This window comes from Lolium perenne, chromosome 7 (assembly GCF_019359855.2).
Source record: "Lolium perenne isolate Kyuss_39 chromosome 7, Kyuss_2.0, whole genome shotgun sequence".
NCBI lineage: Eukaryota > Viridiplantae > Streptophyta > Magnoliopsida > Poales > Poaceae > Lolium > Lolium perenne.
This window is the reverse complement of record NC_067250.2, coordinates 247097546-247241724: the sequence shown is the minus strand read 5'-3', so window position 1 is coordinate 247241724 and position 144179 is coordinate 247097546. Positions and strand designations below refer to the sequence as shown.

The 144179-nt window shown below is 43.1% G+C and overlaps 4 protein-coding genes across 5 annotated transcripts; 1 reads left to right on the top strand and 3 right to left on the bottom strand.

Moving 5' to 3' along the window:
- Positions 1–59129: 59129 nt before the first annotated feature.
- LOC127315339 (peroxidase 57-like) lies at positions 59130–86781 on the bottom strand. Its single transcript, XM_071824263.1, has 4 exons — positions 86404–86781; positions 60160–60342; positions 59702–60050; positions 59130–59613 (listed from the first exon to the last, which is right to left on the bottom strand). Exons 1-4 carry the CDS (start codon positions 86779–86781, stop codon positions 59174–59176), a joined length of 1350 nt encoding a protein of 449 aa, XP_071680364.1. The 3' UTR covers positions 59130–59173.
- Positions 86782–120652: 33871 nt separating this feature from the next.
- Positions 120653–128063, top strand: LOC127313199 (serine/threonine protein phosphatase 2A 55 kDa regulatory subunit B alpha isoform). 2 transcript variants are annotated; one of them, XM_051343752.2, is made up of 14 exons: positions 120653–120967; positions 122010–122113; positions 122187–122285; positions 122532–122651; positions 123079–123273; positions 123414–123508; positions 124410–124528; positions 125175–125298; positions 125452–125575; positions 126388–126456; positions 126542–126633; positions 126731–126808; positions 127124–127194; positions 127290–128063. In XM_051343752.2, the coding sequence occupies exons 1-14, from the start codon at positions 120817–120819 to the stop codon at positions 127424–127426; spliced, it is 1578 nt and encodes a 525-aa protein (XP_051199712.1). In that variant the 5' UTR covers positions 120653–120816; the 3' UTR covers positions 127427–128063. The 2 variants fall into 2 exon arrangements, with proteins under 2 accessions (XP_051199712.1, XP_051199713.1); XM_051343753.2 differs by having other exon boundaries at positions 120678–120967; positions 122190–122285.
- A 2116-nt stretch (positions 128064–130179) lies between these two features.
- On the bottom strand, positions 130180–132228 carry LOC127313198 (heat shock 70 kDa protein BIP5-like). Its single transcript, XM_051343750.2, has one exon. It carries the CDS (start codon positions 132199–132201, stop codon positions 130180–130182), a length of 2022 nt encoding a protein of 673 aa, XP_051199710.1. The 5' UTR covers positions 132202–132228.
- Positions 132229–134253: 2025 nt separating this feature from the next.
- On the bottom strand, positions 134254–134619 carry LOC127315338 (senescence associated gene 20-like). The gene has a single exon (XM_051345833.2). The coding sequence runs from the start codon at positions 134617–134619 to the stop codon at positions 134254–134256; it is 366 nt and encodes a 121-aa protein (XP_051201793.2).
- Positions 134620–144179: the final 9560 nt, after the last annotated feature.

The following is a 144179-nucleotide window of genomic DNA, read 5'->3' as shown; positions in this document are numbered from 1 at the left end:
CCGGAGGCGATCTCCTGAATCCCCCGAGATGGGATTGGCGGCGGCAGCGTCTCTGAAAGGTTTTCCGTATCGTGGCTCTCGGTACTGGGGTTTTCGCGACAAAGGCTTTAAGTAGGCGGAAGGGCAGGTTTAGGGGCGACACGAGGGCCCCACACAACAGGGCAGCGCGGCCCCACCCTTGGCCGCGCGACCCTGGCGTGGCGGCGCCTCGTCGCCCCACTTCGTAACCCTTTCGGTCTTCTGGAAGCTTCGTGGAAAAATAAGACCCTGGGCGTTGATTTCGTCCAATTCCGAGAATATTTCCTTTGTAGGATTTCTGAAACCAAAAACTGCAGAAAATAGCAACTGGCTCTTCGGCATCTTGTCAATAGGTTAGTGCCGGAAAATGCATAAATATGACATAAAGTGTGTATAAAACATGTGAGTATCATCATAAAAGTAGCATGGAACATAAGAAATTATAGATACGTTTGAGACGTATCAAGCATCCCCAAGCTTAGTTCCTACTCACCCTTGAGTAGGTAAATGATAACAAGGATAATTTCTGAAGTGACATGCTATCATAATCTTGATCAATACTATTGTAAGCATATGAGATGAATGAAGTGATTCGAAGCAATGGTAAAGACAATGAATAAACAACTGAATCATATAGCAAAGACTTTTCATGAATAGTACTTTCAAGACAAGCATCAATAAGACTTGCATAGGAGTTAACTCACAAAGCAATAAATTCTTAGTAGAAAGCTTTGAAGCAACACAAAGGAAGATATAAGTTTCAGCAGTTGCTTTCAACTTCAACATGTATATCTCATGGATAATTGTCAACACAAAGTAATATGATGAATGCAAATAAGCAAGTATGTAGGAATCAATGCACACGGTTGACACAAGTGTTTGCTTCTAAGATAGAAAGAAATAGGTAAACTGACTCAACATAAAAGTAAAAGAAAGGTCCCTTCGCAGAGGGAAACATGGATTGCTATATTTGTGCTATAGCTTTTATTTTGAAAACATAGAAACAATTTTTTCAACGGTAGTAATAATTCATATGTGTTATGCATAAGACATCTTATAAGTTGCAAGCCTCATGCATAGTATACCAATAGTGCCATCACCTTGTCCTAATTAGCTTGGATTTACATGGATTATCATTGCATAACATATGTTTCAACCAAGTGTCACAAAGGGGTACCTCTATGTCGCCTGTACAAAGGTCTAAGGAGAAAGTTCGCATTGGATTTCTCGCTTTTGATTATTCCCAACTTAGACATCCATACCGGGACAACATAGACAACAGATAATGGACTCCTCTTTAATGCATAAGCATTCAACAACAGATAAAATTCTCATATGAGATTGAGGATTGTTGTCCAAACTGAAACTTCCACCATGGATCATGGCTTTAGTTAGCGGCCCAATGTTCTTCTCTAATAATATGCATACTCAAACCATTTGATCATGATAAATCACCCTTACTTCAGACAAGACGAACATGCATAGCAACTCACATGATATTCAACAAAGGAATAGTTGATGGCATCCCCAGGAACATGGTTATCGCTCAACAAGCAACTTATTAAGAAATAAGATACATGAGCTACATATTCAATACCACAATAGTTTTTAGGCTATTTTTCCCATGAGCTATATATTGCAAAGACAAAGAATGGAATTTTAAAGGTAGCACTCAAGCAATTTACTTTGGAATTGCAGAAAAATACCATGTAGTAGGTAGGTATGGTGGACACGAATGGCATAGTTTTTGGCTCAAGGATTTTGGATGCACGTGAAGTATTCCCGCTCAATACAAGGCTTAGGCTAGCAAGGTTGTTTGAAGCAAACTCAAGTATGAACCGGTACAGCAAAACTTACATAAGAACATATTGCAAGCATTATAAGACTCTACACTGTCTTCCTTGTTGTTCAAACCCTCACCAGAAAATTTCTAGACTCTAGAGAGACCAATCATGCAAACCAAATTTCAACAAGCTCTATTGTAGTTCTTCATTAATAGGTGCAAAGTGCGGTGACCCAGCATACCACTGCATGTTGTAGTATACAAGTCGTTGATATGATCTTTGCGAAGGGACTTCTTCACAATTTGCCATATCCCTCAGAGTGGTACAACAGAAACATTGCAGGTCATAACACTCCATACTTTATTACAAACATTGCCTTAACAAGTTGGTATTCTCACAGGTCCTATGAGAACACCCTAAGATACTACTTAAGTACGATTACAACTCATAACCAATATAAAGAGCTCAACAACTTATTTAGGTAAGTTCTACGTTGCTCGGCTCTATGATGCTAGGGTATGTCACTACTCCTCCACCTCTGTGTCATCTGGTCCGTAGACTATCCCATAGTCTACGCCTTCCACTCCGCCGGTAAGATCAGGTTCTTCGTAGACCAGCTCGTAGCTTCCTTCTGGTGCTCCATCGTTGATAGCCTCCACTTCCGGATCACAGTCTAGCAAGGGTGTCGAAAGAAAGTGAGTACAGAGGTACTCAGCAAGTTCTAAAAGAATAAAAGGTGTTTGATGCACTAGCTACGACCATTGATCAGGAAATCGCAGGTCAATGCATGTTTTGAAAACATTTCTTCAAAAGGTTGCTTTTATTATGAAAACTATGCCCGTCAGTCTTCACAGGTTGACCAGAACTTCGTGGAGTTCCTTTCCTGCCGCGTTCGCAGTTCCCTTCCCGGAACAGGGAGTGACAGCCACAATTTGATACACTCTGCAGAGGTGCGTTACTTTTCCCACAAGAGATCTCACCCTTTTTGCCATCCGCAGGGACTTGCCCCCCGTTCACACTTCCTTTGGTGTGAGGCCAGGTATAAAGATCCAAGCCCACACCGCCTTCTCCGCGACTGCAAACCCACCCTTTTGTCCACCCGCACACCTCCAGTAGACTTCCCCCGATAATACGGCTTCACTCATGGTGTACTTTGGACAATCCTTCATAGATCGTAGAGCCATCATCACTAATGGATGGGGATTTAAAAGGCTATCCCAACCTACGGCAGTGCCTCCAGCACCCCGCCGGCTCTACCAATCCGTTGGCGTGCAGAAGGGAAAAGATACAGCTGGCTTTTCCAGAGCCATTATAGATCTCATGGTCAACGCGGTTTGTACGGCGCTAGAATCACTGGACGGCATTGGTAATTTAATCCTAGGGTGATATAACCCATTGCAATGGAACCTCCACCATATCAACACATACCATGGTTCCATTGCCAGCCACATAGTCATATTCATAGTTGGAAAATAACATTTCATTTGCGATGCAGGAATGATAAGTATATAGCTTTGCATTAAAGTAGTAGAAAATAATCAAGTTGACATGAGCAAGGGTGAACTTGCCTGTGGACTGCGAGATAGTGCAGTTCAATGCAGTTGATGGAACCTGGACCTCGGGTTCTGTAAGAAGCATCATTGTCCGGTAAGGACAATGTTATAAAAATCCAAATAATGCAATCATGGATGGATTATTTTATGTTGAATCCCTTTACCCCAATGAGTTATTACAATTTAGGGTTGTATTTAAGATTTATGTCTTTGACGGTAATTTACAATTGAGTTAAAAGTATTAATCATTGTGATTCACACAAAGTACAACAATCCAAAGTAAAATGATTTTACTTGATGATTACCTTAGTCATTCCAAAATAATTTGAAATTATAGAGTGAACTCTATAGTTTTTGGAATAAAAAGGAGTATAGTATTTTTTTCTGGGAAAAATACCCTCTTTCAAAAGAAATGACTTGGATTAGTAGAATTTCATTTTGAAATGTTTGAAAATAAATATTTGAACTTATTTGAGATTTTTCCTTGAATTTGAATTACAAGGAAATAATAATTTTAAATTCCAAGTTATTATTTAAATTCTGAAAATTCATAATTTTGAATTTGTTTCATAAATTCCATTTCATATTTTATTCTTGTTAAGATTTATGTTTCATTCATAAATCCAATTTTTATTGGATTTTTAGAGTTGTTTATGATTTATTAAAATTTGGTAAAGTTTTGATCTTTTATTAAATGTAAAAGACCAAAATACCCCTCTGGACCCCTATTGGGCCCAGCCCAATAACTTAACCCAGGGACGGCCCAATAAGGCTGGCCCCCTTTTGGGTTCGGTGGCACCGAAGCGGCCCACCTCACTCTCCTCACTCGGCCCTCTCACTCGCTCGTCTAACCCTAACCGTCTGGCGACTCCCGTGGCGATGGCGTCGCCGCCATGGCCGCCGCCCTGCTCCGGCCATCGCCGGGCTCCCCCGCCGTATCCACCAACCGATCCTGAACCGCCGTGAGCAGATCTATCGATCTGTCCGCGCAGTTTCTCCCTTCTCGTCCTCTCCTGGCGAATCGCCTCCGATCTGGATCCACTGGAGAATCGCCTCGGACGATTTGGTGGTTCTCCGGGGAACTCTCGTCCTCGCCGTTGACGTACGCGCCCCCTGAGACCGACCTGGTGCGGTGCTGCTTGCAGTACCAGTGCCGTCGTCTCCGTGCCGCGCTGCTGTGGTGATGTTCGTGCTCGTTGGTGTAACGCCGGCGTAACGTCGGCGCCTACCCTGGATTTGCAGCTGTTAGGGCCGCGCGAGCACTGCCTCGCCATGCCCTAGCCTCTGCTTCCAGGCGCATGTAAGTGTTGTCTCTCCTCTACCTCTTCTGTGCGCCTCCCATGCTTCTGTTCTTCTTCCTCCTCATGCTCTGCTGCTCTCTAGTGATCCTGTGATCACACAGAGCTATGCTATTCCTATGCAATTTGCCTGTGCTTCTGTTAATTGCAAGCTCATGGCCCAATTACCATTTACTGGTACTGGCACATGCTGCTTTGCTTGCTGTTCATGCTGTGCTTGCTTCTCTGCTACTCCTAGCATGCTCTACACTTGCCATGCTCTACTGTGCTTGCTCAATAGCTAACTATGCCATGCTATGCTTGGTTACGACTTGCTTATGCTTACTAGTCTATCATGCTTGCTTGTCTAGGTGTACTTGTGATGCATCTATGACACTTGTGTGTGTGCCAGAGGTGCCTGTGATATGATTCAGTACTATCTCTGTAAGCCAATGATCCCTTGGATCATTCCTTGCTTGTTGGCTAACTTCTCTGTGTAACTTGGCTTGCTCTAATTGATCCATTTGATCAATTGACTGTCAGTAATTGCTTACTGTCTAATACTGTGGCTATATGAGTTAATTATCTGGTGATGCTGATGCTCAAGCATCACTGTGCTGTTGCTTACTTGTGCTGTTGCTTATCTTAGCTACCTAGACTTGTTCTAGTGGCTATAGATTAACTGTGTTGCTTAACAGTGTGCTACTGTCATGCTTAGCATGGATCTGTGATAAATTCATGCTTTTATTACTTAAATTATGATGAACTGCTTATGCAGTGATGATTTAAATGACTTGCTTGTATATGAATTTGCTGTTCATGATTCTTTTACAAGCAATTAGAGTCTGAATCCATTACTGGATAGTGATGTGATCTATTTGGCTTTCTTTTAATTTGTGCTAAGTGTGATGTGACCTCAGTAGCCTTGCTACTGATTGGTTTCTCACATGATTGGTTGGATCTTGTTGGCTACTCAACTTTGCTTGCATATTTGGGGATCATACTAACTATGAATGCCAATATGCTTGCCTGTGATGAAATCTAGGGTTTTACTGATGGTTATGTGCCTAGGATTTTCTGTGTAGTCTATACTAGCTGCTATTTATTGCAATACATCTACTGGTGCTATCTGTGCATCAGATCTTGCTTCTGTGCACAAGATCTGTATCTGGATGGTTTCTATTTTGGTGGCTTTTTAGACTAGCAGTGATCCTTGGTGAAAACCAAGTGATGATTCACCCTGTTGAGCATCTGCTCAACCCCATGACTATGTCATGCATATGATGGATTAGATCCATTGGATCTTCTCCAGGAACTAGGTATACCTTGTTCCAGCTCCTAGAAAGAAATGTTTTGTTGATGCAGACTTGGGTTTGTTCACAGCCCTTCACCTCCAGATCTTGGATGATCTTCTAGGTCACCATGATTTCTGGTGGCTTAAGTGGTTGTGTGTGTTGGTTCTGTTCTTGCTCAAGAACTGGATGAACTGAGCTTGTTCTTGCTTCACCCTTACCTGGTGAATCTTATCTGGTCGACTGGTTATGATTTCTAGGGTTTGTGCCCCTTTTATATGAACCCTGCTTCTATCCTTGCATTGACACACAATCCTGGCTTGTCTTGGTGACTAAGCTGTTGCATGGCCTTGCTGTTGCTGCCTAGCACACTTGAGCTGTGTGCTCTCATATGCTGAAACTTGAGCCCCTGGTGTGTGCTCAAGTTTGGTCTGCTGCTGCCCTTATCTTGTGCTGTCCATGGTTTTGGACAAGCACAAGTGTGCTGTGATAGTTTACATTGTCCAAACTGAATCTTGTGTTATTTGCTAACTGTCCAAACTGAATCTTTGGCTAACACTAACATTCTGGCTAGTGTTGATTCTTTGTTTTGCAGGTTTGAAGATGGACATGACCATGAAGAAATACTTCAAGTCATATAGTCTAGGTTTTAGTTTAGGAATCATATTGTAATCTTCATTTTTATTTCTGTTTATTATTCATCAATTCTTGTATCAAGAATTTTGTAAAGACAATGTAATTTGTGTTGTGATATCAATAAAGCCCAAGTTTTTGTTTATGAGCTTTTGATTTATTTAATATTTATATCCTGGAATAAACATTGTATTTATGATTCACTTTGAAATTCAAAGTTGTTTGAATTCATAAGTTGTGTTTAAATTATGAATTCTATTTTATATTGTTCAATGCTTATTGTTAAATGTATTAGCACTTGTCAAATGAAATCAATTCCCCAAATCAACAAGATACAAAAGAGATCATGTCGAAATTTCCCTAACTCACATTGCCTAACCCTAAGTGCAAAATGAGAGAGAACCTCGATCCCTCTTAGGTTTAGTTGCAATAAAGCGCGAAAATTTCCCCCGTTTTGCGATGAAATGCACATCCCATTTCTAAATCTACCCTTCGTTGTTCCTATGTTCTGGGTTATTACAGTCTCTCCCCCTTAACAGAAACTTCGTCCCGAAGTTAAGATTGGTACCTGAACATCTCGGGGTAAGACTTCCTTAATTCTTCTTCCGTCTCCCAAGTTGCTTCTCGCTCAGGATGATGTTGCCATTGCACTTTACAATATTTGATTGCCCTGTTCCTTAACTTCTTCCACTGTACTTCCAAAATCTTTTCCGGTCTTTCCACATAAGTTAGGTCAGATTGCAATTCTATTTCTTCATATGTGATAGGATCATCCGGTGCCTTCAAACACCTTCTGAGTTGTGATACATGAAATACATTATGAACTTGACTTAGTTGTGCCGGTAACTCCAACTCAAAAGCTGTTCCTCGATTCTGACTGATTATCTTAAATGGTCCAATATATCGAGGGCTTAATTTTCCTTTTACTCCGAACCTCTTAAGTCCTTTCATTGGGCTAACCTTCAGATAAACCATGTCTCCCACTTTCGGTTCCCAATCTCTTCTCTTTAAGTCAGCGTAACTCTTCTGACGACTCTGAGCTATTTTAAGTCTATCCCGGATCACCTCGATGACGTCTTGTCTCTCCTTGATGTAGTCCGGTGTAAATTCCCTGTTCTCTCCGGTTTCATACCAACAAATTGGTGATCTACACTTCCTTCCGTACAATGCTTCGTACGGTGCCATGTGAATGCTACTCTGATAACTATTGTTATATGAGAACTCCGCTAAAGGTAAATGGTCCTCCCATGAGCCTCCAAAGTTCAGAGCACAAGCTCTAAGCATGTCCTCAAGTATCTGATTGGTTCTTTCGGTTTGTCCTCCGGTTTGTGGATGGTATGCTGTACTGAAATCCAACTTGGATCCCAAAGATTCTTGTAGTTGTTTCAGAATGCTGATGTGAAAATCGAACCTCTATACGAGACTATCTTCTTTGGTACTCCATGCTTACTCACAATTTCCTTCACATAAATATCCACAAGCTTTTCTGCAGTATCTTTTGTGTTTACGGCTATGAAATGAGCACTCTTGGTGAGTCTATCCACTATTACCCATATCATATCCTTCCTCTTACTAGTCATTGGTAAACCAGTAACAAAATCCATTCCTATTTCATCCCATTTCCATTCCGGTATCTCTAGTGGTTTGAGTAATCCCGCAGGACTCTGATGCTCTGCCTTCACTCGTTGACATGTATGACATTCCGAGACATATTGTGCTATTTCTCTTTTCATGTTGTTCCACCAGAACATCTCCTTCAAATCCATATACATCTTAGTACTTCCCGGATGTATTGAATACGGGGTTTCATGTGCTTCCTTTAATATGATTGACTTTACTTCTGGATCATCTGGTACACAGATCCTTTTCTGGAAGTATAATGAATCAAAATCCCCTAGATGGAATTCCGATGGTCTTCCTTCGCCAATCCTCTTGATTTCCTCTTGGATGAACAAATCATCCACTTGCTTTCGGATAATCTCATATTTCAAGTCTGAGTACATCTCATCCATAATCCTCATGGTTGCTATACTTCCCTTCTCATCACCTTGAATAAACAAAATCTGAGCATCCTCTAACTCTTTCCGAAGTTCCTTTGGAATCTCCCATTCCGTAGGTTGATTCTCCGTACTCTTCCTACTTAGAGCATCTGCTACTACATTAGCTTTGCCTGGTGTATAGTTGATCTTAAGATCGTAATCCTTAATCAACTCTAACCATCTCTTCTGCCTCATGTTTAATTTTTTCTGGGTGAAGAAATATTTCAAGCTTTTGTGATCGGTGTATAACTCACACTTGGATCCGTATAGAAATTGTCTCCAACTCTTCAAAGCATACACAACTGCCGCTAATTCGAGATCATGTACTGGGTAGTTGTGTTCATGTGGTTTTAACTGTCTTGATCCATAAGCTATTACTTTTCGATCTTGCATAAGAACACATCCAAGTCCATTCTTGGAAGCATCACAATACACCGTGTAATCCTTTCCAGGTTCAGGAACTGCTAACACCGGTGTTGTGGTTAACTTATCTTTGAGTGTTTGGAAGCTGGCTTCACACTCATCAGTCCATACAAATGGAGTATTTTTCTTGAGTAACTTGGTCATTGGTCCTGCAATCTTCGAAAATCCCTCTATGAATCTCCGATAGTAGCCTGCCATACCAAGAAATCCTCGTATCTCCTTAGCATTTTTAGGTGATTTCCATTCCAATACGGACTGAACCTTGCTTGGATTCACCGCTATGCCTTCTTTGGTTATGACATGTCCAAGAAATTCAACACTATCTAACCAAAATTTGCACTTGCTAAACTTCGCATATAGCTGATGTTCTCTCAAAGTTTGCAGAACTATCTTCAAATGCTTGGCATGTTCTTCTTTATCTTTGGAATAGATTAGAATATCATCTATGAACACTATCACAAACTTGTCCAAGTACTTCATGAATATCTTGTTCATCAAATTCATGAAAATTGCTGGTGCATTTGTTAGTCCAAATGGTACAACCAAGTATTCATGGTGTCCATACCTTGATACAAACGCTGTTTTTGGTACATCTTCCTTCTTGATCTTGATTTGATGGTATCCTGACCTTAAATCTATCTTTGAGAAGACTCCCGCTCCTTGAACTTGATCAAAAAGGTCTTGAATTCTAGGTAAAGGATACTTGTTCTTGATAGTTACATTGTTCAAATTTCTGTAATCTCCACACATTCTCTTTCCTCCATCTCTTTTATCCACAAAAATAACTGGTGTACCCCATGGTGACACACTTTCTTGAATAAATCCCTTCTGTTCCAGTTCATTTATCTGAGCTTTTAGTTCCACTAACTCCTTTGGCCCCATCTTATATGGTGGTTGTGCTATTGGTGCTGTGCCTGGAATCAGATCGATTGTGAATTCTATCTCTCTATCGGGTGGCATTCCCGGTAGTTCCTTAGGAAATACATCCTTAAACTCATTCACTACAGGAATATCTTCAATTCTCACTTCCTTCAGGCTATTTAGTTCCAATCCGATCTCCAACTCACTGTACTTATCTCCTTGGAACACTATTCGACCTCCGATGGAGTTGCGAAGTGATACTGTTTTGTCTCCACAGTTAATCACCGCTCCATTTTCTGTCAACCAATCCATCCCTAGGATGACTGATATGTCCTTCATGGGTATGATGAATAGGTCCGCGAAATACACACAGTCACATATGGTTAGGACTTGTGCTTCTTTCACGTGGGTTACTAAGATCGTTCCCCCCGCAGATAGAACAGTTATAGGGGTTTCTAACTTAGAACATCTAAGCCCGAATTTTTCCACAAATTCCAATGCAAGAAATGATGTGGTTGCTCCAGTATCAAATAATACTTTGCCAGGATGAGTAAGAATGCTTAGCGTACCTAAGACTGTTTGATCCGACTCTTCCGCTTGTTCCAAAGATGTGCAATTCAGCTTTCCATAAGGCTTTCCCCTCTTATTGTTGTTGTTATTGTAGTTGCGATTGTTGTTGTTGTTGTTGTTGTTGTTGTTGTTGCGGTTGTTGTTGTTGTTTCCACCTCGTCCTCCAGAGCTCTGTCCGCTCCAAGATGACTTGTTTGGACACTCCGGCTTGATGTGTCCTTCCTTCCCACAACCATAGCAGATGATTCTGGGTTTCTGACAGTCCTTCTGCAAATGACCCTTTAGGCCACAATTGTTGCAGATGATTTGGTTGATTGGGTTCTGACTCTGACCTCCCCGGTTGTATTGATTACCAGTAGTAGGTCTGTATCGGGGTTTGAAACTCCGATCAGGTGTTGGTTTACTGATTGGGTACTTCCTTGGCTCTATACGAGCCCTCTTCCTCCTGTCCTCTTGGACTTGCCGGTAATCATCCTCGAAAGTGATTGCCGAGTCAATCAGTTCCTGGAATTCGGCAGTCCTTGCCAATCTTAGTTGCATCTTCATGTATGGATTCATGCCTTTCATGAACCGCTTCTTCCTCTTCTCCTCTGTATCTACATCCTCAGGTGCATACCTGGATAACCTATTGAAATCCCGAACATACTGCATAATTGGTGCAGTATTCTGTCTTAGTTCTTCAAACTCCCTCTTCTTCAGCTCCACCACGCTGTCCGGAACATGAGCATCCCGAAACTTCTTCTTGAACACCTCCCAGGTGAATACCTTATCTGGAGGGTGTACTGCTACAAGGTTCTCCCACCATGATGCTGCTAGTCCTGACAACAGATAAGTGGTGTATCTAATCTTCTCCTCATCGTTGCAACCAACGGTCTTCAATTTCCGTTCCGTATCCATGAGCCAATCTTCAGCGTCCATTGGTTCTGGAGCTGATGTGAATGGTAGTGGTCTTGCATTTTGGAAGTCCGATAGTGTTACTCCCTTGCCTTCATTACCCCTATCATTAATGACATGGGTAAAGAAATCCTGCATGTTCTTGCTCTGACTTTCCTGGTAACGTCTCCTATCCTCCTCCATTGACCTCATATACTGTTGGAAGTCTGGGTGCAACATTGGGTGTGGTGGTGGTGGTGCGTTTTCTGCTCTAGCTGCTGCATCTGCCTCCTCTTTCTCTCTGGCTTCCCGCTCTCTGCGAGCCTCTTCGGTTTCTACTAACGCCATTTCCCCCTAGTCCTGTAACAAAGAGCGATTACTCATAATTACACCATGCAAATGTTTTCTGAGCTCAACTCATTGCCCAGAACTAGTCACACAATGAAATCAAGAAGCAAATCCAAAACAAACATTTATTATGTATATACACCATATAATACATAACACACTCACAAATTTATAATACATGTGGTATATCTAGACCACTTATTTGGCTCAAAGCCCAAGCCAACGGAAATCTAAAATACGTTCTAATACAATACCACCTAGATTACTTTATTCTTCATTGGAGCTCTACTCCTCCTCATCATAGCTCGCCTCCGCGTACATCCCTGGGGTCCATCCGGTACAACGGCCTGTCCTCCGAAGACCGTCCGGAATGAAAGTTCTTCCCGTAGGTATGTAGTCTGAATCGGACGAAGTGCCGAGACAGAGATCCGTCATTCCAAAGTAACTAGATAAAGACTCATACATATCCCCAGTGGAATACAGCTCCTCTTCTCCAGTCATCCATGGAGGATTCCTATTCACTTGACCCCTCATCTTCTTCTTCTTCTTTTTCTTGGTTCCAGAACTCTCACCTACGACGTACTGGGATGTTTTGGGTAACCCCATCTCCAAATCTAACGAAATGGAGTTGGTGTCTTTCTCTTTCTGCTCAAAGCTTTGGTTAACATTCTGGTTAACTGCATCACTCTCATCTCCTGTATCACATGGAATTGGCTCCTCCTCATCACCGAAAGGTTCCCCGAAACGCCAACCCGTCGAGTTCTCGATCGGTGACTCCGAGCAGTTTATGTTCCATGAATGGTCTCCCCCATATCCAGTATCATATGATGCTGACACGTGTGGATAGTGCGGGACAAAGTTAGGTGTAAGTGGATCTCTTGTAAGTGGATTTCTCTTGGACCACTGGTCACTCAAATCTACATTGCTGTCTGGGTTAAAGAAAGGTGTAGTATGTTGTGGTTGTGCCCTCAAATCTCGCATCCGAGTTTGGACTTTATCAGGGTCCGTGAACTCAGCTAGCATGTGGTCAATCTCACCTCTCATCTTCATGTGTAAAAGATACATTGTGGTCAATAAAGACTTACAGCTATCCATGTGTTGTGCTGCAGCTTCAGGACTTCTGTGTGCTAACACCAAATGATTCAGAGTAGGATCCTCATCTTCCTCGGCATGAGGTATATGAGAAAACTCTGAACATAGCAGTTCTACTGACTTGTGCTGCCTTATCTCAAGGATTGCCTTGAATAGGCCCATATGGTAGGCTGTGGTGATAGTTTTGGCTTCTCCGTATGGCATTATACGACTCATCAGCAGTTTTTCCGGTAGTTGGACCGATACTCTGCACTTGGCTAGGATTTCCCCATCATAGTAGGTATACTTGATAACAGGTATCCGTGGATCACAATGAAGTTCCTTCAGCATCCCACACAGGAGAGCTGTTATTGGTCCATCATAATCAACGAGCCAACCCTCAACTTTCCTCAAAGTCCTCTTAGGAAAAGTGTTCGCCATTATGGCTGTATACAAAAGCAGAATATTAGTAATGATAATGCATCATAATAGCTATAATAAAGAATTATCGCACTAAAATATATGGTTTTGCTATTCTCAAGTGAATAATCACCATATTTCTAGAGAATCCTTTACTATTTCTACTAGACTCCTACAGGTTTCTTCCCTATACTAGGTTTTTCCAACCTAAGGTCGCAACATTTGCTCTGATACCAGCTGCGGTGACCCAGCATACCACTGCATGTTGTAGTATACAAGTCGTTGATATGATCTTTGCGAAGGGACTTCTTCACAATTTGCCATATCCCTCAGAGTGGTACAACAGAAACATTGCAGGTCATAACACTCCATACTTTATTACAAACATTGCCTTAACAAGTTGGTATTCTCACAGGTCCTATGAGAACACCCTAAGATACTACTTAAGTACGATTACAACTCATAACCAATATAAAGAGCTCAACAACTTATTTAGGTAAGTTCTACGTTGCTCGGCTCTATGATGCTAGGGTATGTCACTACTCCTCCACCTCCGTGTCATCTGGTCCGTAGACTATCCCATAGTCTACGCCTTCCACTCCGCCGGTAAGATCAGGTTCTTCGTAGACCAGCTCGTAGCTTCCTTCAGTGCTCCATCGTTGATAGCCTCCACTTCCGGATCACGGTCTAGCAAGGGTGTCGAAAGAAAGTGAGTACAGAGGTACTCGGCAAGTTCTAAAAGAATAAAAGGTGTTTGATGCACTAGCTACGACCATTGATCAGAAATCGCAGGTCAATGCATGTTTTGAAAACATTTCTTCAAAAGGTTGCTTTTATTATGAAAACTATGCCCGTGGTCTTCACGGGTTGACCGAGAACTTCGTGGAGTTCCTTTCTGCCGCGTTCGCAGTTCCTTCCGGAACAGGGAGTGACAGCCACAATTTGATACACTCTGCAGAGGTGCGTTACTTTTCCCACAAGAGATCTCACCCTTTTTGCCATCCGCAGGGACTTGCCCCCGTTCACACTTCCTTTGGTGTGAGGCCAGGTATAAAGATCCAAGCCCACACCGCCTTCTCCGCGACTGCAAACCCACCCTTTTGTCCACCCGCACACCTCCAGTAGACTTCCCCCGATAATACGGCTTTACGCATGGTGTACTTTGGACAATCCTTCATAGATCGTAGAGCCATCATCACTAATGGATGGGGATTTAAAAGGCTATCCCAACCTACGGCAGTGCCTCCGGCCACCCGCGGCTCTACCAATCCGTTGGCGTGCAGAAGGGAAAAGATACAGCTGGCTTTTCGAGAGCCATTATAGATCTCATGGTCAACGCGGTTTGTACGGCGCTAGAATCACTGGACGGCATTGGTAATTTAATCCTAGGGTGATATAACCCATTGCAATGGAACCTCCACCATATCAACACATACCATGGTTCCATTGCCAGCCACATAGTCATATTCATAGTTGGAAAATAACATTTCATTTGCGATGCAGGAATGATAAGTATAAAGCTTTGCATTAAAGTAGTAGAAAATAATCAAGTTGACATGAGCAAGGGTGAACTTGCCTGTGGACTGCGAGATAGTGCAGTTCAATGCAGTTGATGGAACCTGGACCTCGGGTTCTGTAAGAAGCATCATTGTCCGGTAAGGACAATGTTATAAAAATCCAAATAATGCAATCATGGATGGATTATTTTATGTTGAATCCCTTTACCCCAATGAGTTATTACAATTTAGGGTTGTATTTAAGATTTATGTCTTTGACGGTAATTTACAATTGAGTTAAAAGTATTAATCATTGTGATTCACACAAAGTACAACAATTCAAAGTAAAATGATTTTACTTGATGATTACCTTAGTCATTCCAAAATAATTTGAAATTATAGAGTGAACTCTATAGTTTTTGGAATAAAAAGGAGTATAGTATTTTTTAGGAAAAATACCCTCTTTCAAAAGAAATGACTTGGATTAGTAGAATTTCATTTTGAAATGTTTGAAAATAAATATTTGAACTTATTTGAGATTTTTCCTTGAATTTGAATTACAAGGAAATAATAATTTTAAATTCCAAGTTATTATTTAAATTCTGAAAATTCATAATTTTGAATTTGTTTCATAAATTCCATTTCATATTTTATTCTTGTTAAGATTTATTTTTCATTCATAAATCCAATTTTTATTGGATTTTTAGAGTTGTTTATGATTTACTAAAATTTGGTAAAGTTTTGATCTTTTATTAAATGTAAAAGACCAAAATACCCCTCTGGACCCCTATTGGGCCCAGCCCAATAACTTAACCCAGGGACGGCCCAATAAGGCTGGCCCCCTTTTGGGTTCGGTGGCGCCGAAGCGGCCCACCTCACTCTCCTCACTCGGCCCTCTCACTCGCTCGTCTAACCCTAACCGTCTGGCGACTCCCGTGGCGATGGCGTCGCCGCCATGGCCGCCGCCCTGCTCCGGCCATCGCCGGGCTCCCCCGCCGTATCCACCAACCGATCCTGAACCGCCGTGAGCAGATCTATCGATCTGTCCGCGCAGTTTCTCCCTTCTCGTCCTCTCCTGGCGAATCGCCTCCGATCTGGATCCACTGGAGAATCGCCTCGGACGATTTGGTGGTTCTCCGGCGAACTCTCGTCCTCGCCGTCGACGTACGCGCCCCCTGAGACCGACCTGGTGCGGTGCTGCTTGCAGTACCAGTGCCGTCGTCTCCGTGCCGCGCTGCTGTGGTGATGTTCGTGCTCGTTGGTGTAACGCCGGCGTAACGTCGGCGCCTACCCTGGATTTGCAGCTGTTAGGGCCGCGCGAGCACTGCCTCGCCATGCCCTAGCCTCTGCTTCCAGGCGCATGTAAGTGTTGTCTCTCCTCTACCTCTTCTGTGCGCCTCCCATGCTTCTGTTCTTCTTCCTCCTCATGCTCTGCTGCTCTCTGGTGATCCTGTGATCACACAGAGCTATGCTATTCCTATGCAATTTGCCTGTGCTTCTGTTAATTGCAAGCTTGATACGGCGTGCGACTGAAATCGGCGCCGTGAGAATTTCTCCGATCTTTCACGGAACAAGCAGCAGCAATAATCTTGCAAAATTCAGTAGTAGCAACAAGTAGCGGCAACAGAACGAACCAGCAGATTAGTTTACAGAAGATGCAAACCAATCTAAACAACAAGTACACCCGCGCGGAAGCACTTGGACGATCTAAGCAGATCACGTACTGACTAGAGAAGCGACGCCTCCAATCTTCACGCAAGGGAACAAACCACGATGGGTTTTCAATCACGGACACAGAATTTGGCCGCCGGAACCATGGCGTTTTTCTGATCTATTAATTCTCAAAACATAGTCTGCCCTAATTACATGGTCGTATGACCCTTTATATAGTGCATGCAAGCACTAGAATTTTTATTGGACTCTGACTCGGTAACCACGAGCCCAGCTAGTCTGGCCTTTTAATATAACGTGAAACCAAATACACAAAACGGAAACTGAGGCTACTAGGAAATTAACTTGTGACTAGCTAAATAACCATCCGTACTAGCACTAAGACTATACTAAATTAATGGCAATCTGCCCCACCATTATATAATTACATGGAGTTCTAAACGTGGGTTTGATTTCTTCTGGTGCAACAATTTCTTCAGTACAAATACTTGTTGCCTCATTGCCATCCCCGATAATATTATTCACTTCAGTATGTCTGACATATTCGTGACGCCTAGCCGGAACCACATACCTTGTAACCTTCACAGAATTATTAATAGCAATAGATAGTGCCTCATCATCCTCCCTCCCTTGAAGGGAAACCGTCCTCGGTTTCAACCTACGTCTTGCAGATTTTGTCTTAAACACCTCAACGGTACACTTGATATCTTTGGCATCTTTGGGAAGAAGAGTATAGAACTCACCCTTATGCATAAAAGTATACCTGTTTGTGCGCCCATGATGAAGTGCATTGACATCGTGTTGCCACGGACGTCCCAATAACAGATGGCAAACATGTAAAGGAAGAACGTCGCACTCCACTTTATCAGTATATCCATCAACGGCAAAAGGAACTTTCACTCTATGGGTGACTTTCAACTTGCCAACACCATTGATCCATTGCATATAGTATGGTTTCGGATGCTCCCATGTAGGCAAAGAAAGAGACTCCACAACATCCTTGCTAATCATGTTGCTTGCACTGCCACCATCAACAATCAGCTTGCAAATTTCTCCCTTGATGGTACATGCAGTTTGAAAAATACTACGCCGCTGTCCGGGCTCAACAATGACCATATCATCACGCTGGACCTTATGCGCCATCAAACTTGGCACATTAAGTGTAGGCCAAGCATCCAAGGCAGTACCATCATCATTTGTAGTATCATCCTCAAGTGGAGGCATCTCATCTTCAGAGTCTGAAATATATGCATCGTCAACAAGCAAAATGGTCTTTCGATTTGGACACTCACGCATTATGTGCCCTCTTCCTCCACACTTGTGACATATAATATTGCTATGATGAGATGTGCTTGATGCAGATTGAGAAACCTCCTTTGATGCAGCAGCTACCTTGCTATGTTCAATGCTCATCGACTTGGAAGAAACAACCGGTTTAGCATTAAACTTACCATCATCAACATGAGATGAACTACGCCTCCCACTATTGTAACTTGGACGAATATCCGCAGACTGCTTCTCCAAAACCCAACGTTCAGCGCGCCCCGCTTGATGAAGTAGCTCATGTATATCATTATACTGCATCAAATCAACACGGTCGCGGATCTTTTCTTCCAGCCCCTCAAAGAACCGAACCATGGTCGCCTCCGGGGACTCGCGTACAGCTGTGCGGATCATCAATATCTGCATCTCTTTGTAGTACTCATCAACTGATTTCGTACCTTGCACAAGACGACGCAGCTTGCTATGAAGTTGTCGAGTGTAATATGCAGGAACAAATACCTCCCTCATGACACGCTTCATATCAACCCATGTTGCCGGTCTCTCCCCTGTACGGTTTTTATTATCCCACCATACAAGAGCATATTCAGTAAACTCCATGGATGCAACACGGACCTTCTTTTCTTCAGAGTAGTTGTGGCCATCAAAAATTTGATTCACCCGCATCTCCCACTCCAAGTACTTCTCCGGATCAGAACGTCCCGAGAACTCCGGTATGGTCACCTTTATGCGACCAAGACCGCCATCCTCCTGAGCAGCTTCACCACCTTGGTTGCGCCGTTGGCCAGCACCATGGCGAACCTCAACACCTCGACGTGGTTGACGTCGATGGCCTCCACGAGCATCAGAAACATCAGAAAAATCATCACCCGACTGACCTTGCCTGCGTTGCGGTGATCGGGACTGCCGAGGTGCCGCATCCCTTGCCTCTAGACGCTGAACAACCGCAGTCAATCGATTAAGACTCTCTGTCACCACTCGCAAACTATCATCACGCTCGCGATCACTAGTCGTCAAACGCACATTAAGCCTGTCCTCGACACCTGCAATATGTGTAGACAAATCCACAACCTTTTTGCGAAGGTTTTTATTGGTGTCTTTGATCGACGTCAAGTGGATACGCAGATCTTCAGTTACTTCTGGACCCCAAGGAATATCATCTCCGTCCTGATCAGAATCCTCATGCAGCGACATCTCGAAAACGGGACAAGATCAAACTAGAAACAGCCGCGAGAGAAAAAAAAAAAACTGCACCGTGAACAACCTTGCTCTGAGTACCAAGATGATACGGCGTGCGACTGAAATCGGCGCCGTGAGAATTTCTCCGATCTTTCACGGAACAAGCAGCAGCAATAATCTTGCAAAATTCAGTAGTAGCAACAAGTAGCGGCAACAGAACGAACCAGCAGATTAGTTTACAGAAGATGCAAACCAATCTAAACAACAAGTACACCCGCGCGGAAGCACTTGGACGATCTAAGCAGATCACGTACTGACTAGAGAAGCGACGCCTCCAATCTTCACGCAAGGGAACAAACCACGATGGGTTTTCAATCACGGACACAGAATTTGGCCGCCGGAACCATGGCGTTTTTCTGATCTATTAATTCTCAAAACATAGTCTGCCCTAATTACATGGTCGTATGACCCTTTATATAGTGCATGCAAGCACTAGAATTTTTATTGGACTCTGACTCGGTAACCACGAGCCCAGCTAGTCTGGCCTTTTAATATAACGTGAAACCAAATACACAAAACGGAAACTGAGGCTACTAGGAAATTAACTTGTGACTAGCTAAATAACCATCCGTACTAGCACTAAGACTATACTAAATTAATGGCAATCTGCCCCACCATTATATAATTACATGGAGTTCTAAACGTGGGTTTGATTTCTTCTGGTGCAACAATTTCTTCAGTACAAATACTTGTTGCCTCATTGCCATCCCCGATAATATTATTCACTTCAGTATGTCTGACATATTCGTGACGCCTAGCCGGAACCACATACCTTGTAACCTTCACAGAATTATTAATAGCAATAGATAGTGCCTCATCAAGATGATACGGCGTGCGACTGAAATCGGCGCCGTGAGAATTTCTCCGATCTTTCACGGAACAAGCAGCAGCAATAATCTTGCAAAATTCAGTAGTAGCAACAAGTAGCGGCAACAGAACGAACCAGCAGATTAGTTTACAGAAGATGCAAACCAATCTAAACAACAAGTACACCCGCGCGGAAGCACTTGGACGATCTAAGCAGATCACGTACTGACTAGAGAAGCGACGCCTCCAATCTTCACGCAAGGGAACAAACCACGATGGGTTTTCAATCACGGACACAGAATTTGGCCGCCGGAACCATGGCGTTTTTCTGATCTATTAATTCTCAAAACATAGTCTGCCCTAATTACATGGTCGTATGACCCTTTATATAGTGCATGCAAGCACTAGAATTTTTATTGGACTCTGACTCGGTAACCACGAGCCCAGCTAGTCTGGCCTTTTAATATAACGTGAAACCAAATACACAAAACGGAAACTGAGGCTACTAGGAAATTAACTTGTGACTAGCTAAATAACCATCCGTACTAGCACTAAGACTATACTAAATTAATGGCAATCTGCCCCACCATTATATAATTACATGGAGTTCTAAACGTGGGTTTGATTTCTTCTGGTGCAACAATTTCTTCAGTACAAATACTTGTTGCCTCATTGCCATCCCCGATAATATTATTCACTTCAGTATGTCTGACATATTCGTGACGCCTAGCCGGAACCACATACCTTGTAACCTTCACAGAATTATTAATAGCAATAGATAGTGCCTCATCAAAGCTCATGGCCCAATTACCATTTACTGGTACTGGCACATGCTGCTTTGCTTGCTGTTCATGCTGTGCTTGCTTCTCTGCTACTCCTAGCATGCTCTACACTTGCCATGCTCTACTGTGCTTGCTCAATAGCTAACTATGCCATGCTATGCTTGGTTACGACTTGCTTATGCTTACTGGTCTATCATGCTTGCTTGTCTAGGTGTACTTGTGATGCATCTGTGACACTTGTGTGTGTGCCAGAGGTGCCTGTGATATGATTCAGTACTATCTCTATAAGCCAATGATCCCTTGGATCATTCCTTGCTTGTTGGCTAACTTCTCTGTGTAACTTGGCTTGCTCTAATTGATCCATTTGATCAATTGATTGTCAGTAATTGCTTACTGTCTAATACTGTGGCTATATGAGTTAATTATCTGGTGATGCTGATGCTCAAGCATCACTGTGCTGTTGCTTACTTGTGCTGTTGCTTATCTTAGCTACCTAGACTTGTTCTAGTGGCTATAGATTAACTGTGTTGCTTAACAGTGTGCTACTGTCATGCTTAGCATGGATCTGTGATAAATTCATGCTTGTATTACTTAAATTATGATGAACTGCTTATGCAGTGATGATTTAAATGACTTGCTTGTATATGAATTTGCTATTCATGATTCTTTTACAAGCAATTAGAGTCTGAATCCATTACTGGATAGTGATGTGATCTATTTGGCTTTCTTTTAATTTGTGCTAAGTGTGATGTGACCTCAGTAGCCTTGCTACTGACTGGTTGCTCACATGATTGGTTGGATCTTGTTGGCTACTCAACTTTGCTTGCATATTTGGGGATCATACTAACTACGAATGCCAATATGCTTGCCTGTGATGAAATCTAGGGTTTTACTGATGGTTATGTGCCTAGGATTTTCTGTGTAGTCTATACTAGCTGCTATTTATTGCAATACATCTACTGGTGCTATCTGTGCATCAGATCTTGCTTCTATGCACAAGATCTGTATCTGGATGGTTTCTATTTTGGTGGCTTTTTAGACTAGCAGTGATCCTTGGTGAAAACCAAGTGGTGATTCACCCTGTTGAGCATCTGCTCAACCCCATGACTATGTCATGCATATGATGGATTAGATCCATTGGATCTTCTCCAGGAACTAGGTATACCTTGTTCCAGCTCCTAGAAAGAAATGTTTTGTTGATGCAGACTTGGGTTTGTTCACAGCCCTTCACCTCCAGATCTTGGATGATCTTCTAGGTCACCATGATTTCTGGTGGCTTAAGTGGTTGTGTGTGTTGGTTCTGTTCTTGCTCAAGAACTGGATGAACTGAGCTTGTTCTTGCTTCACCCTTACCTGGTGAATCTTATCTGGTCGACTGGTTATGATTTCTAGGGTTTGTGCCCCTTTTATATGAACCCTGCTTCTATCCTTGCATTGACACACAATCCTGGCTTGTCTTGGTGACTAAGCTGTTGCATGGCCTTGCTGTTGCTGCCCAGCACACTTGAGCTGTGTGCTCTCATATGCTGAAACTTGAGCCCCTGGTGTGTGCTCAGGTTTGGTCTGCTGCTGCCCTTATCTTGTGCTGTCCATGGTTTTGGACAAGCACAAGTGTGCTGTGATAGTTTACACTGTCCAAACTGAATCTTGTGTTATTTGCTAACTGTCCAAACTGAATCTTTGGCTAACACTAACATTCTGGCTAGTGTTGATTCTTTGTTTTGCAGGTTTGAAGATGGACATGACCATGAAGAAATACTTCAAGTCATATAGTCTAGGTTTTAGTTTAGGAATCATATTGTAATCTTCATTTTTATTTCTGTTTATTATTCATCAATTCTTGTATCAAGAATTTTGTAAAGACAATGTAATTTGTGTTGTGATATCAATAAAGCCCAAGTTTTTGTTTATGAGCTTTTGATTTATTTAATATTTATATTCTGGAATAAACATTGTATTTATGATTCACTTTGAAATTCAAAGTTGTTTGAATTCATAAGTTGTGTTTAAATTATGAATTCTATTTTATATTGTTCAATGCTTATTGTTAAATGTATTAGCACTTGTCAAATGAAATCAATTCCCCAAATCAACAAGATACAAAAGAGATCATGTCGAAATTTCCCTAACTCACATTGCCTAACCCTAAGTGCAAAATGAGAGAGAACCTCGATCCCTCTTAGGTTTAGTTGCAATAAAGCGCGAAAATTTCCCCCGTTTTGCGATGAAATGCACATCCCATTTCTAAATCTACCCTTCGTTGTTCCTATGTTCTGGGTTATTACACAAAGTACGTGATGCAAGAGCTTAAACATGATCTATTTGAGCACAACAATTGCCAAGTATCAAATTATTCAAGACATTATACCAATTACCACATGTAGCATTTTCTGTTTCCAACCATATAACAATGAACGAAGCAGTTTCAACCTTCGCCATGAACATTAAGAGTAAAGCTAAGAACATATGTGTTCATATGCAACAGCGGAGCGTGTCTCTCTCCCATATAAAGAATGCTAGGATCCGATTTTATTCAAACAAAAACAAAAATAAAAACATACGGACGCTCCAAGTAAAGCACATAAGATGTGATGGAATAAAAATATAGTTTCACTAGAGGTGACCTGATAAGTTGTCGATGAAGAAGGGGATGCCTTGGGCATCCCCAAGCTTAGATGCTTGAGTCTTCTTGAAATATGCAGGGATGAACCACGGGGGCATCCCCAAGCTTAGAGTTTTCACTCTCCTTGATCCTATTGTATCATCCTCCTCTCTTGATCCTTGAAAACTTCCTCCACACCAAACTCAAAACAAACTCATTAGAGGGTTAGTGCATGTAATATCCCAGGTTTAGAGGCAATAAAATGAGAGAACACCAAAGTGTGCATTGCATTCATGCATAGAAAATCCGGGGGATTTTCGCGCTTTCAAATAAAACTTACCACAGTAACTGAAGTTTCACTTGACTTGCTGGAACTGAAGTAGATCATCAAGTCAAGCGCTATAAACTTCACTGTGACCTTTGCTAAAACCTTGTTTTGGGAAGAGATGATTTGATCTATGGATTAGATCAAATGGAATTAGATTTACAATAACACATTCTTGAATAATCAAACCCTAACTTATTAACACTTAAAAGTTAGCAACTACCTTTGTGTGTAATTTAATTCATTTCTAAACTTATTACCAAATAAGGTAAACCACAGGGTCTAAAGTGCATAAAAGCCACACATTCTTATTTAAATCATAACTTATTAAGTATATGGAATATCATAAAACTAAATCCATTTACATTACGATTTATAGTCCACACTATTTGAATAAAACTAACTATGAGTATTTTGAAACTCATATGATAATGCCTTGGTGAAATCAAACCCAACTATCCAAATTTGAGGAATAACCTTCAACCTTGATCTTTTGATCAATATTATAATATAAATCCAATCCAATAGGATATAGTGAGTCATCAACAATAATAAAACCATCCACAAGATATTTAGTAACAAATGCCACTTGGCTATCTAAAAATAAATCATATGAGAGGATAATGATCATGCCACATGTGATGAAAATATCTACATGACTTGCTTTCCAAGTTATGCCACCTCATGCTCAAAGGATTGCTATGGATGAGGGCATGACAACCAAGCACCTTACTCACCAAACCAAAACAAGAGTCACTACCTATGTGTCATGATGCTAGAGCTTGCCCAAGCCTATAAATAGAGCCACACCCTTCATCCATTTGCTCATCAAGTACCATGATACATGAGAACAAACACATAGAGCCATTCCATGTGAATTAGCTAGGATCAATATGAAGAAGCTAGGAGGTGGAGGCATACCACAAGATGCAGGTTTATCAGATTTCCTGAAGAACAAGCTACAGAATATTGCAAGATAGAATTCCTAGGCAAACCATATATTTAGAGGATCATATCATCATCTCTTGAGTAGGACCTTAGGATATTAAAAGACATTTAGAAGTGAGAGAGATTATAGATTCTAACCATAGCCATGTCTATCCTAGAGAATACTAGAGTAGTATTACATCTTACTTGTTTAAACCAACCTTTAATCTTGTAGATGAGAGCCATGTTCCATTAGTGAAACATAACCAAAGCTTATGCTCATATTCTAATCCTAGTTGTGTATCACATTGGTGATCACTACTAAAACCCTAGACCATATCTGAAATCCAACCCATGGATTACTTTGGATTAGAAGTAGAACCCTGCCATGCCTCATGCCTATTGTATATTAGTGAAGCATCACCAAAACTATAAACTTTTCACATAGAATCCACCCCACATAAAATATTGTTTCCTAACTTGTGTACCATGGATCACAAGTATAAACCAAGCCACATATGCTTATAGACTAAATGCCTTTGGTGAGTAGAATGGAACCAATACCCTATTTTACTTTGCTATCCAAATACCTGGTTTAGTGAACCAAATGAAATAGTATTCAGATAAGTAATTTAGTTAACTATAATGAGCTTAGGATCTATTTTAAATAATTCAAGTAGTAGTTGCTAAGCAAGAGTAGAGAATATAGAGTCGATCCAACCATCTTCATAAACCCTTAGAAGTAATTCTTCACATAAAATGATGAACCAAATTCCATCCTAATTTTCACTACTACTTTAAACTCTAGCCATAATGGAAATTATATGTGAACAATCCATATAGTTAAGTACTAGCTCAACCCAATCATGTGTTCATTATGCACAGGTTATAAATTTTCAAACCACTTAAATGGATCTGATTCCTAAATTAAATAGGAATTGAGATTGATATCAAAACCATTTCTATTTCAATTAAAAACTCACACAATATCAACCTAATAATAAATTGAATATGTATTTAAAACAGTAACACTAGGCACTAAGTAATAGTATTAAGTTGTCTTGTTATTCATAATTTAAAAATCTACAAAGCAAAACAGAATTCAATTTGAATTCAAATCATAAAATAGAAATCAGAAAATAAAACAGAAAAGTTTAAAAAGGAAAAAGAGAGGGAAAACTTTACCTGTCCACCGAAGCAGGCCGCAGCAGCCCAAGCCAGCACCAAAGCAGCCCAAGTCGAAGCCCAGCCCACCAACAAAACGACCCACGTTCTCGTACCGTTTCGGCGAGGAAGAAAAGAAGCTCCGTCTTCCTTCCCGACGGCGACAGCGCAGAGGAGACGCCTGGCCACGTCCTCGCCGACGATAAGATCAACCCCGGACGCCGCAGACGAGCTCAGAACCTCGCTCAATCATTCTCGCGTCCGAGCTTATCCAGGAGCATCAAGATTAGCGCCCAAGCTCACTTCACCGTCGCCATTGCATCCCGGCGGTCACCGTCGGTGAAATGATGATTCCGACCTCGTCGTGGTCTATAAAACCACCTACAGAACCTCCGTGTTGTCCTTGTTCATCTCCGCCCCTCCATTTACTCTATAACCCTCTCTATCTCTCACCACTATCCACTCACTGTCGCCGGCGAACTCCATGACGCCGTCGATGGAGGGCACCCCAGGGTCCGTGCAGTAGCTCAATCGAAGCGCCGGACACCGTAGAGCATCTGGGAGGAGGGAATCGTGCTGGATCTTCCTCAAGCCAGCTAATTTCCTCGATCCCTTCCGCAGCAAATCACCGGTAATGGCAAATTCCTCGCCGTTTACATCGACAATCGCCGGAGTCGACCACACCATCAGCACCAGGGTGAGCAGACGCATCGATAGACCTCTTATTTACCTCATTTGGTTAGCGGTAGCCCGAGTTAGATATCTCACCGGAGATCACCGCCGCGGTAGTCCTCGCCGGAGCTAGCTCCGGTGGTCATTTCAGAAAAGCATCACCACCATCGAGTTTAGGATGTCGAGGAGGTCCAGAAAAACCTACTGGAGCGTCCCGGGGAACCCTAAATCGGCGGCGCCGTCTTTGACTGCCCGCCGGCGTCAAGCCGCCAGCGAGACCGACGTGGCCTCTAGGTCCCCCGCGAGCTCTTTGACTAGTCTTCGTCCAGGTGGCATCCGACCTGGCCTTGACCCACATGTCTGTCTCTAGAGCTAGGTAACGAACCGGTACACTTAATATTTTTGTTTAAATTCAAATTCCAGAAAATAGCTGAAACTTTACAGAAATAGATTAAATTCATTTCAACTCAGAAAAATATAAATAATATATCAAAATGCTCACAAAAATAAACTCTATTCAAATAAAATATAAAACAAAAATGTGTGACAAAATAAAAATTCACTTACTTTTAACCTTATTAATTATGCCATTTCAATTATTTAAAATACAATTTGAATTCAATAAATTGTTAAGTGTTAAAATTAAATTTTAACTATTCAGTAACTAAGTAAAATGTTAGGATTAATTTTATTTACCATATTTGCATTAACTTAATTATTAGTGGTAATTCATAAACCCTAATTGCAAATTACTATTTTCTATTTTCTTTAAATAGTAATAACTCAAGAAAATATTATAAGCCAATATTATTTTGGTAAATCAAAACTTATTTACTTAAACATCTTTAGTTAACAAGTTAATTATCTTAAAACCTAATAACAATTATTAAACCCTGATTCTTAATGAAACCTAAATAGAAGTTACTCTAATTATTAAATCTTGTAAAAATTTAATAAAATGTTAAACCATTACTAATTTTGATTCAAAGTAATTAGTAACCACAACTTTATTTATCAATTATCATTTTAGGAGTTGTACCATGATTTAGAAACCCTAGTTTCAAATTGAATAAGAACATTGATCTCATTATTTCATGTGTTCATCCATAGTAGTGGCCAACCCAAAACCCTAAGGATTTAACCCATGTGATCATTACACTTTAGTAGTAACCCTAAAACCCTAGTTGCTTATCACATGTGAACATGTAAATTTCACCTTACCTAGAGAACCTTATTATATGACCAACAAATACAAGTCATGATCCACCAACATAGAACCAATTCACATGAGATTATCATTTCATGTTCCTATTCTTAATTAAAACCTATATGATTCACTAGCATCACTTAGGTATAAACCCTAGCTTGTTACTACATGTTAGCACCATTGATCATCAATCCTATATACCATACCATTAGGATCAAACTCAACCATCATAATTTAGTAGCACCATAATAATAAACCCTAATACCAACATGGTGTAGCAAATCACATCACAAGATCCTAGTACACTAAAACCTACTTAGGAAATAATAAGCCACTTAGCTTAGAAACCATTAGAGACTATTTAGTAAAGCAATTGTGAAATCATAATAAACCCTAATAGCTAACTTATAGAACCATCTTGATAACCATCCTTTGATATAATGCTTAGAAGAAACCATAGCAATAAACCTACCAATACTTGCTATATAGAAATCCATTCCAAGTTAAAAACCCAACTAGTTCCTATCCAAGAACTAAATGAATTCAATAGTAAACCCTAGAAAGCCATAACACCTATATATAATAGTTCATGTTCTTAATTAACATGTTCTTCAACAGTTATTCTTTTGAAGTACAAATACCAATCAAACCTTAGAAGCCCTAATCCTTCTTTGAAATACTCATTATTTCTTAACTAACATGTTCTTCAAAAATTATTCTTTTGAAGTATAGTATAAGTAATCATCTGTAGAACTTAAAATTGACAACTGTTCTTTATATATTATTCCACCACTATTCTTTATGTGTATGTTTGTTATGATGTCTTATATCACTTGTTTAAGATGTTAATATAACCAAACTTTAATAAGAACCTTGTTTGAGAACCATTATAAAAGTGCAACCAACCCTAAAGAAATCTTTACAACTCATACATCCTAAATCATCGAGGTTAGGTTACGCTCGGGACGATTGCATCTCATACTATGCATTATAGCATCTTTGCCAGTTCTTTAAACATTGTCCTTACCGGACGATGATGGTATTTCAGCATTTGGAGTTCTCACGTATCGAAGCTTTTGCCTGCATAATCTTGCAGTCAAGAAAGGCAAGTTCATCGCTTGCTCATGTCATTTGATTATTTGTATCAAACTATATGCAAAGTACTACACTTATCACTCATGCATTGAAAAGAAAAGTATTATTTTACAATTATGAATATGACTATGTGGTGGGCAATGGAACCATGGTATGTGTTGATATGGTGGAGGTTCCATTGCATGGGTTATATCACCCTAGGATTAATTACCAATGCCGTCCAGTGATTCTAGCGCCGTACATATCGCGTTATCCATAAGATCTATAATGGCTCTGGGGAAGTCAGCTGTATCTTTTCCCTTCTGCACGCCAACGGATCGAAGAGACGGTGGGGTGCTGGAGGCACTGCCGCAATAGGTTGGGAAATCCTTTTAAATCCCCATCCATTAGTGATGTTAATCTCTTCGATCTATGAGGGATTGTCCGGAGTACACCATGAGTAAAGCCGTATTATCGGGGGAAGTCTACTGGAGGTGTACGGTCGGACAAAAGGGTGGGTTTGCAGGGTCGCGGAGAAGGCAGTGATTGGCTTGGATCTTATACTGGGCCTCACACCAAAGGAAGTGTGGACGGGGACATACTCTCGGCCGGCAACATGGTTAAGATCTCTTGTGGGGTAAAGTAACGCACCTCTGCAGAGGGTATCAAGAATTGTGACTGTCACTCCCTGTTCCGGGAAGGGAACTGCGAACGCGGCAGGAAAGGAACTCCACGAAGTTCTGGTCAACCTATGAAGACTGACGGGCATAGTTTTCAGAATAAAATAAACCTTTTGAAGAAATGTTTATGAAAACTTGCATTGGCCTATGACTTTCTGGTCTATGGCTGTAGCTAGTGCATGATACACATATTTCCTAATATGAACTTGCTGAGTACGCTCGTACTCATTCTATCTCGTTTGAACCCCCTTCTTAGAGCAATGCACCGAAGGAGAAACTACCGTGGAACTCGAAGACAAAGGAGTTAACTGCAACAAGATGAAGAAGCCAATCAAAGAAGTCAATGGAGTCAACTTCTGCATTAGTTAGAGTGGAAACTTAGACTATTAATAGAAGGGAACATTTCCCTAATCCTAGCACCTAAGTAGCTAGAATTCTATAGCAAGCCAAGTAGCTCTTAAGCTAGAGTTAGCAATCAGATATACTACGAGTCGTTCTTCTGGAGCTTTATTTGAAGTTTTACCTCACTGTAAAGTAGGAGGTTGTGTTAATCTTATGTAAACAGTTCGTGTGTACTTCTATAGACATACCTTGGACTCGCATATGTTTCTGTTGTACCACTCTGAGGGATGTAATATGGGTGGAACGGTGTTTCACTTGTGTTATGTCAACGACTTGTGTACTACACCATGCAGTGGTACGCTGGGTCACCGCAGCGCATAATCAAAAATTCACATGTTCAGAGGTGACACAATCATTCCTAACACTTCTGGACATTGCACAAAGCTACTGAAAGTTAATGGAACAAAGAAATCCATCAAACATAGCAAAACAGGCAATGCGAAATAAAAGACAGAATCTGTCAAAACAGAACAGTACGTAAATACGAATTTTTCTGGGGCACTAAACTTGCTCAGATGAAAATGCTCAAATTTAATAAAAGTTGCGTACATATCTGCGGATCACGCACGTAAATTGGCATATTTTTCTGAGTTACCTACAGACGGGGCGACTCAATTTCGTGACAGTAAGAATTATGTTTCTGCGCAGTAATCCAAATCTAGTATCAACTCTACTATCAAAGACTTTACTTGGCACAACAATGCAATAAAATAAAGATAAGGAGAGATTGCTACAGTAATAACAACTTCCAAGACTCAAATATAAAAACAAAAGTGTTGTAGTAAAATAATGGGTTGTCTCCCATAAGCGCTTTTCTTTAACGCCTTTCAGCTAGGCGCGGAAAGTGTGAATCAAGTATTATCAAAAGATGAAGCATTAACATTATAATTTTCAGAACTTGTCGCAATAGGTATCTTAGATGTTCCATTATCTATAGTGGTGCTAAGGGCTTTGTCAATTTTAGTCCTATAATAGTTTTTTTGGCTTAGGCACCTTAGAGACATACATGAACTTTTTCTCCTTACCCACATAAGCTTTCTCCTTAAACTTAAGAGAAGAAAAAGTTGAACCCAAGGTTCCCATAGATTCTTCAAGTTCACTAATCCTATGGGTTTGATTATCATGAGTATCACAAGTTTCTAAGATGGCAATTTTCTCATTAATTCCACCTAGAGATTTATCAAGTTTATCAGTGCTATTAAGTAATATTCCCAATTTAGTATTAATACTTGGAAGATTTTGCTCTATGGTCTCCAACTTTTTCATGACATCTTCAAGAGAGATTTCAATTTTAACTTCATTAACATGTGATATTCCAACTAGACTCTCAATAATGCAACTAGCTTCTAAAGCAGGAGTGCCTAGGAAATTACCTCCCGCAAGAGTATCAAGAACATACCTATTCCAGCTAGAGATACCAACATAAAAATTCCTAAGTAGGATAATAGTGGAGTGTTTCTTAGTGCACCTATTATGAGCATCACTAATTCTATACCAAGCATCTTTTAAACATTCTCCCCCTTGTTGCTTAAACGAACGAACTTCAACTTCAGGATTACTCATTCTAGCAATAGTAAATAAAGCAAACTAAATAAAGTAAATGCAAGTAACTAAATTTTTTGTGTTTTTGATATAGAGAGCGCAAACAAGATAATAAATAAAGTAAAGCAAGTAACTAATTTTTTTGTATTTTGATATAAACAAAGCAAACAAAGCAGTAAATAAAATAAAGTAAAGCAAGACAAAAACAAAGTAAAGAGATTGGAAGTGGGAGACTCCCCTTGCAGTGTGTCTTGATCTCCCCGGCAACGGCGCCGGAAAACAGTCTTGATGACGCGTCAAGCACACGCCCGTTGGGAACCCCAAGAGGAAGGTGTGATGCGTACAGCAGCAAGTTTTCCCTCAGTAAGAAACCAAGGTTATCGAACCAGTAGGAGTCAAGGGCCACGTGAAGGTTGTTGGTGGCGGAGAGTAGTGCGGCGCAACACCAAGGATTCCGGCACCAACGTGGAACCTGCACAACACAATCAAAATACTTTGCCCCAACTTAACAGTGAGGTTGTCAATCTCACCGGCTTGCTGTAAACAAAGGACTAAATGTATGGTGTGGAAAATGATGTTTGTATGCCAAGAACAGTAGAGAACAATGTTTGCAGTAGATTGTATTCAGATGTAAAAGAATTGGACCGGGGTCCACAGTTCACTAGTGGTGTCTCTCCAATAAGAAATAGCATGTTGGGTGAACAAATTACAGTTGGGCAATTGACAAATAGAGAGGGCATAACAATGCACATACATATCATGATGAGTAAAGTGAGATTCAATCGGGCATTACGACAAAGTACATAGACCGCTATCCAGCATGCATCTATGCCTAAAAAGTCCACCTTCGGGTTAGCATCCGCACCCCTTCCAAACATTAAGTTGCAAACAACAGACAATTGCATTAAGTATGGTGCGTAATGTAATCAACACAAATATCCTTAGACAAAGCATTGATGTTTTATCCCTAGTGGCAACAGCACATCCACAACCTTAGAACTTTACTCGTCACTTGTCCTGCATTTAATGGAGGCATGAACCCACTATCGAGCATAAATACTCCCTCTTGGAGTTACAAGTATCAACTTGGCCAGAGCCTCTACTAGCAACGGAGAGCATGCAAGATCATAAACAACACATATATGATAGATTGATAATCAACATAACATAGTATTCCATATTCATCGGATCCCAACAAACACAACATGTAGCATTACAAATAGATGATCTTGATCATGATAGGCAGCTCACAAGATCTAACATGATAGCACAAGAGGAGAAGACAACCATCTAGCTACTGCTATGAACCCATAGTCCACGGGTGAACTACTCACACATCGATCCAGAGGCGATCATGGCGATGAAGAGTCCTCCGGTAGATGATTCCCCTCTCCGACAGGGTGCCGGAGGCGATCTCCTGAATCTACCGAAATGGGATTGGCGGCGGCGGCGTCTCTGGAAGGTTTTCCGTATCGTGGCTCTCGGTACTGGGGTTTTCGCGACGAAGGCTTTAAGTAGGCGGAAGGGCAGGTTTAGGGGCGACACGAGGGCCCCACACAACAGGGCAGCGCGGCCCCACCCTTGGCCGCGCGACCCTGGCGTGGCGGCGCCTCATCGCCCCACTTCGTAACCCTTTCGGTCTTCTGGAAGCTTCGTGGAAAAATAAGACCCTGGGCGTTGATTTCGTCCAATTCCGAGAATATTTCCTTTGTAGGATTTCTGAAACCAAAAACAACAGAAAACAGCAACTGGCTCTTCGGCATCTTGTCAATAGGTTAGTGCCGGAAAATGCATAAATATGACATAAAGTGTGTATAAAACATGTGAGTATCATCATAAAAGTAGCATGGAACATAGGAAATTATAGATACGTTTGAGACGTATCAACCACTGAGGACGCTTTCAGCGACAAGGAGGCCCAGCAAGTCGAGCGAGAAAATGCCATAGTGGAGCGCTTCGAGACGCAGAACCGAAGATTTACAAGTAAGTCATGCTTTCACTTGCCTTCTGCTTTTGCCTGTGTTTCTTTGTCTTTAGTGTTGACGAACTCCTGCTTTTCTCCAGCAGGGCGGATGGGTGAGCAATATACTTTGAACCAAGAATCCGATGATCGTCTCCTTGACGCTCTCGAGATTCTTGAAGTTAACTGCGACTTGGCACGCACCAAAATTTCTTCCGCACGGGCCGCCCTGAAGCGCGTCTTCCCCCACTTCTTCCCCAAAGATACCCAGCCGAAGATTTTCTCCCAGCTCACTCAGCATTTCCTGGCGAGGGAAGATCCTGCTCTGGCCTATCGTCAGGCTAGCCTGAAGATTGGGGTCGAAGGGACCATCGCCTTGGTTACTGCCAGCGGCCAGGAAGTCGACTGGGTGAAAGCTGGCACTCCTAAGGGCATAAAGAAGGAGAAATGGAAGGCTATGGTGAAGGATGCTGATACGCGTACAACACGCGTCCGTTGGGAACCCCAAGTGGAAGGTGTGATGCGTACAGCAGCAAGTTTCCCTCAGTAAGAAACCAAGGTTTATCGAACCAGTAGGAGCCAAGAAGCACGTTGAAGGTTGATGGCGGCGAGATGTAGTGCGGCGCAACACCAGGGATTCCGGCGCCAACGTGGAACCTGCACAACACAACCAAAGTACTTTGCCCCAACGAAACAGTGAGGTTGTCAATCTCACCGGCTTGCTGTAACAAAGGATTAGATGTATAGTGTGGATGATGATTGTTTGCAGAAAATAGTAAAACAAGTATTGCAATAGATTGTATTCGATGTAAAAGAATGGACCGGGGTCCACAGTTCACTAGAGGTGTCTCTCCCATAAGATAAATAGCATGTTGGGTGAACAAATTACAGTTGGGCAATTGACAAATAGAGAGGGCATGACAATGCACATACATGACATGATGAGTATTGTGAGATTTAATTGGGCATTACGACAAAGTACATAGACCGCTATCCAGCATGCATCTATGCCTAAAAAGTCCACCTTCAGGTTATCATCCGAACCCCTTCCAGTATTAAGTTGCAAACAACAGACAATTGCATTAAGTATGGTGCGTAATGTAATCAATAACTACATCCTCGGACATAGCATCAATGTTTTATCCCTAGTGGCAACAGCACATCCACAACCTTAGAACTTTCTCACATCGTCCTGCATTTAATGGAGGCATGAACCCACTATCGAGCATAAATACTCCCTCTTGGAGTTAAGAGTAAAAACTTGGCCAGAGCCTCTACTAATAACGGAGAGCATGCAAGATCATAAACAACACATAGGTATTAGATTGATAATCAACATAACATAGTATTCTCTATCCATCGGATCCCAACAAACACAACATATAGCATTACAGATAGATGATCTTGATCATGTTAGGCAGCTCACAAGATCCGACAATGAAGCACATGAGGAGAAGACAACCATCTAGCTACTGCTATGGACCCATAGTCCAGGGGTGAACTACTCACTCATCAATCTGGAGGCGACCATGGCGGTGTAGAGTCCTCCGGGAGATGATTCCCCTCTCCGGTAGGGTGCCGGAGGCGATCTCCTGAATCCCCCTAGATGGGATTGGTAGCGGCGGCGTCTCTGGAAGGTTTTCCGTATCGTGGCTCTCGGTACTGGGGGTTTCATGACGAAGGCTTTAAGTAGGTGGAAGGGCAGGTCAGGGGGCCACACGAGGGGCCCAGGAGACAGGTCGGCGCGGCCAAGGGTGGGGCCGCGCTGCCTGCCCTCCTGGCCACCTCGTGGCCCCACTTCGTTGACTCTTCGGTCTTCTGGAAGCTTCGTGGCAAAATAGGACCCTGGGCGTTGATTTCGTCCAATTCCGAGAATATTTCCTTACTAGGATTTCTGAAACCAAAAACAGCAGAAAACAAAGAATCGGCTCTTCGGCATCTCGTTAATAGGTTAGTGCCAGAAAATGCATAATAATGACATATAATGTGTATAAAACATGTGAGTATCATCATAAAAGTAGCATGGAACATAAGAAATTATAGATACGTTTGAGACGTATCAAGCATCCCCAAGCTTAGTTCCTACTCGTCCCGAGTAGGTAAACGATAACAAAGATAATTTCTTAAGTGACAATGCTACCAACATAATCTTGATCAATACTATTGTAAGCACATGTAATGAATGCAGCGATTTGAAACAATGGTAAATGACATGAGTAAACAATTGAATCATAAAGCAAAGACTTTTCATGAATAGTACTTCAAGACAAGCATCAATAAGTCTTACATAAGAGTTAACTCATAAAGCAATAATTCAAAGTAAAGGTATTGAAGCAACACAAAGGAAGATGAAGTTTCAACGGTTGCTTTCAACTTGTAACATGTATATCTCATGGATATTGTCAATGTAAAGTAATATAACAAGTGCAATATGCAAGTATGTAGGAATCAATGCACAGTTCAGACAAGTGTTTGCTTCTTGAGGTGGAGAGAGTGTCAACACCCGGATTTTTAAGTCTGAATGCCTATTATGTCATACATCGCAATCCCAGGAATTTTGTTGTTGCGAGGCATAATAGTTAAGTATCACAGTCATCATTCATTACAAACCATAAGTCTTACAAATTGGAATCACATGATCCCTATTACACGAATAGTTGATCTATCGATCAACGAACAAACACAAGTTTATAGTTCAACATAGCGGAAGCGTAAGATACAAGGACTCTCTAGTCCACAGGCCAACGCTTGACGTTGGGATTGTCGTAGGCATCCTGCTGGTCATCTCCTTGTTCATCTTCATACTCTGGCCATTTGAATAGCCAGGGACAAAGCCGTGAGTACGTTGAGTACTCGCAAACTAATACTAAAGTAAGTGCTAGACATTCTAGTATGGTTTGCTAAGCTCTAGTTTATTTGCATAAAGCCAGTTTTATTTCACAAAGTTTTGAGAAAAGCTTACTCAAGTACTAACTAACTCAAGTGGGAACATTAGTGTCATTCCCACCATTCAAGTGGTCATTTCAATTCAATCCACCACAAGTCATTTCACCATCACCGTTCAACATCATTTTCAAAGATATGACATCGGAAACTGTATGGCCTTTCCAACCGTCCGTAACCGTGGACGCGGCTATTCGAATAGGTTTACACTCTGCAGAGGTTGCACACTTGTGCCACAACATTTGATTTCATCCGTCGGGATTTCCCCGAATCATCGTAACACAGAACGCGGATCATCAACCATAACCTTTCACTTACGAATCCTAGTATGAGCACCTCTCCCCATGAGCTTGGCCTCCCAGTGAAGACAGACAGTCAGCCTGGGAACTGCACAGGGCTTGGGCCGGACATTCACCTCATTTCGCATCATATCGTATCGTTTCTGTTGTGGTAGAGGCAGCTTTCGGCATAACCCCGATGACGCCTGTTTAGAGGGAACCCATACTAAGACGCATAAACTTCCAGCTAAGCCCTACCCATAATCAGGTATTGTGGGGGTACTTGATAATTGGAAAGGTATCGCATTCAAACCAACATCATGTTTTATCAAAAATCACCATCTTCTCTTGGTCATATTCACCTTCAAAAATCATTCAATGGAATGCATCTTCATCCCAAGGTTTAAAAATCCTTTCAAATTCACATGGTTCCCATCTAGAGTAGTCAAGTTTTAATTCTTTAGCACTAGCTCTAATTCATGAGGGGTGCTAACTTGCTTTGCTTTGGGAAGACTAACTCACTACTCTAGGACTCAACTTGTACTTTGACCAAAGTTAACTATAAAAGTAACTCATTTGGAAACAAGTAAAAGCTGGTAAGGTAAAAACTTGGGATGGGTTCATATAAGAAAAGGGTAAGAAACATGGGGCTTTGCACTTTGCAAGAATATTAGCTTGCAATGGTAGTAGCTTGCCTTGGTAGTTTTCAAACTGTTCCTCTTCCTCCTCCTGGTAGCAACCTTCTTCTTCGGCGTACTCTCCGGTGCTACCGTCTAAATTTGAATACGAGTATAATTACTCACTAATTCACCGGCTATTCCACACATCACAAATAAACACACAAACTACTCTATGCACACCACATAAATAAACTAGGGTGCATGGGTTGTGGGATTTAACTAGAATTTGTATTCCATATGTAGATGATAGTTTCCATAGGATTCTTGAGAAATAATTTCCTCTCATTGAAATCTTCTTAAGATTTAATTTCTCCAACAATCATGGATGAACTCCGATTGACCTAAATCAAATGTTCATCATCATCATTTGGGAAAATGATTTAAATGAGATGGATCACCTCATACCATTTAAATAACACTACCTTTGATTTAAATCTCAAGTAATTCATATAAGAGAGTTTGGAACCAGGGTCCAAACATCCCATGAATCCATGTGAGACAAGTTTAAATGAAGTGTGGGACTTCACACAATTTAACCTTAATAGTTTTGGACAATATCAACTAGTTAAACTAGTCAAAATCTCCATTCATTAAACCATGGCATGATCATGCAAAGTGACCACACCATTTTATTGTATAAACAATTAGTGTAAGTCAAAAGTGAGTTATTAGAGTTGGAACTAACTTAATATCTATTTTGGTTGCTTTTTAAGAATTATTTGAATAGGGAAAAGTCCCTGTCTTGTTATTTTTATCATATTTATTCTACAACGAAATTGACCATGAGGCCAGTGGCATGTTGTAGAGAATTTCAGTGGCTTTCTAACAATATAAAATTCACTAAATTTGGTTTAGCCAAATTGAAATGGTTGAATTTCAAAGTTTGGGCAGTATTGAAATGGATTTGTAATAATTAAACTGGATTTGAAATTAACGGGCCGGCGGGAAAAGCTATTGGGCCAATTCATTTAAACAGGCCCACGGCCAGCCCACCACGCGTCTGTGCCCGCGTGGGCTGCCTGACAGGGTGGGGTCCGCCTGTCAGCCTCTTTTAAAACCCGAAACGGTATGGAGACGTGTGGTGCGTTGGATTAGAATTAGATCGGACGGCACAGGGCCATCGTCATCTCCGGCGAGATCCCGACGGTGCGGCGGCGGCAGTAGGGGGTGGGAGAGCTCACCGCGGCTCCAGCAAGGGTTGGCAGTGTGCGCGGTGAAGGTGTAGACGACGGCGAGTCGACTGGTACCGGCGGCAACTCCTGGATCGGCTTCAATCGGCGGCGGGCTTCTGCGGTGTCCGTCGGCAGTGAGGTGGCGATTGGGTGGCTACGGCGGCGAATGTGGATGGTGGAGTGGCTCAGGCGGTCGAGTGAGAAGAGGGGAGTGTGCTGGTGTGCTCAATTCGACGAATGGAGCTCTCCTTTTATAGGCTTGAGAGAGGGTGGCGGGGCAGTGGCAAGGTCGACCATGGCGCGGCTTCTCCGGCGGCTGGTCGAGCTAGGCGAGGGCGCTGTCGGGTTCTCCTCGTCCAGGCGAAGCTAGAGGTGGTGCTGGTTTGGTCGGGGGACGTCCGGTCTGGTCGCATTTCTTCCACGACGGCCGCGGCGCGTACGAGATGTGGTCGTCGTCTCCGGCGCTGGCAGTCACGGGCCTGGGCGGGGCGCGTGTCTAGCGGCGTCGCGGTGTCACTGCGGTGCTCAACCTGTCGAGGGAGGGTCCAGGGCGTGCTCGAGGTGGTGGCGCGGCGCGTGGCCAGAGGGTGCCCGTGGCGTGCTCTCGTGCAACGTCTATGGCATGCTGGCCGCCATGGGCACGCGCTGGTCTGGCCAGTGTCGAGCTCCTCCTCGACCGTGGCCGGTGCTAGGTGATCCAGTAGAGTGAGGTGGAGGGCAAGGGCATGGTGGCCAGGGTTGGCGATGAAGGAGAGAGGAGGTGGTGCGGCATGGTGGTGCCATGGCCGGCATGGCCATGCCATGCAAGCTATCCCCTCCTCCTTAGCTCCACTATGTGTCATTGATGGTTAGAGGGAACCAGGGGACCAAATGGGCTAGGTTTGATGTAGGTTAGAGGTGTAGATCACTATAGCAAATAGTGTCTAAATAGTGTTCAATTTTGGAAATTACAAAATTGTCCAAATCTGAAATAATTCAAAAGGTGAAAGTTTTTGAAAAGTGAGTGTTGAGATAAGTTGTAATTGACCAGAGGTGATTGGAGGTGGTGGTGGAAAAATTTGAATTCAAAGATTGGCCAAAATGGCTAAGTGGAGATTGTTGCACTTGTTAAAATGTTGCAACTTTGGATGAGCATAGCTATTGATCAAGGATGAATTTGGCAGGGTGATCTTCATCAAAGTTGTTCACCTTGATGTTGACTTTGAAATGGTGCAAAGAGTTAGCAAGAATTGGTTTGGGAAAATTGAATTGCAGGGGCTCAAAGTGGTGATCAGACTAAATTTGGCAGATTTGGCCATTATCATATGTGAGTGGGAATTGTGTTTGAATTTCATTTGAATTGTGCACCCTTGGTTCCAAAAGTTGTAATAAGTGTTTAATAACATTATTCAACTAATGGTGAAGACCAAATAGGTCTAGGGTCAAAATTTATAAAAATGCCATAGGGCATATGTGAGGGTTTTTAGGGTTTTCCAAATATTGGATTTTCTTCCTCTTTGTTTTATTTGGTTGGTGATCTTCATAGGATCACCCTAGGGTTTTAGAGCATATCAAATACAAGTAATAACAATCATCATGGCATATCACTCAAATGCACAAGTCCTATGCATGGTACTATATGCAAAAGAAAAGTTTTTGTTGGTTTGAAATTTTGTTTTCTGGAATTCTCTAACTTTCTTTTTATTGAAATTTGGGGTGTTACAAACCCTTCCCCCTTACAAAAGATCTCGTCCCGAGATCGAAAAGAAAGTTAGGTACTAAAGAGATCTGGGTACTCCTTCTTCATGAAGTCTTCGCGTTCCCATGTGGCTTCATCCTCGGTATGATTGCTCCATTGGATCTTCAGAAACTTAATGCTTCGGGTGCGGGTGGTTCGGTAAGCTTCTTCCAATATGCGAATCGGCACTTCGCGGTAAGTCAGGTCCTTGTTGATATCCACTGATCGGTGATCGATGTCCTTGAACACTTCGGTCTTCTCAGGGACTTCAAGGCATTTCCGGAGAAGTGAGATGTGAAACACGTCGTGCATAGCCGACATCTCTTCAGGCAACTCCAGTTGATAAGATACTTCACCTCGGCGACTAAGGACTTGGAAAGGTCCTACATAGCGAGGTGCAAGCTTTCCTTTCAGTTGGAAACGTTGCATTCCTTTCAAGGGGGATACTTTGAGATAGACGAAGTCTCCGATCTCAAAGGTCATCTCCCGACGTCTCTTGTCGGCGTAGCTCTTCTGTCTGGATTGCGCAGTCTTGAGGTACTCGCGGATCTTGTGGACTTTCTCTTCGGCTTCACGAAGAACATCTGGGCCAAAAACTTGGCTTTCTCCGACTTCTGACCAGTTCAGGGGGGTACGGCACTTCCTTCCGTACAAGGCTTCAAAGGGGGCCATCTGTAGGCTGGCTTGATAACTATTGTTGTAAGAGAATTCTGCGTAAGGTAGGCAGTCTTCCCACTTGGATCCGTATTCCAGTACGCATGCTCTAAGCATGTCTTCCAAAGATCTGGTTTACTCTCTCAGTCTGTCCGTCGGTCTGAGGGTGATAGGCTGTGCTGAAATTTAGGCGAGTGCCTAGTCCTTCATGCACTTTCTGCCAGAACCTTGAGGTGAACTGGGATCCTCTATCTGACACTATCGATTTGGGGGTTCCGTGCAAAGCGACTATTCTGGAGATGTAAAGTTCAGCTAACTTGGGGCCTTGATATGTGGTTTTGACGGCTATGAAATGGGCGACTTTGGTCAATCTATCGACCACTACCCATATGGAATCATTGCCTTTGCTGGATTTGGGCAGTCTGGTGATAAAGTCCATTCCTACGGAGTCCCATTTCCATTCTGGAATCTGAAGGGGTTGCAACAGTCCGGCGGGTCGTTGGTGTTCTGCCTTGACTCTCTGACAGATGTCACACTTAGCGATATAGCTACCGATCTCTCTCTTCATTCCGTGCCACCAAAATTGTTCTTTTAGGTCCTGGTACATCTTGGTACCTCCGGGGTGGATTGAATAAAGGGTGTCATGGGCTTCTTGCAGAATGACTTGTTTTAAGTCAGAGTCCGATGGTACGCAGAGACGTTCTTTGTACCAAAGCACTCCGGCTTCGTCTACGGTGAATCCGGGGGCTTTTCCTTCGGCTATCTGTTTCTTGATTCCGTCAATGCTAGTGTTGTCCTTCTGGGCTTCCTTGATCTGACCAACCAAGGTGGGTTGCAGTTCTATGCTGGCTAAGAATCCTTCACTCACAAGTTCAAGTCTGAACTGTTCAAACTCCTGGTGCAAACTGGGCTGTTCGGTTGCGAGCATGGAGTTCAACTGACATGGCAGTCGACTCAAAGCATCCGCTACCACATTGGCCTTGCCGGGGTGGTAGTGAATCTCCATGTCGTAATCCTTGATCAATTCGATCCATCGGCGTTGTCTCATGTTCAACTCTTTCTGGGTGAATATATATTTGAGGCTTTTGTGGTCGGAGTAGATCTCGCATCGATTACCCATGAGGTAATGACGCCAAACTTTCAGGGCTAAGACCACGGCTGCAAGCTCGAGGTCATGGGTTGGGTAATTCTGTTCATGTTGCTTGAGTTGTCTTGAAAGGTAGGATACAACCTTGCCTTCTTGCATAAGCACGCATCCAAGTCCAGTCTTGGAGGCGTCGCAATATACGTCAAAGGGCTTTGCGATATTTGGCATGATCAGGATTGGGGCTGTGGTCAGTCTACTCTTGAGCTGCTGAAAGCTCTCTTCACATTTGTCGGTCCACTCAAACTTTCTGTCCTTTTTCAGCAGTTGGGTCATTGGTCGAGCGATGCTCGAAAAACCTTCTACAAATCTGCGGTAATATCCGGCTAATCCAAGAAAAGCGCGGACCTCGGTTTGTGTGGTTGGGGCTTTCCATTCCATAACAGTTTTGATCTTGGCGGGATCTACCGCAATTCCTCCTGCAGACAAGATGTGTCCGAGGAATCCAACTTCTTCCAGCCAAAACTCACACTTGCTAAACTTGGCATACAACTTGTGCTGTCTAAGGGTTTCTAGGACAATCTCCAAATGCTGTTCATGTTCCTCTTTGGACTTGGAGTAGACGAGGATGTCGTCGATGAACACAACGACAAACTTGTCCAAAAAGTTCATGAAGATCTTATTCATGAGATTCATGAAATAAGCGGGGGCATTGGTCAGTCCAAACGACATGACATTGTACTCATACAACCCATATCTGGTGGTAAAGGCAGTTTTTGGAATGTCGGTGGCTCGGATCTTCAGTTGGTGGTATCCAGTTCTAAGATCTATCTTGGAGAACACTCGGGATCCGGTGAGTTGGTCAAACAAGTCTTCGATCTTGGGTAGGGGGTATTTGTTTTTGATGGTGACATCGTTAAGCTTACGATAGTCCGTGCATAAACGATTTGCACCATCCTTCTTGTCGACAAACAAGACGGGGGATCTCCAGGGGGATGCACTTGGTCTAATCAAACCTTTGGCTAACATGTCATCTATTTGCTTCTTCAGCTCCACAAGCTCGGTTGCGTTCATGCTGTAGGCTCTCTGGGCGATGGGTCCAGTTCCGGGGATTAACTCGATGATAAACTCGATATCCCTATCCGGGGGCATACCGGGTACACTACAAGAAAAGTTGCCATGGCCGACGAAGTTGAAGTCGCGCCGTGGTTGCTGGTGTACCATGGCCGACGATTTTGGTCCCTCCGTGGTGCATGTCAAAACTTTTTTTTTCTCGTTTTTGAGGCCACCTAGCCCGACGAAAGCGGCCAAAACGTCACGTATGGTGGCCCGGGACGTGGTGCATCGCGAATTCTCGGGTTCGCCGGCCGAGTCAACGCAAATCCACACCGCCGAGGGATGTAGGGCCCAGATGGCAGCCTCTCTGGCATTGTTTTTTTCTCGATCGCGCCATCTCGTTCAACGTTCTCCGATCGAGCCGTTTACGATGCAGGATCATGGGTCCCGCATGTCATCCTCTATGAACCAAAATTCTTTCTATTCTTGGATTTTTTTGACCCCCTGATTTCTGGCTACTTCCTTTTTCTTTTGATCCCTTGCCGCCTTGGAAACGTTGAGACCGCTGCTGCTAAATGGGACCCGCATGCATCCTCTATGTGCAATCAACTTTCTTTTCTTGGAGTTTTTTTTGGCACCTCAAATTTGGTCACTTGCCTTTTTCTTTCGATCCCCTGCCGCCTCTCAAACGGTGATACCGCTGCTGCTAACTGGGACCCGCATGTTATCCTCTATGCACTATAAAACTTTCTTTTCTTGAATTATTTTTGGCACCTCATATTTGGTCACTTGCCTTTTTCTTTCGATCCCCCGCCTCTCAAACGGTGATACATTCTTGCTAAATGGGACCCGCATGTCATCCTCTATGTACTATAAAACTTTCTTTTCTTGGATTTTTTTTGGCACCTCAAATTTGGTCACTTGCCTTTTTCTTTCGATCCCCTGCCGCCTCTCAAACGGTGATACCGCTGCTGCTAAATGGGACCCGCATGTCATCCTCTATGTACTATAAAACTTTCTTTTCTTGAATTATTTTTGGCACCTCATATTTGGTCACTTACCTTTTTCTTTCGATCTCATGCCACGTTTGAAACGTTGAGGAACCTGCAGGCTCATGGGACCCGCATGTCATCCTCTATGTACTATAAAAGTTCATTTTCTTGGTTTTTTTCACCCTCTGATTTTTGGCAATTTCTTTTTTCTTTTGATCCCCTGCCGCCTCTCAAACGGTGATACCGCTGCTGCTAAATCGGACCCGCATGTCATCCTCTATGTACTATAAAACTTTCTTTTCTTGAATTATTTTTGGCTGCTCATATTTTTTCACTTGCCTTTTTCTTTCGATCCCCTGCCGCCTCTCAAACGGTGATACCGCTGCTGCTAAATGGGACCCGCATGTCATCCTCTATGTACTATAAAACTTTCTTTTCTTGAATTATTTTTGGCTCCCGATATTTTTTCACTTGCCTTTTTCTTTCGATCTCATGCCACGTTTGGAAACGTTGAGAGACCTGTGGCTCATGGGACCCGCATGTCATCCTCTATGTGCTATAAAAGTTTCCTTTGTTGGATTTTTTTTCACCCTCTGATTTTTGGCTTGCCTTTTTCTTTTGATCCCTGCCCCCTTTGAAACGTTGAGTAAGGCTGTTGGCTCAAGGGACCCGCATGTCATCCTCTATGTCCATCAACTTTCTTTTCTTGGATTTTTTTTCACCCCCTAATTACTAGCTACTTTCTTTTTCTTTTGATCTCAAGCCGCATTACAAACATTGAGACCGCTGCTGCAAAATGGGACCCACATGTCATCCTCTATGTACAATAAATCTTGGATTATTTTTGGCTCCTGATATTTGGTCACTTGCCTTTTTCTTTCGATCTCATGCCACCTTTGAAACGTTGAGTAAGGCTTTCTTGGCTCATGGGTCCCGCATGTCATCCTCTACGAACAATAAATGTTTGCTTGCTTGGATTTATTTTTCACCCCTAATTTACGGCTATTTGCCTTTTTCTTTTGATCCCCCTTGCCCCTTTGGAAACGATGAGGACGCTATTGGCAGGTCGGTCCCACATGTCATCCTCTATGAACAATAAAAGTTTCCTTCGGTGGATTTATTTTTGACCCCTAATTAATTTCTGGCTATTTCCTTTTTTTTCTTTTGATCCCCTGCCGCCTTGGAATTGTTGAGAATGCTGCTGCCTCATTTTTCTTTTGGTCCTGTGCCGCCTTGGAAACGTTGAGACCGCTGCTACAAAATGGGACCCGCATGTCATCCTCTATGTACAATAAAGTTTCTTTTCTTGGATTATTTTTGGCTCCTGATATTATGTCACTTGGCTTTTTCTTTCGATCTCATGCCGACTTTGAAACGTTGGAGGATGTGCTGCCTCATGGGTCCCGCATGTCATCCTCTCGTAACGATAAATGTTTTCTTTTCTTGTATTTTTTTACCAACTGATTTTTGGCTTTTTTTTAATTTCGATCTCCTGCCGCCTTTGAAACGTTGACGACGCCGCCGGCTCATGGGTCCCCGATGTCGGCCTCCCGTACAAGAAACATGTGATATTTTATTTTGCAGACAATAAACGTTGTATTTCGCTCTGAGCTATTGCAAACGGATAAATTAAATCTTTATATCTACATAAACAAACTTATATGTTGAATCTCCTTGTTTTTTGTTTTTGCGAAGCATAGGACTTTCCTGTTTTTTTTTAGAAAAATTCGACCTTTCCTGTTTTGGAGTGGGCTGAAATTGTGCGAGTCAAAAGGCCCAGCAGGATAGTTCGAAGGCCGGAATGTCCAGATACATGCCCAATTGAAATCTTTCTTTTCTTGGATTTTTTTTCACACCACGATTTACGCTACTTCATTTTTCTTTCGGTCCTGTGCCGCCTTGTAATCGTTGATACCGCTGCTATAAAATGGGACCCGAATTTCATCCTCTATGTACAATAAAGTTTCTTTCTTGGATTATTTTTGGCTCCTGATATTATGTCACTTGCCTTTTTCTTTCAATCTCATGCCGACTTTGAAACGTTGAGGAAGCTGTGGCTCATGGGTCCCGCATGTCATCCTCTATGAACAATAAAAGTTTCCTTTGTTGGATTTATTTTTTCCCCTAATTTCTGGCTATTTGCCTTTTTCTTTTGATCCCCGCCCCCTTTGAAACGATGACGACGTTAGCATTTGGCAAGTCGGTCCCACATGTCATCCTCTATGAACAATAAAAGTTTCCTTTGATGGATTTATGTTTGACCCTAATTACTTTCTGGGTATTTCCAATTTTTTCTTTTGATCCCCTGCCGCCTTGAAATAGTTGAGGATGCTGCTGCCTCATGGGTCCCGCATGTCATCCTCTCAGAAAGGTAAATGTTTCTTTTCTTGAATTTGTTTACCAACTGATTTTTGGCTTATTTTTTCTTTCGATCTCCTGCCACCTTTAAATCGTTGTCGAGGCTGCTGGCGCCTGGGTCCCCACTGGCAGCCTCCCCATATCGCAAATCCTCTTTACGCAAAGGTTGTATTTCTAGATAGATAAGGTGGATTCGAATCTGCCATATGGTTCAGCTGACTCGGGTAAGCCTTCTTGCCTTTGATTAATGGAAGTAGTGTATAGCAAGGTCAAGACATGTGGCTCGGTGTAATGAATCTATTTGAATCATGTTGTGGGTTCAATACGATAGTTCTCTAACAGGTCAGCCAAAATAGAAATTAAGTTTTTTTCTAAAACGGAAATGCAAATTAAGATGAACACAAACATTAGTTATCATAATAGATGATCATTCATACAAAATTGCTAAGAGCAAAAGCTTGCCGTAGTTTTACCACCCATACAATTAATTAGCGATTAGAGATAAGATAACATTATATAAGTATAACTACAAATGCATTTGCTAAGGGCTCATGGGGCAACGAGAACTAGACAACCGCGAACTTTATGACCAGCATGTGACAGCGGCATCAATAGATCTTGACCTTCAACTTTGATCTACTGCGAAGTTTGGCACCGTCAATGAACGTTTTCCACCTGGAAGTAACAGCCAAGCGGCCATCTCTGTGGACCGACGGAGTACCGTCCCTCCACGGTGAGACCTTCACTCTCCATTACGAGGGAAATCTTGCCCCTTCGGCCAGCATTGAGATCCTTGGCGATACTTTTAGGCAATTTCTGATTCAAAGCAAGAGATACCACCAAAAATTAGTCAATGGCACCAATGCACTGAACCATGTGAGACTTTGAGCAGAGAAGACATCAAGATAAGAGCAGTTATGCTGTCATATACTCACGAACATAGCCTTCAGATGCGTCCTGGTCACCACACGGGTGGCCACGGCAATGAGCTGAGACCTCGGTGATCTGGTAGGCGGAGGTGCGGGAGCTGGGCTGGTACACGAGCTGGTGCCGATGCAGAGGACTGCTGGGCGAGGTGCGATGAACGGTGCCTCTAGAGGAACCGGTGCCGATGCAGAGAAGCGGTGCGATGCAGAACGGTGCAGCTAGAGGAACCGGTCTTGATGCAGAGCCTCCTGGCAGGTGTAGTATATGGGGCCTCTACAGGAACCAATGCTGATGTAGGGGACTGCTGGGTAGATGCAAACGGAGCTGGTACGAGAACCGGTGCCGATGCGGGAGAGTGGGAAGCCGGTGCGGTGCTGGTGTGGTTGCCCTTTGTGACATCCGCTCATGTTCCATCGTGGGATCTGCAGCTTTGATCATGTTAAACCCGGCAAGCTAGAACAGAGGGAATGGTTTAGAACAACCGCTCGAACGGTTATCAAAAGATATGAGTAGAAAAGTTACATATTATATATTTGGAAGTGTCTCCAACTCGTAAGCGATTACGTATATCCGCCCGTTTGAGTTTCGATCCTCGGCTCGTCGCCCTTCTTCAGACCGTAGTCAAAAGCAAACTTTCTCCAATCATGTCCATACAAATATGTGATGGCCTGCGTCTTGTAGACATACACCTCATAGACCGTGTAGGTGTTCATCAATTTGCCATTGCCATGCATAGTGAAAGACCCTTCATGCGGACACATCCGGTTAATCATAGGACGAAGTTCACAAGGTACGATCTGCATGTGAAAATTGATACAAATGTAAGAAGCAGGAAGACTAAAAACAAGACTTTACTATATGCCAATTCATGCTAAACCACCGAGAATACATACCCGTAACTCGTGAAGGAGCTACTAGAAAGGTAGATAGAGCCATAGGAGGTGTTATATGCGGGGTATGTACATGGGCCCGCCATATTCCCGCAAGCTTCGGCATCGGGATGGTGAAGGAAACATGGGAGGTACTCTTTTGGTGCGTAGCGCGCTGAATGTAAGTGGAAGAATTAGGTTGTGTAAAGTGCATAGTTCAGAGCAATGCAAATGTTGACAAGCGAGTGCATAACACTATGTTACAAACTGAACAGTGAAAAATTAGTGTATGATGAATATAAGCATGCTAATTTGGTGTTTCAATTCCAAAAAGCATTAGACGAGCCGGTGATAATATCGGACATAAATCATGGCATGTATATGTGGCTTAAGAAAATATACCCGAACCCTTGGATGGTTACGGCCCGGCTGGTCCTTGGACTTGAGCTTATATAAGCATCCAGAAGGTGGGGCTACAAGTAACTTGGTGGCAGCCTCTGCAGATGCCTCATCGGCAGCAGCTTGCAATCCTTTTGACCAATGAAGGGTTAGCAGTTTCGATGCATATGAAAATTGAAGAGCAACGGACATCGCTGAGTGATATATAAAATGAATCTATGAGACAACGATGCATATAGTGCTGGATGTAAGTGTAAGAATAGGTGTGTGTGTGTTTCGAACTATTGGTAAGCATTAGACAAAGCCGGCAATAAACAGACAAAAATCAAATCATGTATGAGGATTAAGAAAATATACCGCTTGCGAAAAGGGTACCACCCACTGGCCCGTGGCCTTGTGCTTGAGGAGGTTTTCAGAAGATGGTGGCGGCACCATCGTCTTCACGGCAGCCTCATCAGGATCATTTTTTATCCATTTGAGTAGAGGCACGAAGTTTCATCCTGCATATGAATAGCAACAGAACTCATCATTGATATTTAATAAATCTATGAGATAGACTGATGCAAATAGTACGGGTGTAAGTGGAAGAATAGGGTTGTGCATAGAGAACAGTTGACAACAATGCAAATGATTACAAAAGAAGCCAATGGAAATCAACAGTTTATATCTTGGATGAGACAGATCAAAAGTGAAAAATTAGTGTATGATGATTGTAAGCAAACGCAGTGTTTCAACTTTTGGTAAGCATTAGACAAAGCCAACAGTAATTAAACAAGATAATAATGAAATCATGTATGTGGATTAAGAAAATATACCAGATTCATTAAAAGGTCACCACCCACTGGCCCGTGGCCTCGTGCTTGTAGAGGTTTTCGGAAGATGGTGCCGCACCATCGTCCTCACGGCAGCCTCATTAGCCTCATTTTGCATCCACTTGAGTAAAGGCGCAGCGATTTCAGCCTGCATAAGAATGGGAACAGATCTCAGCAGTGATATTGAATGACTCGAGACAGATCGATGCATATAGTGCTGGATGTAAGTGGAAGGGTATGGCCGTGTATGGACAACAGATTCACAACAATGCAAGGGTGTGTTCGGTTCTGAAACAGCGTGGAATGGAATGGAATGGTTCCATTTCGAGGAATGGAATGGTTAAATTTTTGTTCGGTTGGGATAAATGGAGAGCGAAGAGATCGAGGTTAAACTAACCATTTGTCTCAAAATTGTAATTAACAATTGCAAATGACATTTTAATCTCAAAGTCGTAATTAATGGGCCGCCTAATGGTGCTCTTTTAATCTAAAAATCGTAATTAACATCATTTTTTGTTGGGTTAGGGAACTGGAGTAGATGAACATTACCGTATGATGATTGTAAGCAAACGAATTTGGTGTTTCTAAACTTTTGGCTTCGAGATCTTATGGGTTTCAACTCTAGCCTACCCCAACTTGTTTGGGACTGAAAGGCTTGGTTGTTGTTGTTGTTGTTGTAAACTTTTGGCAAGCATAGAAAAACCGACAATAAACAGAGAAAAATCAAGGCATGTTTTGTGGATTAAGAAAATATACCATATTCATTAAAAGATCACCACCAGTGCGCGTGGCCTTGTGCTTGTAGAGGCATTTAGAAGATGGGGCGACATCAACATACCGGCAGCCCTTTGATCAGCCGCAGTTTTGATCTTCCTTTTGAGTAAAGGCCCTAAAGTTTCAGTGCATATGAATAGCAAAACAAAAGGCAGACCTCAATGGTGATATTGAATTACCGTATGAGATAGACTGATGCATATAGTGGATGCTCTTAGCCTTTTGCAGCGTGAACACTAGCTATGGACAGACAAAAAACTAGTTAACTCAGCTTTGTCTAGATATGAATGTACTACCACCATCCAAAAGCTTAAGCCTTATTTATTTTTGAGAAATCAAAACAAGCAAAGTTTGACCAAAATTGTCGAACAGTCTATCAACAAATATAATCTTGTGTAGATACCGTAGGAAAATATATTTTATTATCTATTTAATGATATTAATTTTGTATTTTGCATGTTACTGATTTTTGGTAAAAGCTTAGTCAAACATGGTATAGTTTGACTTTCTAAAAATAATATAAGCCCAAAGCTTTGGGATGGAGGCAGTAGTATTAGAGCTAAAACACATCTAGATACATCCGTATCTACAGATAGTTGAGTCAATTAATTTGGATCTGAGGGAGTATCAGATTCAGACTACATCATGGTAAGTTGGTTAAAAAATTACCCCTGAGGCGGTCCCCGCCCACTCGGCGATGGCATTTCGCTTCTTGTGCTGCGAGATCGGGCCATGCTCTGCAGCAGGTGGGGCGCTATTCTCGTTCCCCATAGCCTCAGCACGGAACCTGGAGGTACCAACCTGATACAGAGAATATAGAGCATGGTGTCACAGAGGCTTTACGCACAAACAGCTGAAGACATGTGCTACTTTAAGCATATTCCAGAACAGGAACAGATTGAGGATGCAGAGAGACACTTAAAAGGTAAAGAGTGGATAAGAAAACGGAGTACCTGCTTCACGGGGCTGGGGACACAGCTCAGGCTCAGCCAACTGCCCACATGCGTGGTGGCCTTACGCTCCATTGCCCCCACCACCGAGGTCTTACCTTTCCTGTACAAGCTGACAAAAGATACAGTGAGGATCAGCAGAAACTACAAAGGTTGCAAATGTCGACAAATAAAGGAAGAACACCCCAATCCAAGCAAAGGTAGCCCCCGCCCCCCACCCCCATCAATCACTCCCAGCTCGAGGGTGACCAGAAAGACGCCCCTTCGCCCAGAATAGAAAAGAGATGCGCAAGATATCGAGGAGAGGAAAAAAAGAACCGATCTCGAGAAAGGAAAGAACATTACTAGTCCCTACCTAATCCGCTTGGTCTAGATGCAGCTTGCCCTCCAAGCTGGATGCCTGGACGGTGGAGGCGACAGGAGGGGCTCGAGCTCGCGGCGGGCCTCCGTCGGCAATCGGCACTCGATAGGGAGAGAAGGGGTGCTACATAAAGGGGAGGGGTAACATATTTTATTACACGTGAACTTGCGATGTGACGGTCATTACATGTCTCACTTTGAAACTAGGGCCCATAGCATGGCACCCCAAATTCACTTGAAGCTGCCGGCGGGACGCATTGGCGCGTCAAGAATCCCCGAATTGTAGCGGGAAATGAAACATTTCACAAAAATTCGAAATTCAAGCACACCGCCACGCGCCACGCACGTGGCTGTTCCTTCCTCTTCCTCGGTTCCTCCTCCCCTATCCGAAAAACCCCAAATCCCAAGCTCAAACCAAAAAAAAATCCCTGGCCGCCATGCATGTCCTCGTTAACCCTCCGGAGATCGTTCCGGACGATGCGGACCCCCGCCCTGAGATCAGAATTCCGTCCACCTCGAGGCACTGCGTGATGTCTCGCAGCAGCGGCTTGAGGGCGCTCGAAGAGGAAGTTCCGCCGGAAAGTGCTCATGGCAACCGTGCAAGCTCACCGGCGTGCTGCATCCCGAGAGGAACTGGTCAAAGCTTTGCTATTCGCCACACACAAAAATTGCGGGCCAAGATCTGGTCAAAGCTTCGTCGATGGCTTGCCGCGAGAGGCTTGGAGTCCGAGTCAATAAACTAGCTGCTCGAGGACTGGGCGGTTTACACGGATTCATATTAAGCGACTCAAGTTTGTTAGTCTAGTTAACAAATGCATCTAGATACATCCATATCTAGACAGAATTGAGTCAATTAATATGAATCGAGGGAGTACCTGAAAGTGTTTCATGCTACCAACTAATGCGCCGGCGAGGAATCGCAGTAGAAGTAATTGTGCTACTACTCATACGATGAACTGATTGTGTGGGTGTCGAATTTTGCAACGCGATCATCCATCGAATGCTTAATCTAGCGCCAAAGGCGTACAAATCATAACATACTACAGCACCGAACATAAGAGTATGAATCATAAAGTAGCTCAACATTTTGCATCGGGGCTGGGTGGTCCTGAGACTACCGGGACGCCCCTGATGATCTCCGGGTGTGCATCCTCTTCAACGCAAAGCTGTGTACTCGGTCCACGGCCTCCTTCTGTAGGCTGGATAATCTCAGGTGCAGGACCTTTGTCTATGAGAGGCTGCGTCATCGGTACCATCCACGGGTGCATCAGGCTGGCTGGTCTTGAGACTACCGGACGCACTTTGATGATCTCCGGGCGTGCATCCACTTCAACGCAAAGCTGTGTACTCGGTCCACGGCCTCCTTCTCGTAGGCTGGATAATCTCAGGTGCAGGACCTTCGTCTATGAAAGGCTCGTCATCGGTACCATCCACGGGTGCATCAAACTGAGATTCATCTTCAAATCTCCCATCAAACCGAGAGACCTCTTCAACTCTATGCTTCTGCAATTAGTACATCAACCGATTAGACAAACATCTAAGGGATGCAACCTTGAACAAATGCCGTTTTACATATTTACCTTCTCATCTCGCACAAAGACATGTCCCAGAGCTGAAACCCGTTTCTGAAGCAAGCGCTTTTTCTCTCCTTCCCGTCCATCCATCTGCAACAAGTTAAATTTGAGTACAGAACCTTGCACAGCAATGCAAACTATTGATTGAAACAGCAATGACATCAATATAAATAATTAACTACATATGCCAAGACACACATACGGTGTGAGCAAGATCTGCTTCTCTGCTAAAGGATCATTATATGGTTCACCATGCTAAACCCGCCTAACATATGTGCGGTCCATCCCAAAAATGTGTAAATGATCTGCCACTACAGGGTGAGGCCTCTTCTCACCATTCATACATGTGCAGCGCGGGCAATACACGTCCAGGTTGTGACCTTCATGAGCTCTAATAAACCCCATAAAGGGTTGAACACCATTTATATATGAAGGGGAACATAAGTGTCCATGCGATCCAAGTTCTGTCCATCTGTTTAATTATGAGATACAGTGGTTGGTGATTAATTTAAGGCAAAGTAGGAAATGTATATCAATCGAGTACAAAACTATACTACATGATTATGCATTTCAGCAATCATGTCGAGTACAAAACAAAAAATGCCCATCGACATTTTAGCAAACAGATCGTGTACAAAACTCTGCCATGGCATTTCAGCAAATTAACGGATCGAGTGCAGAACTGACTCTATATGCCCACGCAAATGAACAAATTGATCGATGACAGATCGAGCGGAAAACTATAAAGTGCCAATTAGTTCGAGCATACTGACGAATTTTTTTAGCAGCATCAAGAAAATATAAATCGTTAGGCCGTCTGGCCCGATACATGATTGAGCTAGAGATAGCAGCCCTACTGAGTGGATCAACTTGACCACCGGTGCGTCTCGAGAAGAACGACGGGGAGGGGAAGCTTCTTCTTCGCACGGACGGGACGGGGAGGGGAAGCTCTTCGCACGGACGGGGATAAGTTGTGTAGGGGTGGGTGGGGGGTCATGCGGCTGGGCCGCCGGGGTGATAATTAAATGGCGTTTAATGGAGTTGCGTGTGTAATTTGCCGTGCACAAGGTTGAGGAATAGGCGGTTTCCCTTTGCCGCGCGCACAATTCAAACTATCCCGCCCATGTAGTTGAAATTCACCATATTTTCGTTAAATCGACATAAAGTCATGTGAGTGGGGGAAAATTAGCAAAGTTGCTTGAAAAATAGTAAAACTCTGGAATTATCCTTTAAATATGTTCTACTTCGTGTGGAAATCGGGGTGTGGAAGCATGTTGAGCTGTTTTATTTGTACTTTCTTCATTAAAACTCCCATTTTATGCACTTTGGATGGAAAGAAATCATTTGTACATAAATTTTGACAACGCCATTTGCAAACACTAATTGTTTTACATGCCAAGATGCACCCATCCACCAAATATATATGGGGCAAAAGTTTATCACAATCTAGCAGATATGCACAATTAGTGAGGGACCCCTTTTGATTTTGTGCAATTTCCACTAATTAGGTAGAGAGAAGGGGTTAATTAATTAGGCCATGTTAGGGGTTATGTGTTTTAGATTAGGTTGTGTGGATTCAAATACAACTTCTTTATTTGTGTGCTATGATTAATCAAAACTAGATTGATCGACTGCGCACACATTATTAGAGGCGCATGCCTTTGCGCACAAAGTGCATGTGTGTGTTGTTGGCCACCAATTAACGAGAGAGAGAGAGAGAGAGAGAGAGAGAGAGAGAGAGAGAGACAGAGAGAGAGGTAGAGAGAGATCTACATACGAGAGAGCGATTGAAATCGATATAGGCCATGTCGTATATATTAATTGGTGTTAATCTACCGTTTAATTTGCTAGCTAGCTGCTATATATATAGATCGAGCATGTTTTTATTAGATCGGGTTATAGCTAGCTAGTATAGTTTAGGGTTATGTGTTTTAATGAACTAGGGTTTGATTAGCTAGGGGTTAGTTATATATATGGTTTAGGGTTAATGCATGGCACATTTAATTTAACTAGAGGACCACGAGCTAGGCACCCCTGGCCTGCTTGATGCACAATTAAGTGTCGTTGGCCTATATATAGGGTTTAATTAGGGTTTAGGGTTAGCTAGGGTTTAGGGTTTAGGGTTTAGTGTTTAGGGTGTTTAGCTAGCTAGGGTCTAGGGTTTAGTTTAGGGTGTTTAGGGTCTAGGGTTTAGGGTTTAATTAATTAGTGTTTAGGGTGTTTAGGGTTTAGGGTTTAGGGTTTAGTGTTTACGGTGTTTAGGGTCTAGCTAGGATTTAGGGTTTAGTGTTTAGGGTGTTTAGGGTCTAGGGTTTAGTGTTTAGGGTGTTTAGGGTTTAGGGGAGTTTTAGGGTTGTTTAAGGTTATTTAGGGATCATCGATCGAGTGCGCACACACATTATTAGAGGCACCCCGCGCCTTTGCGCATAAAGTGCATGCGTATATATGTATGTGTGTGTTTTTTGCCACCAACAACGATATATAGATGATCGAGAGAGAGAGAGATTGAAATCCCCTAGAATATGTTCAAATATATATTAAAATTGATATAGGCCATGTATATATTTTAATTGGTGTTAATCTACGGTTTGCTAGCTAGCTAGAGCTGCTATATATAGAGCATGTTTTTATTAGATCGGGTTATAGCTAGCTAGTACAGTTTAGGGTTATGTGTTTTAATTAAGTAGGGTTGATTATCTAGGGTTAGTTACATATATATGGTTTAGGGTTAATGCGCGCATGGCACATTTAATTTAATTAGAGGACCGCGAGGCACCCCCTGGCCTGCTCGATGCACAATTAAGTGTCGTTGGCCTATACATAGGGTTTAATTAGGGTTTTAGGGTTAGCTAGGGTTTAGGGTTAGGGTTAGGGTTAGGGTTTAGGCCGGGTCTAGGGTTTAGGGTTTAGGGTTAGCTAGGGTTTAGGGTTAGGGTTAGGGTTAGGGTTAGGGTAAGGGCTAGGGTTTAGGGTTTAGGGTTTAGTGTGTTTAGAGTGTTTAGGGTTTAGGGATTATGGATTAGGGATTATTAGGGATTAGGGATTTAAGGTTTAGGGATCATCGATCGAGTGCGCACACACATTATTAGAGGCACCCGCGCGCGCCTTTAATTACGCATAAAGTGCATGCGTATATATGTGTGTTTTTTGGGCCACCAATTAATAACGACTAGTGGAATGCCCGTGCTTCGCCACGGCTCCCTACCTTATGCCAGTCACAATATTACATGGATCTCTACTTTATGTAGTTTCACAAATATTACAAGTGTAAATGATGCGCAAAAACATTTAAGTACATAAAAATAACCATATAATATTTAAAATATCATAAGATCATATCACATAATTTAGTGTAATAATTATAAAAGGCAACGAGACCGACATATTATTTCTTATATTATTTATTAAATCCATGCTCTCTTGATCGTGAATAACATATGCTCGCACAACATCCTGTATGTTATTTTCAATGTCATTAGCAAGGTACTTGAGTATGTGTATCAAAAATCTCTTTGTCAACTCGTAGCCATCCTGCACAATCAATCTATCGAGTTAGCATGAAGTTTTATTTTCATAAAAATATAAGAATGTGAACATAAAGTACTCCCGGTGCAAATTGGATGAACAAATCATTTATCGCATGAAAGCATAAAAGAAAATACTAAGTAACCAAACAATTTTTTGCAAATAAATGGAAAATATTATTATCTCTTGGTCATTAGGATGATAATACTTTTTTTTGTAATGATAACCCAAAACCACATGTCAGTGCTTGTTGGTATTGGAGTAATGAGAAAAGTCGGACAATCCTGCTTTCTTCCTCACCCAAATTTCCCCAACTTTAATTTTAAAATAACAAACATTTCCCAATTTCACATTCTCCCGACACCACCGCATGGGTTACTCATGCCGCCTGTGGCCACACACGCCGCCAAGGTCACTCGCTGTTTGGCGCCCGTCCACGGCTAGCTCTCTCACGTCCATCCCATCCTCCGGCGCCGAGCCACTCACCGTCGGCCTCCACACACCCCGGTGCACGGTTTCGGCTGGCGGCCTCCCTGCCATTCGGCGGACGGTTCAGGCTGCCGACCTCCCCGCCCTCCGGAGCTAAACCACTCCTCCATCAGCCGCACGGTTGTTACTCCGTCGTTGAAGAGTTGTCCGTGCTTTCCTTTGGTTCCCACGCGGGCCCACTATTACTATTTTTGGAAATATTCCTTTACCACAAATGGATAGTTTCGGTGACCTGACTATAAGCAAAAACAAGGTCGACCTCGATGTAGTTCTGTCCAGGATAGAATGAGAAATTAATATGGCATGAACCAGAATCATTCAATAGATCAGTTTGAACCGTAAAATTGGTTTATAATACACAAACTTTACCGTTCATTTTTCTCCGCTCTTTCCCATTCCCATGGCACAACAAAAAAATTCATATGATAGAAATTTATTTCTGACATTGCCATATTTTTTATATGATACGAAATTAATTTCTGATATTACCCATAAAAAATGGTACAGAATTCCAACACGATTTACACATATGGAGATTAAACAAAAGTTTTATTCAGAACAAACCATCCATTGACATTTGGATCTGAAGCATTTGTTCTTGAGATTCCCTTCAACAAAAAAAATCTGTTTGAACAAGAACGATTGGCTCAATAAATATAATGGAGTATATGAACAAGAATTTTCTGCAACATGAAGTAGATAAATAAGATGCATGGACCAACGTGAGCCCTCTCCACGTCCGAAATTTACATCAGGCTACAATCATGTTCCACGGTCACAGGTTATCATGAATATATCACAGATTCTGCATATATTAACAAACAAGCAAAACAGATTTTGGGGGATCCAAGATCCATGAATACATCGGTAATAAAAACAGGAAAATACAGAATCCAAAAGCAATTATAGAACAAATAAATAGATCGGAGACTTCAGGGGAGAGAAAAAAAATATCGGATCTGCAATCTCAATAAATCAAATATCTCAGACTAATTACTTACATAAGCTAAGCAAGATCACCACATGATCTGAACGGTGAAGTATCCAAAGACATGACAGAAGTCAACAAAAAATCCTTCAACATTTTAATATGCATGATGCAAATTGTTAGCATTGCAATGTCCTGGTACTGATGAAGATTTTGAGTACATTTCACGAGTTTCATATTCTAGTGATGTTGGTTTGTTGATGTATGTCATGGTTTGTTCCGGTCCTGAATTATCATATGTTATGAGTTTGGTTAGTCGATACATGGCTAATCCTGGTAAAGAACATAAAAAGTTGTTTAGTGGATTTTCATGTACCTTCGTGGCACATCCAAAGCTTGCTTAAAGTTTGACAAGACCGGTGAGGGACTCGCTGTCTATGTGGATTCACATTTTGATGCCTACTTGGATAAGAGGAGGTCTATTACATGTTATGTGTTTACTATTGGTGGATATTATGAGTTGGAAAACAACATTACAACATGTTGTTTCTCAATCTACAACCAACACAGAATACATAGCTATTGCCGAAGCTTGCAAGAGTCTGTTTGGTTGTGTGTATGTTGAGCTTTGTGAAGATGATTTTTGCATTAACTTGTTTAGTGGCAATCAAAGTGACATATACCTTACTAAAGATCAAATGTTCAATGAGAGCACAAAGCAATTGATGTCAAGTATCATTATGTTCGCGACATTGTTGAACAAGGTAAACTGAAGGTATGCCCTGCTGATATGGTGACAAAGCTAGTTCACGTTGACAAGTTTGAGCTTTGCTCGAGCTTGGTAACTGTTTAGCCTAAGTGGTTGTTTGGCGCAAGCAAGTGTTTTCTATGTTGTTCAGAAGATTGTTGAAATTCATGCTACAAAATAAGCTTTGTCTCAACGTAAAATTTGGTATGTTATGATCTAATCCATATAAAAAAGATGCTAACATCTTACGAGCGAAACGAGGCTCGTCACCGAATGGGTTTGGGACGGGCATGCTTAGGCTTGGAACCAGGTCTCCAAGACCATCATGGAGCAAGAAGGAAAAGACCAGGCATGATGGACCAGACGGGGTGGGAAGGACATGAGGCCAGATGTAGAAGGAAAAAGAGATTGTTTTTTTTTTTGCAAAAAGAAGAAAAGATTGTCTCGACCCCATTAGTTACCGTTCGAAGGAACTAATATTCCAATCCGGGTACCACTAAATTCAATTTTCTGGGCCTGCCTGTCAACATACCTCATCTTGGAAATCTTTAATCTCTTGGGGAAAATGTGTAGGTAAAGATGAGAGGTTTCAGAGACAGGACCGATACATGGAAAAAGATCAGATGATTCAAGAGCTAAGATTCGCTACACTATAGCTAAAAAAGCAACTGCAACTGCAACAGATACAGATACAGATTGGGAAAATAAACCAAAAAATGTTATGAAATGACTGAAACTTCACACAAATTGACTTAAACATGATTGGAAAAATAGCTGAAATTCTAAGCATACATGTATTAGCAAATCATTAAGAATTAACACTCAACTTCTTTTCTACGGGAAACATTTAAAACTCAACTTGAAGGCACTGATCTTGCCACTCATAAAAAACTATCGTCTGTTAACCTTTCGACAGTTCAGCCTGACCTCCCCCTGCTCTCCGGTGAGAACGTGTACGCTCTCCAGCTTCACCATGGACCTGGCGAACTGCTTCCGAAACTTGCGCGGCCCGACCGCGAACTTGGCGGCGATGAGCCTGGCCATGCCGTCGGACGCCAGCTCCTGGTCGATCTGCAAGACGGCCTTCCCTGCGAGCACGCTTCGGTAGAAGGAGTTGTCGAGCCTGAAGGGCCCGTGCGGCGCCAGGAGGTTCATGGGGACGATGGTGTCGCCAGACTCGTTCTGCGGCGTCACCGTGTGAGGCGGGCAGCTGCCCTGGAGCGAGGCCCGCAGGCCGGCGTCCATGGTCTGGTCCGGCGTGCCGGTTTTCTTGAAGTCGTAGAGCCTGTCCATGACGAACATGCAGTGGCAGAACCCCATGGTGTGTGAACCTGTTTAAATTTACCGCTCTTTAGAATGTCAAATTGTTAATTTTAAACTATGGACTTCGTGAAATGTTCAGTAAAGGAGTGCACCTACCCAGCAAGGTGGTGAGATCAACCACGTCGAGGCCGATGTTACTGAAGGCCGACAGAGCGTCGGCGAACGACACGGACGGGCTGGGCAGATGAACCTCGGCCGCGCTGGAGACGGTCCCGTCGCGCCTCCCGGTGGGCAGCTGGTACCGCACCCTCCCCGCCATGGCCGCAGCATCCCTCGCGGCCAATCCGATAATGTCGGCGCACGATACAACGCCGGGGCATGCCGTCTCGAGGGCAGCCTTGACGTCGTCGATCACGTCGAGCATCCTCAGCGTCAGGTTGGGATCGGCCTCCTTCTCGGCCACATTGCCGCCGGCGCTGTCGATGAGTACCGAGCCATCGCAGCCCTGGTACGAACGATACCACGTTGTTAGACATCACAGGAGGTTTTTCTTCGACATGTTTGCACGGCTATCGGGCAAACGCGATCGATCTCTGACAACATATGGTACGTACCCTGATGAAGCAGTCGTGGAACTGCAGGCGGATGAGGGCGGGGAGGACGGAGCGGTCTTGCGCGACGCGGTGCTGGACGACTTGCCGGACGATGGTCTCGGCTCGAGGGCAGGACTGCGCGTAGAAGTGGAGCTGCAGAGGCGGTGCGAGATAAGATAAGATAAGATAAGATAAGATGGTTAGCTATTTTTGAGGAGTGCGGACCGGGTGGTTTGAGGGAGGAAATATGAATTGAGGATGTGGGGGTATTATTGTCCATCCTGAAAATGTGACACCAGGCATTCACCAGTTTGCTTTTAATAGTAGAGATATATAGATATATGATCGAGAGAGAGAGATCGAGATTGAAATCCCCAAGAGAATATATATGTTCAAATATACATTAAAATATATGCACGAATGCATTGTAGGCCATGCATGCACACTAATTATATATATATATTATGAGGCAACTTAATCAAATGTGTTTTCATTCGAGAGAACTGCTTGTCAAAATTCAAGTTAATTAATTTATCACGATAATTATATAATTAATTAATGAATCTCAGGGATATGTTATACGTACAACATGATCGATATAGGCCATGTATATTTTAATTGGTGTTAATCTACGGTTTGCTAGCTAGCTGCTACATATAGAGCATGTTTTTATTAGATCGGGTTATAGCTAGCTAGTATAGTTTAGGGTTATGTGTTTTAATTAAGTAGGGTTGATTAGCTAGCTAGGGTTAGTTACATATATATGGTTTAGGGTTAATGCATGGCACATTTAATTTAATTAGAGGACCGCGAGGCACCCCCTGGCCTGCTCGATGCACAATTAAGTGTCGTTGGCCTATACATAGGGTTTAATTAGAGTTTTAGGGTTAGCTAGGGTTTAGGGTTAGGGTTAGGGTTTAGGGTCTAGCTAGGGTTTAGGGTTTAGGGTTAGCTAAGGTTTAGGGTTAGGGTTAGGGTTAGGGTTAGGGTTAGGGGTTAGGGTTGGGGTTGGGGTTAGGGTTAGGGTTAGGGTTAGGGTTAGGGTTAGGGTTAGGGTTAGGGTTTAGGGTTTAGGGTTTAGTGTTTAGGGTGTTTAGGGTTTAGGGATTAGGGATTTAAGGTTTTAGGGGTTGTTTTTAAGGTTTAGGGATCATCGATCGAGTGCGCACACACATTATTAGAGGCACCCGCGCGCGCCTTTACGCATAAAGTGCATGCGTATATATGTGTGTTTTTTGGGCCACCAACGATATATAGATGATCGAGAGAGAGAGATCGAGATTGAAATCCCCAAGAATATATATGTTCATATATACATTAAAATATATGCACGAATGCATTGTAGGCCATGCATGCACACTAATTATATATATATTATGAGGCAACTTAATCAAATGTGTTTTCATTCGAGAGAACTTGTCAAAATTCAAGTTAAATAATTTATCACGATAATTATATAATTAATTAATGAATCTCAGGGATATGTTATACAACATGATCGATATAGGCCATGTATATTTTAATTGGTGTTAATCTACGGTTTGCTAGCTAGCTGTTATATATAGAGCATGTTTTTATTAGATCGGGTTATATCTAGTATAGTTTAGGGTTATGTGTTTTAATTAAGTAGGGTTGATTAATTAGCTAGGGTTAGTTACACATATATGGTTTAGGGTTAATGCATGGCGCATTTAATTAATTTAATTAGAGGACATGAGGCACCCCCGGCTTCGATGCACAATATTAAGTGTCGTTGGCCTATACATAGGGTTTAATTAGGGTTTAGGGTTAGATAGGGCAGAGGGTTAGGGTTAGGGTTAGGGTTTAGGGTATAGGGTATAGGGTTTAGTGTTTAGGGTTTAGGGTTTAGGGTTTAGGGATTAGGGATTTAGGGTTTTAGGGTTGTTTAAGGTTTTAGGGATCATCGATCGAGTGCGCACACACATTATTAGATCGAGGCACCCGCGCCTTTACGCATAAAGTGCATGCGTATATATGTGTGTTTTTTGGGCCACCAACGATATATAGATGATCGAGAGAGAGATTGAAATCCCCAAGAATATGTTCAAATATACAATAAAATATATGCACGAATGCATTGTAGGCCATGCATGCACACTAATTATATATATATTATGAGGCAACTTAATCAAATGCATGTGTTTTCATTCGAGAGAACTTGTCAAAATTCAAGTTAATTAATTTATCACGATAATTATATAATTAATTAATGAATCTCAGGGATATGTTATACAACATGATCGATATAGGCCATGTATATTTTAATTGGTGTTAATCTACGGTTTGCTAGCTAGCTGCTACATATAGAGCATGTTTTTATTAGATCGGGTTATAGCTAGCTAGTATAGTTTAGGGTTATGTGTTTTAATTAAGTAGGGTTGATTAGCTAGCTAGGGTTAGTTACATATATATGGTTTAGGGTTAATGCATGGCACATTTAATTTAATTAGAGGACCGCGAGGCACCCCCTCGCCTGCTCGATGCACAATTAAGTGTCGTTGGCCTATACATAGGGTTTAATTAGGGTTTTAGGGTTAGCTAGGGTTTAGGGTTAGGGTTAGGGTTAGGGTTAGGGTTTAGGGTCTAGGGTTTAGGGTTTAGGGTTAGCTAAGGTTTAGGGTTAGGGTTAGGGTTAGGGTTAGGGTTAGGGGTTAGGGTTGGGGTTAGGGTTAGGGTTAGGGTTAGGGTTTAGGGTTTAGTGTTTAGGGTGTTTAGGGTTTAGGGATTAGGGATTTAAGGTTTTAGGGGTTGTTTAAGGTTTAGGGATCATCGATCGAGTGCGCACACACATTATTAGAGGCACCCGCGCGCGCCTTTACGCATAAAGTGCATGCGTATATATGTGTGTTTTTTGGGCCACCAACGATATATAGATGATCGAGAGAGAGAGATCGAGATTGAAATCCCCAAGAATATATATGTTCATATATACATTAAAATATATGCACGAATGCATTGTAGGCCATGCATGCACACTAATTATATATATATTATGAGGCAACTTAATCAAATGTGTTTTCATTCGAGAGAACTTGTCAAAATTCAAGTTAAATAATTTATCACGATAATTATATAATTAATTAATGAATCTCAGGGATATGTTATACAACATGATCGATATAGGCCATGTATATTTTAATTGGTGTTAATCTACGGTTTGCTAGCTAGCTGTTATATATAGAGCATGTTTTTATTAGATCGGGTTATATCTAGTATAGTTTAGGGTTATGTGTTTTAATTAAGTAGGGTTGATTAGCTAGGGTTAGTTACACATATATGGTTTAGGGTTAATGCATGGCGAATTTAATTAATTTAATTAGAGGACCGCGAGGCACCCCTGGGCTGCTCGATGCACAATTAAGTGTCGTTGGCCTATACATAGGGTTTAATTAGGGTTTAGGGTTAGCTAGGGCAGAGGGTTAGGGTTAGGGTTAGGGTTTAGGGTTTAGGGTATAGGGTTTAGTGTTTAGGGTGTTTAGGGTTTAGGGTTTAGGGATTAGGGATTTAGGGTTTTAGGGTTGTTTAAGGTTTTAGGGATCATCGATCGAGTGCGCACACACATTATTAGATCAAGGCACCCGCGCCTTTACGCATAAAGTGCATGCGTATATATGTGTGTTTTTTGGGCCACCAACGATATATAGATGATCGAGAGAGAGATTGAAATCCCCAATAATATGTTCAAATATACAATAAAATATATGCACGAATGCATTGTAGGCCATGCATGCACACTAATTATATATATATATTATGAGGCAACTTAATCAAATGCATGTGTTTTCATTCGAGAGAACTTGTCAAAATTCAAGTTAATTAATTTATCACGATAATTATATAATTAATTAATGAATCTCAGGGATATGTTATACAACATGATCGATATAGGCCATGTATATTTTAATTGGTGTTAATCTACGGTTTGCTAGCTAGCTGCTACATATAGAGCATGTTTTTATTAGATCGGGTTATAGCTAGCTAGTATAGTTTAGGGTTATGTGTTTTAATTAAGTAGGGTTGATTAGCTAGCTAGGGTTAGTTACATATATATATATGGTTTAGGGTTAATGCATGGCACATTTAATTTAATTAGAGGACCGCGAGGCACCCCCTCGCCTGCTCGATGCACAATTAAGTGTCGTTGGCCTATACATAGGGTTTAATTAGGGTTTTAGGGTTAGCTAGGGTTTAGGGTTAGGGTTAGGGTTAGGGTTAGGGTTTAGGGTCTAGGGTTTAGGGTCTAGGGTTTAGGGTTTAGGGTTAGCTAGGGTTTAGGGTTAGGGTTAGGGTTAGGGGTAGGGTTAGGGTTAGGGTTAGGGTTAGGTTTAGGGTTAGGGTTTTAGGGTTAGGGTTAGGGTTTAGGGTTTAGGGTTTAGCATTTAGGGTGTTTAGGGTTTAGGGATTAGGGATTAGGGACTATTAGGGATTAGGGATTTAAGGTTTAAGTTAGGGGTTGTTTAAGGTTAATTTAGGGATCATCGATCGAGTGCGCACACACATTATTAGAGGCACTGCTGCGCGCTTTACGCATAAAGTGCATGCGTATATATGTGTGTTTTTGGGCCACCAACGATATATAGATGATCGAGAGAGAGATCGAGATTGAAATCCCCAAGAATATATATGTTCATATATACATTAAAATATATGCACGAATGCATTGTAGGCCATGCATGCACACTAATTATATATATATTATGAGGCAACTTAATCAAATGTGTTTTCATTCGAGAGAACTTGTCAAAATTCAAGTTAAATAATTTATCACGATAATTATATAATTAATTAATGAATCTCAGGGATATGTTATACAACATGATCGATATAGGCCATGTATATTTTAATTGGTGTTAATCTACGGTTTGCTAGCTAGCTGTTATATATAGAGCATGTTTTTATTAGATCGGGTTATATCTAGTATAGTTTAGGGTTATGTGTTTTAATTAAGTAGGGTTGATTAGCTAGGGTTAGTTACATATATATATGGTTTAGGGTTAATGCATGGCGCATTTAATTAATTTAATTAGAGTACCGCGAGGCACCCCTGGGCTGCTCGATGCACAATTAAGTGTCGTTGGCCTATACATAGGGTTTAATTAGGGTTTAGGGTTAGCTAGGGCAGAGGGTTAGGGTTAGGGTTAGGGTTAGGTTTTAGGGTCTAGGGTCTAGGGTTTAGTGTTTAGGGTGTTTAGGGTTTAGGGTTTAGGGATTAGGGATTTAGGGTTTTAGGGTTGTTTAAGGTTTTAGGGATCATCGAGTGCGCACACACATTATTAGATCGAGGCACCCGCGCCTTTACGCATAAAGTGCATGCATGCGTATATATGTGTGTTTTTTGGGCCACCAACGATATATAGATGATCGAGAGAGAGATTGAAATCCCCAAGAATATGTTCAAATATACAATAAAATATATGCACGAATGCATTGTAGGCCATGCATGCACACTAATTATATATATATTATGAGGCAACTTAATCAAATGTGTTTTCATTCGAGAGAACTTGTCAAAATTCAAGTTAATTAATTTATCACGATAATTATATAATTAATTAATGAATCTCAGGGATATGTTATACAACATGATCGATATAGGCCATGTATATTTTAATTGGTGTTAATCTACGGTTTGCTAGCTAGCTGCAATATATATAGAGCATGTTTTTATTAGATCGGGTTATAGCTAGCTAGTATAGTTTAGGGTTATGTGTTTTAATTAAGTAGGGTTGATTAGCTAGGGTTAGTTACATATATATGGTTTAGGGTTAATGCATGGCACATTTAATTTAATTAGAGGACCGCGAGAGGCACCCCTGGGCTGCTCGATGCACAATTAAGTGTCGTTGGCCTATACATAGGGTTTAATTAGGGTTTAGGGTTAGCTAGGGTTTAGGGTTAGGGTTAGGGTTAGGGTCTAGGCCGGGTTTAGGGTTTAGTGTTTAGGGTGTTTAGGTTTAGGGATTAGGGATTATATATTTACGGTTTTAGGGTTGTTTAAGGTTTAGGGATCATCGATCGAGTGCGCACACACATTATTAGAGGCACCCGCGCCTTTACGCATAAATTGCATGCATATATATGTGTGTTTTTTGGCCACCAACGATATATAGATGATCGAGAGAGAGAGATTGAAATCCCCAAGAATATGTTCAAATATACATTAAAACATATGCACGAATGCATGGTAGGACATGCATGCACACTAATTATATATATATATTATGAGGCAACTTAATCAAATGTGTTTTCATTCGAGAGAACTTGTCAAAATTAGAGTTAATTAATTTATCACGATAATTATATAATTAATTAATGAATCTCAGGGATATGTTATACAACATGATCGATATAGGCCATGTATATATTAATTGGTGTTAATCTAAGGTTTGCTAGCTAGCTGCTATATATAGAGCATGTTTTTATTAGATCGGGTTATAGCTAGTATACTTTAGGGTTATGTGTTTTCATTAAGTAGGGTTGATTAGCTATGGTTAGTTACATATATATGGTTTAGGGTTAATGCATGGCACATTTAATTTAATTAGAGGACCGCGAGGCACCCCTGGCCTGCTTGATGCACAATTAAGTGTCGTTGGCCTATATATAGGGTTTAATTAGGGTTTAGGGTTAGGGTTAGGGTTTAGGGTATAGGGTTTAGTGTTTAGGGTGTTTAGGGTTTAGGGATTAGGGATTAGGGTTTCAGGGTTGTATAAGGTTTAGGGATCATCGATCGAGTGCGCACACACATTATTAGAGGCACCCGCGCCTTTGCGCATAAAGTGCATGCGTATAGTTTAGGGTTATTTGTTTTAATTAAGTAGGGTTTGATCAGCTAGGGTTAGTTACATATATATGGTTTAGGGTTAATGCATGGCACATTACATATAGTTTAAATCTCAAGAATGTTTATACATGATAGGCCATACGTGCAAAGGAATTTTTTCCACTGTGAACTTGTCAAAATTCAAGTTTATCGGTGCCAATGGAAACTAGTCCAAAAAATTACATAGAGGACCAAAAGTACTAGACAATAACTAATAGAACCTGCAACTTTACAAAAAGGACCCCAAAACATATAGAAGAAAATCAATCGAGTCCTTCTCGACCGCACATCGATCTCTGCTCCGCATCCTTTCCAGGCAACTCCGTCGCCGGGGACGCACCACTTGGGACGGTGTCGCCGGTAGTCGCCAGGACGAAGGAGAAGAAGGGCCTCAGCAACGGCATATTGGCTGCGAGAAGGGCTGAAAGGCCAAGATGTGCACGGGCAAGACGGATGCCGCCGTCGTATGCCCCGAGCTTGTGAACTTTAGCGACTTGACTTCCCCATTGGCCGGATCTGAAGCACGACCAAAGCAAGCCTCACCGTTAGCGCCATCACATTGATGGCACCAGATCGGGGTTTGGCCGGCAAGATCCGCGAGATTCACCACGGGCCGGATCTGAAGCCGATGACGAGATCCACGACTCCATTGCGCCATTCTGCTCATGGGAAACACTTGGATCTAAGCTTACAATAACACTAACTCCCTCGGATCCAAATTAGCTGACTCAACTTTGCTTATCTAAATATGGATGTATCCACACATGTTTTTACTCTAGATACATACTCGTGTTAGGATAGTTGAATCATTTAATTTAGTTCGGTGGGTGTTCATTATCGAGAGAGTAGTCGGCCTCGTCTCCGCCGGCGAGGCCGCCGGAGAGAAGGGGGAGAGGAGCCGGGGGAGTGGGAAAGACTCGAGGGAGAAAGAGAAGAGGAAGAAATGAGAGCTCCCTGGGAAGAACATTATTTTTGTCGTTACGCTCGTAGCTTGAAACTGAAAATTTCGGCCGCGCGCCAAATCATCCCGCCGCATCCATTCGAAAATCCCGTGACCAGTTTTACCCTTTTAACCCTGGTCCCGGAAGCTACAACCCACCGACCATGGAGGGCTCATTCGGTAACAATGAAATATCTTGCCTAGATCCCGAACCCTCCCCACAGGCCCACACCCACCCACCAACCATTCGCCCCATTAGCTCAAAAATACTCTCACACGCCAAAGCTCGACTCTCTACGGTACTAGATGCGCCGCCGCCGGCATACTCCTCCACAGCGTAGCCTTGATCGTGTTGGCTGTCCACCCACCTGATCCGCTCCCCGCCGCCCTCGTCACCGACGGATCCGCTTCACCGCCGACCTCGCCACCGACGGATCTGCTTCACCGCCGACCTCGCCACCGACGGATCTGCTTCACCGCCGACCTCGCCACCGACTACCTCGGCGCAGCGGCTGTATCAACTTCACCGAATCCCTTGCCAGCCAACCAGATCTGCTTCACTAACGCCCGCTTCTGCGAAACAGGGTCGATTCATCGTCTCCCGCGTTCGCCGCCGCCGGAATGCAAGTTGCCGCCCCGTCCACCCCGCCGCATGACTTGGTTAGTACGCTGGCCCGTTAGATCGCGGTGTTTCTTTAGCCATGTTTTGTGTAGTTATTTGCGAGATCTCATATGCCGTTAACTTTCTTGATGTGTTGCTTCGCATGAAGTTTGTTTAAATATTGTACGGTACAAAAGCATTATCCGGTCGCTACCATCTGTTCATTCTCGACACTGTGTGCATCCACATATTTATAGCCTTATACCCATTCATTTCTTGCCAAGCTTGTTTTTGTACTGCATGCTATTGTCATACTTGCTTTTATAGTCATGCTATGGGCATTTCCAATCTGCTTGTTCTTATACCACGTCATTAGCTCACCGCTAGGCTGCTAGCTGTTTTCTCGTGTCTGCTATTCTCACACCGCTTTTATAATCATGCTATGTGCATTTCCAATCTGCTTTCTATTATACCTCGTCTTTAGCTTATATAGTTATTCTTTGCGTGCATGTCTGGTCTTTGTATTATCATAGGCTGACTTGTCAATGTTATTTTTCCTAGGGATTGATCATGCGAACCACTTATTAGAACATCCAACATTAACGGCGGGGACGCTAGGGAAGGTTGGAATCTGAGTTCTTGGTTGGTAATTTTGGCGGTTACTTCCGTTATTATCTATAACCTATATGCATTGTTCCTTATGCAAGAGATTAACACTTGGAACCACTGCCATAGCAATGCCATTCATGCTTTACTATGTTTACGCCTATTTGATATGCTTGACTTGGAGAAGCTGCGAAGGTGATTTGAACACGACATTTGGTCATTCTTAATGCCGAGTTTACTTTATGTGGAAAACCTTGGCATTACCCTACTCTAAATCTGAATGTCTGAAATTCGTATCTCATGCAAAGCAACATCTAGTTGGTTTTAATCGATATCTGGTAAATATTGGCTTATTCATTTGGCAGCTCAAGTTTTTTATTATTTGAAACCAGTGACTTGGTCTTAAATGTGATATCTAAACACAGATTAAGGACAATGGAGCAGGAGGATTAGCATTTCACTTGATGGCTGAACCTAAAATGACAGGCATGTTGACCACGACTAGTGCACGCAAGAGAAGGACTCAATGAGCGATTATGTGCTTAGTACATGCATCTTATCTTATCTTGTGCTTATTTACGCTACATCTTTGTTATCTGATCTCTACATTGCGTAATACATGTTTGAATAGTTAATTGTTGTAACTATGTTTGCAATGTTACTGAGAATGCGATTTTAATGAAGCGAGTCATCATTAGAAGATAGTCGCCAAAAAAGGATCTGTAGCGACCACGTGCAACATTATGATGTAAGTTTGTGCTTAGTACAAGTTCCATACATTGTCTTATTTATGCAACTTGTTATTATCTTATATCTACATTGCATAATAAATGTTTGCATAGTTAATCTTTTAAATCTTTTTGCATTATTATCGAGAATGCGCTTTTGATGAAGCAATCTTCATTAGAAGTGAGGCCCACAAAAAGCTTCGATATTTCTTCTCGATGCATCTTCTCATAGCTAGTCAACCTAGACCATTGCTTTCATCAAACATAAATATCTCAAGGTTTGTACTTTATAAAAGACATGGTATTGCTGCTTTAAGATCTGTAGCTGATATGTTGACAAAGAGTACACAAGATTCAATCAAGGCGATTGCCAAATGTCAACGTGTTATTGATGATGCTAATAGAAGTCCTCAATGATTCTATGTAATTTTTTTATTTGGGCACATGAATTGCCTTGTAATTTTCCTACTTTTTTTATTTGTGTATGTAATTGTGTGTATCATTGATATCAGATTTTAGGCTCATGAAATTTAATGCATGTTGACTAGTCAAACAAGTAGGGCACTACAACAGATTGGGCCGGCCCACTTACAGTAGTGTGGGACCCACTTTCATTTTGGGCCAGCCCACTTCTTTAGTAGGCCGGCCCGGTTACACGATAGTGGGATCCACATGCTTATTGGGCCGGCCCACTATCTTGTTGGGCCAGCCCATTTGGTATATGGTGGTCCCACATGGTAAATGGGCCGGCCCTTTAACAGGAAGGTGGGACCCACATGTGCTTTTGGCCCGGCCCACTATCTTGTTGGGCCGGCCCACTTGCTATATGGTGGACCCCACATACTAAATGGGCCGGCCCTTTAACAGGAAGGTGGGACCCACATGGGTTTTTGGCCCGGCCCACTATCTTGTTGGGCCGGCCCACTTGCTATATGGTGGACCCCACATACTAAATGGGTCGGCCTTTTAACAGGAAGGTGGGACCCACCTGTGCTTTTGGCCCGGCCCACTATCTTGTTGGGCCGGCCCACTTGCTATATGGTGGACCCCACACACCAAATGGGCCGGCCCTTTAACAGGAAAGTGGGACCCACCTGTGTTTTTGGCCCGGCCCACTATCTTGTTGGGCCGGCCCACTTGCTATATGGTGGACCCCACATACTAAATGGGCCGACCCTTTAACTGGAAAGTGGGACCCACCTGTGTTTTTGGGCCGGCCCACTTGCTACACGGTGGACCCCACACACTAAATGGGCCGGCCCTTTAACAGGAAAGTGGGACCCACCTGTGTTTCGGCCCGGCCCACTTGCTTCTTGGGCCGGCCCAGTAGCTGTAAGGTGGACCCCACATGTTAAATGGGCCGGCCCATTTAAGTTTTGACCAGTCAACCTTTTATGTTTGGCCCGGCCCACGTAACTAATGGACCGGCCCGGCTATATAGTTGACCGGTCAAACTATGTCGGTGGCCGCCCGCTTAAGACGTGGCAGCCTCGTGTGGGCCTACCATCTACCACGGGGTTTCGGCCAGGTTAACGCCGTTAATCGCCCGATTAACGGCGTGCCACGTGTCGGTTGCATGACGTCGGCGATCAACGGGCTCCCGGAAACACTTGCGCAACGGTCCGATTTTCCGTGGCGGAAGGGCGCCCAAGCGCGACGGACCGAAAAAAACGTCGTTGGACTTTGCCTGACGCAGTTTCCACAACAGAACCCATATCGTCGGGTTAGGCCCATGGGCGACGAAAAATACCCCTTAGCGGACGATTTTGAGATGTTGCCTATCAGAACTTTTCTTGTAGTGGTAGATCATCCGGAAACACATCAGGGTAGCGACAAACGTCCCTGATTTGATCCAGAGTTGGCTTGGATACACTTTGGTTGCAGGTAAATTTTCTGGGTAGTTTTTCAGAGACGTGCTCAACTACGATACCGGTGCTGCTAGTCATGGTTATGGCTTTCTTGGCGCAGTCTATCAATCCATTGTGCTTGGACATCCAGTCCATTCCTAGGACAACTTCCAAACCTTTGGTTCCAAGTATGATTAGATTTGCAAAGAAATCTACATCATGGATTTTGATAGGCACATTTTTGCAAAATTTTCTGGCTTTGGTGGTTGATCCGGGGATTTGAACTATCATAACATGCTTCAAACTGAGGGGTTGAATTTTACTTGTTGATGCAAAATCTTCGGTGACAAAGGAATGAGATGCTCCAGAATCAAACAACACTCTAGCAGGGGTGCGGTTGACAGAAAACATACCCAGCACAACATCTGGTGCTTCCTGGGCTTCTTCGGCGTTCATGTGGTAGAGGCGGCCGTTGCGGTTGTTGGGGTTGTTGGGGGCGAACTTCTTGCCGGTGGAGACACGGCGTTGCTGCTGAGCAGGGGCAGCGGTGTTGCCGGCGAGCTTGGCTAGACGCTTGGGGCACTCGTTGGAGTAGTGTCCCACTACACCACACTCATAACAAGTGATAGTGCTCTTGTCCTGCTTGTTCGCAACAGGAATGGCATTGCTTCCGGTTCTGGGGGTGGTGTTGGTGTGGGTGTTGGTGTTGTTAGGGGCTTGGGGTGGAGCGCGGTTGTAGTTGTTGTTGTAGTTGTTGTTGTAGCCTCCCGGCTTGGGGTTTCCTCCACTCCGGTTCTGATAACCGGGGCGAGAGTTCTGCATCGGGGGTTTGTTGTTTCTCGGAGTGAAACCTCCGCTTGAGCTAGGGCGAAACTTTTGGGGGTGGCTTGATCCACTCTGATTTGCCATGCGGCGCTTGCGGTTCTCATTGGCTTGGTTTAACTTGCCCTCCATCTGGATGGCGGAGTCAACAAGGGCTTCGAGGTCGGCGAAGGGGATGTTGACGAGGATAGTCTGCATCTCATCTTGCAGTCCGTTCAGGAATCTCTCCTTCCTCTTCTCAACGGTGTCAGTCTCATCAGGGGCATACCTTGACAAGGTGAGAAACTTGTCGCGGTATTCAACCACCGTCATGCGACCTTGTTTCAGCTCACGGAATTCATCCCTCATCTTCTTGATAAGACCCGGGGGTACATGGTACTTGCTGAACTTGAGTTTGAAATCCTCCCAAGTCATGAATTGACCTCCGTTCATGGCACGGGTGCTTGTCCACCAGGCGCGAGCTGGTCCAGCGAGATAGTGAGTGGCGAACAACACCTTCTCGTTGGCTTCCACTCCAGCTACCTCCAGATTGTTCTCCATAGTCTGGAGCCAATCGTCGGCGTCGAGGGGCTCCTCGGTCTTGCTAAACACCGGAGGGTTGGTGTTTTGGAAGTTCTTGAGCTTGGATCCGGGGTGGTCATGATTTCCATGGCCTTGGTTGGCGATGTTCTGCAAGGCGATGAGGTTGGCTTGGCGCTCGGCTCTTTCGGTTTCCCGGTCTGCAAGCAGGGTTTGCAGAAGTTGCAGCATCGCGTCGTTGGTGCGATTTGGAGGGGCCATCTGAAGATATAGAAGATCATGAGATAAGAGGGAACATTCTATGGTTCATTCTGGTTAAGTTTGAAAAACATTTGAAAACTTGTAAACTTTTCATGACAAACATAACATTCATTCATTCATGCAACACATAGTACAAACTACACACATACCCCCAATGGTTTTAAGAACCATTCTCATGCTACGATACAATGGACGGGATACAACTCACACCTACTATAAGTGGAACTAGTGCAACTACTCCTCATCATCGATATCAATCGGGACGTAGTCGTCAGGTCCTGCCTCCAGGAACTCGTAGTCCTCCTCCTCGGTGTTCTCGTCCTCCTCAAAGTCGTCGTCATCGCTCAGGAAGGCGTCTCCTCCCTGAATGTCGATGCCTCCATCATCATCCTCCAACTGATGAATCTGACCCTCCTGGGCCTTGACAGTGGCCTCAAGTGACGCGATCCGGGCGCGAAGGCGGCGAATCGTAGCGTCCTTCTTGGCACGCTGCTGGCGAAGGCTCCTGCGGTCGTTGTTGAGTAGCTTGATCGCCTCACCCTGCTCGGTGATGTGAGCATGGGTCTGGTTCGCGTAAGCGTGAGAGGCGTCGAGGTCCCTCTGAGTCTGGTAGAGCATGAAGTCCAAGTGATCCACATGGTGCCTCAACTGGGGGTGCAGTGGCACATCCATGGGTCTTCCGTCAGAGTTACGCCTCGCGAGATGCGCAAAGCGTTCCTCACGAAGTGCTTCCGCATTCTGTCCGCACAGACGAGCAAGTGCTTCCTGAAGAGCACGTGCAAGCCCGTCGAGCCAGTTGCTTTCCCTGAAAGAGAAAAGGATCCTCTCCGAGGTGGGAGGCTCCAGCTTGCCCCTCAAGTCAGCGGTGATAATCCACTGCAGTTCACCTCCCGGCTGGTCGTCCACCTGAATCCCGTGAAACTCGGGGTGTGGGTGGCCAAGGTGATCCGACAGGGAGTCGAGGTCATGCTCGAAGATCAAGCTTCCTCCGTTCCCAAGTTGGTAAAACTTGGTGTTGAGGGGTTCATTCGGCTCCATCTGAAAGAGAATTGGATGAGTAAGTTAGAGAGTGCAAAGTGTGGCAAAGTTTTTAAGTTGATTCAAATAAGATAGAACATGATTCATCAAATTTTGGCAAAGTCTCAAAGACAAGGGTGTAGTAAATTTTCACAAATAGTTTCTCTCATTTGATTTCGAAGTTAAATTTTTTTTCAGAACGCCCATTCTAACTAAGGTTTCCTAAGGTCAAACAATGGCTCTGATACCAACTTGTCAACACCCGGATTTTTAAGTCCGAATGCCTATTATGTCATACATCGCAATCCCAGGAATTTTGTTGTTGCGAGGCATAATAGTTAAGTACCACAGTCATCATTCATTACAAACCATAAGTCTTACAAATTGGAATCACATGATCCCTATTACACGAATAGTTGATCTATCGATCAACGAACAAACACAAGTTTATAGTTCAACATAGCGAAAGCGTAAGATACAAGGACTCTCTAGTCCACAGGCCAACGCTTGACGTTGGGAAGCGCTTAGTTGTCGTAGGCGTCCTGCTGGTCATCTCCTTGTTCATCTTCATACTCTGGCCATTTGAATAGCCAGGGACAAAGCCGTGAGTACGTTGAGTACTCGCAAACTAATACTAAAGTAAGTGCTAGACATTCTAGTATGGTTTGCTAAGCTCTAGTTTATTTGCATAAAGCCAGTTTTATTTCACAAAGTTTTGAGAAAAGCTTACTCAAGTACTAACTAACTCAAGTGGGAACATTAGTGTCATTCCCACCATTCAAGTGGTGATTTCAATTCAATCCACCACAAGTCATTTCACCATCACCGTTCAACATCATTTTCAAAGATATGACATCGGAAACTGTATGGCCTTTCCAACCGTCCGTAACCGTGGACGCGGCTATTCGAATAGGTTTACACTCTGCAGAGGTTGCACACTTGTGCCACAACATTTGATTTCATCCGTCGGGATTTCCCCGAATCATCGTAACACAGAACGCGGATCATCAACCATAACCTTTCACTTACGAATCCTAGTATGAGCACCTCTCCCCATGAGCTTGGCCTCCCGGTGAAGACAGACAGTCGGCACAGGAGCTGCACAGGGCTTGGGCCGGACATTCACCTCATTTCGCATCATATCGTATCGTTTCTGTTGTGGTAGAGGCAGCTTTCGGCATAACCCCGATGACGCCTGTTTAGAGGGAACCCATACTAAGACGCATAAACTTCCAGTTAAGCCCTACCCATAATCAGGTATTGTGGGGGTACTTGATAATTGGAAAGGTATCGCATTCAAACCAACATCATGTTTTATCAAAAATCACCATCTTCTCTTGGTCATATTCACCTTCAAAAATCATTCAATGGAATGCATCTTCATCCCAAGGTTTAAAAATCCTTTCAAATTCACATGGTTCCCATCTAGAGTAGTCAAGTTTTAATTCTTTAGCACTAGCTCTAATTCATGAGGGGTGCTAACTTGCTTTGCTTTGGGAAGACTAACTCACTACTCTAGGACTCAACTTGTACTTTGACCAAAGTTAACTATAAAAGTAACTCATTTGGAAACAAGTAAAAGCTGGTAAGGTAAAAACTTGGGATGGGTTCATATAAGAAAAGGGTAAGAAACATGGGGCTTTGCACTTTGCAAGAATATTAGCTTGCAATGGTAGTAGCTTGCCTTGGTAGTTTTCAAACTGTTCCTCTTCCTCCTCCTGGTAGCAACCTTCTTTTTCGGCGTACTCTCCGGTGCTACCGTCTAAATTTGAATACGAGTATAATTACTCACTAATTCAATGGCTATTCCACACATCACAAATAAACACACAAACTACTCTATGCACACCACATAAATAAACTAGGGTGCATGGGTTGTGGGATTTAACTAGAATTTGTATTCCATATGTAGATGATAGTTTCCATAGGATTCTTGAGAAATAATTTCCTCTCATTGAAATCTTCTTAAGATTTAATTTCTCCAACAATCATGGATGAACTCCGATTGACCTAAATCAAATGTTCATCATCATCATTTGGGAAAATGATTTAAATGAGATGGATCACCTCATACCATTTAAATAACACTACCTTTGATTTAAATCTCAAGTAATTCATATAAGAGAGTTTGGAACCAGGGTCCAAACATCCCATGAATCCATGTGAGACAAGTTTAAATGAAGTGTAGGACTTCACACAATTTAACCTTAATAGTTTTGGACAATATCAACTAGTTAAACTAGTCAAAATCTCCATTCATTAAACCATGGCATGATCATGCAAAGTAACCACACCATTTTATTGTATAAACAATTAGTGTAAGTCAAAAGTGAGCTATTAGAGTTGGAACTAACTTAATATCTATTTTGGTTGCTTTTTAAGAATTATTTGAATAGGGAAAAGTCCCTGTCTTGTTATTTTTATCATATTTATTCTACAACGAAATTGACCATGAGGCCAGTGGCATGTTGTAGAGAATTTCAGTGGCTTTCTAACAATATAAAATTCACTAAATTTGGTTTAGCCAAATTGAAATGGTTGAATTTCAAAGTTTGGGCAGTATTGAAATGGATTTGTAATAATTAAACTGGATTTGAAATTAACGGGCCGGCGGGAAAAGCTATTGGGCCAATTCATTTAAACAGGCCCACGGCCAGCCCACCACGCGTCTGTGCCCGCGTGGGCTGCCTGACAGGGTGGGGTCCGCCTGTCAGCCTCTTTTAAAACCCGAAACGGTATGGAGACGTGTGGTGCGTTGGATTAGAATTAGATCGGACGGCACAGGGCCATCGTCATCTCCGGCGAGATCCCGACGGTGCGGCGGCGGCAGTAGGGGGTGGGAGAGCTCACCGCGGCTCCAGCAAGGGTTGGCAGTGTGCGCGGTGAAGGTGTAGACGACGGCGAGTCGACTGGTACCGGTGGCAACTCCTGGATCGGCTTCAATCGGCGGCGAGCTTCCCCGGCGTCCGTCGGCAGTGAGGTGGCGATTGGGTGGCTACGGCGGCGAATGTGGATGGTGGAGTGGCTCAGGCAGTCGAGTGAGAAGAGGGGAGTGTGCTGTTGTGCTCAATTCGACGAATGGAGCTCTCCTTTTATAGGCTTGAGAGAGGGTGGCGGGGCAGTGGCAAGGTCGACCATGGCGCGGCTTCTCCGGCGGCTGGTCGAGCTAGGCGAGGGCGCTGTCGGGTTCTCCTCGTCCAGGCGAAGCTAGAGGTGGTGCTGGTTTGGTCGGGGGACGTCCGGTCTGGTCGCATTTCTTCCACGACGGCCGCGGCGCGTACGGGATGTGGTCGTCGTCTCCGGCGCCGGCGGTCACGGGCCTGGGCGCGTGTCTAGCGGCGTCGCGGTGTCACTGCGGTGCTCAACCTGTCGAGGGAGGTTCCAGGGCGTGCTCGAGGTGGTGGCGCGGCGCGTGGCCAGAGGGTGCCCGTGGCGTGCTCTCGTGCGACGTCTACGGCATGTTGGCCGCCATGGGCGCGCGCTGGTCTGGCCAGTGTCGAGCTCCTCCTCGACCGTGGCCGGTGCTAGGTGATCCAGTAGAGTGAGGTGGAGGGCAAGGGCATGGTGGCCAGGGTTGGCGATGAAGGAGAGAGGAGGTGGTGCGGCATGGTGGTGCCATGGCCGGCATGGCCATGCCATGCAAGCTATCCCCTCCTCCTTAGCTCCACTATGTGTCATTGATGGTTAGAGGGAACCAGGGGACCAAATGGGCTAGGTTTGATGTAGGTTAGAGGTGTAGATCACTATAGCAAATAGTGTCTAAATAGTGTTCAATTTTGGAAATTACAAAATTGTCCAAATCTGAAATAATTCAAAAGGTGAAAGTTTTTGAAAAGTGAGTGTTGAGATAAGTTGTAATTGACCAGAGGTGATTGGAGGTGGTGGTGGAAAAATTTGAATTCAAAGATTGGCCAAAATGGCTAAGTGGAGATTGTTGCACTTGTTAAAATGTTACAACTTTGGATGAGCATAGCTATTGATCAAGGATGAATTTGGCAGGGTGATCTTCATCAAAGTTGTTCACCTTGATGTTGACTTTCAAATGGTGCAAAGAGTTAGCAAGAATTGGTTTGGAAAAATTGAATTGCAGGGGCTCAAAGTGGTGATCAGACTAAATTTGGCAGATTTGGCCATTATCATATGTGAGTGGGAATTGTGTTTGAATTTCATTTGAATTGTGCACCCTTGGTTCCAAAAGTTGTAATAAGTGTTTAATAACATTATTCAACTAATGGTGAAGACCAAATAGGTCTAGGGTCAAAATTTATAAAAATGCCATAGGGCATATGTGAGGGTTTTTAGGGTTTTCCAAATATTGGATTTTCTTCCTCTTTGTTTTATTTGGTTGGTGATCTTCATAGGATCACCCTAGGGTTTTAGAGCATATCAAATACAAGTAATAACAATCATCATGGCATATCACTCAAATGCACAAGTCCTATGCATGGTACTATATGCAAAAGAAAAGTTTTTGTTGGTTTGAAATTTTGTTTTCTGGAATTCTCTAACTTTCTTTTTATTGAAATTTGGGGTGTTACAGAGAGATAGGTGAACTGACTCAACAATAAAAGTAAAAGAATGGCCCTTCGCAGAGGGAAGCATTGATTGCTATATTTGTGCTAGAGCTTTGGTTTTAAAAACAAGAAACAATTTTGTCAACGGTAGTAATAAAGCATATGAGTTATGTAAATTATATCCTACAAGTTGCAAGCCTCATGCATAGTATACTAATAGTGCCCGCACCTTGTCCTAATTAGCTTGGATACCGGGATTATCATCGCAATACACATGTTTTAACCAAGTGTCACAAAGGGGTACCTCTATGCCGCCTGTACAAAGGTCTAAGGAGAAAGTTCGCATTGGATTTCTCGCTTTTGATTATTCTCAACTTAGACATCCATACCGGGACAACATAGACAACAGATAATGGACTCCTCCTTTATGCGTAAGCATGTAGCAACAATTAATGTTCTCATATGAGATTGAGGATACATGTCCAAAACTGGAACTTCCACCATGATTCATGGCTTTAGTTAGCTGCCCAATGTTCTTCTCTAACAGTATGCATGCTCTAACCATTAAATGAGTGGTAAATCTCCCTTACTTCAGACAAGACGGACATGCATAGCAACTCACATGATATTCAACAAAAGAGTAGTTGATGGCGTCCCCAGGAACATGGTTATCGCGCAACAAGCAACTTAATAAGAGATAAAGTGCATAAGTACATATTCAATACCACACTAGTTTTTAAGCTATTTGTCCCATGAGCTATATATTGTAAAGATAAAGAATGGAAATTTTAAAGGTAGCACTCAAGCAATTTAGTTTGGAATGGCGGAGAAATACCATGTAGTAGGTAGGTATGGTGGACACAAATGGCATAGTGGTTGGCTCAAGGATTTTGGATGCATGAGAAGTATTCCCTCTCGATACAAGGTTTAGGCTAGCAAGGTTATTTGAAACAAACACAAGAATGAAGCGGTGCAGCAAAACTCACATAAAAGACATATTTTAAACATTATAAGACTCTATACCGTCTTCCTTGTTGTTCAAACTCAATACTAGAAATTATCTAGAACTTAGAGAGACCAAACATGCAAATCAGATTTTAGCATGCTCTATGTATTTCTTCATTAATAAGTGCAAAGTATATGATGCAAGAGCTTAAACATGAGCACAACAATTGCCAAGTATCACATTATTCAAGATATTATACCAATTACTACATGTATCATTTTCCAATTCCAACCATATAACAATTTAACGAAGAAGAAACTTTCGCCATGAATATTATGAGTAAAGCCTAAGGACATACTTGTCCATATGCAACAGCGGAGCGTGTCTCTCTCCCACACAATGAATGCTAGGATCCATTTTATTCAATCAAAACAATAACAAAAACAAACCGACGCTCCAAGTAAAGTACATAAGATGTGACGGAATAAAAATATAGTTTCAGGGGAGGAACCTGATAAGATTGTCGATGAAGAAGGGGATGCCTTGGGCATCCCCAAGCTTAGACGCTTGAGTCTTCTTGATATATGCAGGGGTGAACCACCGGGGCATCCCCAAGCTTAGAGCTTTCACTCTCCTTGATCATAGTGTATATCATCCTCCTCTCTTGATCCTTGAAAACTTTCTCCACACCAAACTCAAAATAAACTCATTAGAGGGTTAGTGCACAATCAAAATTAACATATTCAGAGGTGACACAATCATTCTTTATACTTCTGGACATTGCACATAGCTACTGAAAGTCAATGGAATCGAAAAATCCATCAAGCATGGCAAAACAGGCAATGCAAAATAAAAGGCAGAATCTGTCAAAACAGAACAGTTCGTAAAGACGTATTTTTAACAGGCACCAGACTTGCTCAGATGAGAAAACTTAAAACTAATGAAAGTTGCGTACATATCTGAGGATCACTTACGTAAATTGGCATAATTTTATGAGTTACCTACAGAGAATTAGACCCAGATTCGTGACAGCAAAGAAAACTGTTTCTGCGCAGTAATCCAAATCTAGTATCATACTTCTATTAGAGACTTTACTTGGCACAACAATGCAATAAAACTAAGATAAGGAGAGGTTGCTACAGTAGTAAACAACTTCCAAGACTCAAATATAAAACAAAATTACTGTAGTAAAATAAACACATGGGTTATCTCCCAAGAAGTGCTTTCTTTATAGCCATTAAGATGGGCTCAGTAATTTCAATGATGCACTCGCAAGAAATAGTATTTGAAGCAAAAGAGAGCTTCAAGAGGCAAATTCAAAACACATTTAAGTCTAACATGCTTCCTATGCATAGGAATCTTGTAAATAAACAAGTTCATGAAGAGCAAAGTGACAAGCATAGGAAGATAAAACAAGTGTAGCTTCAAAAATTTCAGCATATAGAGAGGCATTTTAGTAACATGAAAATTTCTACAACCATATTTTCCTCTCTCATAATAATTTTCAGTAGTATCATGAGCAAACTCAACAATATAACAATCACATAAAGCATTCTTATCATGAGTCTCATGCATAAAATTATTACTCTCCACATAAGCATAATCAATTTTATTAGTTGTAGTGGGAGCAAATTCAACAAAGTGGCTATCATCATATATAGGAGGCGTATTGTAATCATAAAAGAAAATTTTCTCCTCAATTCTTGGGGGACTAAAAAGATCATGCTCATCAGAGCCAGCTTCCCCAAGCTTAGAATTTTCCATACCATTAGTAACAATGGTGTTCAAAGCATTCATAGTAATAACATTCCCATTAGCATGCATATAAAGTTCCATGGGTTTTTTAATTCTCTCTTCAAACACATCATGTCCTAATTCAAGATAAAGTTCATAAAGATCTCTCATATTTTTGTTGTTTTCCATTATGCTTAACTAGTGAAACATGCATGATATTAAGTAAAGTAAAACAAGTAACTAATTTTTTGTGTTTTTAATATGGCAAACAAGACAACAAATAAAGTAGTAAATAAAATGAAGCAAGACAAAAACAAAGTAAAGAGATTGGATTGTGAAGACTCCCCTTGCAGCGTGTCTTGATCTCCCCGGCAACGGCGCCAGAAATTTAGCTTGATACGCGTACAGCACGCGTCCGTTGGGAACCCCAAGTGGAAGGTGTGATGCGTACAACAGCAAGTTTCCCTCAGTAAGAAACCAAGGTTTATCGAACCAGTAGGAGCCAAGAAGCACGTTGAAGGTTGATGGCGGCGAGATGTAGTGCGGCGCAACACCAGGGATTCCGGCGCCAACGTGGAACCTGCACAACACAACCAAAGTACTTTGCCCCAACGAAACAGTGAGGTTGTCAATCTCACCGGCTTGCTGTAACAAAGGATTAGATGTATAGTGTGGATGATGATTGTTTGCAGAAAATAGTAAAACAAGTATTGCAGTAGATTGTATTTGATGTAAAAGAATGGACCGGGGTCCACAGTTCACTAGAGGTGTCTCTCCCATAAGATAAATAGCATGTTGGGTGAACAAATTACAGTTGGGCAATTGACAAATAGAGAGGGCATGACAATGCACATACATGACATGATGAGTATTGTGAGATTTAATTGGGCATTACGACAAAGTACATAGACCGCTATCCAGCATGCATCTATGCCTAAAACGTCCACCTTCAGGTTATCATCCGAACCCCTTCCAGTATTAAGTTGCAAACAACAGACAATTGCATTAAGTATGGTGCGTAATGTAATCAGTAACTACATCCTCGGACATAGCATCAATGTTTTATCCCTAGTGGTAACAGCACATCCACAACCTTAGAACTTTTCATCCTTGTCCTGCATTTAATGGAGGCATGAACCCACTATCGAGCACAAATACTCCCTCTTGGAGTTAAGAGTAAAAACTTGGCCAGAGCCTCTACTAATAACGGAGAGCATGCAAGATCATAAACAACACATAGGTAATAGATTGATAATCAACATAACATAGTATTCTCTATCCATCAGATCCCAACAAACACAACATATAGCATTACAGATAGATGATCTTGATCATGTTAGGCAGCTCACAAGATCCGACAATGAAGCACATGAGGAGAAGACAACCATCTAGCTACTGCTATGGACCCATAGTCCAGGGGTGAACTACTCACTCATCAATCCGGAGGCGACCATGGCGGTGTAGAGTCCTCCGGAAGATGATTCCCCTCTCCAGCAGGGTGCCAGAGGCGATCTCCTGAATCCCCCGAGATGGGATTGGCGGCGACGTCTCTGGAAGGTTTTCCGTATCGTGGCTCTCGGTACTGGGGGTTTCGCGACGAAGGCTTTAAGTAGGCGGAAGGGCATGTCAGGGGGCCACACGAGGGGCCCAGGAGACAGGTCGGCGCGGCCAAGGGTGGGGCCGCGCCGCCTGCCCTCCTGGCCACCTCGTGGCCCCACTTCGTTGACTCTTCGGTCTTCTGGAAGCTTCGTGGCAAAATAGGACCCTGGGCGTTGATTTCGTCCAATTCCGAGAATATTTCCTTACTAGGATTTCTGAAACCAAAAACAGCATAAAACAACAACTGGCTCTTCGGCATCTCGTTAATAGGTTAGTGCCGGAAAATGCATAATAATGACATATAATGTGTATAAAACATGTGAGTATCATCATAAAAGTAGCATGGAACATAATAAATTATAGATACGTTTGAGACGTATCAGATGCCAAGCCTCACTCGAAGAAGCTCATTGCCTCCCTTGACCCGACGTCCTCTGCTTATGCTAGCACTACTCAGACAGAGGTCAAGTAGACCAACCCGTGTCTCTTTGTTACTTCCTCTTTTTGTAGCTAGCGCCACCTTTTGTTGCTTCCGACGATTTGTATGGGCTCGCTAGGAGCCGTCTTTTGTAAGGACTCGCTTTTATGTAAATGTGCAGAATATGAATGAAAAATGTCCCTAGCCGAATGATTGATGTCGACCTTTCTTTCTTCCAGTTGATTTTTTATAACTATACCAAAGTTGCCAGACCTTCCACCGCTTCACCCGCCACTTCTTATTATGTGAGAGCTTCTGGCGGCGTTTTCTTGGATGATTCCTCGTGTGCTGACTCGATACACCAAAAACTGGCTAATCTTCGACAACAGCTGCAAGCAATGAGGAAATAGGATGTGATAGTTATGGACCAGTCTCGCAAATCTTCGGATTGTGAGCAGGCTGCTCTTCGGCAAGCACATGAAGCTTTCGACATGAAGCAATCTGCGACTGCCAATGCCTCACGAGCTGCCCAACGCAAGAGTTATATGCTTGATTTGATGACTGATGCAAATCAAGATATGGTTGGTATACTACTTTTATCCTCCGCTCCTTTTATATTCTTCGTATCCCTTCTCATGATGTGTTGTTTTCTTCCTTGTTGCTTGTAGGTTCATTTCTGGATGCTGCCGCCGAAGAACAACGAGTAAAATGCGCGGGTCGAAATCCTTCTTCGACTTGCCCAGCAAAATGATAGTGATTTCTGGGCAGATGAAGATCGCACCTGTCATATTGTTCAATTCCAGGATCGAGCCACCCAAGTTCGGGAGTTCCGTGACTTCTTTGGCAGTACCCTGGCCATGGTGTACAATGCTATGTTTCCTTGGAACCCCCAGCCAAAAAATCTTACCGACCTTATGGGCAAATTTAGAGACGCACAGAGCATCCACGATTTTGCGAAGGCTCAAATGGTGGCTGGCGCTAAGTTTGCCGTGATTTGGTTAAAGGTCTGCCACTCGAAAGTGGACTTTAGCAGTGTTATCGACACTTTTTACCGCAAGACGTCGAAGAGGAGGGTAAATGTTGACAAGCATAGTGCAGTTGTCTCTCCCGTACCCGAGAAAATGATCGACGAGCTCCTTAGGGTGGACGCCAATTTCTTCAAGGAGTTTCGGTATGACGATTCGACGCAGATTGTCAATGCTGCAAGAGAAAACATAACCAAAGATAGATTTATGTAGGGATTCTTTTTCTTTTTTCCAATGTGTTATGTTCGAACCGAGCCACAAGATTGCATATAATTGTAAGTCATGTATATTGTAACTATCATTGCGAGACTCATGTGAAGTCAGGGCAAATTCTTGTGTTATCTCTTCTTCTTTGAGCCCCTGAGTATCTCGGTTGGCATGACTATCTTTATTGTTCGCGAGGTTTTTCATGGAACCAAGGCGTGTAAATTGAGAAGTGCTTTGAAGTCGAGTATATTTGTAAATTTTCCGGGTTCGAGCCCCCGAGCCTTGCTTGCGAGAAAATTATGTGCGATCACTATTTTTATTTCAACTATGCTATATTGCAGCATCGCAAGCCCGCCTCATTAAAAACCTTTCAGCCCCACTCGGTGCCCTAAAAGGAAAAGAGTGTGTCTGAAAACTTATAAGCTCTTCAGGTACAATGTATGCTTACATAGTTGATAATATATTGATTTCTAAGGGTAGAAATGTCATAGCTGTGCTACATTCCACGGGTTTGGTTCATCCTTGCCCGATTTCTTGTCCTTCAGCCGATAAGCTCTACCCGGAATAACTTCAGTGACAATCTATGGTGCCAACCATGGAGATTAAAATTTCTCGTGTCCATCTTGTGTGAGTCGAAGGACTAGGTCGCCGACTTGAAAGGACCTTTGCCGCAAACATCGGCTGTGATAATTCTTGAGGTTCTACTGGTATGCGCTTACCCTTGATAGCACCTCGTCTCTTGCTTCGGCGAGTGCATCAACATCATCCTCCCGCGCCTTTTGTGAAATTTCCTCTTCATATTCTGCGACTCTGGGGGAGTTGTGTTCTATTTCTATCGGCAGCACTGCTTCGGCTCCATGGACCAAGAAAAAAGGTGTTTCTTGGGTTGTTGCGTTCGGCGTTGTTCGTAAGCTCCATAATACGTACGGCAGCTCATCAACCCACGTGTGTCGTGCTTTCTCCATCGATGTTAACACACGCTTCTTATGTCGTTGCAAATAAGCCCGTTGGCCTTTTTGACTTGACCGTTGGTTTGCGGGTGCGCCACTGATGCAAACTGCAGTTTGATGCCCACGCTTTCACAGTAGTCCTTGAATTCTCGGGAGGTGAAATTGCTTTCATTGTACGTAACTATGCCGTTGGGGACGCTGAACCGAAAAACTATCCCTTTGATGAAGTTCACCACCGATGTTGCATCTGCCGAAGTTACTGGTCCTACTTCAATCCACTTGGTGAATTTTTTCGACAGCCACAAGCAAATACACGTGTCCTCCTGACCAGGACTTGTGTAATTTTCCCACCATGTTAAGTCCCCATTGTGCGAAAGGCCATGCCAATGGTATTGACATCAATTCTGCTGCTGGAGAGTGGGGCTTGGATGCGAATCTTTGGCGCGCATTGCAAGTGCGGACTATGTCTTTTGCATCTTCTATTGCTATCAGCAAGTAAAATCCTGCGCGGAAAGCTTTGGCTGCTATTGCTCGACTGCTTGCGTGGTGGTCACATATACCTTCGTGTATATCCTTTAATATAACTCGCCCTTCTTCGGGTGTGACGCACCTCTTCAACACTCCTGAGATGCTTCGTTTATATAATTCTCCCTTGACCACAATAAAGGCATTGGATCATCGAATAACTCGCCTTGCTTCGACCGGATCTTCGGGTATCTCTTTCTTTGAGATGTACGCCAGGTAAACTTGCATCCAGGGGATTTGGATCATCATGACTTCTTCTGGTTCCTCCTCATCTTCCGATGTATGTATCTCTGGAGCTGCTGGAGCCCCCGAGTCTTTCTTGGACTTCTCATTTTTCTTCGGCTGCTTCAGTACCTTCTTCGCCTTGGTTGATCTCTCACTTATCTCTTCCCAAAAGACTACAGGTGGTATCGAGAGGCACTGCGAGCCTATGTTTGCCAAGACGTCAGCTTCATCGTTGTTGAGCATGCTGATGTGATTAACTTCAAAGCCATCAAAACTTTTCTCGAGTTCATTATACACCTCCTTATATGATATCATGTTGTCATTGACTGCATCGCACATGTTCATCACCTGTTGAGCCACAAACTCGGAGTCACCGAAGATTTTTAAGCGGGTAGCACTGCACGCCTTTGCCATCTTCATCCCGTGAATCTGGGCTTCATATTCTGCCTCATTATTTGATGCGTTGGGGAAAGTCATCCGCAATATATCATTTATTTTGTCGCCTTGGGGTGAGACAAGTACTATGCCTGCTCCTGCTCCTTCCAGTCTCTTGGACCCGTCAAAATTCATGTGTCAGGTACTCGATAAATCTGGGGGTCCTGTATTTTGAAGTTCCATCCACTCTGCGACAAAGTCCGGTAGAATTTTGACTTGATAGCCTTTTTTCATATGTGATGTCCCGAGGGGAAATCTCGATTCCCCACAGGGAGACACGCCTTGTAGCTTCTGGATTGTTCAATATATTTGAGAGAGGAGCCTCATTGACCACTATTATCAGGTACGCCGAAAAATAGTGTCTTAACTTTCGTGCTGACATGAAAACTCCATAAGCTAGCTTCTGATACTGCGGTTAGCGCTGTTTGGATGGTGATAAAACTTCACTAAGGAAATATATTGGCCTCTGAACCCTGTGAATCTTCCCTTATTCTTCTCGCTCTACCCCGAGGACTGTGCTGACCACCTGAGGTGTGGCCGCGATATATAACAATAACGGTTCTTTTTCTTGGGGTGCCACCAACACTGGTGGTGTCAAGATAGTTCGCTTTAGATGCTCAAAAGCTTTGTCTGCTTCCTCATTCCACTCGAATTTTTCCCCTTGCTTGATTAGCGCGTAAAAAGGTAGCGCTTTTTCTCCCAACCTGGCGACAAATCTGCTCAAAGTTGTGACTCGTCCGGTCAACTGTTGTATCTCCTTAATCTTGGTTGGCTTTCTCATCGTCAAGATAGCCTGTATTTTCTCGGGGTTGGCCTCGATTCCCCTGGCTGACACTAAGTATCCGAGGAGTTCTCCCGCAGGCACCAAAGGAACATTTTGTCGGGTTCAGCTTGAGGCGAAACTTGTCGAGGTTGTAAAAGGTTTCCTTGAGATCATAGATCAGGGATGATCCTTGCTTTGTTGTTATGACAACATCGTCAATGTACACTTGAACATTTTTTCCGATCTGTGTGGCCAGGCACTTGTGCATCATCCGCTGATACGTGGCTCCCGCATTTTTCAACCCGAAGGGCATTGTTTTGTAGCAGAATACACCATAAGGGGTTATGAAAGCTGTTTTGACTTCATATTCTTCTTTCAAGAGGATCTGATTGTAACCAGAATATGCGTCGAGGAAGGAAAGACGTTCGCAACCTGCCGTGGAATCGATAATTTGGTCGATTCTCGGGAGGGGGAAGTGATCCTTTGGACAATGTTTATTGAGACACGTGAAATTGACGCACATGCGAAGGACATCAGTGTTTTTCTTCAGGACCAGCACTGGGTTAGCGACCCACGTGGCCTCAGTGTGCAGCTCCTTGATGAAACCCGCTTCTTTGAGCCGACGAATCTCATATAGCATGGCTTTGCGGTTTGGCTCGGAGAATCGCCGCAAAGGTTGTCGAATTGGTCTCGCCCTTGGGTACAGATTAAGAGAGTGCTCGGCAAGTTCCCTGGGTACTCCTGGCATGTCAGCTGGGCACCATGCAAAGATTTCCAAGCGCTCACGGAGGAACTCGACGATCGCGCTTTTCCTATGCGCTCTCCAAGTTGGACGCGATAGCTATCGTATTTTTTGGATCCGTCGGGTGGATCTGTACTTCCTTAGAGTTCTTGGAGTTATGGAAAGCTTGCTCCTGCAATGATCTACCTGTTGGAGATATGCGCAAGAGGCAATAATAAATGGTTATTATATATCTTTGTGTTTATGATAATGTTTACATATCATGCTATAATTGTATTAACCGAAACATTGATACATGTGTGTTATGTAAACAACAAGGAGTCCCTAGTAAGCCTCTTGTATAACTAGCTTGTTAATTAATAGATGATCATAGTTCCATGATCATGAACATTGGAAGTTATTAATAAACAAGGTTATGTCATTATATGAATGATGTAATGGACGCATCAAATTAAGCGTAGCATAAGATCACGTCATTAAGTTATTTGCTATAAGCTTTCGATACATAGTTACCTAGTCCTTCGATCATGAGATCATGTAAATCACTTATACCGGAAGGGTACTTTGATTACATCAAACGCCACTGCGTAAATGGGTGGTTATAAAGGTGGGATTAAGTATCTGGAAAGTATGAGTTGAGGCATATGGATCAACAGTGAGATTTGTCCATCCCGATGACAAATAGATATACTCTGGGCCCTCTCGGTGGAATGTTATCTAAATATCTTGCAAGCATATGAATGGTTCATAAGAGACCACATACCACGGTACGAGTAAAGAGTACTTGTCAAGAGACGAGGTTGAACAAGGTATAGAGATACCGATGATCAAACCTCAGACAAGTAAAATATCGCGTGACAAAAGGAATCGGTATCGTATGTGAATGGTTCATTCGATCACTAAAAGTCATCGTTGAATATGTGGGAGCCATTATGGATCTCCAGATCCCACTATTGGTTATTGGTCAGGGAGAGGTCTCAACCATGTCTTCATAGTTCGCGAACCGTAGGGTGACACACTTAAGGTTTGATGTCGTTTAAGTAGATATGGAATATGGAATGGAGTTTGAAGTTTTGTTCGGAGTCTCGGATGGGATCCAGGACATCACGAGGAGGTCCGGAATGATCCGGAGAATAAGATTCATATATAGGAAGTCATATTCCAAGTTTGGAAATGATCCGGTGCATTTATGGCAGCTTCTAGAAGGTTCTAGAAAAGTGCGGAAGAAATCACCACATGGCCGGCCAACCCTAAAGGAGAGGAGTCCCAGGTGGACTCCCCAAGGGTGGCCGGCCAACCCCCCCAAGGAAGGGGTGGGAGTCCCACCTTGAGTGGGATTCCTCCCTTGGGTAGGTTTTGTCCCTAAGGCAAGTTTTGGGTTCGGGTCTTATTCGAAGACTTGGAGTCCAACTCTTGGGGGTTTTCCACCTATAAAAAGAGGGGCAAGGGGAGGGGGCTGGCCACTCTAAGCCATGAGTTGGCCGCACCCCTCAAGGCTGCCCTAGCCGGCGCCCCCTCTCCCAAACCCTAGCCGTCCCTCCTCCTCCACCTCTCCCGCAAACGCTTAGGCGAAGCCCTGCCGGAGTTCTCCACCACCACCGCCACCACGCCGGCGTGCTGCCGGGATTCCGAGGAGGATCTACTACTTCCGCTGCCCGCTGGAATGGGGAGAAGGACGTCGTCATCAACACCGAATGTGTGACCGAGTACGGAGGTGCTGCCCGATTGTCGCACCGTCAAGATCTTCTACGCGCTTTTGAAAGCGGCAAGTGATCGTCTACCGCAGCAACGAGAGCCTCCTCTTGTAGGCTTTGGAAATCTTCAAGGGTTAGTCTCGTTCATCCACTCATTGCTACCGTCTTCTAGATTGCATCTTGGCTTGGATTGCGTTCTCGCGGTAGGAAATTTTTTGTTTTCTATGCTACGAATCCCATCAGTGGTATCAAAGCCGTGTCTATGCATAGATTGGTTGCACAAGTAGAACACAATTGTTTTGTGGGCGTTGATGCTTTGTTGTCTTTAGTTCGAGTACTTTGCATCTTGCGGCATGGTGGGATGAAGCAGCTCGGGCTAACTTTACATGACCGCGTTCATGAGACTTGCTCCACGTTCGACATGCAACTTGTATTGCATAAGTGGCTTTGCGGGTGTCTGTCTCTCCCACCATAGTGAAGATTCAATTTACTCTTTCTATTGACAACACTAGTATCACCGTTGTGGTTCATGTTCGTAGGTAAATTGGATCTTACTCGAAAACCCTAAACCACGTAAAATACGCAAACCAATTAGATACGTCTAGCTTGTTTTTGCAGGGTTTGGTGATGTGATATGGCCATGATGTGATGATGAATATGTATGAGATGATCATTATTGTATTGTGGCAACCGGCAGGAGCATTATGGTTGTCTTTAAATTTCATGTTGAGTAGTATTTCAAAGTAGTTGTAATCGTTGCTACATGAGGTGAACAACCATGAAGACGGCGCCATGGACCTTGACGCTACGCCGATGATGATGGAGATCATGCCCTTTGATGATGGAGATCATGTCCGTGCTTTGGAGATGAAGATCGAAGGCGCAAAGACTAAAGGGCCATATCATATCACATATGAATTGCATGTGATGTTAATCCTTTATGCATCTTATTTTTCTTAGAACGCGACGGTAGCATTATAAGATGATCCCTCACATTAATATCAAGATAATAAAGTGTTCTCCCCTCGTATGCACCGTTGATATAGTTCGTCGTTTCGAAGCATCTCGTGATGATCGGATGTGTTAGACTCAACGATTACATACAACGGGTGTAAGCCATGTTGCACACGCGGAATACTTGGGTTTGCTTGACGAGCCTAGCATGTACAGACATGGCCTCGGGACAACGGAAACCGAAAGGTTGAACACGAGCCATATGGATGATATGATCAACATGTTGATGTTCACCATTGAAGCTACATCATCTCACGTGATGATCGGTTTTGGTGTAGTGGATTTGGATCGTGTACCACTTAACAACTATGAGGGATGTTGTATTAAGTGGGAGTTCATTAGTAATTAGATTAAAACATGAACTAATTATCATAAACATAGTCTGAGTAGTATTTTGAATTAATTTGTAGTATTGGCATCCGTTTTTCTACCAAGCGCTAGTCTTGTTATTGAGATAGAAATACTGTTAAAATCTGACAATAAACTTTACGAATTTGATACCGTATTGTTAAAGAATCAAGAAATGATTAAGTCATATTGCAAACTTTTAGTAAACCTCACATTGTTGATTCAAAGAACTATGGTTTCAATTAGTACCTAAAGTTATCTTGTCTCCGTGAAACTTAAAGTTCAAATCTGTTTGAAAAGTAAGGAGCCGAAAATTTAGTTTTCAGAAATAATCAAGGTATGAGATATATGTGATATCTAAGACCTTATTGCAAGATGATAGAATATAATTTTGTGAGACTACATAAACTCATAAGTTTTATGGGAATGTACGAAGGTTGAAGACGCTAGGCGTCCCAATCCTCCAACTATTGGGGCACTAAAGATATTCGCATATCCATGAAGTGATCGTCCTTAGTATGCACCGTTGCTAAGACTCATAGTTTCGAATACTAAGGTATAGATTCTACGTGTGCATACAACGGGTGCAAGCAGATTTGCACATGCGAATACTGAGGTTAAACTTTACGAGCCTAGCATGTACAGACATGGTCTCGGAAAGTCATCATGAAATGATGGATAAAATTATGAGTGAAATTGTTCATCATATTACAAAGTTACTAATAGTGAAATCTGAAACACTTGTCATATGATGATCAACTTAAAAGTAAGAACCTCAAGGTTATTGGTATTTGACCAACAAACCTAGAAGTTATTAAAAGGTGAAGTGTTTTCTGAGAATGAGGAAAGCTAAAAGAGAAACTACAAAAGATATTTTGGCAGAAAGAAAGAAAAATACTAGAAAGTCCAGTTCAGGTGTATATAAATGATATACATGTTATGGATGTATTCCTTGTTTGGTCACATAATAAAATTCTTGGGTATTTGTACCATATTGGTTGGTATGAGATGTCATACAGTACAACGCAATACAAGAATACAATGGCCTAAGTGACTGATAAGGAATATGGTAATAATGCACGTCTAGAACATAATAAAGTGTTATTATGTTTGTCGTTGGCATTCTACCTAGCCCTTAGAATTTATAATAAAGAACTTAATAATTTTTATTTTGCTCTGGTCAAAAGAAAATAATGAGTTGTTCAAATTATGACCTTACTCCATGTACGATGGATAAGTTATTATAAATCTTAATGGTGAAACACACATACATAACACTGACGCTAATATGCCGTAAGGCAAATGATTTGAATTCCACTTATTTGTGGAACCGCCATTTAGGTCATGTTGGAAAGGAACACATGAAGAAACTCCATGCAAATGGATTATTGGAGTCATTTGATTTTTGAATCATTTGGCGCTTGCAAATCTCTTCTAAAAAGAATGACTGAAATACCGTTCATAGGCCAAGGTTTGAACGGGCAACTAACTTAGTGGAAACATACATGATGATGTATATGGTTCACTGGGCATAGTTGTGTGCAGAAGATTCTTCTACTTCATGAAAACTTCAAACAATGAATTGAGTATATATATGTGGATATATTCGATAAGGAAGGAGTTTGAAACATTTGAATGGATTCAAATAAATTTCAGCATGAAGTGGAAATCATCGTAATAGAAAAGTCAAATATCTATGATTGGATCATAGTGGAAATATTTGAATTACTAGTTTTAGTGAACATCTAAGAGAGTTATGAAATTGTTCTACAACTCACGTTTCTTGGAGTATCATAGTGATGATGGAGTATCCGAGAGATGTATCCAAACCTTGTTGGGTCAATGATGAGATAAAATATTGATGCCATTATATTTTTGTGGATTATGCTTTAGAGACTACCGCTTTTACACTAAATAGAGCATCATCATGATCCGTTGAAATGACACCATACAAGTTATGGCATGGGTATAAACCCTAATAGTCATTTCTTTAAATTTTGGTCTAAGAGTTTTCAACCAAAATCGGATGAATGTCTTTGTTGGTTATCACAAAGTATTGACTGGGAATTCTTTCCACTATGAAGTAAAAGACAAAAGTGTTTGTCAATGTTACTTGCTTATTTCCAAGAAATTGTTTTCTAGCGAAGTATTTGAGTGGGAGGACAATAGAACTTGATAAGGTTTATGAACCTGAGCATAATGATCAGAGTACCGCAGCATCGGAAATTGGTTACGGAAACGGCCACGACGATCATGGCTTCCATGACTACAAAGTGTTTTAGCCATGGAGATCGAAGTACTTATTGAACCTTGTAGGTATGGTTTACTTTGTGATCAAATAAATGATTTGTGGACAAAGGATTGATTTTGAACAATGATAAACCAACTATAAACAAAGAAGTTATGATGGGCCCTGACTCCGTTAAAATGGCTATACGCCATGAAATCCAAGATAGATGAATACTTGTTGAAAGTAAATGGATCTATAAAATTGATGAAGCTTGACTTGTCGAAAAGTTGTTTACGACAAAGTTCAAAGAGTTGACTACGATAAGATTAGATCTTCCGTAGCAATGCTTATAGTTTATGTGGATTATTCTAGTAATCACTACATATTTCTTTTATGAGATATGCTAGTAGGATGGCAAAATACATTACTTATCAGAAGTGTGTATTAAAGGTGTATACAAGATACAACCAAGAGTTTTGCTAGTCCGTAGAATACTAGATAGGTACACGATCCTCAATTGGATGAAGTAAGTATCACGGAGTTGGAATCTTCACCAGATGAAATAGTCAAAGAGTTTTTTGATTTCATCAGAAACGATGAAGAGACTTGCATTTGCAAGAAATTAAGTGGGAGCACTGAGACATATTTATAATACTTTATGTAGATGACGTATAGTTGGTTATAAATGATGTAATTATATACTTGATTATAAAAGGTTTCACTGAGAATTAATTTCAATGAAAAGGGTATGAACTAAAACCTATTTAGTGTCAAGATCTATGAAGATAGATTGAAAAACATAATAAGTTTAAGTTAAAGTACATAGAATGGATATTGAAGTAGTTCAATATAGAAATATTAAGAAGGTGTTCTTTTCATGTGAAGGTTTCACAAGACTTGAGTGTATTTGACACTCGACGAGTAAAAACACATGAGTGATTTTAGATCACGAATAATATGTACAAAATCAGATGTCCTGTGCTCTAAAGTGTTATGAGCATATATCAGAATGATTCATATGATGATCATTGGATAACAGTAAGAATATCCTTGAGTGCTTTAGAAGAACCAAGGATTTATATATATAGTTTTGTATGGAAAAATGACAAACAAATCGCTGTAAGGTGTTGCACCGATATTTGTTTTGTCACATATAAAATAATATTTCAATCTCAAATTAGACTAAGTGTTGTTTAAAAGGTAGCACAATGAGCTAGAAGTTGTCTATGCTAGATTTAGAAGAATTCTAAATATTGTGACGGATTCTACAAACGAAGGCAGAGTATGTCATTGTTTTGACAATGAATGAGGATGTTAAGTCAAGAAGTTCTTTGAGAACTTGGTGTAGTTCAGATAGTGTCAGAACTTTGAAGCTATATTGTGTGTGACAATATTAGTGACATATTTCAGACTGCGGAATTAAGGTTCCACCAGAAGACCAAACATATTTAATGCCGACTAATTAGGAAAATGAGTGATGCGTTAGGACGCAAATGAATTGCAAAATACATACGTTTCTGAGCGTGTCAGATCCGTTGACTAAAACTTCTCCCGTGAGCAAAACATGATAAAGCACCGGAAGGCCAAGGTGTTATATCTTTACAAATGTAAACTAGATTATTGACTCAAGTGCAAGTGGGAGACTGTTGGAGATATGCCCAAGAGGCAATAATAAATGGTTATTATATATCTTTGTGTTTATGATAATGTTTACATATCATGCTATAATTGTATTAACCGAAACATTGATACATGTGTGTTATGTAAACAACAAGGAGACCCTAGTAAGCCTCTTGTATAACTAGCTTGTTGATTAATAGATGATCATAGTTTCATGATCATGAACATTGGATGTTATTAATAAACAAGGTTATGTCATTATATGAATGATGTAATGGACACACCAAATTAAGCGTAGCATAAGATCACGTCATTAAGTTATTTGCTATAAGCTTTCGATACATAGTTACCTAGTCCTTCGATCATGAGATCATGTAAATCACTTATACCGGAAGGGTACTTTGATTACATCAAACACCACTGCGTAAATGGGTGGTTATAAAGGTGGGATTAAGTATCTGGAAAGTATGAGTTGAGGCATATGGATCAACAGTGAGATTTGTCCGTCCCGATGACGGATAGATATACTCTGGGCCCTCTTGGTGGAATGTTGTCTAAATAGCTTGCAAGCATATGAATGGTTCATAAGATACCACATACCACAGTACGAGTAAAGAGTACTTGTCAGGAGACGAGGTTGAACAAGGTATAGAGATACCGATGATCAAACCTCGGACAAGTAAAATATCGTGTGACAAAAGGAATCGGTATCGTATGTGAATGGTTCATTCGATCACTAAAAGTCATTGTTGAATATGTGCGAGCCATTATGGATCTCCAGATCCCACTATTGGTTATTGGTCAGAGAGAGGTCTCAACCATGTCTTCATAGTTCGCGAACCGTAGGGTAACACACTTAAGGTTTGATGTCGTTTAAGTAGATATGGAATATGGAATGGAGTTCAAAGTTTTGTTCGGAGTCTCGGATGGGATCCAGGACATCACGAGGAGGTTCGGAATGGTCCGGATAATAAGATTCATATATAGGAAGTCATATTCCAAGTTTGGAAATGATCCGGTGCATTTATGGCAGGTTCTAGAAGGTTCTAGAAAAGTCTGGAAGAAATCACCATGGAAAGTGGAGTCCCGGAGGGACTCCACCTTGCATGGCCGGCCAACCCTAAAGGAGAGGACTCCCAGGTGGACTCCCCAAGGGTGGCCGGCCAACGCCCCCCAAGGAAGGGGTGGGAGTTCCACCTTGAGTGGGATTCCCCCCTTGGGTAGGTTTTGTCCCTAAGGCAAGTTTTGGGTTCGGGTCTTATTCGAAGACTTGGAGTCCAACTCTTGGGGGTTTTCCACCTATAAAAAGAGGGGCAAGGGGAGGGGGCCGGCCACTCTAAGCCATGAGTTGGCCGCACCCCTCAAGGCTGCCCTAGCCGGCGCCCCCTCTCCCAAACCCTAGCCGTCCCTCCTCCTCCACCTCTCCCGCAAACGCTTAGGCGAAGCCCTGCCTGAGTTCTCCACCACCATCGCCACCACGCCGTCGTGCTGCCGAAATTTCGAGGAGGATCTACTACTTCCGCTGCCCGCTGGAACGGGGAGGAGGACGTCGTCATCAACACCGAACGTGTGACCGAGTACGGAGGTGCTGCCCGATTGTGGCACCGTCAAGATCTTCTACGCGCTTTTGAAAGCGGCAAGTGATCGTCTATCGCAGCAACGAGATCCTCCTCTTGTAGGCTTTGGAAATCTTCAAGGGTTAGTCTCGTTCATCCACTCGTTGCTACCGTCTTCTAGATTGCATCTTGGCTTGGATTGCGTTCTCGCGGTAGGAAATTTTTTATTTTCTATGCTACGAATCCCATCACTACCACCGTCAGGTAACCGTCGTAGTTGGTGGTGAGTTTGGATGTTTCGTACTTAGCCTGCATCCCGAAGGTTTCAGAGAGCTTGTGAAAATCCTTGTCGCACTTATTTGCCAGAGCAAAGCTTCCTTTCACTGTGATTGGGCCATTGGGTCCAGGGATCCTCCATAATAGGTATGTATAATGCGGCACAGCCATGAATCTGGCGTATGCGGGTCGTCCCAGAGAACATGCTATTGTGATGGAAAATCGATAACTTCAAACTCCACCTTCTCCTTCCTGAAATTTTCTCGAGTTCCAAACTGTACGTCGAGTAAGATCTTTCCCAGAGGATAATTCGGCTTCTTCGGTGTGATGCCATGGAAACGCGTGTCCGTTGGCGTTAGATTTGCCAGGGAGATATTCATCTTCTGCAATGTATCTGCGTATATGAGATTCAGACTGCTTCCTCCATCTATGAATATGCGAGAGACCTCAAATCCCGCAATCACCGCTGGTAAGATCATAGCTGATTGTCCTGGTCGTGGAACTTGAGGTGGGTGATCCTCTTGAGTGAATCCTATGGCCTGTCCTGACCAATTAAGGTACTCGATGGTTGGTGGAGACATCTTTTCTGCCATGTATACCTATCGCGAAATTAACTTATGCGCCAAGTTTGAGGGTTTGCCCTTCTGTATCATTGACACTGCTCCCATTGTGTTTATGAAGTCACCGTCGTCGCCCTGAGGTGCCGCAATTTGCAACTGATGTTGATTTGCGCTGGTAATTGCGGATGGTGGTGGCAGGTGAATTTCACTCCTTGGCCCCTGCACGTATCCCCTGTTTGCAGCTTGCGTGTTGGTGTTCTCCGCGTATCTTTGCAGAGCTTGAAAAGTTTGATAGTCCTTCTGAAGATGACCCGACTGTCTCTTTCCCTCGTTGTCGAGGTAAAAGTGCATCTGGCATGGCCCGTTCAACAAATCTTCGGGTGACATGTTGTATGGCCTTGGGAACCTATGCTGGTTATTTTGCCTGCTAGAACTCGGCGCATCTCTATGATCGTTGCGCTGGTCATTGTTCCGTTGGTGATTTCCTCCACTATTTCCTTGGAAGCCAGCCACCACTTTGTTGGGACCGTCATAATCTATGAAGGATCGAAAATGTCGCCTATTTTGATTGTTATTCCTGTTACGATCCTCCTCGGGTGACCTCTGTCGTTTGTTATGAAAACATCTTCTATGTCAGCCCATCGATTTGCTATCTCCATGAGATCAGCTATTGTTCTTGGGTTTGATCTTCCCAATTCCTCGATTAGGTCTCTTCTTTGGATTCCTGCGATAAACGTGTCGATTGCTGATACGTCTCCAACGTATCTATAATTTCTGATGTTCCATGCTTATATTATACCAATTGCTACATGTTTTATATGCACTTTATATCATATTATGGCATTTATTGGACTAACCTATTAACAAGATGCCACAGTGTCAGTTTCTGTTTATTATGTCTGTTTATTGCAGAAAAGGCCCAAAACCAAAGTGCTCGGAAAAATCCAGAAAAATCACAGAAATTCTATTTCGCCAGAAGACTCACGGAGCCAGAAGGGCCAGGCCAGAGGAGGCCCAGGGCCTCCTCCCCATCAACCGGCGCGGCCAGGAGGGGGGCCGCCCCACCCTATGGTGTGGGCCCCTCGGGACTCCACCGATGCTGCCCTTTCGCCTATATAATCCCTCGCGACGCGAAAACCCGATATCAATCAATCATATTCCAGAAAGACTCCAGGGGCGCCGCCGCCATCGCGAAACCTAGTTTCGGGGGACAGAAGTCTCTGTTCCGGCATGCCGCTGGGACGGGGAATTGCCCCCGGAGTCATCTCCATCGACACCACCGCCATCTTCATCGCCATTGTTGTCTCCTATGATGAGGAGGGAGTAGTTCTCCCCCGAGGCTGAGGGCTCTACCGGCAGCTATGTGGTTCATCTCTCTCTCCCATGTACTTCAATACAATGATCTCATGAGCTGCCTTACATGATTGAGATCCATATGATGAGCTTTGTAATCTAGATGTCGTTATGCTATTCAAGTGGATTTTACTTATGTGATCTCCGGAGACTCCTTGTCCCACGTGTGTAAAGGTGACAGTGTGTGCACCGTGTGGGTCTCTTAGGCTATATTTCACAGAATACTTGTTCACTGGGTTATGATTTGAGTTGGATGTCTCTATGAAATTGTGGTGTGTTAGTACCTCCTATGAATGCTCACAGTGATAGCGTGGGGTGTTTATTAGTACTTGGGAATACATCTTTAAGGTTTGCTTTTGCAGCCCTACACGGTGAATTAGTGTTTGTTATCCTGCCAGAGAGTAATTCAGAATAACATAGTGAAGTGCTTATATTTATATTCCTTTATGATATCATTGTTGAGAGTGTCCACTAGTGAAAGTATGATCCCTAGGCCTTGTTTCTAAGCATTGAAACACCGTTTCCAACAAGTTCTATTACATGTTCGCTTGCTGCCATTTATATTTCAGATTGCAATTACTACTTACAATCATCCATATTACTTGTATTTCACTATCTCTTCGCCGAACTAGTGCACCTATACATCTGACAAGTGTATTAGGTGTGTTGGGGACACAAGAGACTTCTTGTATCTTAATTGCAGGGTTGCTTGAGAGGGATATCTTTGACCTCTACCTCCCTGAGTTCGATAAACCTTGGGTGATTCACTTAAGGGAAAACTAGTTGTTGTTCTACAAACCTCTGCTCTTGGAGGCCCAACACTGTCTACAGGAATAGAAGCGTGCGTAGACATCAAGCTATTTTCTGGCGCCGTTGCCGGGGAGGTAAGGTAAAAGGTATTCATAACCTCCGACTACTAACCTATTTCCTAGCACTGTTGCTGGTGTGTGAGTGCTCGAAGTTATTTCCTTTAGATCCTGCAATTATATCTTTTTGTTTCTTGTTTTTATTTCACTAGTTAGGCTTAATGGAAAACAACAAAAAAATTAGAGGTCTTTATGAACTTTATATTGAATTAGGACATGATGTGTTTGAAGAGAGAATTAAAAAACCCATGGAACTTTGTTTGCAAAATAGTTGTAGCAATGTTATTAGCATGAACTCTTTGAACACTATTATTGCTAATGCTATGGAAGAATTTAAGCTTGGGGAAGCTGGTTGTGATATTTTTAGTCCCCCAAGTTTTGAGGAGAAAATTTTCTTTGATGATACTTTGCCTCCCATTTATGATGATTATAATGATAGTGGTATTTTGGTGCCACCTACTATGGAGGATAAAGTTTATTATGATTATACCATGCCTGCAATTTATGATGATTACAATGATGGTTGTGATAGTTTTACTCCCACTATTACTAATAAAATTGATTATGCTTATGTGGAGAGTAATGATACTTTTATGCATGTAGCTCATGATAAGAATGTTTCATGTGATAGTTATATTGTTGAGTTTGTTCATGATGCTACTAAAAATCTTTATGAGAGAGGACAATATGGTTGTAGGGATTTTCATGTTACTAAAACACCTCTCTTTTTGCTGAAAATCTTGAAGTTGCGCTTGTCTAGTTTTCCTATGCTTATTGCATTATGCTTACATGACTCGTTTATTTACAAGATTCCTTTTCATAGGAAGTGGGTTAGACTTAAAAGTGTTTCTTATTTGCTTTTGATGCTCTCTTTTGCTTCAATTCTTATTTCTTGCGAGAGCATCATTAAAATTACCGAGCCCATCTTAATGGCTATAAAGAAAGCACTTCTTGGGAGTAACCCATGTTTTTTATTTTTCTACTGTTTTGTTGTGTCTTCGAAGTTGTTACTACTGTAGCAACCTCTTCTTATCTTTATTTTATTGCATTGTAGTGCCAAGTAAAGTCTTTAATAGAGAGTTGATACTAGATTTGGATTTCTGCGCAGAAACAGATTTCTAGCTGTCACGAATTTGAGTAGATCTCTCTGTAGGAAACTCTAAAAAATCTGCGAAAATTCATGAGTAATCCTCAGATATGTACGCAACCTTCATTCAATTTGAGCTTCTTCATCTGAGCATGTTAAGTGCCTCAAAAAAATTCGTCTCTACGGACTGTTCTGTTTTGACAGATTCTGCCTTTTATTTCACATTGCCTCTTTTACTTTGTTGAATGGATTTCTTTGCTCCATTAAATTTCAGTAGCTTTGGGCAATATCCAGAAGTGCTGGGAATGATTGTGTCATCTCTGAACATGTGAATTTTTGATTATGCACTAACCCTCTAATGAGATTGTTTTGAGTTTGGTGTGAAGGAAGTTTTCAAGGGCCAAGAGAGGAGGATGATATAATATGATCAAGAAGAGTGAAAATTTTAAGCTTGGGGATGCCCCCGTGGTTCATCCCTGCATATTTCAAGAAGACTCAAGCATCTAAGCTTGGGGATGCCCAAGGCATCCCCTTCTTCATCAACAACTTATCAGGTCACCTCTAGTGAAACTATATTTTTATTCCGTCACATCTTATGTGCTTTACTTGGAGCGTCTGTGTGCTTTTATTTTCGTTTTGTTATTTTCATTCTCTGAATAAATTGGATCCTAGCAATCCTTGTGTGGGAGAGAGACAAGCTCCGCTTTTTCATATGAACACTTGTGTTCTTAGTTTTACTTTTAATGTTCATGGGGAAAGTTGAAAGCCGTTTCATTGCTATTTGGTTGGAAATAGAAAACGCTTCATGTGGTATTTGGTATATTGTCTTGAATAATTTGATACTTGGCGATTGTTTTGAGCTCTCAAGTAGATCATGTTTAAGCTCTTGCATCATGTAGTTTAAACCTATTAGTGGAGAATTACTGTAGAGCTTGTTGAAATTTGGTTTGCATGATTGGTCTCTCTAAAGTCTAGATATTTTCTGGTAAAAGTGTTTGAGCAACAAGGAAGATAGTGTAGAGTCGTATAATGCTTGCAATATGTTCTTATGTAAGTTTTGCTGTACCGGTTCATACTTGTGTTTGCTTTAAACAACCTTGCTAGCCAAAGCCTTGTATTGAGAGGGAATGCTTCTCATGCATCCAAAACCTTGAGCCAAAACTTATGCCATTTGTGTCCACCATAACTACCTACTATGTGGTATTTATCTGCCATTCCAAAGTAAATTTCTTGAGTGCTACCTTTAAAATTTCATTCCTTGTCTTTGCAATATATAGCTCATGGGAAAGTAGCTTAAAAACTATTGTGGTAAAGAATATGTAGCTTATGTATCTTATTTCTTATAAGTTGCTTGTTAAGCGGTAACCATGTTTCTGGGGACGCCATCAACTATCACACTTTTGTTGAATATCGTGTGAGTTGCTATGCATGTTCGTCTTGTCTGAAGTAAGGGTGATTTGTCATGATTAAATGGTTTGAGTATGCATATTGTTAGAGAAGAACATTGGGCCGCCAACCAAAGCCATGTATCATGGTGGAAGTTTCAGTTTGGACATTAATCCTCAATCTCTTATGAGAATATTATCTGTTGTTGAATGCTTTAAGCATTAAAGAGGAGCCCATTATCTGTTTTCTATGTTGTCCCGGTATGGATGTCCTCAAGTTGAGATTTATCAAAACCGAGAAATCAAATGCGATCTATCTCCTTGGACCTTTGTACAGGTGGCATAGAGGTACCCCTTTGTGACACTTGGTTGAAACATATGTAATGCAATGATAATCCATGGAAATCCGAGCTAATTTGGACAAGGTGCGAGCACTATTGGTATTCGATGCATGAGGCTTGCAACTTATAGGATGTTTTATGCATAACACATATGAATTATTACTACCATTGACAAAATTGTTTCTATGTTTTCAAAATAAAAAAGCTCTAGCACATAAGTAATCCATGCTTCCCTCTGCGAAGGGCCTTTCTTTTACTTTATGTTGAGTCAGTTTACCTACTTCTTTCTATCTTAGAAGCAAACACTTGTGTCAACTGTGTGCATTGATTCTTACATACTTGCTTATTTGCATTCATCATATTACTTTGTGTTGACAATTATCCATGAGATATACATGTTGAAGTTGAAGCAACTGCTGAAACTTATATCTTCCTTTGTGTTGCTTCAAAACCTTCTATTAAGAATTTATTGCTTTATGAGTTAACTCTTATGCAAGACTTATTGATGCTTGTCTTGAAAGTACTATTCATGAAAAGTCTTTGCTATATGATTCAGTTGGTTAGTCATTATCTTTACCATTGCTTCGAATCACTTCATTCATCTCATATGCTTTACAATAGTATTGATCAAGATTATGATAGTAGCATGTCACTTCAGAAATTATCCTTGTTATCGTTTACCTACTCGAGGGCGAGTAGGAACTAAGCTTGGGGATGCTTGATACGTCTCCAACGTATCTATAATTTCTGATGTTCCATGCTTATATTATACCAATTGCTACATGTTTTATATGCACTTTATATCATATTATGGCATTTATTGGACTAACCTATTAACAAGATGCCACAGTGCCAGTTTCTGTTTATTATGTCTGTTTATTGCAGAAAAGGCCCAAAAACCAAAGTGCTCGGAAAAATCTAGAAAAATCGCAGAAATTATATTTCGCCAGAAGACTCACGGAGCCAGAAGGGCCAGGCCAGAGGAGGCCCAGGGCCTCCTCCCCATCAGCCGGCGCGGCCAGGAGGGGGGGCCACCCCACCCTATGGTGTGGGCCCCTCGGGACTCCACCGACGCTGCCCTTTCGCCTATATAATCCCTCGCGACGCGAAAACCCGATATCAATCAATCTATTCCAGAAAGACTCCAGGGGCGCCGCCGCCATCGCGAAACCTAGTTTCGGGGGACAGAAGTCTCTGTTCCGGCACGCCGCCGGGACGGGGAATTGCCCCCGGAGTCATCTCCATCGACACCAGCGCCATCTTCATCGCCATTGCTGTCTCCTATGATGAGGAGGGAGTAGTTTTCCCCCGAGGCTGAGGGCTCTACCGGTAGCTATGTGGTTCATCTCTCTCTCCCATGTACTTCAATACAATGATCTCATGAGATGCCTTACATGATTGAGATCCATATGATGAGCTTTGTAATCTAGATGTCGTTATGCTATTCAAGTGGATTTTACTTATGTGATCTCCGGAGACTCCTTGTCCCACGTGTGTAAATGTGACAGTGTGTGCACCGTGTGGGTCTCTTAGGCTATATTTCACAGAATACTTGTTCACTGGGTTATGATTTGAGTTGGATGTCTCTATGAAATTGTGGTGTGTTAGTACCTCCTATGAATGCTCACAGTGACAGCGTGGGGTGTTTATTAGTACTTGGGAATACATCTTTAAGGTTTGCTTTTGCAGCCCTACACAGCGAATTAGTGTTCGTTATCCTGCCAGAGAGTAATTCAGAATAGCATAGTGAAGTGCTTATATTTATATTCCTTTATGATATCATTGTTGAGAGTGTCCATTAGTGAAAGTATGATTCCTAGGCCTTGTTTCTAAGCATTGAAACACCGTTTCCAACAAGTTCTGTTACATGTTCGCTTGCTGCCATTTATATTTCAGATTGCAATTACTACTTACAATCATCCATATTACTTGTATTTCACTATCTCTTCGCCGAACTAGTGCACCTATACATCTGACAAGTGTATTAGGTGTGTTGGGGACACAAGAGACTTCTTGTATCTTAATTGCAGGGTTGCTTGAGAGGGATATCTTTGACCTCTACCTCCCTGAGTTCGATAAACCTTGGGTGATTCACTTGAGGGAAACTTGCTGCCGTTCTACAAACCTCTGCTCTTGGAGGCCCAACACTGTCTACAGGAATAGAAGCGTGCGTTGACATCAAGCTATTTTCTGGCGCCGTTATCGGGGAGGTAAGGTAAAAGGTATTCACATCCTCCGACTACTAAGCTATTTCCTAGCACTATTGCCGATGTGTGAGTGCTCGAAGTTATTTCCTTTAGATCCTGCAATTATATCTTTTTGTTTCTTGTTTTTATTTCACTAGTTAGGCTTAATGGAAAACAACAAAAAAATTAGAGATCTTTATGAACTTTATATTGAATTAGGACATGATGTGTTTGAAGAGAGAATTAAAAAACCCATGGAACTTTGTTTGCAAAATAGTTGTAGCAATGTTATTAGCACGAACTCTTTGAACACTATTATTGCTAATGCTATGGAAGAATTTAAGCTTGGGGAAGCTGGTTGTGATATTTTTAGTCCCCCAAGTTTTGAGGAGAAAATTTTCTTTGATGATACTTTGCCTCCCATTTATGATGATTATAATGATAGTGGTATTTTGGTGCCACCTACTATGGAGGATAAAGTTTATTATGATTATACCATGCCTGCAATTTATGATGATTACAATGATGGTTGTGATAGTTTTACTCCCACTATTACTAATAAAATTGATTATGCTTATGTGGAGAGTAATGATACTTTTATGCATGTAGCTCATGATAAGAATGTTTCATGTGATAGTTATATTGTTGAGTTTGTTCATGATGCTACTGAAAATCTTTATGAGAGAGGACAATATGGTTGTAGGGATTTTCATGTTACTAAAACACCTCTCTTTTTGCTGAAAATCTTGAAGTTGCGCTTGTCTAGTTTTCCTATGCTTATTGCATTATGCTTACATGACTCGTTTATTTACAAGATTCCTTTTCATAGGAAGTGGGTTAGACTTAAAAGTGTTTCTTATTTTCTTTTGATGCTCTCTTTTGCTTCAACTCTTATTTCTTGTGAGAGCATCATTAAAATAACTGAGCCCATCTTTAAGGTTTGCTTTTGCAGCCCTACACGGTGAATTAGTGTTCGTTATCCTGCCAGAGAGTAATTCAGAATAGCATAGTGAAGTGCTTATATTTATATTCCTTTATGATATCATTGTTGAGAGTGTCCACTAGTGAAAGTATGATCCCTAGGCCTTGTTTCTAAGCATTGAAACACCGTTTCCAACAAGTTCTGTTACATGTTCGCTTGCTGCCATTTATATTTCAGATTGCAATTACTACTTACAATCATCCATATTACTTGTATTTCACTATCTCTTCGCCGAACTAGTGCACCTATACATCTGACAAGTGTATTAGGTGTGTTGGGGACACAAGAGACTTCTTGTATCTTAATTGCAGGGTTGCTTGAGAGGGATATCTTTGACCTCTACCTCCCTGAGTTCGATAAACCTTGGGTGATTCACTTAAGGGAAACTTGCTGCTGTTCTACAAACCTCTGCTCTTGGAGGCCCAACACTATCTACAAGAATAGAAGCGTGCGTAGACATCAATTTCCCTTTCATCTGACACGTTCTCAGCCGAGTTTTTTATGATGCTCCACCTCTGGATGTACATCCTCATTGATTCATCCGACTTCTGTCTGCACGTCCTTAGCTGCTCAATTGACGCGGGTTTCTTGCACGTGGAACGTAAATTCCTCACGAACAAGTCCTCGAAATTTTCCCAACTATTCATGGACCCTTCCGGTAACTTCTTCATCCAAGATCTTGCGGCTCCGCTGAGGTGAACCTGAATGCTCTGCATGGCCGTTGCTCTAGTTCCACCCATCAGCTTCACTGTCTGCAAGTAATCAACTATCCAATCCTCAAGATCTTGTAATCCATCGAATTTCTTGTAGTTGTCAGGTAACTTGAAACTAGAAGGCACTTTAGTCTTGCGAACTCATCGGGTGAAGCAAGGGAGCCCACATAAATCCTCCTCGCTAATTTCCGGTGAGTACCGATGCTCTCTTATTCTATTTTCACGGTCCCTCTCCTGTCGTGCTCTATCGACTCGTTCTTGCGTCACCGTGTTTCTCGCGTCACCTTCTCGTGGAGGATCTCGCGCCACCGTAGTGGGTCGAGGACTATTTTGCCTTGGACTATTTCTTGGAGCACTTTCGGGTTGCGGTGTACTCGATCCTGCTATTGCTGTCCCCATGATTCCAACTCCTGCCAAAGCCATCTGATACAGTGCTTCCCTGGGATCTCCTGGAGGTGGTTTGGATTCTAATATGAAGGCATGTGTCACCATATATCCCGCTTCCGGTGTTTTTGGGATGATGTGCCCTCCCGTGTCTATCGACATAAAGGACATGTCGAGGTTTTGGATCAAGTTCTCTCATTCATGGTCGGGCACGTTTGCCAGTCGAGATCTTCCTCTCGCACGGGCGTCTCTGTGATTGTCTCCCGAAGTTACTGATTGTCGACTCAGGGCAGCCCTCTGCGCACTTGACGCAAAAGTTGTAGCCCTCCTTTCGTCGAGTGCTATTCTTTGTTTCTCTAACTCTCGTCTAGCACGAGCGAGTTTATATTGATATGCTTGCAGCGCCTCTGGTGTAGCCGTGGTAGTCATCGGCTCTGTGCCATTTATGGCTCTCTGAGCTCTATCCCAAGCTGCTTGCGACAGCTGTACTTTCTCTCGCGGCATGGACCCGATGTATTTGTTTCCTGTTCCACGCGTGAGATCCGCGGGGTCGATGTATGGATTGCCCAAGTCATCGAAAGTCTACAATGCTTCATCCTCTTCTCGGCTCGATTCCCCGATTGCGCATACTTGATGATATATTGTAGTTGTGTTTTCATCATCTTCAGGGTCGGTGACACCATCATATAGATCGTTGAAGACCTCCCGAATAGAAGTAGATCTATCGATGAAGTTGAAGTTGTCGATGCTTTTCGAGTCGCTGCTCAGATCGGAGCCTGTGAACGACCCGAAAGACATATCGCCGAACATATCGGCGAGTTCTCAGCTGATGGCGGGCTTGATGAAGCTTGGTGGCGAAACCTCCTCATCGCCTGACTCGATCGATGATGATGATCCCGAGAAATCGGAACCGGCCGCTAACGGTCCCGAAAAAATCGGTGCCGCGAGACGATGCGGTCATTCTTTCCCGACGCGGAAGTGGAAACTCCCGAACGTCATCTCCATCGACTCCTCTAAATCAGCATATGCATGCAAACAGGCGGGAGGGTGAGGAACAAAATCATCGAGATCAGGTTGGATCCGTTTACCTCCGTCCATCGTGTTGCTTGCCATTGATGATGTTGACGATGCCATCGAGATCACCTCCTTGCAACCTCCAGTTCCCACAGACGGCACCAATTGACAAGGGATTAACTTGTCAATGCCTACAGATTTTAGACTTAGGGTTTCGTAGAAAGTAGAGAGCAAGTAGATCTCGAAGGTTCAGCCGAAAAGGTGCTCGACTAAGAAAACTAGGGTTATGTTGACAATAGATTCGATTCTTTCTCCTCCCCTTGGATCCCCTTTATATAGGAGGGAGAGCCGAGGGTTCTCTTGTCGTACAAGTTACAGACCCTAGGAGACTATCCGAGTCTTTCCCGTACAATTACATGGCTCGTGATTCCCATTATAACTCTATATTCCATATTGACGTTCGCTAGGCTTCTGGGCCTTGAGAATCTTCGGGTCGTGGGCCTCCAAATGTCCTTGGGTACTTTATTCGGCAGGCCCATTCGGGATGCCTATGTCACAGGGAGGGCACACCATGCCTAGGCGCGCCCCCTAGCCACGCCTAGGTGTGGTTTGGGCCCTCTGGGCGCCCACTGACATCGCCCTTTCTCCTATAAATTGACATCCTCGGGAAAAACCTAAATACCCGAGCCTCCATCCACCAAAAGTTCCGTAGCCGCCATCGTCGACCCTAGTTCGGGAGGGTTCTGAAGCTCTTCCCGGCACCCTGCCGGAGAGGGAGATCATCGAGGCCTCTTCATCACCATGCCCGCCTCCGAAGTGACGCGTGAGTAGTTCATCTTTGGACTACGGGTCCATAGCAGTAGCTAGATGGTTGTCTTCTCCTCCTTATGATTCATGTTTAGATCTTGTGAGCTGCCTAACATGATCAAGATCATCTTTATGTAATGCAACATGTTATGTTTGCTGGGGTCCGATGAATATTGAATACTATGATTGAGTTGATTATAGATCTGTTTTATATGTTATTTGTGATCTTGCATGCTCTTCGTTGCTAGTAGATGCTCTGGCCAAGTAAGTGCTTGTGACTCCAAGAGGGAGTATTTATGCTTGATAGTGGGTTCATCCTCTAGAAATCTGGGAGAGTGACAATAAATCCTAAGGTTGTAGATGTGCTTTTTCTACTAGGGAGAAAACAACAATGCTTTATCCAAAGATAATTTTATTGTTTACTTTACACACTTTACTTAATGCAATAATCTGTTGCTTGTAACTTAATACCCAAAGTTATTCGGATGATATCCTGAGGGTGGATTATTAGTCATAGATGCAGTTGGATTACGATCTATGAATCTTGTTGTAATGCCCAAATGAATCTCGTAGTAATCATCTTGTCATGTATGATCTTTATTCTGTCAATTGCCCCGCTGTAATATTTTTACCTAGCATGTTATTTATCTTTATGGAGAGACACCTCTAGTGAACTGTGGACCCCGATCCTTTCTTTTACACTGATAAAATCATCTACTGCAAATACATGTTTTGTTTCCTTACTGCAAGCACTTTTCTCTTTATTTCACTGCAAACAAACATCTCTTTTCACATTATATGTCTAATCCTTTGTTTTCAGCAAAACAAGTGAGATTGATAATCTCACTGTAAGTTGGGGCAAAATAGTTTGGTTGTGTTGTGTGAAGGTCCCACGTTGTTGTTACACCGGTAGTGCGCCCTGCCAAAGTCAGCCAACAACAACCTTCAGAAGTGATTTATTTCTCCTACTGGTTGATTAAACCTTGGTTTCTTTCTGAGGGAAAACTTGTTGATGTGCTCATCATACCTTCCTCTTGGGGTTTCCCAACTGCATTACTCTGCACAACATCAAGCTTTTCTGGCGCCGTTGCCGGGGAGAAAGAGGGTTTCTGCAAGGGGAGTCTCTCAACTCCAATCTCTTTACTTTGTTATTGTTTTGCTTAGTTTATTTTACATTGTCTTGTTTGCTTCTTTTTATCAAAAACACAAAATATAGTTTCTATTATAGTTTTTATTTTTGTTGGTCTGTTTTAGTCTTGTTAGAATGAGTATTCCTGAAGTTGAGGTTCGTTCTTTTAGGCAACAAGGGGGAGAAAGTTTGAAAGATGTTTGGTATATAATAAGTGATGCTCATCATAGATGCACTAAAAAATATTCTACCGTGATCCTTCTTAGGAATTTTTATGTTGGTATATCTAGCTGGAATAGGTATGTTCTGGATACTCTCACAAGGGGTAATTTTCTGGGTACTCCTGCTTTGGAGGCCTGAAATTTAATTGAAAGTTTAGTAGGAGTATCATCCGCTAACGTTGTTAAAACTGAGATCACTTTGGAAGATGTTGTAAAAAGACCGAGCTCTCTAGAGAAAAGTTTGCCAAATTTCCTTGATAATACTAGCCAAGTTAATGAATCCATAGAAGGTATTAATAAAAGAATCACTGTCTTAGAGGCTAGCAATACCCATGATAATCAAAACCTTAGGATTGGTAAACTAGAGGAGGCTATGGAAACTTTAAGTTCAAATTTTTCTTCTCTCGGGTTTAAGGAGGAGAAACCTTTTGTAGGAAAAGAGCAAAAATTCATGTATGTTCCCATAATATGCTTAAAATTGATAAAACCTTTAGTGCAGCTAAGAGTGATTTACATGTTGAATCATCTTCAGGGGTATCTAAAGTGCCTATTTTGACAAGCTGTGTTTTAGAGTAAATGATTGATCTTGATGCCTCTTCACTCGAAAATACTTGATTCAAGCTTTCTGCGCGTAGCTGAAAGGCGTTAAAAAAGCACTCTTGGGAGATAACCCATGTTTTATTTCTGTAATTTTTCTTTTGTTGAGTCTTAGAAGTTGTTACCTCTGTAATAACCTCTCCTTATCCCTTTTATTTCGCTTTTGTGCCAAGGATAACCTCTAATATGAAGAAGGTAAGATTTGGGGAAGTTGCTATCCCGAAACATATTCTGTGCTACCACCAAAAAAAATATTATTCTCAGCCAGAACGTCGGGTTGATCTGAAATTTTTTAGTACCTGCCCCGGGTTAATCTCTAACTTTCATTAGTTTTGCACTTTTCAATTTGAGCAACAGAGGATTTTTGAAAAAATCGATTTTTACCTGATGTTCTGTTTTAACAGATTTCTGCTACTATTTGCATTTGCCTCTTAATCTTTTTAGTTTTGAGTTATTTTGGGAGAAAAAGCTTTTAAAATAAGTTGCTACATTAGCTATTTTAATGGATGATTGACTTTTGTTCGAACTGAACCAAAGTGGATTTGATTGCACTAATGTTGCTAATGAAAATTGTGTGAAGTTTTGTACGAAGGAAGTTTTGAAGTGTAGGAAGAGAAGAATGATGTGATGAGATGAAGGATGGATAAAAGCTCAAGCTTGGGGATGCCCATGTCACCCTAAGAAATATCCAAGAGGTACAAGCGTCAAAACTTGGGGATGCCCAAGGCATTCCCTTCTTCATCAACAAAAATATCAGGTCATCTTTCAATACACTATATTTTATTGCTTCATATGCTATGTGTTGTTCTTGGAGCATATTTATTTTTGTTTTTAGTTTTATTTTGTTTTGTTTGCTTTAGTATATGGTTTGATCCCAGCATACTTGTTTTCGAGAATGACACACTCCGTTTTCGTTGCATAGAACAATGTAGTTTTCACTCTTATTATTCTACGAGTGTTCTCTTTTGCTAGTACTATGTTTAGCTCTTGTTTTTCACTCGTATTTTTTCCAGAGATTGTTAGTTTTATTTAGTTAGGTATGATTAGCTCTCTTGTCTTTATTGATTATTATCTATGAGAGTTGTTTATTGGTGTTGGAGAAGAGTAAAATATTTCATGCTTATAGTGGTACAAAAGGAAGCTTGTTTAGACCGTGGCTTAGACTTTAGCATGTCATGTTAGATGTTATTTTAATTATATGCTTATTAGTTATTGTTGTAGCATGACTTGTCTTAAATAGCTAAGAGTGCTTAATGTGACATTGAAAGAATCATGTGTTGTTTTCATCATACAAAAGCATAATATTATGGTACTCTCCTTTGATGCTTTATTTGGGTTGACTTGGCACTTGCTTACACCATGTTATGACTACAAACCAGTCACGTCAAGCCTCTATGATCATTTATTTTTTGACTTGTAATATCATTTTATGCTTTGATTAATAATGTTTTGTCGCTATGCATGATTATGACCATTATTGCTCTCTTAGTTGGTCGCTCCCAGTCTTTTGCTAGCCTTCACCTGTACTGAGTATGAGCTCTACTCGTGCATCCAACTTCCAAGAAACCAAAGTTTTCCAATTTTTTCCACTATACCTACCTATATGTGGTATTTCACCACCACTCCAAAGTAAATTTCTTATGTGCTACCTTTAAAACCTTAAAAAAACTATTACCTTTTTGTGTTCCTGTTTTAGCTCATGAGGAAGTATTGAATGCTTTATTGTCTTGTGATGACTTCACACCTTGACTAGCATGAATAATGTACTAGTCCTTTATATTGCAAAAAGAGCAAGGCAATTGGGTGCCCAACCCACAAAAATATAAAATAAACAAATAAAGCTCCGCACACTATATACTGGAGAGATCCAAATAATGGTGTGTAAAAGGAGAACCATATGGGAGCCGCTCTTGAAGTCACTATATGAAAGGATGATAAACCATTTGATACCAGTCGTTGACATAGACATACATACCTCTCAAAATACATTTTCAACACCTCTCTTTTATTCAAAATAAAAAGCTCTAGCACATGAGTAATCTCTGCTTCCCTCCGCGAAGGGCCTTTCTTTTACTTATATGTTGAGTCTTCATCTTCTAACTTTATGCATCAATTGAGAGAGCATAGTTGTCATTCTGAGTATAATGTGCATAGTCCGAATATTTATTATTGATTGATTAAAAATTATGTTATTGCTTGTTCTGAAATTATTTGTATGTAGTCACCCTTTTGAACTTTAAAGGTCTCCTATGCATTTATGTTTTGCTATTCCATGAAGGACAAGATGAATACCACTTTGCTATGTTCTCTCTATGCTAAAAAACAAACAATTGTTTTCAGTGCACTATTATTCATGATCTTTTGTTTGAGTTGTATTTTATGTTGTAACATACTTGCTAAGTTCTATTGTTAGAATTAAATCTATCATGCTTATGTTTAGAGTACTTTGATCTCAGCTTACAATGCTTTTACAATAACTTGATCAAGATTGTGTTGGCTGCATGTCACCTCAAAAATTATTTTTGTTATCACCTACCTACTTGAGGACGAGCATGAGTTAGGCTTGGGGATGCTGATACGTTGCAAACATATCTATAATTTTTGATACTCCATGCTTGTTTTACACCAATTGCTATATGTTTTGTTTACAGTTCGTGGCATTTTAAAGCATCTTCTGGAACTAACCTATTAACAAGATGTCATAGTGTCAGTTCATGTTTTCTATTGTTTTTGTACTTCAGAAAAGTTGTTCTAAAAATATTCTCGGAATTGGACGAAACAAAAGCCGAGGTTCCTGTTTTGCTGTCACGAATACGGAGTCCGAAGGAGATACAAAGAGGTGCACCAGGGAGGGCACACCATGCCTAGGCGCGGGCCCCTGGCTGCGCCTAGGTGTGGTGTGCCCCCCGGGCACCCACTAGCATCGCTGTTTCGCCTATAAATTGACATCCTCATGAAAAACCTAAATACCTGAGCCTCCATCCACGAAAAGTTCCGTAGCCGCCGCCATCGTCGACCCTAGTTTGGGAGGGTTCTGAAGCTCTTTTCGGCACCTTACCGAAGAGGGATATCATCACCGGAGGCCTCTTCATCACCATGCCCGCCTCCGAAGTGATGCGTGAGCAGTTCATCTTTGGACTACGGGTCCATAGCAATAGCTAGATGGTTGTCTTCTTCTCTTATACTTCATGTTTAGATCTTGTGAGCTGCCTAACATGATCAAGATCATCTTTATGTAATGCTACATATTGTGTTTACTATGATCTGATAAATATTGAATACTATGATTGAGTTGATTATAGATCTATTTTATATGTTATTTGTGATCTTGCATGCTCTCCGTTGCTAGTAGATGCTCTGACCAAGTAAGTGCTTGTGACCCCAAGAGAGAGTATTTATGCTCGATAGTGGGTTCATGCCTCTATAAATCTAGGAGAGTGACAATAACTCCTAAGGTTGTAGATGTGGTGTTGCTCCAAGGATAATTTTATTGTTTACTTTACATACTTTATTTAGTGCAATAATCTGCTTGCAACTTAATACCCAAAGTTGTTCGGATGATATCCTGAGGGTGGATTATTAGTTATAGATGCAGTTGGATTATGGTCTATGAATCTTGTTGTAATACCCAAATGAATCTCATAGTAATCATCTTGTCATGTATGATCTTTATTCTATCAATTGCCCAGCTGTAATATTTTTACCCATCATGTTATTTATCTTTATGGAGAGACACCTCTAGTGAACTGTGGATCCCGATCCTTTTTTTACACTGATAAAACCATGTACTGCAAATACCTGTTCTGTTTCCTTATTGCATGCATTGTTCTCTTTATTTTAATGCAAACAAACATCTCTTTCCACACTATACATCTAATCCTTTATTTTCAGAAAAACCAGTGAGATTGACAACATCATTGTAAGTTGGGGCAAAGTAGTTTGGTTGTGTTGTGTGCATGTTCCACGTTATTGCTGACACCGGTAGTGCCCCCTGCCAAAGTCAGCTAGCAACAACCTTCAGAAGTGATTTCTTTCTCATACTGGTCGATTAAACCTTGGTTTCTTTCTGAGAGAAAACTTGTTGTTGTGCTCATCATACCTTCCTCTTGGGGTTTCCCAACTGCATTACTCTGCACAACATCAATATAGTCCTAGCATAACTCTGCAAAAGGGCAGTTCCACAGAAGATGATCCAAGGTTTCTTCCTGATTGCATTGAAGGGTGGCACAAGAATACGATGGTAGATTAATAATCTTTCTGGCCAAGAGATTTCTTGTGTTCAATCTATCCAATAACAACAACCAGAATTTTTTTTTGTGTTTTGCCTGACAAGAAGATTTCCAAATCCACGAGAAAATCTCAGGGGTGTGTCTCTGACGAATTATGACATTATAAGCCTTTTTTGTTGAGAATTGATTACTTCCCCAAATGTAATTCCAGGAATCCTTATTTACAGCTTGTGCACTTATCAAAGCATTGGAGAAATCTCTTCAAGTTTCTCAAATTCTTGAAAATACAGCTGAGAGAGAGGAAGGTGAAACAGGTCTTGAAGGAACTCTTGGGAAATAACCTCCCATACAGATTGATATGTTCTTTTTTTCTAAAAGTGACAAGGTGAGGGAATTTAAGGTGTAAGCATGAATCCTCTCAGATATCAGTGTAGAGATATCAGTGTAGAACAAAGCAGTCTGCCCATTGCTCAAATTGCATCTAGCCATGGTCTTATAAGTATCCAGTAACTTGAGATGTGATTTCCACCAAAAAGAACCCTCTATTTGTCCATGCATTCTCACAGAGCTATAGTATGTTCCTTTATTCAAATTGAACCCATGGGATTTCCAAATTATTATGGAATTTGTGCAGATTCTTCAGAACGGATGAACCTCGGTGATCAGGGGGGTACGTGAGCACCCCCTAGCTACTCGACACGTGTCTAACGACATCCATTATTCCGTTAACACTCTCCAACACGAATCAAGACACTGGAGGAGACAGAACCGCCGCTTGCCCCTGCAGCGCGGACGTGCAACTCCAAATAGGCTCACTCTCGATCGCTCACAGCTACATGCCTCTCATCTCCCCATCTCCTCCTCTCTAGGAGCACATTCAACACTCGGGAAGCTTCTCAAACAATACATTATTATAGTCAAAGTAGAAGAGGTTCCAAAAAGTATATCGCCTTGCCGTGAGGTAGCAGAAGATAAACAGTAGCCAATTTTTAGTACTCCGGGGACGAGGGGTCCGATGTCGTCACCTAGGATGAGCGTGACTAAAATTAAAAGATTCACCATGAAACCAAATTCACCAAAACGAATCAAATAATGCATTGATCTCACCACCAAAATCACCATCAATGGAAAGATGTCATTCACTAGGAATCCCAGGAAAAACAAAGGAAAAAAAGAGCCGAGGATAGAATCGCTCTCTTGGCTGCTGCACTAATTTCTCTCCACAACTCGGCTGTTTGCTCTCTTGGCGCAAGCTGTAAGAACACCAAGGATAGAATCGCTCAGAACCAATCCAAGAAAGAAAAGGGGAATAAAATCAGAATAGGTATTGAAAGAAGCGACCAGAGATCTCCTCCATTTTAGCTTAACCGACCTCGCCTCGATGCATCCCTGGACCGGCCGTGGCCCGCCCGCGCGATGGAGAATCGGACCTCCCACGGAGCACGGCCGCCCCGAACAGCCACCGCTGTTGCGCGGCCGCGCCAAGCGCGTGCATGGCCGATGCGCCCCTTCCTCCGTTCCCCTCGACATTGAACAGGACCGACCAGCCGCAACATGTACCTAGCGAGGAGGTCCGTGTTCACTCCTCCATGCGGGGCTCCGCCCCTGCCCCCAGGATCTGTACGGACCAGACGACAGCGGCCTTGGGGGTCTCGTGGACAGCGAAGAGGCAGTGGAGATGCGGGACATGATTCTTGGTTGCCTTTAACAGCGACCTCGTCCACGCGTCCCAGGCGATGACGCTGATCGTCCCAGCCACATATCGGCTGCCGTCCCAGGCTACAACGGCGACTTCGATCGCACATTCCTGGCATGCACCGGAGGCTGCGATGGGCAGGAAACGGGAGCTGGTGGCGGGCATGGACAAGGAGGCGGCGGGCAGGAAACAGGAACCGGCGGCGAGCTGCACGGCCTCTTCCTCCTCGGGGCGCCCTTGAGCAGCTCAGCATCCACCGCGTGAGGCTCGTACCTGGCGGAAGGTCGGAGCACGCCCTGAAGAATGAGTGGAGCAGAGGAGAGGATAGCCAAAAAAGATGCTAACGCCGTATGGTGGCCGTGAGTGAGAAATTGTATCTCAACGTTGATCCAACGGTGGCTAGGGGGTGCTCACGTACCCCCCTGAACACCAAATTCACTCTCTTCTTCACAAGAAGTGCTTTGTTTTGTGTTTCGGATTCAAGACTCATAGGCCACCTTGGTTCTTTGGTCGACATATCTTATTCCAGGCCACCACAGCCTTTCTCTGAGCTTGTACATCATTATTCCCTTTCCTCCATAAGCAATGTCTCATATATTTGATTACTTGGTCTTTAATAGTAATGGGTATGTCTAAGCAGCACATGTAAAACCTAGGTAATGAGGAAAGCGTAGACTTAACAATTTCCAATTTTCCACCATAATTTGGAAAATCTGCAATACCACAGAGTCTTCTTTGCACCCTCTGAACCATAGGGAGAAAATACTCAAGAGAAGGTTTAGTGATACCCAATGTCAGACCAAGAATAAGCTGGTTTGCATATGCCTTTACCACCACTAATTAAGGTATCATCTGCATATTGAATGACAAGAAAGTCAGGGTAGGCAGGACATGGAATTGGTCTAGTGAGTTGACCCTGATTCATGGCTTTGTTTAAAATATCTTGGAGAAAATCACCAACAAGCACAAACAACAGTGTGGAAAGCGGATCACCCTATCTGACACCTCTTCTGCAGTAAAATTTCATTCCTGGTACCCCATTTAGCATCACATCAGAGGTTGTAGAGGAGAGAAACTCTCTTAGTGGATAATATATATGTCAATTGTAGTTCATCTTCATCTTTTCTTCTTCAAACAACTTCGGTTTCCCTCTGCTTTCTTATTCTCCTGAACAACGATGTTCAGGCATTCAACACATAGCTTTATCTCAGCATGCAGATCCTCGCAGTCGCAACGGGGAAGGTAGAATGGAAAGGATTGGAATTAAAAAACCCAAATCCCAAAATAGAGTGTATCCCAAATTAAGTTCGGAACTGTACCTCGGTCGAATCGTCGGTGTCATTGCTGCCGACAGATCTGTCGGGCGCCATGACTATGACGACGACCGACAGTACCAGCTCGCAGGGATTTGGCGTCGGGGCCCCAAAGCATACCTCCTAAAGTAACGACTAGAAATGACTGACACAGGTGAAGGAAGGGGTCTACTATTTAAAGTCTAGATGTACACATCCCACAAGGTTTTTTCAGAACAAAGCTGTGTGTGATTTCTAATTTCGTCATATGCCAGTTGGCTAGGCACACATAGTTTATTCTTACTAACTGTGTGCGGTAAAAGCTTTCACATATAGTTTTAATTTGTTGGACCGCCAGCGGAGGAAGATCGCAAACGGTGCTATATTAATGAAACAACTCAATTACATATGACACACAAAAGCACGATACACATCACATTCGGAGGGCTCATGATCAATATTGTCCTCCCATAGTACACACAAAAAATTTAGTAAGTAAATAAACTAATTATCATCGTCAACACGTGCGCTTGTGTCGGAGCCCGAGGCCGCAGCAAAGCCTGGGGCTCCCTTCCTGGACGTGCGTTTTTCCTTGCATGGTATATCATGTATGCCCGGGAGCGCTCGTGGGGCAGAGAATAATAGATATCCGTGGGACCCACATGGCATTCTTCATGGCTCAACGATGCGATGAAGACCTCCATCGACTATTCTTCCTCCAACAACGACTCGACACTAGGGGTCGGACACCGGCGGTGCGCCTTCACCAGGCACGAGGATGATAGGAATGAGCCATGAACGACCATGCGAAGAGGTGGAAAGCGGAGCCGCCAGCGCTGCCTCCTTCCTCACTCTAAGCGTCTGTACTGCTTGGTTATTTCCTAGCGGAGAGGCGGAATGCGGAGCCACCAGTGTCGCCTCCATCCTCGCTCTAAGCGTCTGCACTCCTTGGATACTTCCATGCGGAGAGGCGGAAAGTCGAGCCGCCAGCGCCGCCTCCATTCTCGCTCTGAGCATATGCAATGCTTCGTAATTGGACACATACCTACGCCGGTGAACCATTGTCCCTCTATTATTTTCAGCCATTTTTGCAGGTATATGCTACCGGCGGCCCTCGCTAAATTTATAGAAGAGCAGGCGGTGGCAGGCAGGCAGCTAAATGGCAGGAAGGGCAAAGGAAGCGCGAAAAAATCACACAATGTTTGACTGAAAGAACGAGTTTGCAAAGGTAAATGGCACGTGATGACTCTCGCGTATATCGTCAATTCGTTGGGACTCCAAGCGCAGAATGTTGTAGCAAGAGTATCTTTTTTTACAAGGGTGACTCGAGGGTTTATATCGAACTCTCGGGGAATTGGCTCAGAGTTGTCTCCTCTTTCTCTTCTTCCAGCAATCTTGCAAAGCAAAGTTTTGCCTTGTGTTCCCAACTTCACCGTGTGGTTGTCAAGCACAAGGTTTCGTATTAGTGATTGTAGGTAAAAGAGATACTGAAAGTAAACTAACGTAAATAAACTAAGTAAACTAGATAAAAGTAGTAAAGAGATAGTTGTGTTTGAGTTTTGTGTGTGTTTAAGTAAAGAAAATATTTTTGTATTTTCGGGTTAAAACATTGTTGCAAATGTAAAGTATGATAGAAGTGTTGGAAATGTGTTTCTTATGATTAAAATTGGACCGAAATTCATGAGTTCACTTGTCTACTCTCCTTTTAAGTTGTAGTGCTCTCCCAAGCTCCACTCTTGTTGGGCATTAGTCCCCTTACTCCCTTGGCTTCCATACTCGTCGATGCACACTTAGCATTGTCATAAGACGGAGTATGAAGTATTATACCATTCACAAGGGTATGAAGTGGAACTGCGAAGAGGATAGGTTTCACCTTGGTGGTTAGCATAGTGATGACAATAGGTTCGGTTGTATCTGCTATCCCTCTGAGCCAAAGCAGACAAACCTATTATCTCATATGCATTTGAATGACGTCGACCTACGCAAACCCCATGAATCTTGCATCCCTCTTTAGAGTGCATCCATGATCCGCTTCGGGGGTATGTACACTTTGTCAACAACCACCCACTTCGGCTTCATGACGTGATCAGATCCAACACCCTTGATCACCAGTCCTGATGCTTCCTTGTCCACGAGGATGAGATCCCCAGTTTGGTAGACAAGGAAGCCAACACCTCCTCCAAACCCTTCGTAGGTGATCGAGATGGAGCCCTAAATCAAACCTCCACATCCACCAGCCTTGTTCTCGAGGAGACCATGATCCAGCGGCACCCCCCCCCCTCTCCTCAAACCATTCGCATATGGAGTTGAAACATTGGTCCCAGCGCGCCGCCACGACCAGCCCACCGCGAAAGAAGAAACCACCCATCCCTAAGAGAGAAAACCTAGTCTATCACAGGGTTAAGTGAAACTGTTTCTCGGTGGACCCGCGCTTACTACTCGATATACTTCGATAATAATAATTACACAATGTGATATCCCTTGTTAATTTCGTTTCATATACCAGTTCGTCTTTTGGTCGAGGTCAAGACGTGAAGAATCCCACCATGTCAGCGTCATCATCATCAGAGAGAAAAAAGGGAAACAAAAAGGAAAAAATAGCTTAAGCTTGGTGGGCTAGAGACAGAAGACACAGACGGAGACAGACACGAGAGGAGAGAGAGAGAGACCTCGACCCAGCCCTCCCTTCCCCCACACCACTTCCCCGCCCCGCCCCTCCTCGACTCGATCTCCGTCGCAGTCGCCGCCGCCGCCGCAGCATCACACGGCCCCGCCCCGGCCCGATCCCCCGTGCGATGCCCCCGCGGCGCGATCGCGTGAGCACGCCGCAATGAATCCCACAGATTCCGACGACGACCGCCCCGCCGCGGCGGCGGCGGCAGCGGATTCCGCGCCTCCGCAGCAGCAGCAGCAGCCACCGCTGGAGTGGAGGTTCGCCCAGGTCTTCGGCGAGCGCGCGGCGGGCGAGGACGTGCAGGAAGGTACGTCTCTTGCCACCATGCTCGCTCGCGCTTCCCTCCCCACGAGATCCGCCCGATTCATGGGGCCTCCGATACGGGGCCGCGCCGGGGAGCCCTGCTCGGGCTCTCTGGGGGATCGGGAGGATAGGTCAAGGATCGGTGGCCGCGGGATTGGGGATGTTCCTGCCCAGGAGACAGTCGAGCTTTTTCGGTCCGTTAGCTGGCTCGTAGGAAAAAAAAAGGAATGCGCGCGCTAGATTTGTTTTGCTGTATTCGCAGAATCAATGAGTGGTTCGGGCGACGAGTGCCGCCTTGCCATAATCTTTTGGAGCTGAAGTCAGTATCGCTAGTTAGCATCCTGCCCCTGGTGGGAACTTGTTTCGTTTTTTATTTCTCAACAACTTGTTAAAAAGCGAATGTTTTGTCAGTCTTAGGGCTTTGTCTCACAAGGCTTCCTCCGGGCTCTGAAGAATTCGGCTGTAGACAGATTTTTGGTCTTGCAGAGGAATGCAGGAAGGTGGTAGGAGCATGTGGAGCTTGTGAGCTCTTATAGTCTAGGAGATATGCCGCTTAGTAATTTTCGCGAGGCTTATGATGGCTTAGCGGCAACCTGCAATGAATTGCATTAGTGTGCTGATCATAAGGGAAGGAGGCTTATGATTGTTTAGGATGATCCTAGTATGAGTTGGCATTGGCACACGGTGCTTTTAATCTTGTGTCGGGTTTGGATGTCTTTGGCTGAACGGAAATGGTGCCCTTGTGCATCGGACAAATTGTCCACAGTTAATGTTTTACATGTCCATGCTGCATTGGTCTGTGTGTGTAGCTGTGTTGATTTGATCATCTCCTGTGATTAAATGAAAGCTTTTAATTTGCATGGTTGATTTGATTTTCTGAATCAGAAAACTTGTTCATTTTATGATTAGCTTATTGGATAGATTTGGGATTAGGATACTTGCTAAACAATCACAGCCTTGGATTACATTCTAAGGACACTTTCTTCATTTGCATTTCAATATAAGTACTTCCTCGTATGGTGATTGGCTATGCTGTTTTCTTTCAGTTGACATCATCTCTGCCATCGAGTTTGATAAATCTGGTGATCATCTTGCCACCGGAGACAGAGGAGGACGTGTTGTTTTATTTGAGAGGACAGATGCTCGAGATGTAAGGACTGCATAGTTGAACTTATGTAGGTTTCAGTTTCAATATTTCGCCCTCACGAGGTCAAATCTTACAGCAGCATGCTAATCGGAGTGAACTGGAGAGACAGGATGTTCCAATTACCAGGCATCCTGAGTTCCGCTATAAAACAGAATTTCAGAGTCACGAACCTGAGGTATGTATCAATCTGGACTCCTTCTCGTAGGCCATACAAATTTTCTATTGCCATTAAGTTGTAGTTCCACAGTAAATTGATGAAATCCGCACATGGAAAATATGTTCTTAGCTTAGTCATGGCACTATGCACCAACTGAGCGTAGAATAAAGCATTGCATCACCATAACTTGCTCTTGCTTGTCAGAAATTACTGGAAGACAGAAGCTAATACCCTTGCTGTTTCATTTCTATGAAATTACTGTAGTTTGACTACCTCAAAAGTTTGGAAATAGAGGAGAAGATCAACAAAATCAAGTGGTGCCAGTCAGCCAACAATGCACTCTTCCTACTGTCCACAAACGATAAAACGATCAAGTATTGGAAGGTAAGCCCGCATTTAAAAGTTCTCTTGTGCATGTCAATCATTTCTTGCTATTCATATATACTGGCAGTCTAGCCCTACCGTGAATGAACTGTATATATTTGCAGTAATGCCAATGGATTTCTCTCTTCCTACTGGTAGGCCCATATGTATTTGCGTTGATTTATAACTTTTCATTGGTGGGAACCAGAAAATTTATAAAGTTTACATCAACACTCTCTGAAATTATCAAAAGTGCTAGGCCCATATGTCCAGGCCCCTATATGTCTCCTTCCATTTTACTATTTCCGTTGGGCATTTGTGACCACAAATGAAGTAGACATTCTTCTATCTGATTATCTTATTTGAACCATGATGAAGTTGCACTTTTGAATGGTGGTCTGTTATGATGTTTCATATGTATTAACTTATTGCTTTACTTCCCTTGCAGGTGCAAGAGAAAAAAATAAAGCAAGTTTCAGTTATGACTTTGGACACTTCTACTGTAGGGAATGGTGCCACTAGTCGTGCAAGTACCAGTACTTCCGTACCTCTTCCAAATGGTGGATGTTCAGAAAAGTCCGATGGCCTCAATGGTGATCTCTTATTTCCACCTGGAGGTTACCCATCACTCCGTTTACCTGTGGTAATAGCACCTACACTATGCTAAATTAATATGTTATTTGTAGAGCATGACATATGGTCAGCTCTATTGCATGAAGCCAACAGTATATAATTCTTTATCTATTACTGAGTTGAACTGACTTCGCTTCAAACTACATGCAGGTTACTACTAGTCAAGATGTGAACCTTGCTGCTAGATGTCGACGTGTATATGCTCATGCTCATGATTACCATATTAATTCTATTTCGAATAATAGGTTGGTCTTGCCACGACATTGAATTTTAGTCTTGTCAACTTATCTCTTCTGCATTACTCCTCTTTTTTTTTGTCTACAGGTTTTTATATTTCTCCTCTTTATGTTTTTTTTTCCTTAAAGAAACAAGATAAGAATATGCCAAAGCTAGCAACATCTATCTTCTTGAAAATTGATATCTACCTAGTTTACTCACCAATCCTTGTAAGTCACTATTTTGTAAATGAGTTTCTAATCAATTAGCGTTTGTTGATTAAAAGTGGAACAATCAATGTGTTGGTGTTTCTACGACCGTAAGTATCAGCAGGTACCTACTACTACTACCGACTGAACATTGAGAAAAAACTCTTTGTATCACTCTTGTAGTGCCTTAAGGTATCGCATATCAGTACAGTAGCATTCATAACTTTATCTAATAACAATCACGGTAGCTGTTACCCAATCTGCAGCACTCAACATCTATGCATATCCTGCACATAGTTACCGCATTTGCTCGAATCCTTATCTGCTGAACGGGACCGCTCCCGATTCAGGATAGAAATCACTAGGAAGTAGTACCAAAGGGCATGCTGGGCTGGGTAGAGATCACCGAGGTTGGTCTTGTTCTTTCATTTCCTTTTTACATGTTATATGCAAGGATCTCCTGTGCATAGAACTCGGGGGTCTCCTGTGTAGCTATATAATATGGCACATGCCAGGGTAGGCGTCTAGGCGAACCAGAATCGTGGGACCGGTGAATTGGAGAAGTATATGCCCTAGCAGCACTTCATTAATTTTATATTGCTACAGTAGTGCAACATAATGTTCTAAAGCTCATGTCCTTGTAACTTTTAACTCATGTCCAGTGCTGTGATCTGTCATCTGTGGATATTGCGCTGATTTATCTTTCCTCTTTTAATCCCAGTGATGGTGAAACATTCATATCAGCAGATGATCTGCGAATAAATCTATGGAATCTGGAAATAAACAGCCAGAGCTTTAACATTGTTGATGTGAAGCCTACAAACATGGAAGATCTGACTGGTAATTCAATTTACTCTCCTAATTTTTTCCTGTGCTGCAACATGAAACTTCTGTAGTTTCTTTACCTTTGTTTACTAGTCTTGCCATGTTTCTCGCATGGTGACGTACTGATTCCACATAGGTTTTACAGTGAATAACTGAATATTCTTTCATCATTAAGTGGATTTTATGCTGTACTGTGATAGTTACCTGTGCCGCCCTGTTTATCACTTAAGAATTATCATCAGGATACTGTCCCTGATAGCTATGACATGGTTACTCAGCCTGATAACCTCTTAAATAAACTAATTGGGGTGCTGATGAAACCTTTTATTATGAGCCAAAAGCTATATTAAAGCTATGGATATCATACATAGCAGGTGAATGCCTTTGTATCATATAGCATTTTTTGGGTATTTGCCGCTTTTGGCTCCTGGGTTTGCAAAGCATATGCATATAGCGTTTATTAGCTTTGTCGGTAGGGTTTGAGTATTATGGATCTTTGTTCATTTAGACTGGCTTATAATACGATGGATGCTGTACTGGTAAATGTTATTGGTTCGTAGGACATAATTTTTAGCAGGTCATATTTCTTCAAAAGATTAATGTATTCTTCCTTTCTTGGCTATCAATATTCACTGCATGATGTAATCTGTTGAAATTTCAGAGGTGATTACTTGTGCGGAGTTCCACCCCACTCATTGTAATACACTGGCATATAGTAGCTCAAAGGGTTCTATCCGACTAATCGATCTGCGACAGTCTGCATTGTGTGACAACCATTCCAAGATGTTAGTATTTCTCCTGTACCTTATCCCTAGCTCCATGCAACATTTTATCCTTCTGTGCTGGACATAACTGAAAATGATTGGAGGATTGGAATATATTCAGTATTGCTAAAATCTTACAGCATGCTTTTTGAGTTAACAAGAATCTTTAAACAGATTTGAGGAGCATGAAGCACCTGGAGCAAGATCGTTCTTTACGGAGATAATCGCATCAATTTCAGATGTAAAGTTTTCAAGGGATGGAAGATATCTCCTTAGCCGTGATTATATGACTCTCAAAGTATGTTACTATGTTCTTCATGTACCATTATCTCAGTGGTCTTATCTAGCTGCATAGTAGTCACAAATTTGTTCAAGTCCATGCTGCCACTTCAGTTTTGCAGATTAAAATTTTGTCACCATTTCAAGTAAGAGTACTATTATGTCTGGTACCATCGAGCGATCAACTGGGTAGGGAAATACAAGCAATGTGCACTGGCATGATGTATTAGGCCCTACCTGTCAGCCTCACATAATATTGAACAGGCATAAAAGTGTGTATCATTTAGTATTAAATATGGTTCAAGTTCGAGTGCTTGTATTGAAATATGAAACAAACTCAGCTAATGTTAATGGTTGCAGAAGTGGTCCAGTGCCACCAGCTTGTCTGTTGCACCAGCATGACTAGGATTATTTACTTTAAATTGTTTATAAAGTAACTAACAGGAAATAGATTTCAAGGCTGCCGTTTATTGCATTCACTCTATCCCCATTACTAGCGTTGGTTAACTGCTGATGCCTGGTAGTTGGTTTATAGATATATGAGTAAATGTTCGGTAAAACTGGTCAATATGTAGTGGCTTTAAAAATATGTCACTTCTTCGTTTCTAATATATTATTATATTTCAAATCCTAACGGTCTGCTTTACTCGCTGCCGTATCTTTGCATTGAAATTTATGATGTACCAAGTTAATTCCAACAGTACATGGATTCATTTTTTCATAGTTGAAGATCAGATCTTTCTCTGAGGATCTATTTGACCTGCTTGATTTAATTAATTTAATTCAATTATTAAAAGTGCACGTTTAATCTCTTATTACTTTTTCTGTCAGCTTTGGGATCTAAACATGGATTCAGGTCCTGTTTCAACCTTCCAGGTCCATGAGCATTTAAGACCTAGGGTGAGATTTTATCATTGAATGATTAACAAAGCAGCCATGTGTTGACCGATAAATAATTTGGTTGCATGGTATCACTCTTTTTCAGCTTTGTGATCTGTATGAGAACGACTCAATATTTGACAAGTTTGAGTGTTGTCTTAGTGGGGATGGACGTCATGTTGCAACTGGCTCTTATGGGTACCTTGTTCTTGTTATTGATTACATGTACAATGTTCCACTTGTAAATCCTGTTGGCTAATGCCTATATTTTGTATACCTTTTGTTTTGAATGCAGTAACCTGTTTCGTGTTTTTGGTTCTACTCCTGGTAGTACGGAGGTGACCACTTTGGAAGCCAGCAGGAACCCAATGAGGTACGCTTGTTGAGCTTGGTATAACCTTTTATACAGTATTATTCTCTCATTTTGGAATTGAACCTGGAAGTGTGCTTCAAGTAAACGAATTGGATTAAACAAGACCCCAATCAGGACCTGCTTTTCCGTCTCTGTTATGTAGCTTATGCATGTCTTAGTCTGGAAGCTACTCTTTGAGTAGTACTGCCTCCTGCTCCATCATATGCAGATTGCTTTACTTATAGTTGTGGTACCAAGTCATGCAATATGCTGTTTTATGTTTTTTTTTCTGAGTTTTTATTTAATTTCCTGAGCTTTTACTTAATTACCATGTAGACGTCAAATGTCAAATCCAAACAGACCCACACGAGGGACGATGACTTCTATGGCCCGTGGTGTGCGAAGAGGTGAGTGTCTTTGTTTGAACATTGACTCAGTAATTTCTAGGAGGTAGACCAATTCCTGTTTACCTAGTTTCATTACTGAGACAAATTTGCTACAGGTGGAGAAAATCTAGGTGTTGATGCCAATGGAAATTCATTAGACTTCTCGACGAAGTTGCTCCATCTCGCATGGCACCCCACTGAGAATTCCATCGCATGCGCTGCTGCAAATAGCTTGTACATGTATTACGCGTAGAAAATTCTCTAGAGGAAATTTATTGTTCTTGGTTTGCCACATCGTCCTCCTTGAAGGCCATGCCCTTTCACATGCGATCAGAGGGGACTGTGAAGTGCAGCGTCATTTTCTCCCTTGGGGCCAAAAGAGGCAGCTGATGACTGATGTTGAAGATTGCTGTGCTAGCGGACCACGTCCTTGCTGATTCTTTGGTAAATGTGTAAATTATATTCTGATCATCAAAAGTTTTTGGTCCCAAGATGCGACCACTTCGCTCTCGTCGCAGTTGTTGTGTATGCCAAATCAGCAGACGAGGACACAAATCAAAGTTAGAAAGTCACCTTGTGATGATTCCGGTGGCAAAGGACAGCGCCAAATCTGTATTGCAAGTTCTGTATGGTTGGCCTTTCTTTACATGTAATCTCACATAGACAGGGCTAATTGGTTATTTGAAACTTTTAAGTTTGTCTGAATGTTTAGTTATTGTAGTTATTCTTGGTCTATTCATTGAACTGTTGAAATAAGTCAGCAGCAGTATACCTGTGCTCTTGTTGTTTCTGATTCTTAAGTCTTAACATAGACTTGTTCACGCTGCTAAATGTGTGAAAACACTTTTAACATATGCATGGAAGTACAGAAGGATGTGTTCATCAATTTATTCTACTCACTTCTATTGTTCCTAATACTAAGTATACTTTTGTAGGAATCTTTTTTCGTTTGTATTGGATATTTCTCCTAAACTAATTTGTACATTTCTCTTTGCTCTTAGCCCTTGATTTTGCTATTACCCTCTTGTTCAGTGTTCTTACTCAATCCAAATTTTAGCATATGCCATACACAAATTTTGTTTTTCGTGGCAACGCCGGGGTATCATCTAGTTAAATATATTTAGCTGTTTTAACTGAAGCACGTTTCTCTCTTACATATTCAAAGCACGTTTCTCCCTTCCATATTCAGGACAACGAAGGGCAAATGGCGTTTCGATATGCCGTCCTCTGCGAGAGACAAGGATCAAGGATGGCGATAGCACTCCACGGGACTTATGTTCCTCAGCCTGGCCCTTCATGAACCTGGTTTACTGATAGCGCAGTGCACTCGACAGTTTACACACTTTCCACTACTACCAAGTCGAACCACACCGTATTTATGCTTGAATAACTGATTTTTTTTTTGAACACGGAGCGCCCCGAAGGGCGTAGAAGCTTCATATATTCCAAGCGGTGGGTGTACAAAGTATTACAAAGGTCCTCATGAAATAGAAAAATAACACATAGGACCCTGGTAAATGCAGAAAAGACCTCACTAAGAGAATAAGAAATGCAATCAGGTCCATCTCTATCCCCACCGATGAGCAAGAGACCAGAGAGCCGCCGCCGGACTCCAAGGCGGGGACGGCACCACTTGCTTCAAAGTCGACGCAGAACGCGGCCTCCAATCTCTGAAAGGGCCTCCGATGGAGGTTGAAACATCGCCAGAAGTCACTGGCATGGATAGCGGCAAGCAAAATCGCTGCCGATGTGCTGCTCAAGAAGATTGCTTCAGAAGAACTCCGATACCACTTCCGCACCCCATCCGCCCTGTAAGTTCCCTTGTCTGTCACCGCCTTGGCGCTTGGAACAAGGGATAGAAGCATAGGAGTCCAGGTAGAAGAAGCAGCATGGCCAGCTCTGCACCGCGACGAGGATATTGACCCGCCATCGCACCCGAAGCACCTGCCACGGACTCGGGGAGGCGAGCGTAGATGATGGCGACGCCAGCAGACCAGGTAGATGAGCTTATTGAGGAAGCCATCCGCGGATCGTCTTCTTCCTTCGACCATCCTCCATGGACGAGCACCGGGAAGGAGAAAATCCATGATTTGTTTGCTGCTCACCAGCACCCAGATCGGATGACAGGGGAAGAAGGGAGAGGCCTTATTAGCGAAGATGCCGCACAACCTCCTCGCCGCCTGCCGCCACTCCTGCCACCGTAGAAGAGCAGCCGCGAAGAAGGAAGCGAGGACGGACCGGATCTGGCCAGGGGGATCCGGTCTCCTACTCGCAGACTCCACTTGGGTAAACAACAAAGATCTACAGCCTAGACTACTATATACAATCGACCATGTGCCTCTCCATCCTCTTCTCCGGCCGGCAACGCCGACGAGGAAGATTCCGGGTCGGGCCGGCTATGGTGGTGGCGAGCGGTGGACTCTCAACGGGGCGGGCTACTGTAGCATCCTGAGAGGGGGAAGGGATAAGAATTGAATAACTGAATCGGGATGAGCTGCTTTGCCAACCTCATCGAATACATATTGGCTGGACAATACTAAAGATGTTGCAGTACGTACTACTGCAGGGAGGCATCTTGTACTCCCTTCGTTTCATAATTTGAACTAAAAAAACACAATATGAATTATGGAACGTCATATCGTTTGCACTGTGTTAGTAGGCGACGGTTCAACACAGAAGTGGTATGAGGTCTCTTGGCCTCGTATTCTCAATATATACATTACATTGCATCTTGTATGGTGTGCCGTCAGTTTTCCTCTTGAAGCATTTTCGTGATGAACTCTTTAGGGCATGGACTTTTTATTTTAATTTCACCATGTTCTTACTTCTTAGGGTAAATTGAACTCGTTCCTTCGAAAATCCTATGGGATTCTATGTGTTCGAAAATTCAGAATATAAATCTAGCCAAATAATAATGCATTTATGTCAATACGTAGTTCAAGTCTAATCTTACATTCTTACTAAGACAAAAGAAAAAGAACAAAAAACTAGCTAGTGAAAGGAATTCTAAAGCTCGTCGTGGTCATCCTCCTCGTTGGCCCCGTGCTGACTGCCGCCGGACTTCTGGTAGGCGGCGGCGAAGACAGGGTTGCAGACATCCTCCAGCTCCTTGAGCTTCTCCACGTAGTCGTCCTTCTCAGCGTCCAAACTGGCGTTGTCGATCCACTCGCTGACCTCCCTTGCCGCCTCCTCCACCCTCTCCTTATCGCTGCCGTCCATCCTCCGTCCCATCTCGCCGTCGACCGTCGTCCGGACATCGTACACGTACGCCTCCAGCTTGTTCCTCGCGTCCACCTTCTCCATCACCTTCTTGTCCTGCTCAGCGAACTCCTCCGCCTCGCGCACCATGCGGTCGATCTCCTCCGGGCTGATGCGGCGGTCGGCGGCGCTGACGATCTCGATCTTCTCCGACCTGCCGGTGCCCTTGTCCGCCGCCCGCACGTGGAGGATGCCGTTGACGTCCACTTCGAAGGTCACCTCGATCTGCGCCGTGCCCCTCGGCGCCGGCGCGATCCCGGTGAGGTCGAACTTGCCGAGCAGCCGGTTGTTTTTCGTCATGCTCCGCTCGCCCTCGAACACCATGACCGTCACCGTGGTCTGCCTGTCCTTGTAGGTGGTGAACATCTGCGTCCTTTTCGTCGGCACCGGTGAGTTCCGTGGCACCACGCTCGCCATGACGCCGCCGGCCGTCTCAATGCCGAGCGTCAGTGGCGTCACGTCGAGCACCACCATGCCGGCGTTGTCGCCCCTCACGATGCTCGCCTGCACGGCGGCGCCGTAGGCCACAGCCTCGTCAGGGTTGACACCCTTGTGGGGCTCCTTGCCATCGAAGTAGTCTTTGAGGAGCTGCTGGATCTTGGGTATCCTGGTGCTGCCACCGACGAGCACGACCTCGTCGATGTCGGCCTTGGAGAGCCCGGCGTCCGCCATGGCCTTCTTGACGGGTGCCATGGTCTTGCGAAAGAGGTCGGCATTGAGCTCCTCGAACCTGGCCCTGGTGAGCGGCTCCGACAGGTCGACGCCGTTGACCAGCGACTCGATCTCGACTCGGACCTGGTGCTGGTTGCTGAGCGCCCGCTTAGCGCGCTCGCACTCGCGGCGGAGCTTGCCGAGCGCGCGGGCGTCTCCGGAGACGTCGACGCCGTGCTTCCGCTTCACGAGCTTGATGAAGTGGTCCATAACTCGCTGGTCGAAGTCCTCGCCTCCGAGGTGTGTGTCGCCGTTGGTGGCAAGGACCTCGAAGACGCCGCCGTCGAGCGCGAGCACGCTGACGTCGAAGGTGCCGCCACCGAGGTCGAAGACGAGCACGGTCTTCTCCTTCTTCTCATCCACCTTGTCGAGGCCGTAGGCGAGGGCGGCGGCGGTGGGCTCGTTGATGAGGCGGACGACGTTGAGCCCCGCGATGGCACCGGCGTCCTTGGTGGCCTGGCGCTGGGCGTCGTTGAAGTAGGCCGGGATGGTGATCACGGCGTCCCGCACGTTCTCGCCGAGGTACGCCTCCGCCGTCTCCTTCATCCGCGTCAGCACCATGGCGCTGACCTCCTCCGGGCTAAACAGCCTCACGTCGCCGTCCTTCACCTCCACCTCCGCGTGCGGCTTCCCGTTCTTCTCCACGACCTTGTACGGCAGCAGCTTCATGTCCCTCTGCACCTCCGCGTCGGCGAACTGGCGGCCGATGAGGCGCTTGGCGTCGTAGACGGTGCGGAGCGGGTTGGCGGCGGCCTGGTTCTTCGCAGCCTCGCCGATGAGCCTCTCGCCGGTGTCGGTGAAAGCAACCCAGGACGGCGTGATCCGGTTCCCCTGGTCGTTGGCGATGATCTCCACGTGCCCGTTCCGGTACACGCCCACGCACGAGTACGTCGTGCCGAGGTCGATGCCGATCACCGGCCCGCCGGAGCCCTTCGTCGCCGTCGACGCCTGCGCCGCTCCAGCAGAGGGAATCGCCGTGGCCGCGACGAGCAGCACCGCGAGCAACATACTCCGAACAGCAGCGACGAGCGAGCCATGACGCCGGCGATCGCGAGCCATGGCGCCGGTGATCGCGAGCCCGTTCGATCGATCTTTTCTCCAAGGAAGCTAGTTGGAGTAGTACATAGCCGGAGGAGGTGGAGGCGCTGCTATTTATGACGGCAGAGCATACCGCGCGCGACGGCGTCACGTACGTACGTGGACGAATCGGAGGTGGTCTCCGGCGCCGTCTGCTCCCCGGGAACTGCTGACACGCGGGCGGGGCGATCTGGGCCGTGGGATGCGAGGATCGGGCGGCCGTGAGTGTTTCTGACTCGTTGGCGGGAACCAGGCTGCCACTGCGTGACCTGTTTGACGAGCAATTGATTTCGTTGTTCGATCCGTTTCCAAAAGGAATCGTTCTTTGCAGGTTTCATATCTGTGTCTTGCGAAAGTGTATGGCCGACAAGGTTTAGAACTGGAACTCAAGAAAATTTCACTAGTTTCAAAATTTATGGCCGAATTATTGCGTCTAAATTTCATTTGATTCTTTAATTTTATCTGGCTTGAATCTAGACTGAAATTTTGAGGCGTGACAGGGAGGACCCGCAAGCATTGAGATTATGTTATAGATGTTGCTACAATTTATATATATTTAATCAAAATTTACAAAGTTTGGCTTTGACCAAAACTAATATGCATCCTAATTTGGGAAAGAGGGAATATCAATCACCTTATCTCTCCACACATCTACCCACCTATATTTCCACTCAATGAAATGTATGACGTATGTTTTGGGCCACACGAAAGTGGCTGATGACTGATGAGTAATGCGTACATTTGCATTTCTGTTGTCCAACCACCCATCCTTTTTAGTTCGTTTCTCAATTTTTTTATCATCTTTATCTTTTCACAACAACAAAATCTTCAAAACAAGATCAATCTTGGACAAGTTTTGAATATTTTTAAATTTTAATTGTGAATTTGGAATGAAATGTAAATGAAACTAACATATCATATTTGACATGTTTCATACAGATGTGAAATATGCCCAAAGTATAATTAGATATAATGCATATTATTCCATTATGATTTTTTTTTGTAATACCACATATATTTCATATATTGCTTTCAAAAAGTATCTTGGAAGCTAGCTGGTTCTGGTGTGTGTCACCATTTTTCGTATCAGTTCAGAAGGAACATGTAAACATTGAGGATCCTCTCTGAAACCTTCCAACCTTATAGATGTAAGCAAAATATTGTGCATCACAAACACTATATATCTGCTCAGAGGGAAAAAAGCCAAATAATACCATATAAAGTACTAGCTAAGATTTCCAAGGTAACAATCCAACTATGATCCAGAGATTGGACCCTAGGATCTGGTAAGGCTGTAAAGGATTCCACTGGACAACCTTTATCGAATTTTAATAAAACAATTAAATTCTTGTTGAACCTGACCCAAATTCAAGGGCCACAAACATTTTTAGCACTATATATTTTCCAATTTAACCGCAAGGATCGAGGGACACGCTGTGGAAGCGAGAGGGGGAGGCTCAGTGCCCACTCCTTGGTCGTAGCGAGAACCCATGGACCTTTCGAGTTATCGGGTCCACTGCGTCAAGATACAGAGAGCTGGCAATAATTATTCTCAGATTCTATCCCCTTTACCGCAAAGGAAAAATCATGAACCGACAGACGACAGTGTACATACTCCTTCCGTCCAAAAAAATAAGGCATATAAGTTTAGTCAAAAGTTAAACCATACTAAGTTTGACGAAATATTATGAAAAGTATCAACATCTGCAATATTGAATAGACATATTGAGAAATTATACTTTACGGGAAATCTATTGATATTGATTTACTATTCTAGATGTTCATATATTTAATAAACTTGGTCAAACTTAAAAGATGGTGAGAACAATCTTGTTTTTCAATTCTTTTACCTCACAAATCAAAGCTATATTTTACATCATTTATACATTGTATTTGACAGAGTAAACTAACTTTTCACTAGTCTCTTCCCCTCCCAAATCAAAATCATATTTGTATATCATTTTCACATTGTATCTTTTGCCTTGATAATTTTTTTTGAGGGCAGCCTTGACAATATATACATACTATGCTTTGTCAAATGGCGAGCACCAGGCCTAGCATGGAGCGGCCCCTAGGCCTCGGCGATTGGCTCTCCCAGACGGCCCAGACCACGTCCTCCTTGGCAGGCCGGCCTAGCTCCCTCACAGTCACCGACGTGTTGAAGTACTCCCGGAAACTTGTTATGACTCCGGCACGGAGGCACCATGCGTGCACCCAGTAGTCATGTTCGCTGCCCCACCCCTCTGCCACCACCCACCCATCGTTGCCGGCGCCGCCCACTTCCGCCACCTGCGTTGGTGCGAACCTGAACGCCACGGAGCCCGTCGCCTCGCCGGTAAGAAGGCGCCGCATGTGCTGGCACCGCCGCGGACCGTGGAACCACCAGTCTAAGTCTGCCATCAGCAGCGTGCGGCGTCGCCGCGGGCCAGCGAGGCGTTCAGGGACTCCACCACCTCTCGGTTCGACTTGGACGGCGCGTGCTTGCCCATGGTAACTATCGTTGGATGGATGAAGGTCAGGTGGGTGTTTTGTTCAGTATATACTTTTTGAGATCAGAACTTGGGAGAGCTGCTAACTGATAGTTAAGCGTGTGTGTCCAAGAGGAATGCTGGTGAACATATATATCGGCTAGGATTGCTTTGAGCATGACAAAGGGTTGTGACGGATATGATATATACATATGAATTTACATTTGTGTCCATATGTCCATTGTCTCATGTGTGCATAACTGCATATACATTTGTGGTTCTGAGATATCGAGGTGTAGGGCAATTTGATTTTTCTCACGGTCGCATTCTTGAAGCGGATGGACGAATGGAAAATTGCAGCAGAACGCCAGGTTTGATCATTATGAATGGTCTAGGCACATGCTTCTGATCAAAGTACATTAATTCATAGGGGGCTTGACTTCAAAACCGTGGCAACACGGAAGGTAGAAAAAAATAGAGAGTGGTGTTTTGGCACATGAAAGCATATGCTTCCTTTATCTTGAGATGCATGTTACAAATATTTTGAAATTTTGAGAAAGTTGAAATGAAAAATTCGCATGTACATCATCACGTGGTACGCGCTCATAAAGTTGTTTCATGAAAAGTCGATCTATCGTGTGGCGTGTGTTAAAAAGGACAAAATTCAATGCTAAAAATAAAAAAAGATAGAAGATAATTTTTCTCTTTTTTTACGTAAGTGAAAGAATTTACAGGTAGTGTTTAGCAGTAGCGATGGTTGAAGAAAATTAGACAACACAATATCTCGATAGGTGGCAAATCCTGGTTTTCTAATGCTAGCCAAGCAACATCCAGTGCATTAGCGAATGACCTAACAACATCCCTCAAGTACAAAGAAACAAATCAGAAGTTCTGCATATAGCTTGTAAATAAAATATCCAAACATCAACAACTACCTGCGGCTGCAGGGTACAAATATGAAGCAGATTCGACAGCAAAATAGTAGCAGGAGATCACTACTAAACCACCGCCTGCTCATTTGAGGACGAATGAAGTATGTACGTGCTAAAAACAACCACATTATCCACTATGGGTGTGTTCGGCTCACATTAGATATTCTCATCTCAACCTAACTCAACTCACAATTTCTTATTTTTTAGCTCGGGTCGGTTGAACTCAGCAGTGCCCACCTCATACCAAAAACAACTCTCAGCTAGACCCAGGTGAGAAGCTCAAATTGGGCTTCACAACCTGGCCAGGCTGACCTCATACCCGCAGAACACTGTAGTAGAGCCCCACGGTCCCGCATCATTAGTGGGAAATACCGGGATGCACCCAGGTGCACATGCACCCGCTTTCACCAAATTTCTTTAAATTGCTATTTGAAAATCTTTAAAAAATTGATTTTTTATACATATTATGTTGATACTTATTTGTGTAAGTTTTATAGAAAAATTCGATTGTATGTGGCCTACACAAGAATGATAAAATATTCAAATGACACTATAATGATTGGTTGTGCACTGTTCACGGAGATACGAAATTCCATTTTCAAATTTATGTGTAGGTCACAAATGACCGGATTTTTATGCCGAAATCTGCACAAACAAGTGTCAACCTAGGATATATATAAAAAAATTATTTCAATTTTTTCTGAAACTTTAAAATTATTTCAACCTAGTATAATTTATACTCCTTCCATGTTCAAGGAGCAATCACACTGACACTAGGGCTATTTGGAGATTGGAACCGACTCTGTTCCAACTTTGAAGCCGACGCGCTTTCAGACTCTGAATCGGAATCGGTGCGAGTCGAATCTCGAATCGATAAAAGGCCACCATGACGGGATGCACAAACGAAGCGAACGAACCATCAGCATCCTGCATCCCTTCTCGATCCCCGTTGGAAAAAAGAGAGAGATAGCTCTGGTGCGAGAGATCATGGCGATCGACCGGCAGTCGGAGTGGATCGTCCTCCGGCGCGTGCACGCGTTCCTCAAGTCGAGGAAGCTCCACCGCGCGGCGTACGCGCTGGAGAAGGAGGCGAGGCTGAAGCTGGACCTGCCGCACCTGCACACGCTCTTCGCCAAGGGCCGGTGGCGGGCGGCGGATGAGTACGTGACGGCGTTCTTGGGCGGCGCCAAAGAAGAGACCGGCAGCACGCCCGCCGCGTCCGCCACGCTGTTCGTCGTCAGGTTCGAGCGATTCGTCCGCGCGCTCAGGCGGGGCGACGAGGTCTGGGCCATGAGATACTTCGGCCGCGCCGTCGAGCCCCTCCTCGACAGCCACCCGGACAAAGCCGCCGCGCGCGCCGAGTGCATCAGGGCGCTGGAGCTAGACGACGAGTCCCTCCGCCGCAGCTACCCCGACGACGACCGGCACAGGCGCGAGCGGGAGACGGAGTTCATCCGCTGCGTCTACGAGAACGAGAGCATCTCCCGCGCCTTCAACGACGTCTTCGACGGCAACCTGCGCTTCATGAGCAAGACCACCTCCCTCGGCCTGCGCCGCCACGTCCGCCGCGGCCCGCCGTATGATCAGCGATGAAAGAAAAAAAAGACAATCGATCGAATGCCTTGCCTTGTACTAGCACGTTGTACATCGTATTCTTTGACAGTATGTATTAAGTACTACTGTACTATACTACGTATTATGCAATGTGATATACCCATGTATGTGTAATGGAATACACCTATTTTTGGTTATACGATAATTATTATTTGCGGCCGACGTGTTTGTGCTCTAATCCCCATTGAAAAGTTGGAAACATGGAAGTTGGAATCATGCAAACAATACGCGAGAACTGGAACCGGAGCCGGAGCGGGAGCTAAATTCGGAGTTGGAGTTTATGGTTGTGAGCGGGGGAGAAGGAAGAGCATCTAGGTGTAGTATTACCTTACAAAATACGTTCAAAAATTGCATCTTTTGTTTGCCATGTCAAATAGAAGTAGTATTATCTTACAAAGTTTTACATACATGTAGAGCTCGTCGTCGTCGCCCAATAGATTGGACCGCCCAGTGTCCCCGAGTTTGGCCTCCCGATCGCGATCTACATTGCCAAAGCGCCATTGACACCAGGATCACCTGCCGCCTACGTTTTGGAAAGTGTCAATTATCTTCCCTAGCATGATTTTCACCATTTTTTTATAAGTAGTAGGGATAGAGATATAAATATATGTTGCCGAAATTTCTAGTCTCTCGCCATGAGCATCTCCAACAGGCGCGGCAAAAATCGGCGCGCTATACGTAGGTTCCACCGCGCTGTAAACAGATACCGCACGCTGCGGTGAAACTTGCCCCGCCGGAAGCGGCATTTTGCGGCGCGTGCTCGGGCGGAAAAAGTGCTCCTCCACTGGGCCCGCCATTATGCAGCGCGCCGCGCCGCGCGAACGGCTACTTCGCCCGTTTTCATTTCAAAATTAATCAAACAAAACACGAAAATTTAATTGAAAATACAAAATATATTAAAAGTTCGACGAATCCTACTCCGAATCCCAGTCGTAGTCCGACGAGTGGCTGCTCGGAGTAGTCTCAGACACCGGCGTAGAAGTCCACTCGAAGGAGGAGGAGGAGGAGAGGATGATGGTGGACGGCCCTGTGCCGTTTTTCTTCTCCTCCTCCCTCCCCGTCGCCTTCTCGGGCCTCGCCGCCTTTCTCACCGCGGACTCCGCCCGACGCTTCTTCCGGCTCGCCGTTTTCTTCGCCGCCGCCGCCTCCTCCTTCTACGCGTAGAACGCCCCCGTCGCGGCGACGTCCTCGGGAAACTGGCGCGCCCTGTCACAATTAGACCCGGTTTCGGGGCGTGACAATTTAGGGTATCAGAGCTTAGGCTAATGAAAAACTAAAATTTTGAAAACAAATGTGGGTTTAACTAACGGGGTAGTTTAGGCACATAAGCTAGAAGCGGTCGTTTTATATTGCTTGTATGTTGATCTAACTTTGTTTTCATGTTTCATGGCTAAGTTTCTTGTTTCACTAATGCTTTAGTCAGATAAAATCATGCATCTCAGTTTTAGAAAGTATAAGTTTGTTCTGGTGTGGAATTTCGGGGACGAAATTCTAATAAGGTGGGGAGGATGTGGTGACCCGAATTTTCTACTTGTTATTTATTCTAGTTATCTGTTAATTTGATGCTAATGATTTTATTTTGGCTGATCTTTAGTATTTAAATTAAATGTTAAACTTTACATGTCATAAAAAATTAGAGAACTAATAAAAAAATTACAAGATGATTGTTTTGTGTGCATGACCCTCTAGTACTACCAAGGCATGCAACGATGGAGCTAATTAGAAGTAGCTAAGCTAGTACAGTAGTACTAGTTTGTGTTTCCTTACGTGAGAGAGGAATAGAAGTGCACTTTTGGCTTGGGTGTCCTTGTCGGCAAGATTCACTGTATCCATATATACTCTAGTAACGAGAGCGGATTGGTCCAGACTATGCTAACGTGGCTTGATTCTAGAGGAGAAATTATGCGTTGGCTTTCTACCACGAGCTGAGTCAGGTTTGCTCTCTACGTGGTATCACGGCAACCGATGGCTATAAATAGTTCACTTCTGCACTTCACACACCCTTACACTACGTCGATCAGGCTTAGAGAGGATGAGAGAAAATAATACAGAGAGAGAGGGGTTACGCCAGTGAGAGAAAGGCCGGCAAGGAGCTGCGTTACCGAGATGCTGCCGTGGAGGAGAATCTAGTCACTTACGTAGAATATGTACATGCAATCCTATACGGCGTTGGTGAGCTACAGAATATTTCAGCCGTAGTTGATCGATTGGTGTTGCCGGCTGATTGACCGATCCGTATGCTGGTGACATGGTTCATGATCTTATCACCAAGGCAAGTAGTGTCTGTTGCAAGTAGTAACTTATCCTAATCCATTGTTATCTTCGTTGATCATGCAAGTAGCTGTTCAGCTAACCTGCTTCACTTGAACTCCGTTTGAATATCACTTGAATCCTTGTTATTATATTGCTATTGTTGAATCATCGTTATCATGCTGAATATTGTTGCACATGATCCTTGGTCATGTTTGATCATTTTGTTGTTGGAGAGACGGGTAGTCATCTCCGGCTTTTAGAGTTGCATTATTTGCGAAAGCTCATGTGGAGCCTTGAGGTTATTGATCTCAAGATAGTGATTTGTATCACTTACCTGCAAATATTCCGATCATGTTGTATTGGTATCACGACGGCAAACGTATTGTACCGGTCATAGTTCAGGTATGGGACTGTCTGTGTTCTCCGCTGGGAACGGCCTCTGTTCGGGAACGTGTCGGTGATGGATCCGTAGGAGCGACCGACATCAGTAGGTCAGAGTGTCCGGGGTTTAGCGGGTAAAAGGGCACTGCTTGGCTAGCATCGGTGGAGCTAGTCAAGACTGTCGATGTCGGAGTACCCCTCTGCAGAGCGTATAAGTGTGGATATTCACCCCTGTGACTCCCGGGTTGGGAAGCTTGCTGTCATGTGTGATGCCAATATTTTTCTTGTCCATCTCTTTCAAATTTATCTTCAGTTGTTACTCTAATCCTTTAATTCAGTTCTAAATGTCTCGTTGATATCCCTTTTGACTCCTGATAATCCGTCGATACCAATTGATCTGTTGATTATCTATTTCTTTGTGGCACTACTTGCTGAGTATAACTTTATACTCACCCTTTCCATCTTTATTTTTTTGTTACAGAAGTGAGCACGATTTGGAGATGATGGCAAATCGTAGGAGTAGTACTACGGGAAGGGAAAATAAATGTGTACCATGATTCGTGTAATAAAAAAGTTAATAACTAAAGTGTTCTTTCAGCTTTATAAATATGTGTTTCTTGAGCCTTACATGTTTATAATCGCAAGGTTATAAATATGTGGCGTTGTCACGACTAGGCCCGGTTTCGCGGCGTGACACGCCCACTCGAGGCGGAGGCGCTCGTCGCGCTCGACGATGAGGAGCCGCTGCTCGAGCTCCCATTGGCGCCGCTGCTGCTCGTGCGTAATGACCGGCGATGGCGGCGCGAGCATCTCCGCCTGCTCGCGCGTCCAGACGTCGTGGAAGTTCATCTGCCGGCGGGAGCGGCCAAGGCACCAGGCGACGGCGTCGTAGGCCCGCGCCGCCTCGTGCGCCGTGTCAAATGTCCCGAGACGGATGCGCTCCTCGCCGGAGCGGATCTCCGCGTCGAAGCGATCGCTTGGTCGCGCGCAAACGCGCGGTAGCCGGAGGCGGAGCGGCGGCGTGGGAGGCAGAGCGGTGGAGAGAGAGAGAGAGAGGCAGAGACGGAGCGACACGCGGAAAGTTCAGGCGGTTGGCGTGCGCACGCATCGCGTTTATAGAGCGTGCGGTAGCCGACGCGGCAAGTTTCCCGCGCGGGATAGTGCAAAAGCGCGGATGAGGTAAAGTTTTTAGCGCACGCCTTTTTCGCGCGTCCGCTAGACACGTCCAACCTTTTAACACAAGGAGCAATCACACTGATAGTAGGGCTATTTGGAGATTGGAACCGACTCTGTTCCAACATTGAGGCCGACGCGCTTTCAGACTCTGAATCGGAATCGGCGTGAGTCCAATCTCGAATCAATAAAAGCCCACCATGACGGGATGCACAAACGAAGCGAACGAACCATCAGCATCCTGCATCCCTTCTCGATCCCCGTTGGAAAAAAGAGAGAGATAGCTCTGGTGCGAGAGATCATGGCGATCGACCGGCAGTCGGAGTGGATCGTCCTCCGGCGCGTGCACGCGTTCCTCAAGTCGAGGAAGCTCCACCGCGCGGCGTACGCGCTGGAGAAGGAGGCGAGGCTGAAGCTGGACCTGCCGCACCTGCACACGCTCTTCGCCAAGGGCCGGTGGCGGGCGGCGGACGAGTACGTGACGGCGTTCTTGGGCGCCGCCAAGGAAGAGACCGGCAGCACGCCCGCCGCGTCCGCCACGCTCTTCGTCGTCAGGTTCGAGCGCTTCGTCCGCGCGCTCAAGCGGGGCGACGAGGCCTGGGCCATGAGGTACTTCGGCCGCGCCGTCGAGACCCTCCTCGACAGCCACCCGGACAAAGCCGCCGCGCGCGCCGAGTGCATCAGGGCGCTGGAGCTAGACGACGAGTCCCTCCGCCGCAGCTACCCCGACGACGACCGGCGCAGGCGCGAGCGGGAGACGGAGTTCATCCGCTGCGTCTACGAGAACGAGAGCATCTCCCGCGCCTTCAACGACGTCTTCGACGGCAACCTGCGCTTCATGAGCAAGACCACCTCCCTCGGCCTGCGCCGCCACGTCCGCCGCGGCCCGCCGTGTGATCAGCGATGAAAAAAAAGGACAATCATCGAATGCCTTGCCTTGTACTAGCACGTTCTACATCGTATTCTTTGACAGTATATATTACAACTGTACTATACTACGTATTATGCAATGTGATATACCGATGTATGTGTAATGAATACACCTTAATTCCTTTGGTTATACGATAATTATTATTTGGCGCCGACGTGTTTGTGCTCTAATCCCCATTGAAGAGTTGGAAACTTGGAATCATGCAAACAATACGCGAGAACTGGAGCCGGAGCGGGAGCGGGGGAGAAGGAAGAGCATCTAGGTGTAGTATTATCTTACAAAATTCGTTCAAAAGTTGTATCTTTTGGTTGCCATGTCAAATAGATGTAGTATTATCTTACAAAGTTTTACATACATGTAGAGCTTGTCGTCGCCCAGTAGATCGGACCGCCGAGTGTCCCCGAGTTTGGCCTCCCGATCGAGATCTAGGGGCTGCCATTGCCGAAGCGCCATCAACACCTGGATCGGCCGCCTACGTTTTGGAAAGTGCCAATTATCTTCCGTAGCATGATTTTCACCTTTTTTATATAAGTAGTAGAGATAGAGATATATAAATATATGTTGCCGAAATTTCTAGTTTCTCTGCATTATTTACCAAAACTGCTATATAAACTTAGTCCGCTATTACCCGGCTATAGCCATCGCCGCGGCTAAATGCAATAGCTCGCTATTTGAAACTTTGCGCAATACTAACATAGATTTGCAGTACTAAGATAAATAGGTTTTATTTCTATTTTTTTAATGATTTAAAACCTGAAAATACAACAAGAATGTCATGCTCTGTTTTATCTTACAAGCCTGATATGAATGGTACAGAAAATTTCATCTAACATTATTTGATTACACCAAGCATCACTTGCTACTTCAAGGAAATCCTCTACATCAGTGTGGTGCACATCGATGCGTCACTCTCAGGCGCTGCATCTTATGTGCCGGGCGTGGTGACGCAGGCCTAGGGTTATCGCGCCTGTGCTAGTTGTCGCCGGGGTAGTTGATCATGAGCAACGTGTTTTAGCACCTATTCAGCAAAATATACAACATGAGGTTCCATTACTTCTTGATTCAACATATGTACATATAACAGAAGAAAGTATTCCTACTACTATAGCTCCTACAAATCCTTCAACTACTGATGACTCAACTCATGATGCAAATAATGAAGGTACTGGAAGTTTAACTGTACCTTCAAGTTCACCATCTCCGGATTGTCCTATTGCTCTCCGAAAAGAAGCAAGGAAAACTAACATACCAACTCGTCTAAAGGACTGTGTTGGATATAAACATGATATTGCAAATTTTGTGTCATATGAAAAGTGTAGTCCTTCCTTTAAAGGTTTTATTGCTTCTCTTGACGACACATCTATGCCTAAAGACTGGAAGGAGGCATTTCATGATCCCAAGTGGAATGCAGCTATGTTAGAAGAAATGGAAGTAACATGGGATCTTGTGGACTTGCCTCTAGGAAAGGACCCTATGGGATGCAAATGGGTGTATACGGTCAAGCAAAATCCAAGTGGTGATGTAGAAAGATACAAAGCTCGTTTGGTCGCAAAGGGGTATACATAAACCTATGGAATCGATTATGAAGAAATCTTTGCACCTGTGGCTAAAATGAAATCAGTGAGAGTATTAATATCATGTGCTGCAAATTTGGGGTGGAATATTCATTAATTAGATGTCAAGAATGCTTTTCTTCATGGAGATCTCTAGGAGGAGATTTATATGCATATTCCATCGGTCTTTGAAACAAATCAAACAAAGAACAAATTATTAAGACTATACAGGTCATTGTATGGTTTGAAACAGTCACCTAGAGCTTGATTTGATCGGTTGAGGAAGTACGTGCTTCATATTGGTTATAATCAGAGTAATGCTGACCATACCCTCTTTTATAAATGGTTTGAGGGTGAGTTAACCATCTTAATTGTGTATGTTGATGATATCATTATGACAGGAGTTAATGTTGAGGAGATAAGAAATCTAAAGTAGCATCTAGCTAGAGAATTGAAGTTAAAGATATGGGACAATTGAGGTACTTTCTTGGAATCGAAGTCTCGAGAAGTCCTAAAGACATCTATCTATCACAAAGAAAGTATGTTTTGGATCTATTATCGGAAAAAGGATTGTCTGGGTGCCGTCCTGTTGCTACTCCAATTGAGCAGAATCATCGATGGACCTCCAGTGGATCGAGAGCGCTACCAAAGATTA

Excerpts from the sequence above, each read along its gene's own strand:
- LOC127313199 (XM_051343752.2), top strand. The coding sequence starts at position 120,817 with ATGAATCCCACAGATTCCGACGACGACCGCCCCGCCGCGGCGGCGGCG. Across the intron at positions 122,652-123,078 it reads AAACGATCAAGTATTGGAAG|GTGCAAGAGAAAAAAATAAA; the intron begins GTAAGCCCGCAT and ends CTTCCCTTGCAG. Across the intron at positions 124,529-125,174 it reads AAACATGGAAGATCTGACTG|AGGTGATTACTTGTGCGGAG; the intron begins GTAATTCAATTT and ends TTGAAATTTCAG.
- LOC127313198 (XM_051343750.2), bottom strand. The coding sequence starts at position 132,201 with ATGGCTCGCGATCGCCGGCGTCATGGCTCGCTCGTCGCTGCTGTTCGG.
- LOC127315339 (XM_071824263.1), bottom strand. The coding sequence starts at position 86,781 with ATGATATCATATAAGGAGGTGTATAATGAACTCGAGAAAAGTTTTGAT. Across the intron at positions 60,051-60,159 it reads TCCACGACTGCTTCATCAGG|GGCTGCGATGGCTCGGTACT; the intron begins GTACGTACCATA and ends CGTTCGTACCAG. Across the intron at positions 59,614-59,701 it reads TGATCTCACCACCTTGCTGG|GTTCACACACCATGGGGTTC; the intron begins GTAGGTGCACTC and ends AAATTTAAACAG.
- LOC127315338 (XM_051345833.2), bottom strand. The coding sequence starts at position 134,619 with ATGGCAGACTTAGACTGGTGGTTCCACGGTCCGCGGCGGTGCCAGCAC.